A 144,179-nucleotide genomic window follows, 5' to 3' on the forward strand; every position below is an offset into this window, starting at 1 on the left:
AGCTCCAGGTGGCCTACATGGTTCTCCTCCTCCCCATTTCATCTCCACAACAACCCTGTGAGGTAGGTAGGCTGAGAGATGGCAACTGGCCCGAGGTCACCCAGTGAGCTTCCTGGCCGAGTGGGGATTCGAACCCTGCTCTCCCGGGTCATAGTCTAACACTCTAACCTTTAGGCCAGACGATAACGCAATAGAGGTCAAAGCAGTGACAATTAATTGTGCATTTATTCAAAATCAAAATATTTGGTTTAGTTATGTGATCAAAACTGATGGACTAGATCCCAGGACACCAGCCTTTCAAAGTCTGGGGGCCATTTGCATCTCCAGCTCCCCCTCCTGCGCTTGAGGCAGCTGATAATGGAGCAATTTATCTCCAAGGCTCCTGCGTGCTTCTTCTTACTAGCAAGAGATGATCTGGAGGACCTTCTGAAATGTAAATGAAAGAGAATATTAGTAATGAAAGAATATTAGTAGTCATCTGTCTGGACCTGTCAAGGAAAAAAGTGTAATAATAGTCTAGCAGTGTTTTGTAAAGGCCAATGGTTAATAAACAGGAACTGTAGCCTAGACACATTGAGAATGGGGCATTGCAGCATTTGTGAACATCTTGTTAAAAAGCATAGGCCCCAAGAGTGATCCCTGTGGGGGACTCCACTTTCGAAACCCATCCATTGGGAGAACCGCCCCTTTATTCCTCCTCTCTGCTTCCTGTTTCTTAACCTGCCATGGGATCCATAAAAGGACCTCTCCTCTTCTTCCTAGGGAGAGGGGAGAAATTAGTTCACTTTGCACTTCCTGAACTCAAGCACAGCTTCCTTCCAAATCCACACTTGGGTGAATGTTAAAATGAGGTTTTTCGATCCCAAGTGTACACCAGAATGCTTTATTAGTGACCGCAGTGTACAAAAATGCATCGCAGAAGAGGAGACTGAGAGGCGAGCAGATGGTCATCTTCCAATATCTCAAGGGCTGTCCCATGGAAGATGGAGCGATCTTGCTTTCTGCTGCTCTGGAGGGTAGGACTCGAACCCACAGCTTCAAGTTACAAGGAAGGAGATTCCAACTAAACATCAGGAAGAACTTTCTGAGGGTAATAACTGTTTGACAGGGAACGGTCTCCCTTGGGAGGTTGTGGACTCTCCATCTTTAAAAGTTTTGGGATGGCCACCTGTTTTGGATGCTTTAGCTAAGATCCCTGCATTACAGGGGGTTGAACTAGATGACCCTTGGGGATCCCTTCCAACTGTACAATTTTATGATTCTATTATTCAGACTGGATCTGTGACCGGCCCAGTCTCTCCTCAAGACCCAGAGTGATCAATCAGACCTCTGTTCTTAGAATCTCTATAATTGTAGAATTGGAAGGGAGCCTGAGGGTCATCTAGCCCAACCCCTTGCAGTGCTGGCCCCTTTCCAACTCTACAATTTGATGATTCTGTGATTCTACTTGCAAAATTCACATGTGGTCCCTTTCTTGCAAAAGTGCATATATCAGGAGAAATGTGTGCAAGAATGTTTGTGAATTTTCACGAACTTTTTCCGGAGGGTGGTTGCAAATGGATGTGAATATTATTATTATTATTATTATTATTATTATTATTATTATTATTATTACTTATTTGTACCCCGCCCATCTGGCTGAGCTTCCCCAGCCACTCTGGGCGGCTCCCAAACGAATGTTAAAACAATACAGCATTAGATATTAAAAACGTCCCTAAACAGGGCTGCCTTCAGATGTCTCTTAAAAATAGGATAGCTGCTTATTTCCTTGACATCTGATGGAAGGGCGTTCCACAGGGTGGGAGCCACTACCAAAAAGGCCCTCTGTCTGGTTCCCTGCAACCTCACCTCTCGCAATGAGGGAACCACCAGAAGGCCCTCGGCGCTGGGCCTCAGTGTCCTGGCTGAACGATAGGGGTGGAGACTCTCCTTCAGGTATACAGGACCGAGGCCGTTTAGGGCTTTAAAGGTTAACACCAACACTTTGAATTGTGCTCGGAAACGTACTGGAAATGGGGTGAAGCGAATTATACAAGGGGGGGGGAATGAGAAATGGAGAGAAACTGAAATTGACAGATACCCCCATTCTCAACCCATCCATCTGGACCCACGGGCTTAGCACTGCTCCATTTGCCAAAAAACGTTTCCCCCCTCAAAGTCAACAGGGAACTGTCCAGCAAAAGCAGCTCCTGAAGAAGCAGAGGTTGGCACTTCTGCTGCTGATTCTTGCTGGCTTCCTCCTAGCAATGTGATTCTCTTGAGCAACTGGGAGATGTGGGGAAGATCTTCCTTCCTCCTGGTGGCCAGGTCCACTGCAGGTACTGTAAACCCCACCAAATCCCATAAGAATGTCGGAAGAGCCCATCTTCAAAAGAGGGGAGAAAAGACCGAGGTAACTACCGACCGGTGAGCCTGACATTGATACCAGGAAAGCTCCTAGGACAAATAATTAAACAGTCAGCCTGTGAGCACTTAGAAACAGGTGCTGTGATTACTAAGACCCAGCACGGGTTTCTGGAAAGCAAGTCATGCCAGATGAATCTCATTTCTTCTTCTTTTTTTGATGGAGTTACAAGGTTGGTGGATCTGGGGAATGCTGTAGGTGTAGCACATCTTGATTTTAGTAAGGCAGTAGACAAAGTCCCCCAATATATTCTTGTGAGGAAGCTGTTAAAATAATAATAATAATAATAATAATAATAATTATTATTATTATTATTATTATTATTATTATTATTATTTATTCCCCAGCCACTCTGGGCAGCTTCCAACAGAACATTAAAATGCTATAATCTATTAAACATTGAAAGCCTCCCTAAACAGGGCTGCTTTCAGATGTCTTCTAAAGGTCTGGTAGTTGTTTTTCTCTTTGACATCTGGTGGGAGGGCGTTCCACAGGGCGGGCGCCACCACCGAGAAGGCCCTCTGCCTGGTTCCCTGTAACTTGGCTTCTCGTAGCGAGGGAACCGCCAGAAGGCCCTCGGAGCTGGACCTCAGTAACTGCTAGGTGGATTCGTTGCTGGCCGAACCCAAAGAATGCTTATTAATGGTTCCTCATCATCCTGGAAAAAGTGACAAGTGGGGCGCCGCAGAGTTCTGTCCTGGGCCCGTCATCGTTCGATATCTTTAAAAACAACTAGGATGAAGGAATTGAGGGGATAATCATCAAATTTGCAGGTGACACCAAATTGGGAGGAGTAGCTAGGGCCTCAGAAGACACAATCAGGATTCAAGATGAATCTAACAGATAACAGAACTGGGCCCAAATTAACAGAATTGCTCTTCTTGGCAGCATCAACAGAAGTCTAGTGTCCAGATCAAGGGAAGTCATAGTCCCCTTCTATTCTGCCTTGGTCACACCACACCTAGAATACTTTGTCCAGTTCTGGGAAGGATGTTAACAAGCTGGAAGATGTGCAGAGGTGTGAAACCAAGAGGATCAAGGGCCTGGAAGCCAAGCCTTAAGAGAAATGGTTGAGGGAGTTAGGTTATGTTCAGCCTGGAAACGAGGAGATTGAAAGGAGATGGTAGCCATCTTCAAATACAGTGGTACCTCTGGTTACGTACTTAATTCATTCCGGAGGTCCATCCTTAACCTGAAACCTGAAGCACCACTTTAGCTAATGGGACCTCCCGCTGCCGCTGCGCCGCCACTGCCCAATTTCTGTTCTTAACCTGAAGCGTTATTTCTGGGTTAGCGGAGTCTGTAACCTGAAGCGTATGTAACCTGAGGTACCACTGTATCTCTTTTTTATATATTTTTTAAAACCTTATTTATTGATTTTCCAATACAAATCTCCAATTATCAATCAAATTACAATCCAAATTAATTATACAATTCCCAACTAAAATAATTCCAATTAAACCATTTTTTTTTTTTACAATTTTTTGGACTCCCCATGTCTCGGACTCTGGAGCAATCTTCACTAGGTACCACTGTATCTCAAGGGCTGTCGCATGGAAGATGGAGCAAGCTTGTTTTCTCCTGTTCCAGAGGGTGGAACCTGAACCAATGGATTCATATGACAAGAAAGGATATTCCGACTAAACATCAGGAACAGTTTTCTGATAGCGAGAGCTCTTCTAAAATGCCCAGTGCTTGTCATCAGTTCCCAAGCCAGCCCTCCACTGACCTCCCGAAGATCTCTGTTTCTCCTGATTCAGCAAGAGCTTCTCTGACGCAGATGGCACTGTGACGTGGCACAACCGGCAGCAGCTTCTCCCCAAGCCCCAGAAACACAAATCTCCTTGAACTGAGAGAGACATCCTGGCCTGGAAGCCAGCTCAGAAGTTTGCTGAAAACAGTTAGTGACCCGAAGCATGGCAAGTTGAACAGAGCATTAAAATAGAAGAGGCTGCCATGTAGATGGGCTGCTAATTGGACTCAAGGAAAAGGTTTCAGGGGGGAAATGTGCCCACATTTTCCTGGGCAGTGTGAGAATGTAGGGGGGGGGAGGCTGCTGCCCGCCCAGGGAGGATCTGGGGCACAGCAGTGAGGAATCTGACCCCCGACCAAAGTGCATCTCTGATTCTGATGCTGCTGGTGCAGCCATCACTCTTTGCAAATTGCAGGCGTCTGGGACAGCAGCATGAGTGTGAACCAGCATTGAAACGGCGCCGGGTGAAAGCTAGATAAAGGTCTGGAATCTGCTCCCGATGCCAGAATTCAACCACTAGAGAACTGCTTAGAATTCAATCAAATTTAAACACATGGTAATGCACGCAAGCATTTCTTTCAAGCCGAGAAGAAGCACTGCAACACTCTATTCAACTTAGCAGTGTTCACAGTGGATTCTAAAACACAGCCATCTTGCTTCACATAACACAGAGTCTCTCCTTCGCTCTGTTTTATGTGAATAGAGTGTTGCAGTGCTTCTTCTCAGCTTGAAAGAAAGAGAGCAAAGCTGCAGGAGAAGCTGGAAGTGGAAATCTCTCCTAGGAGCTGCAAGGCACAGCTTACATAGTTGAGATACGGGAGGTTGCTGAGCTCTGGAAAGAGAGGAAAATACAGTTATTTGGAAGCTGGAAGAAGGGACTGTAGGCCCATGCTTGGACAATCATGCGACTGTAAATATGAAGCCGCTGGAAGAGTTCATATGGGGGTTTGGGCTGGGTGTCCATCAGTATGCGGATGATACCCAGCTCTACCTCTTTTCCAAATCAGAACCAGTGAAGGCGGTGAAGGTCCTGTGTGAGTGCCTGGAGGCGGTTGGAGGATGGATGGCGGCTAACAGATTGAGGTTGAATCCTGACAAGACAGAAGTACTGTTTTGGGGGGACAGGGGGCGGGTGGGTGTGGGGGACTCCCTGGTCCTGAATGGGGTAACTGTGCCCCCAAAGGACCAGGTGCGCAGCCTGGGAGTCACAGCTGTCCATGGAGGTGCAGGTCCATTCTGTGTCCAGGGCGGCTGTCTACCAGCTCCATCTGGTATGCAGGTTGAGACCCTACCTGCCCACGGACTGTCTCGCCAGAGTGGTACATGCCCTAGTTATCTCCCGCTTGGACTACTGCAATGCGCTCTATGTGGGGCTACCTTTGAAGGTGACCCAGAAACTGCAATTAATCCAGAACGCAGCAGCTAGACTGGTGACCGGGAGTGGCCGCCAGGACCACATAACACTGGTCTTGAAAGACCTACATTGGCTCCCAGTACGTTTCCGAGCACAATTCAAAGTGTTGGTGCTGACCTTTAAAGCCCTAAACGGCCTCGGCCCAGTATACATGAAGAAGTGTCTCCACCCCCATCGTTCTGCCCGGACACTGAGGTCCAGCGCCGAGGCCTTCTGGTGGTTCCCTCCCTGCGAGAAGCAAAGCTACAGGGAACCAGGCAGAGGGCCTTCTCGGTGGTGGTACCTGCCCTGTGGAACTCCCTCCGTTCAGATGTCAAGGAAATGAGCAGCTATCCTATTTTTAAAAGACACCTGAAGACAGCCCCATTTAAGGAAGTTTTAAAATTGTGATATTTTAAATGTATTTTAATATTTGATGGAAGCTGCCCAGAGTGGCCGGGGAGACCCAGCCAGATGGGTGGGGTACAAATAATAAGTTGTTGTTGTTGTTGTTGTTGTTGTTGTTGTTGTTGTGATGTTTCAATTCATCTGTAACTAAGTTTCTATCGCTGCTCTTACTTCAGCAGGATCAAGGGAAGTAAGAGTGAAATACAGAGCACCCCTGAGCATGTGTAGAACACAGGGTGTTCGTTTATTTAATTTGGGATACTGTGGAATCAGCAGACATTTATTCCATGCCAGAGCTGAACAAAACCAAGAGAAGCTTCAGGACAGAGAATAGAAATCCATCTTCATGCAGCACATACTTAAACTATGGAACTCAATGGAAGAAATGACATTTTCTTTGTGTGTTTTGCACATGGTGTGTCTTCAAGGGGCTTCTAACCTGCCTTGGGTCCCTGGGAAAGGCCAGGGCTGTAAACCGAGGCTCCTTCTCTCTCCCATACACACCCCGTCCACCATCGTATTGGCCTCCTGGTGGTCAATTTACGGCTCCTCCAGAGTCCCACTCCAGCCCTCCAAACTCGTGTCGCTCTTTCTGGCTGGCTGCAGAGCAACAGAACGGCCTGAAATGGCACGCCTCGTTCCGTGGGAAAAGTCCACCGGGAAGAAGCAAGAACAGACCCTTCTCATTAGCAGATCTTCGTGTCTGACAAAAGGAAAAATAAACAGTTTCCAAACTCATCGGGGACGCCACGGAGCTGTGGCAGAAGCGGGGCCCAGAGGTTACTTTCTCGCTTTGTGGCAACTCGGAAGGCCGGCAGGCTCCTTGTTCCATTCTCAGGACCCCGCTGCCCCCTCTTCTCCCACCCTGCCGCCTCCGCAGCCCACCTCTCAGCCCCTCAGGACGCCCTCTGTTCCAGGCACATTCCTGGCAAGCAACTGTTCCCAGTTTCTCTGTCAAGGGACTATGAGAAGTTATGACCCCGCCACCCTAGCTGCGGAACACTTTCCAAAACAAGCACCGTACCCATTGGTTTCAGGCCCCTGGGAAGGCGAGCATCAGATGCAGTTGACACTCTGAATGAATGGCTCTCAAAGTGGGCAGTCTTCTTCTTCTTCTTCTTCTTCTTCTTCTTCTTCTTCTTCTTCTTCTTCTTCTTCTTCTTCTTTTATAAGAATTTATTAATTTTTCCAAAAAATACAAGAAAAATAAACATACAAAATACAAATACAATACAAAACACTACAACAACACACTACAAAACCACAATACAAAAACAAAATCTAACAAACAAACAATTATTTAACTATACTTATCTTATTTATAATCTTACTTGGGGGACTTCCTCACGCCCTCTCTTCTGCGTTCATTTCAAATATACTGTAGTAACTTTAAAACATTTTTAATTTCCTCTTCCTCAAATATTCTTAATCCTTACCTATCATCATATATCTGTAAACTTATTCCTAACAAATTAAATATAACACAATTCTAACTTCTTACATCCTATTTTCATCTAACATTTTATTGCTATCGCCTAAAATGTCCTCTGATTTCAATTTCAAACATCTAGCTTTTCACGTCATTTCATGTATTCTTTAAATTTCTTCCAATCTTCTTGTACCTTCTCCTCCCTCTGGTCTCGGAGTTTCGCGGTCAGTTCTGCGAGTTCCATATACTCAATCAACTTCATCTGCCATTCTTCGACTGTTGGTAGCTCTTCAGTTTTCCATCTTTTAGCAATTAAAATCCTAGCTGCTGTTGTGGCATATATAAAAAATATTCTATCTTTATTGGGTATTTCATGGTTGCTTCTTCTTCTTCTTCTATCCCTCATAGCCAAGTAAGATTGTGTTCCATAAACACAGTTTTAACAATGAGTCTGTAAGTGACTGTGGAGGCCAATTCTGCATCCACACGTCCTTCCACAGTGGGGACGTTGGTTTCTGGGCGGGAGCTGATCACAGTGAGGGTTTGCCAAGTGTGCCTTCCTCTTTGAAGTTACAGGTAGGTAGCCGTGTTGGTCTGCCATAGTCAAAACAAAATAAAATAAAATAATTCCTTCCAGTAGCACCTTAGAGACCAACGTAAGTTTGTTCTTGGTATGAGCTTTCGTGTACATGCACACTTCTTCAGATACACTGAAACGGAAGTCACCAGACCCTGAAATATAGTGAGGGAGTGGGGAGGGGTATTACTCAGAAGGGTGGTGGGAATGGGTGATCAGCTTTTAGGTGTGGAAAACCTGTTGACGACTGTTAACGACTGCAATTTTTACAGGGTCTTACAGGGAAAGGCAAGGGGTGAGAAGGCTAAAGATAGCTTTGTCATGTATAATGAGATAAGAATCCAATGTCTTTGTTTTGCAACTAATCACCAAACTTAAAACCATGGAGAAACCTGGTCTGAACAAAGACATTGGACATTGGAGCCAGTGATCTACCAGTGATCTACCACAGGCGTCCAGTGATTTACCAGTAGATCACGATCTACCTGTTGGACATGCCTGAATTCTAGTCCAACCCTCTGCAATGCAGGGACCTCAGCTAAAGCATCTGTGACAGATGGCCATCCAACCTCTATTTGGCCACCCAGTCTCAGTTTTAAAAACCCTGATAAAGGAGAGCCCACCATCTCCCAAGAGTATCCGTTTCACTCTTACCTTCAAAGAGTTATTCCTAATTTTTCATCAGAATAACCCTTCTTATTGTTTGACTCTGTTGGTTCGGGTCCTCCCCTCTGCAGCAGCAGAAAACAACCTTTCTCCATCATCCATGGAACAGCCTTTTAGATATTTGAAGATGGCTCTCATATCACTTCTCTGTCTCCCCTTCTCCAGATCTCCATCTGTGTTTGGAGCATGGAAAAATTGCCTAGTTCTGCAGATGGAGAGAGGGCGAAAGTGATATAATTCCTCACCCCAATGCAAGAGAAAGATCTGGAAATGGACACCAGGACAGAAATATCCCATCTTATCCTCATTTGGAATGTGGGCAATGCAATTTACATAAGAGCTGGGTACAGGTGGGTAGCCGTGTTGGTCTGCCATAGTCGAAACAAAATAGGAAATTCTTTCCAGTAGCACCTTAGAGACCAACTGAGTTTGTTCTTGGTATGAGCTTTCGTGTGCATGCACACGAAAGCTCATACCAAGAACAAACTCAGTTGGTCTCTAAGGTGCTACTGGAAAGAATTTCCTATTTTGATAAGAGCTGGGATTTCTTTAAAAATATATAAAGCATTCAAATGTCACAATTTGACCACTGGATTCAAATTTTGATGTTGAAATTTTGAAAGCAAAATGTGACAAAGGACCTGGAGAGGTTCCCCATTCCCCTGTTCACATAATTGATTTAATGACTGATTTGCAGAATGGTGAGCCTGGTTTTCAAATAAAGAATAGATTAAAATACAGAACTGAAATTACAACTGAAAATAATCAAGTAATAAACTGAATGAAGTACAAAAGAAACATTACCTTTCAAGTACCAGGGACGCGATGGAACAATGCAGAGCAAAGGGAAATAGGAAGACAAGAAAACGTTGGAAGGAAGGTCATCCCAATGTCATCTGGGGCTGTTGAAGAGAAGGCCCTGCTAGTTTGGGGAAATAAATCTGAAGTCCAAAAACCATTTGAATCTGCTGCATTAGCTGACCATAAATGTTGGGGCAATTCACAGTAATATTTGGGAATGGGCTAAATTCAACTGAATAATTGAATATAATTAATAGTATGAAACTGATTAGGAGATATTGCAAGATTTGCAAAGCAGCGATTGGATACTGTGAAACGCTGGCTGTTACCTCACATCTTTGAAGTGTGTAACTTATTCATACATTCACTTAGAAAAACGTAAGGACCGTTTCCATCATTAAAACCTCTGTGTGGGGTACACAAAAAAAGGAATTATGAACAAAACATGGATAAAATCAGCAACACTTGAAAAGCAAAAATTTGCAAAGTAATTATATCAAGGAAACAGTTAGTAGACATCTGGGATTGTATATTTTTTTGCATCACATATATGGCCCAATTTCCTCTCCCTTCCTCTGATACAGGATATTGCCTTTTCTTTTCACATTTGGTTATATGCTAAAGCTTTGCAGTAGAGAAACCTATCGGCCGCTGCATGTCCGTCGGCAAGATCCTGCACGGTGTTGGTTGTGTTGTAAGAATTTTAAGGTATTTTATTTATATATAATAATTGTTATTAATGTACCAAAACAAATAAGGCCACATGTCTGAAAAACAGCACAGACAGGCCTCACTCCATTTTGACTCCCAACTGACCAAGTATTTCTTTGTCTCAGGAACAAAGGGGGGGGGGTTGCCCCTCCAGCTACTCAGCAGCCCTCTGCCTGAGTGATAATCTCGGGCATCCTGATATCTGAGTGTCAGACAAAAAGGTGTGATTAACTTGGCTGGGATATAGGGAAATGTAAATATCTTTTGTTTCACTTGATGGGTTTTTGGTGGAGGGCAAGAGGAGACATGGGGGCAGGGTCCAAGATGCTCAGATCATTGCTACCAGACCCTCCCAATTTGTGATGTAATTCTAATGTATGGAGGGGTGGTCTTGAGCTGGAGGGGGGCAATTTCAAAAATCTATATAGGAGCTTGCGCACCATTGTTCGAGGTCTTTTGCTTGCAAAAACACCCTGCTGCAACAGTTCTAATAAAGGGCTACCACCTTGCCTTGGGAGATTCTGTATCGTCTCTATTTATTCATAAGTGCTCCTGAGAAGAGGGGAGCCCTACTAAGGCTCTCTCCCTGGGTTCGTGGACTCCCTTCTGGGGTTGAACCTAATTTTTATTACAGTTGCTACCAGGAGGAAGCATTGCATGTCAAACGTTGATGGTGAATATCAAATATTGGCCAAATATCCAGCCATTTGGGAAATGCTTGCCATCAGGGTTTGCAGAAGGAGCGTTTGGAGAACAAATTTCAACATACAGGCAGGACTCTGCTATCCTACTCAGAGAAGTGGTTCTGTATCCCAGCACACCTGAGCTTCAGCAATGACCCACAAAGGCAGCACATCTCAGGTGTCTAGAAAGGGAGACAGGTTCACAGAACGGAGGGAGACAGCTGATCTTGAATTCAGACTTTATTTCGTTTCTAAAATGAAAGTAAAAGAGCAGTACAAATATGCTTTGGCATGAGAAAGAGAGAAGATTTGTCCAGGAGCATTTTATTCCACCCCACCCCCACCCCCCAACTCTTTATTTTTCTATGGGTGAAAAAAACCCCAGCTAAGAATAAAATTCTCCCCAATTGCTCGGAAGCAAGTTCTCCCCCTGCAATACCCTTGCAGGAGATCACGTCTACATCGATATGGTGTTTAGATAGCGTCATTTATAATAAATACCTCTTCTTTAAAATCCCATATCTAACATTATATACAATGTTGTCAAGTATTAGAAATTGGGGGGGGGGGACTTATCTTCTTCACCTCTGGAAAGAACCTTGTAAGCCGAAACACCGGCTTGATCCGTTTCCCCAGCTTGATCCGTTTCCCCGTGACCTTTGAATTCTGCCCAATTCACCCCCCAAATACCCTAATAGTCCAAGTGGGCTGGCCCATAAAATGAGTAGGAAGAGGAAGGGAATATTGTCACGGGGCTCAGTCCTAGTCTTGAGCATCTCCCCAGCCTGATTCCCAGCGTTTCGCTGCACCGGTCATGGAGCTGCGGCATAGAATGATAGGGCTGTAGAGTTGGAAGGGAACCCTGAGGGTCATCCAGTCCAACCCCCGATTTGCAATGCATCTCATGCTTAGGTTAGTTAGGCTGAGATTTCTTTGTGGTGGAGTCTCCTTCTTTGGAGGTCTTTAAGCAGATGCTTGACAGCCACCTGTCAGGAATGCTTGGATGGTGTTTCCTGCTTGGCAGGGGGTTGGACTGGATGGCCCTTGGGGTCTCTTCCAACTCTAGGATTCTAGGATTCTATGATTCTTTCCTCCCAGACTTGACCCACCGCATTTGGCGCACAGTATTAGCCAGAAAGGGAAAGCGGAGCGGCTCTTTGGCAAAGGAGAGGTGTAGCAACGGGCAGGAGCAGCGTGCCAATGCCAGCGCAGGAGGCTACGGGTTCGAGTTCCGACCAGAGACACGTCCAGAGGCTTCTCCTTTTGCTTTAGACACACTTCATTCTTTCGCAGCAGAGTCTTGCAACAGGGTAGAAGGCCGGCTTTTTGCGGTTGCCACCTGTTTTGAATTTCTGGATTTATTTTGCATCCAAAGAATTTCCCTTCGATCAGTGTTTTATGATCAGTTTGCCCATCAGAGCAATGGGGGCAGTGCATCTGTGAAGAAGCAGCTGGTACCTCCCTTTGGCTTGCTTACTGGTCTTGGCCCTCCCAGTTGCACGTCAACCACAGATTCTTTCGCTGAGGTCCCTGCATTGCAGGGGGTTGGACTGGATGACCCTTGGGGTCCCTCCCAATGCTACAATTCAATGATTCTGTCTACCCTCTTCCCACCCCAGTTGCAACATAAACCAATGATTTCTCCCAGCTGGTTCTGGGAGAATCACTGCCGCTCTTAAGCTGTAAGAATCATAGAACTGTTGAGTTGGGGGGATACCAAGGGTCATCTAGCCCTACCCCTTTGCCATGCAGGAATCTTAGCTAATGCACATTTCCTTATGCACATGTACATTTCCTCCACTCTTTCCAGGCATGGCTCACTCTTTAAAGCTCAAGGTCCGAGCACCGCCCTCCCCCCCCCTGAAAACTCAATCTTTAAAGCTGAATCGGAAGAAACAGCAATCCGCAGGAAACCTGAATTGACATTTGCTCTGATAATGCGCTCAAGAATGGTTTTTTGGTGGTGGGGGGGGGAAAGATGGAGCTTTAAAGCACGGACTTGTATCAGGAAAGAAAGAAAAAAGTCCCTGATTTTGAAGCAGGACCAGGAAATAACTCCAAAAACCCATTTCTTTTCTAGATGACCGCCTGCCTGGCTAATTCGTTGCAGCAGAATCTCTTCTGATAGCTCAAGGAACCAGACCGTGAACCTAGATCTGTTGATGGGGTCTTATTATTTTGAGATAACGACCCTGCAAGTTGCTTCCGTCTCGGAATAATTAGGAGGCTCTGAGTTTAAAACTGGACATAACTGGGGGCTCTTGATCTGCCTTGGTTTCGTCTCGTGCCAAGTGAGGAAACTGTGCCCATTTCCTTGGATGTGCAAAGGCTGGTGGAATTTAGGATTTCCCCGGAAACAAGCAGTGGATCAAGAATAAGGAGCCTGAATGGAAATAATCTGGGGTTCGCTGCACCCACATTATCGGGGGGGGGGGGAATGCCCTGCTGTCTGAACATGGAGAACCTCCAACTACCGCAAAATGACCCCGGCTTGGGTCATTTCTGTTGCACGTAACTCAATGTTAAGTCCTGTTGAGCTCAATAGGACTTAGGAGCATAGAGTTGCAGAGTTGGAAGGGGCCCCCAAAGCTCATCTAGTCAAACTCCCCGCAACGCAGGGATCGCAGCTTGTGAATTGTGACTCATTTCTCCCGGCGCAGCTCAGACGTATGTGACTAATTGTCTCTACTGCAGAGCTCTACTGTTAAGGGTGTGGGATGTGATACATAAGTAGCATTCAAGTACAACATTCATTGTTTTCCTAGAGTGGACATGCAGGGGAATGTTTGGTCCAGCCAGTCGAAAACTTCCTGTTTCCTCCTGGCCTGGGGACATACATCCTTTGCATGTGACTAGAGGTGGGCGTGATCTTACCTGTCCAGGTAACAAAAGGGACAAGGCACGCTGCACACACACTCTCTTTGACTTCCTTCGTCTTCCAGCCAACAGAGCACACTGGGATTATCTCCATATGGGATAGATCCACATGTATATACTTTGTAACTAAGTCTGCCTTCAGGGATCCAACTGTGAACTGAATGTGTGAGTAAACTACTTTTATATATACTTTACACAAGATTGTGGCATGTTTTTAAGAGGGATAAAAGGGAACTTACCAGGAACCTAATAGTGAGAGGCTTACACAAGCCTACAACCAGCTACCCGCTGTGCGTTTAAAAGGGGAATGTGAAACTCTGCTAAGTAAAGGAACTTGCTAGCACAAGTTAGGAAGGATATTAATAAACAATATATATTCTCCTGCCTCCCTGAACATTCCCACAAAGGGAACCATAGTGATCAAAACAGATTTGAGGTTCACATACTATATTGCAGGGTTACTGGTTGAACCATAGAATTGGTTGCAAGGGACCCCCAAAGGCCATCCAGCCCAACCCCCTTAGATGCCGGAATCGCAGCAAACTGATGATATTCAGGATAATTTTATAATATGACTTTTCTTGTGGTTTTGCTGTTTAGCCTATTTGTTAAGCTGTTTCGTTAACAGTGCTTTATCGAAGGAGGTTGTTTTACCGATGACTTGTTAATTATTTTATATGATTTATGTTGTGATTGCGGTGTTCTACTATGGTATTGTTTATTGTACGCAAGCCGCTTTGTGACTCGGGTGAGTTAAAAGCGGCGTACAAATATAATAATGAAATGAAACTGGTGACATCAGAGGAGCCTTGCTGGGTCAGAACAAAAAGCTTGTCTTGCATCCTGCAGACAAACAGATATTCCCAGGCATCGGTGCCATCAGGGATTTTCCAAGGGGGTGGGGGCAAAGGAAAACACAGAAAGAGAGGGAGCAAGTTAACACACACACCCCAAAATGAGAAAAGCGCCTGTACATTGTGCCACCTATCTCAGGTTCTACAAAGGCTAGAAACGTATTCTTGATTTTTTGAATGAAAAATGGGGATCTGGGGATTATTGTTCATATGGGGGAGGGGACTGCCCTCTTTGTCGCCCTGGAGGCACCCATATTTTCAGGGTCTCGTGAAGAAGGGCATTCCTAAGGGGTTAGAACAGGCTTCCTCATCCTCGGCCCCATGGGCGTACCCGGGGGGGGCAGGGGGGGCAGCTGCCCCCCAAGCAAAAAAAGTAAAATTAAATGGTTATCGACAGCCTAAAGGGAAGAAAAAGCTCTCCTAAAAACTACTGGTCTTTCTCCCCCTCCCAATATTCTCAATAACAATTGAGCTCTTGCCCGACACTGTGTGTCTGTGTGTGTGTGTGTGTGTGTGTGTGTGTGTGTGTGTGTGTGTTGCGCCGGCTGATCGTTGCAAGGGAGCTTTGGAAACTGAGTTCCCTTGCATGGTGAGTAGTTCCTTTGCGAGGGCTGAGGATCCTGGGAAACTGAGTTTTTCAGCCATTTGGGGCTTTCTGTTTGGGGGGGGGGTAAAGTTTTTCTGTTTTTTTGAAGCTGTTTTTGTTTGCTGTTTACACAATGTGGTCAGCAATCTAAAAATGAACCGAACCCCTAAAAAACGGGGCATTCCTCATCGCCCAAAAAGGTCAACAACTTTGAGCTGAATCCCAAAAAACGGGGGTAGATCAGTGCTGAAAGTAGACCACAGTCTCTTGGGAGTTGGCCAACCCTGGTGTAAGACATGTAACTAGAATAAAAAAATTAAAAAAAATTCAAGCAAATAATTGTAATAACTACAGTAATAAAGCACTGCTATAATTATATATAATTTTCCTAAAATTTTGGTTTCATTCGCCTTTCCGTGCTGAAATGTCACAACCTGAACGACCATGGCTCCCCCCCCCCCTAGTTTTGATCCTGGGTATGCCCCTGCTTGGCCCTCCAGATGTTTTTGGCCTACAACTCCCATGATCCCTAGCTAGCAGGACCAGTGGTCAGGGATGATGGGAATTGTAGTCTCAAAACATCTGGAGGGCCGAGGTTGAGGAAGCCTCAGAATCATTGAATTGTGGAGCTTTAAGGGACCTCCATGGGAGTTGTTTACACAACACGTAGATTCACAGTCGCCCAGGTACGTGTTGCCAGGTGCATGTTAATTCTCTGTTGTGAAATGTTGCCTAAAGAAAGCAAGGAATTAATGAGGAATGCTGGGAAGAACACAGCTAGGCCAAAATGCTACATGACTACAGCTCCCATAATCCCCAGCGGCTGGCCGGGAAGGATCGGAACTCTAGACCTGCATCCAGAGCAGTATGCTGGCCACCCCTGAGTTTGAAGGATGGAAGGCCGGGGACACAGGAGGGGCGCAAGACCTCCCTACCATGTTTCAGTTTCAGTAAATGCCATCTTTGAGGTCCTGAGCCAGGGCTTCACTGTGTCCCCAACGCCGAATCCGAATTGTGAAGGAAGTGCATCTGAGCATGCGCAGAGCGCCCACCCGCCAAGTAATCGGAACTTGCCCCCGGAACCCTGGAGAGCCACTGCTAGGCAGCATGAGGGTTCCTGTGTTGGGCTCAACCCTCGCTTGTCTCAGTACCAGCTTCCTGACTTCCTGGGATCCTTCAACCCAGCCTTTGCTCCTCTTGGATCACGGTTTCCAGGGACGAATGATCCTCCGCTTCAGAAACTGTGGCTCATTTAAGCCAACCGGCAGATATTGCTTTCTCGCCTCCCTTCTTACTCCCAGGTAATGAAATGTGTGAGGGAAGATCTCATTCGCTCAGTGCCTCCCCTCCCCCCCCCGTTAAGCCATTATTGCTTAACGACTTGGGATGGGCATGATTGACAGCGGCCAGAGCAATATGCTCGCTTCATGCTTCCTGGCCTAATTCCACCTCCTTAGAGGCCTTTACAGCTTTGCCAAAATGGACGGATCAGAAGGGGGTTTTCATCGAGCGGGGCCGTGAATTGCACACGCACACACACACGCATGCAGAAAGATGCATTTCTTCCCGCACCCTCCTTCCGAAAAGAGCCCAGGGATCGTTCCTCCTCAATCGACCCATCCATCTCCCCATCGACCCATCCATCTCCCCCTCCTCGCTTTGCCGCTCTGGAACCAGCCACAGGGCGCAGGGAGGCACCCCAGAGGCTTCGTCTGCAACCCAGCCGGCCTCGACTTCCTCCTTTGCCTACGTGACGCTTCTCGGGTTGCCTCTGCCGCCGCGGCCGGCGTCACGTGGGCAGAAATATAAAAAGCTTTCGCCTAAGACCGTCTTAGCCTAATTTGCTCGCTGATGCGTGAGCCTCAGTTGGGAAGCAGAGCTGGACTGTGATCCTCTCTCTGTCTCTCTCTCTCTCTCTCTCTCTCTCTGCTTTCCTCCCAATTCCCACTGCTGCACCACACAGAGTGCTCTGCTCTCCTCCGCACCGATGTTCAGCAAATGTGCGGAAGGAGAAGCAACGGATGCTTGGGAGAAAAGTTAATGCTCTTAGCTCCAGAGCAGGAGGTGACGGCCACGGACGTAGGGCGAGGTCAGTGGGACTTGACCCGGGAAGGAAGAGAATGGGGCGAGGGGTTCTCCTCCACCACCACTCAGAAAGAACAGCGGCCTCTAGGGCCAGCCCCAAACATTGTGCCGCCCAAAGGGAGTGGCAAGATGGCGTCGCCTCTCTGGGACAGCCATTTTGCCGCTGGAGATGGAAGGGAAGTGCCGGGACCCCTCCTCCTCCTCCTTTGCAACCCCCCGCGCAATTCCACAGCATCCACCATCTGAAACAACTACAGCCGTACCTTGGTTGTCCAACGGAATCCGTTCCGGAAGTCCGTTCGACTTCCGAAAACAATCAAAAGCCAAGCCGCGGCTTCCGATTGGCTGCAGGAGCTTCCCGCACTCAATCGGAAGCTGCAGAAGCCGAGTCGGACGTTTCGGCTTCCGAAAAACGTTCACAAACCGGAACAATCACTTCTGGGTTTGCTGCATCCGTTCGGGAGCAAAAATGGACGAGTATAAGCTATGACTGTAATATAAGATGGGGGACAGATCCTGCGCAACTGTCCTGTTTTAAGTGGGACATCCTGAATCTACAGAAGTCGCCCTGCCTTCTGATCCCAACTTCTAAAATAGATGTCTTATTTTAGCTCCAGTGCTCTGGCCACCCCAGAGCATCGGGCCAAAAGACACACTTTTGGGATCCCACACTGTGGCAGCGCAAGTCTGTTGGCTCACACCAGAGGCTGGAACCAACTCTACAGTTCTGTGATTCTAAGAACCAGAGGCCACTCCAGGAAGCCCCATCTCTGCGCCGCTTTTAAAATTCTGCTCCGGTAAGCCAGGTAGATAGCATCATAGAGGCGTAATTTGAATCCAATGCCAGTGAACTTTAATCTTTTTTTAGAGAGAGAGAAAATCACAAACTGGTGTGGAAACATGGAGAACTGAACTGGGAAAGAGGAGAGACCAAAATGGGCAGATCGGATGCTTCTCTGATCGTGTGTTTCAGCTCTTGGACAGAGTTGGCAGAGGGAGGGGCCCACTGGTCTGGCTGACCCCCCCCCCCACAACATTCTAGCATGGCCCCAGCGGCTATGTGGGTTCGTTCCAAGGCCATTGGCCATCATCAATGGCGAAGGTGGGGCTGGTTTTCCAATAGGAGCAACTGGCTGGTGGGGTCAATGGACTTCTCACTGGCTCATTTTTGCATGGCTACTGCATTTTTGCAGGAAAACAGCAGTTCCTAGAAGAGTGGGAAGCTCTTGGCTGCAGGGGTGATGGGTCGGAGCTTGTTCTTCCCCCACAAGTCAGGACGTTGCTGGCATGGTACTGCACTGTGCCTAAAGAAAAGAGCAACACAAAAACCTTCCGAAACAGAGACGGATTTGAGAGGAAGCTCTAGGGGCTGAGGGCAAAAAGAGGGAGGGGTGGGTCAAGACTGGGGAGATGTGGGGCACAGCTCTGGGACCCATGGAGCAGGACTTGGGTGTTTCATGGGCTTCACGTACCCTTGCATAAAAGGTCTTGTATAAAGCTGCAAGGAAGGGCGAGTTCATTCGCGGAAAACACACAAACCCAGAGGTGCGCCACCCAGGAGCTGCTTTGCGCGGCCTCGTCCCGGGAGTGGAGATCGCCCTGAATGAACGGGACGCAGCACATCAATGGCCGCCTTTGGCCACCCAAGAGCCAACGCGCACCATTCGTAACTGAAGACATTTGCACACTTAGGGTGAGAGTTCCCTGCCCCGTATCTGATGCACAAACCCCTCCACACAGGGGGGAAAGGAGATAACTCACCCCTAAAATGAAAGGGATCAAATGAATGAAACGGGGTGACACGGTACTTAATTTCCCCCCATTTATTGGCCAGGGTGTGGAGAGATGCTATGTCCTTCTACAGAGGTATAAATCAAGGTGCACACACTCAGCCAGGAGAGCCGCCCCTCCCTGCTTCATCCCATACGCCACTCCCGTAAGGGTGGGGGGGGTCCCGGTTTTCAAGTTTCACATTTTTGTGGAGTTGCTGCAACTGGGAGCATTAAGTAGTGCGGCCGGCGGGACTCCCAGGGGAGAATGGGCTCCAAGCTGCCGACCCCTCTGGAGCAGCTTGACCTCCATATTCCCCCCCTTCTGCAGCTGAGCCCCCTCCGAGCTCTCCATGACTCGGTTTCCCCATGACACCGTCCCAGGGAGCCAGCCCAGCGCTTGCTCCGTCCTCCTAGGCTCACATCCACAACACCCGGTCCAGCTGCGGACTCTTCCCTTCCCTTTAGATTGTCACCTGTATGAATTCTAGGTCAGGGTGGGCACCGTTCCTCCCCGCCTGGGGTCTCTGAGTGCCTACCTCCCCTCCCCACCCCCACCGGTCTCCTCCTCCTCCTCCTCCCCTTCCTCTGCCATTTAGGACAGTCCTGGGAAGGGTCTCGCCAGCCTTCACACTGAGCTGCGCCGCTTCATGAGTCCCTGGAAGGCGGAGAGGCTGTGCAGGCCGGTGGAGACGGAGCTGATGGCCGAGCGCTGGGCGTTGCAGAAGCAGCGGTTGGGCGGCGTCTCCGGGTATCGCCCCGGGGACGAGTGGCTCTGCTCCATGCAGGTGTCCGAGGTGGAGAGGTCCCTGGGGATGATCATGGGGATGGAGTACTGCAGCTTCTCCCGGCTCTTGTACCAGAGGCAGGAACACATGGACTGGAAGTGGAGGACCTCGGCATAGACGTTCCGGAGGCCCCCCCTGCCCCCGGCCCCGCCGCCCACCCCCACGCCCCCCAGCGCGGCGGCCGTCGAGGACGCCGTGGTGTCCGTGGTGTGGACGCTGCTGGCTTGCCCGTTGCGGCTGAGCAGCGCCCGGTGCTCGGCGTCCCGCTTCTCGTCCTCGGCGTTCATGGTCATGAAGCGCAGCACCACCAGGTTGAGGAAGGCGCCGATCACGGTCAAGCCGGTGAGGATGTAGATGAAGCTGAAGGCCACGTACTGGGGCTGAGTCTGCAGGGCCTGCTCCTTCTGCAGGGCCACATAGTCTCCGAAGCCGATGGTGGTGAGCGTGATGAAGCAGTAGTAGTAGGCCTGGAAGAAGGTCCAGTTTTCGTAGTAGGAGAAGGCGGCGGCCCCGATGCAGAGGGTGCTGATGCAGGAGAAGAAGCCGATGGTGACCATGTTGGCCATCGAGACCTCCGGCCGCCTCATCCCAAGGCACTTCTTGATACGGTGCAGCAGGTATCTCACCAGCGTGTTGATCCTCTCGCCTAGGCTTTGGAACATGACCAGGGTGAGCGGGATCCCCAGCAGGGCGTAGAACATGCAGAAGACCTTCCCCCCATCGGTGCTCGGGGCCGCGTGCCCGTACCCTGCGGAACAAAGACACAAAACAGAGGCAAGCCCGGTCAGTAGCACCTCGCGGGTTACGGGGACCGGTCGCTCGCCGGGAGGAAGGTGGAGAGAAGGGCCTCCAACCTCCTCGTCTGGGCTCTGCAGGCAGGCGTGCTGGGAGTTGCTTCCTTCTCCTCCTCCTCCTCCTCATCCAAAATGGCAGCCAGAGAGAAGGGAGGGGAGTCAGGATGGGCGCCGCTCTGGCCTGCAAACTCGGTGGCGGTGTGTGCCCGTCTCGGCCATGGTCCTCCTCTTCCGGTCCATGTGCTCCTGCTTCTGGTACAAGAGCCCAGAGAAGCCACGAGGCTCCATCGCCATGATGATGCTGCTGTTGCCGCTGCCGCTGCCGCCACCCCCATCCCTTCCGCCTGGGCACGCAGCAGAGCCACACCACCAAGTCTGCAGGCAGGAGCAGCGCCCACCTCAAGCAAAGCGAGGAGGCCAAGGTGGGGAAGGCGGGGATCAGGGGGCGTGGGTGGGGTTGACCTTGTCGTAGGACCCACCATATGGGGACATGGAGGGCTGTGTGGGGAGGGAGGAGGAGGAGAAAGGGGTGGGCAAACGGAAACTTGGAAGGGTGGAGGGGGGAATCGGAAGGGAACAAAGTCACGGAGTGTGGTGTGGCTATGCAAAGTGCCCAAGTTGTTCTTCCCCCACATACCCGGACCCAACAGTATCATATTTATTTTTAAGTACTCTTCACCTTAACGTCCAACTGTCAGGAAGCTGACAAGGAGAACAGGTCGTTCACAGATCAGAGAAAGACAGCAAAATACCAGCTAACTTACAATTAATTAATTAGTTTCTTTGTTTTTTCCCATTAAGGAAGCAGAACGGAAAACACATGGAGACTTCTGAGGGTTGATCCTATCTAGATGAAGCACTTGCCCGGACTGTTTCTGCCTGGCTCTCTGCTCTGCAACATGCATCAGACGCCTTGTTCTGGTATTGGAGGGGGCTTGCCGGCTGTCAGGGTTGTGGCCCTGTGGTGGAGCTGCCAGGTCTGGTTCCTGTCTCTGCCCTGCACCGGGCCACCTGCCTGCTTCCTCCTCTTTCTCCTTCTCCAAGATCCCTGCCTCCAGCACTTCCCAGCTCTTCCCCTCCTCTGGGGTGTGAGCCTAAACCGCTATTCCCACCGCTAGGATCCAGAATCCAAATTCTCTCCCTCTGTGCTTTCCCTGGGGGGGCTCTTCATGAGGCTGCTTCCACCATTCCCCTTCATCCAGCCAGAGCCTGACACCAGGGCAGATTACAGCATTGCAAAACAACATTTAAAACTAATAATAATAATAATAATAATAATAATAATAATAATAATAATGTATTATCTATATCCTGCCCATCATGCTGGGTTTACCCAGCCACTCTGGGTGGCTCCCAACAGAATATTAGAAACACAATAAAACATCAAATATTAAAAACTTCCCTAAACAGGGCCGCCGTCAGATGTCTTCTAAAAGTCAGATAGTTTATTTCCTTTACATTTGATGGGAGGGCGTTCCACAGGGCGGGCGCCACCACCGAGAAGACCCTCTGCCTGGTTCCCTGTAACTTCACTTCTCACAGCGAGGGAACCACCAGAAGGCCCTCGGAGCTGGACCTCAGTGTCTGGGTAGATCGATGGGGATGGAGACGCTCCTTCAGGTATACAGGACCGAGACCATTTAGGGCTTTCAAGGTCAGCACCAACACTTTGAATTGTGCTAGGAAATGTACTGGGAGCCAATGCAGATCTCTCAGGACCAGTGTTATGTGGTCCTGGTGGCCACTCCCAGTCACCAGTCTAGCTGCCACATTCTGGATTATTTGTAGTTTCCGGGTGACCTTCAAAGGTAGCCCCACGTAGAGCGCATTGCAGTAATCCAAGCGGGAGATAACCAGAGCATGCACCACTCTGGCGAGACAGTCCGCGGGCAGGGAGGGTCTCAGCCTGCGTACCATATGGAGCTGGTAGACAGCCGCCCTGGACACAGAATTGACCTGCGCCTCCATGGACAGCTGTGAGTCCAAAATGACTCCCAGGCTGCGCACCTGGTCCTTTGGGGGCACAGTTACCCCATTCAGGACCAGGGAGTCCTCCACACCCACCCGCCCCCTGCCCCCCCAAAACAATACTTCTGTCTTGTTAGTATTCAACCTCAATCTGTTAGCCGCCATCCATCCTCCAACCACAAACAACCTGAAACAACTTTCGACGCTAAAAACACGGTGGGTCCTAAGAACATACTACTCCAGTGTCAAGAGTAAAGAGGTGTTTCTTCTGCAACCTTTGGAAGCCACACGACGAAGGTGCCAAGCTAACATCTGTGCAGGGATCCATAGCTTAGGGGCCACCACTGAGAAGACCATATCCTGCTGGACCAGAACCACCCCTGAGGATGTAGGAACTACCAAGAGAGCCCCCCTCTGCTGATTTCTGCACCCACTGCAGGGAAGGAGGCAGACCTCTTGATATTTCACCTTCTGGTTCTCCCTCACAAAGTGTGGTTGATTTGCCAGCAGGAATGTACGGAACTGGAAAGCAAAAAACTCTCGTTTCGGTTTCGGACAAAGGGTTTAAAGGTCAGGTTTCCCAGGAGGCTTGCATGACAGGCTACTGCCTTTGGGGGTGGGGGCACAGCTTCTGCCCTCCCCCCATTTCAAATTGGAAGCCCGCTTGATGCTTACACCCATAACGAGACAGAAATTTCAGCCAGTCGAATCTGGGGGGGGGGGGGAGAGAAATCCAATGCAGAACATGTTTAAAACCAGCTCTACCTTCTTTAATATATGTAGGGTTTGGTGTCAGCATTGATTGTGTAGGTTCTGTGTTGTTCGCTTGTGTTCCTTTGGCAGTGAGAGAGGTCGGGGTTGGCGTAGGGTGTGATTGTTCATTTGTGGTTGGCTGTGGTGGTCTTTGGTTTCCTGTGTGAGTGGGGTGGGTGGGTCTTTTGGATCCCACCCACCTCCTTTCCCCCTTCTCTCCCTAATGTCTCAACAACCAAAACTGATTTGTAAAAAATGTTACATGGGTAAAATACGAGAGAGACATTGCACACACTTTTGTAAATCGGGAAAAAAATTAATTAAAAAAACCCCCAGTTCCACACTTTCCAAGACGATATGCAGACTGAAACTCGGACGCCCTTCAAAGTTCGCACTTAGCCGAAATTTGCAATGCAGTGCTCCAACCAAGCAATGCATACATAAATGAAAATATTATGGGAGCATGTGCATAAGAAAGAAGGTATTAATGCAAATAACGTACAAAAAAATAATAGGGGAAATGGCTTGCAAAAAATGACAAGGCTGCATATAAATATGTGTTTATCAGGACAGATTTGCACTGAAATCCTGTCAAATTTTCATTGGTACCAGATGCAGAGGACTGTGTTTAAGACTGGGGGAAAATGAGAAAGTGAGAGATCATAAATTGACCACCCCTAGTTAAATTGGATACGGGAAATGACAATATCCATAAATCTCAGCAGCCATGGTGGTTACTGGGCAGGACAAGCCAGGCCTTCGAGACAAACTAGACAGCTAGGTTGCTCCCCATTGCTGGCCCTTTGTAATGGGGAAGAGAGGACTAGTGGGAAGAGCTCTCTGGCAGTTAACCCATGACGAGCCGGGCTTGAACTTAAGAAACTTTGAGATCAAGACAGTACATTTTGAACTGTGGCAATCTCTTTGGTGCAGTCCAGTTGCACATCGGAAGGAAACACACACAGCCACAGTTCCTCACAGCTGGCGAATCTCTGTCCAGGAATCAAAGAGCATCAACTCAGAAGACCTTCTGGCACAGGAGAGCGGTTTAAATAGAAGGAGGCATTCTTACTCCCAAACCAGCCGGAGGATGATGCCGCCATTTATGGGCTTGTTTTATTTCATAGAATTTATACACCTCTTGAATGTAGCAGGAAAAAACAAACAAACCTTGAAGCAGTTTGCAAAAAAGATAAAGCGATAAAATGATCACTAAGACAAAATTGCAGGAGCGCAGAAAGGAGAGTCGCCCTCGTGCATCTGCAGCAGCACAACTGGAAGCCTTCCTCTGCCCCAGCTGCAACAAAACATGTCTCTCCTGCACCGGTCTCTGCAGCCACAGCTGGCGCTGCAACCTCCCAGCGGTTTGACTCAGCCCACAAAGGCACACTCTTCCCTTGTCTCCCGAGACAGGCAGGTGTCAAGAAAAACGAGCAACAATAACCGTACTTTTCCGTCTATTAGACGAGGGTTTTTTATTTTAAAAAATGAGGGTTGTCCTATATATGGATAGTGCACAGGGGTGACGTTTGATTGGCGGCTGCCATGACCCGGAGATTGTCAGTGGCTATTTGGTGTGTTATTGGTGGCTGCGGCAAGGGCTGGTGTTGATTGGCTGTTGCTGCGTTGATTGGGCGGGTGATCGGCGGCTTGTGCCTGCAATGGGACAGGTGGCAAGCAGCTCTCGCGACGCATGCAAGCAGCAGCGCAGGGCATGCAGGTGAGCGATTTTTGGCAATGCTCCCTAAAAAAAGCTCAACACCTCAGGGCCACCCCCACACCTCAAAGAAAAAGCTCAACAACTCTGGGCAATCTCCCGGAGTTGTAGATGGTGGCACACTGAGTTCTGCAACTGTGGAATGGCACCAGTCGAAGAGGTTCCCACCTGAAGAAGTTGTGTTGGTGCACGTAGGGTAAAATGATCTCGCAGGTAAACAGGTCCCAAGTTTACACAGAAACATAGAATCGTACAGCTGGAAGGGACCCCAAGGATCATCTAGTCCAACCCCCCTGCAATGCAGGAATTTTCAGCTGTCCCATACGGGGATCGAACCTGCACCACTCTATCCAGACACATCATTGTAAATTTAATTTAAATTAAAAATATTGTATGGTGTTTTTTCAACTATCCTCTCAGCAATCTTAAGAAGCATTTTAACTATAATACTAAGAAGTATTATAACAGATGGAGAACTGAGGCAGCAAAAAAACTTCTTGGCCAGGACCATACCAAGAAGGCACAGGAGAGATTATGTATGTCAGTCCAGTTCTTCAACCCCAACCAAGTCAAGCACAACCATCCACAGGAGGGGCATACCGTATTTCTCGGGATCATCTTGAATCGTCTTGCACCCATTTCTTGGACCAGTAAGTATATCTGAGCAGCCCTTGTTCTGTTATTTGCACACAAAAACCCGTTGACTTATTTACATGGGAACGTAAGGAGGAAATTATCCGCACACTCTCGAAAAGCAAAGGAAACTCACAAGCATCATTATCCGATGAAGCTGGCAGGTCATGGATTTAAGACAGCAGATAAAGGAGATATTAAAAATATTATTTAGATCCCCTTAAAAAATCCCTCAATTTACATTACTGCCTGCACACATAGCAGGCAGTGCGCATTAAACAAGAGAGGTAAATATTTAGGCTGCTATGAAATTCAAATAAGGAGATTAGACAAATTTATGGAAGACAGTAAGGCCGTCCATGAGTATGAAGGACGGAAAAGAAACGGTATCAAATTTGCACCCCGCCCAGCTTGCCCATTTCAGAAGTAAACTGCATTCGATTCAATTGGACCTCCTGGCGACCAGGTCAGGATGTAGACTTGTAGAAGCTAATAATCGTAGAATCGTAGAGTTGGAAGGGACACCCAAGGGTCCTCTAGTCCACTCCCCACCCCCCACGATGCAGGAATCTCAGCTAAAGCATCCTCTGCTTCAAAACCTCCAAGGAAGGAGAGTCCACCACCTTTTGAGAGAGTCCGTTCCATAGTCAAACAGCTCTTACTGTGAAAAAAAGGTCTTCCTACTGTTTAGTCGGGATCTCCTTTCTTCTCCCTTGAAGCCATGGGTTCAAGTCCTACCCCCCAGAGCAGGAGGAAGCAAGCTTGCTCCATCTTGAATGTATCAGTTTTATTATTATTATTATTATTATTATTATTATTATTATTATTATCAGCATGAAATACTTACTGGCGGATGCCAACCCCCTGATTTCACGTGGAGTGGTCATCTACATATTACAGGCCCTGAAACTCAGGGCCACCTTTTTGGCTAATTTGCCTCAGCCCTAGTCCTATGTAACTTCCTGACATAGACACAGTTGACATACCCTGTTACTGCTCTTTATTTTATCTGTATTATTCAGCATGATTTTCCACTTAACGTTTTAACTGTATCTGTAGTATTCCATGTATAATTGTGACGGTCACTGCCTGGTCTCTCACTATGTGCTATGGCCATATGGCTAATGCAATAAATAAATTTATTATTATTATTATTATTATTATTATTATTATTATTATTATATTCCACAACTTCATTAAAGACAGGTAAGAGAAGGGTCCCACAATTGGACACACCATTCTATAAAAAAGAAAAAATCATTTGAATTCCATGATGTTTGAGGAAGCTCCCCAAGTAACTCTGTCGCTGGCTTCTTCAGGCAGGGAAGTTTCTAAATTTAATTTGCACAGAAGCGGTGGAGTCTTAGCAAAGATTCAGATCCACGTCTCTCATCCTGCCGCCATATATTTTTCCAGCCAGCCCTCATTTCCTTTGGAGGAACAAACTTGAATCGCAAAATTGTGTCTTCTAATTATCGTGGAGCTTTCTATTCTGACGATTCAATTTCAAAGTTGGATGGATTTATATTATGGATGTTCCTTTTTTACGATTTGCATAATGGGTTTTTACACTTTGCACACTGCTTAGAAGGCATTAAGCAGCATGTAAATTAAATAGTTACAACTCATGTAAGAAAATGGGCTGAGGAGGGCGACCAAGATTGATCAAGGAAGCCAAGCCATATGAGGACGCTTGAGAGAATCCTAGAATCCTAGAGTTGGAAGAGACCCCAAGGGCCATCCAGTCCAACCCCCTGCCAAGCAGGAAACACCATCAAAGCATTCCTGACAGATGGCTATCAAGCCTCCGCTTCAAGACCTCCAAAGAAGGAGACTCCACCACACTCCTTGGTAGCAAATTCCACTGCTGAACAGCTCTCACTGTCAGGAAGTTCTTCCTAATGTTCTTGTGGAATCTTCTTTCTTGTAGTTTGAATCCATTGCTCCATGTCCGCTTCTCTGGAGCAGCAGAAAACAACATTTCTCCCTCCTCCATAGGACATCCTTTTATATATTTGAACATGGCTATCATATCACCCCTTAACCTTCTCTTCTCCAGGCTAAACATACCCAGATCCCTAAGCCGTTCCTCATAAGGCATCGCTTCCAGGCCTTTGACCTGGGGGTGGTAGGTAGATTGGTTTAATTAGCACTGAAATGGAAGTACCTATGTATGGGGTGAAAAGGCAAGAACTCGGGGGCTTTCCGCAGGGATATATGAAAAGCAAAAAGAGCTCTCTCTGATTTTTTTGGGAAGTTGATAATTGACTGTCCTGGATACTTTAGCCAAGATTCCTACACTGCAGGGGGTTGGACTAGATGACCCTTGGGGTTCCTTCCAATTCTGTGATTCTAAGACATTGTATGGATGTGCATCTGTGATGTTTTTGTTCTGTTTTCCAAGAAAGTTCTGCAGGTAGAATTTTGAAAAATCTCTAACGGGTCTGGACAATGCTTCATTCCAAAAGGACTCGGTTTTAATGCATCCAGTCACTTCGAACTGTGCAATAGTAATATCCACAATAGTTTAGCCTAGAGGATACTGAGAGGAAATATGACAGCCATCTTCAAACATCTGAAAGGCTGTCCACTTGGAAGAGGAAGCAAGCTTGCTTTCTGCTACTCCAGAGGGTAGGACTCGAACCATTGGCTTCTAGTTGCAAGAAAGGAGATTCCGGCCAAACATTAGCAAGGACTTTCTGGTGGTCAGAGCTGTCCATGGAACGGACTCCCTCAGAAGGCGGTGGATTCTATAGCAAAAAAACTGGAAGACAGAGGAACTACCAACGATTGAAGAATGGCAGATGAAAATGATGGACTATATGGAACTTGCTGAGATGACCGGGAAACTCCGTGACCAGAGGGACAACGCAGTGGGAGAAGAATGGAAGAAATTTAAAATGTACTGGTATTTGAAAAAAATATAGTAAGGTTGAAATCTAGAAAGAACTTGGAAGAAATATTAGACTGCAGATTTAGAATTATGTAAAGTGTTAACGAAATGTGAAATAATGAATTAAGAAAATAATTTAAGAAATAGATAAGATTTTTTTGGAAAATATGGTTGGTACAATGTAAAGAAATCACTAAAGATGAAGGACAATGAACGCAGGAAGGGCAAACGTGAGGAAGTCAAGCAAGAATGTTAAGGAAAGAAGCAGTCTTTAACAAATAATTTTTTGTTTTTCATTTATGTATTTTGTAGTTTGTATAGTTTTTGTATTTGTATTTGTGGTATGTACTTGTTGTATTGGTTTATTTTATGTGTTTTGTTGATGTTTTTGAAAAAAGTTAATAAATACATTTAAAGAAGGTGGTGGATTCGCTGTCAATGGAGGTTTCTAAACAGAGGTTGGTTGGCCAACCTAAACGGCCTCGGCCCAGTATACCTGAAGGAGCGTCTCCATCCCCATCGCTCAGCCAGGACACCGAGGTCCAGCTCCGAGGGTCTTCTGGCAGTTCCCTCCTTGCGAGAAGTGAAGTTACAGGGAACCAGGCAGAGGACCTTCTCGGTGGTGGCACCTGGCCTGTGGAACGCCTTCCCATCAGATGTCAAAGAAATAAATAACTATCTGACATTTAGAAGACATCTGAAGGCAGCCCTGTTTAGGGAAGTTTTTAATGTTTGATGTTTTATTGTGTTTTTAATATTCTGTCGGGAGCCACCCAGATGAGTGGGGTATAAATATTATTATTATTATTATTATTATTATTATTATTATTATTATTATTATTATATCTGGCAGGGTGAACTAGATGACCTTTGGGAATCCCTCCCAAATTTACAATTCTATGACCCCACCATCATGGGGAACAAGAGGCTGTGGCCTGGTTTCTGTCCAGGTCTGTGCTGGTTCTCTCTGCTGCTACCAGTTCCCTGGCCAGTCCAAGGCCCCTCCGTACCTTTCCCCGAGACTTGTACCGGGCAACTCTTCAAGTAGAGGACTATCTCTTGCAAAAGTGGGACACTTCCCACCTCCATTCCCTCGGCACGCGTGCGAAAAACAAGCCGGCGGGTGCCATTTTGATAAATAATATATAAAAGGTGCAGAATTCAAGTTTTCTTGGCAGAGACTCTTGACATATTTATGCACGGAGTCCTGAATTATGCATGGCACGGAGAAAGTGGAGGAAGAAAAGTGTTTCTCCGTCTCTTGTCACGTTAGAACTTTTGGGCACCCAGGGAATCCGAGCGTTGGAAGATTCGAGGCGGGCAAAAGGAAGTTCTTCTTCTGCGCAGCGCATGGAGTTCAACTGCGGAACTCCCTGCCACAGGAGGCAGTGATGGCCGCCAACCTAAATGGCTTTAAAAGAGGGCTGGACAAATTCCCCAGGGATTTTTTTAGCTGGTACTCACTGGAACTCAGTTCCTGCACCTCTCAGGTGGGTACCATTGCCATTCCAAGAGAACGAGGCAGAAGTTCATTGGGAGCTCCTGCACCTCTTTTTCTAGAAAAATAGCATTGATGACGACGATGATGATAATGATGATGATGAATCTATACCCCGCCTTTTCACCTGACAGGGCATCAAAGTAAGAACATCCTGCAGTTCTCACCACGCTCTGAGAATGGTTACTCTGGCATCTCTGTCAGGAAAGGAGTTTTGTGGGCCATTGGTAGCGACCCGAGCGGCAGCCATTCTGGCATCACTTGCCAGATTTACGCCAAGTGAAATTGTTTGTTCCCTTCTCCTCTAATTTGGACAAGCAGACCTCTTTACAAAGAAAAAAATGGGCTCCGAAACAGAGACCTTCCTAAGAAAAGGGAACCTTAAGAGGCCCCCGTGGTCAACATTGCCGTCTTCATCTGTGACTGAAAAAGCAAAGAGAATTACCCATGACCCTCCTCTCGGCAGCCATCTTCGCTGGTCCCCCAAAATGCAACTGGTTCCCTTTGGGGGGCTTCAAGGATGCTTGCTTGCTGAGCCCCCAAAAGTGGTGGCCTGTCTACTGACCCTCTTGCAGCTTCCTGAGTGGATGATGGGAAATTCCCTTGTTGACTGATCTCAGCAGCGATGAAAATGAAAACTGGGCAGTGAAATCAGCTTTCAACTTGCCCTGGAGTTGCAAGGCATAATTACAGATGGTTCTAAAGCCTTAAGAGGATAATATGACCTCAGAGAGAGAAAGAGAGAGAGAGAGAGAGAGAGAGAGAGAGAGAGAGAGAGAGAGAGAGAGAGAGATGGGGTGGTGATGGTGGCTCAGCAGGGTAGCATGACAAGGATAAAAAGGCGTTCCTCATGGTTTGCAGGGTAACAAAGATTTGGGGGTGGGGACTTCCAGGCTATTGTGATTTCCAAGTGAATTTCAAGCAAATTCCAGGTTGCAGAATCAAAATGGATTTGAAGGTCTCGTGCAACAAACTCGTCTCTCCAAAAAAGTAGACTTTCCACCATAAAGGGAGCAGAAACGGTTATTTGTGTACGAGACGACAGCAGTGCGGATACTGCTGGTCCAAAGATAGAAAGAAGACAAAGTCCTGACCAGAGACGAATGGTTGATGAAGATGATGGCGAAATTGACTGGAAAACCAGGAACCAGGAAGAGAAGAGGGAATGGGGGAGAGTTATAATGTATTTAAGAGAACACTGTAAACAACTAAAAACTTTGGCAGGATTTGAGTAACGCTTGTAATGTACTAAAAATCGTGGCCAGAAATAGATTATTTAAGAAAAATAAGAGAAGAAGTTGGGAAAAGATTGATAGTGGTAACAATGGAAGGGCGAAGGGGAGTTGAAGGATTCAGACAATCCTTAACGTCGATGTTGATGTTTAATGTTTGAATGTAAATCTGCTATGTAAAACTTAATAAAAAAGATTTGACCAAAAAAAGGGGGGGAGACTTTCCACCATAAAGAGATAGGAGGGGAAGTTCACTGGAAAGTGTGGAATAATTTCTTGCCGTAATGTCTAACCCAGCTATTTTTCTAGGAAAAGGGGTGCCTGAACTCACCATGAACACCTCCTGCATTCTGTTGGAATGGCAATGGCGCCCATCTGAGAGGTGTCGGAACTGAGTTCTGGCAAGTTCCAGCTGGGGGGAAAAGCCCTGGTCTAACCCCCCTGCAAACAAACCAGGATGGACGCATTGCAGAGGGTTGGTTTAGATGAGCCTTGGGTTCCTTCCAGCTCTACAATGGAAACGATGCCTTATGAGGAACGGCTTAGGGAGCTGGGTATGTTTAGCCTGGAGAAGAGAAGGTTAAGGGGTGATAGGATAGCCATGTTCAAATATATCAAAGGATGTCATATGGAGGAGGGAGAACGGTTGTTTTCTGCTGCTCCAGAGAAGCGGACACAGGGCAATGGATTCAAACTGCAAGAAAGAAGATTCCACCTAAACATTAGGAAGAACTTCCTGACAGTGAGAGCTGTTCGGCAGTGGAATTTGCTGCCAAGGAGTGTGGTGGAGTCTCCTTCTTTGGAGGTCTTTAAGCGGAGGCTTGACAGCCATCTGTCAGGAATGCTTTGATGGTGTTTCCTGCTTGGCAGGGGGTTGGACTGGATGGCCCTTGGGGTCTCTTCCAACTCTAGGATTCTAGGATTCTAGGATTCTACAATGCTATGAAAATTCAATAAACCAGTCACCAGGAAGCTACCTCAGAGGGCCTCAAGAGGGAGCCTTTGTCACCCTGAGGCTAGATTCGTTTGAAGAGTCCCAGGGGGAAACATTTCTACGGCTTAACTTTCCCTTTCCCTGAATCACAGCAACTCAATCCCCTAATTATTTGTTCCTGGTAATACAATCATTGACACTGACACCAAGTGGGATGATCTAGAATCAACTTGCCGTAGGTGCGTCAGGAGTTGTGCAAACCCTACTCCTGGCGGTTCTGCTGAACAGACCGGGATTATTTTGCTGGGCCTTGAAATTCCTACAGATGTTTTGCCTGAGCAAAAGGCAGCCCATTTAATCATCGGCACCATGTCTGTCTTCCCCCATCCCCACCCCACCCCCTGCACAAATCAAGAGATTTCAATAATTGCTCTCATTTGCGGCAGATCTGACTGCCGGGATACATGCCTCAATTGCCTCTCGCTTAGATTACTGCCATGCGCTCTTCATTGCTTCCTGGAGTGAGATTTGCTTACAACATTGCACATCAACTGCATTGGCTTTCTGTTTGTTTCCTGATGCGCCTTCCATGTGCTGGCAAGCAAAATACAAATTCTCCCCCACCTGAGTTAACATGGCCTTCAATTGGGAGAGAAGTGAGCATGCATGGTGCTTTTGCACTCCCCAGGCACGCTGTCCCCATTTTTGCCACACAGGGGTGGAGGAAGGTGGGGGCGGGTTGCCCCGGGTGTCACCACCGAGGGGGGTGACAAAATGCCGGGAAGAAGAAGAAGAAGAAGAGTTTGGATTTGATATCCCGCTTTTTACTACCCGAAGGAGTCTCAAAGCGGCTAACATTCTCCTTTCCCTTCCTCCCCCACAACAAACACTCTGTGAGGTGAGTGGGGCTGAGAGACTTCAGAGAAGTGTGACTAGCCCAAGGTCACCCAGCAGCTGCATGTGGAGGAGTGCAGACACGAACCCGGTTCCCCAGATTACGAGTCTGCCGCTCTTAACCACTACACCAAACTGGCTCACCGTGGGGCCTGCAGCGCGCATGAACCACACATCTCTCCTGGGAGTGACGCAGTGGCTTGGGCACCCGCAGGCTCCGCGCTGCCCCAAATGGTCCACCCTCCGCCTCCCCCTCAGCTGTAGGGGGGCTGAGTGGGAGGAGGTTTGCAGACTCCTCAGAGGCCCCATGGAGCATCCTGCCCAGGCTTGCCCCACCCACTGTTGGCTGGCCCTATCCCTGGGCGCAGGGCACACACACCGCCCCAGGCGCCCGATTGGCTTACTCCGCTGCTGGGCATGCCCTGTCCTTGCGGGAATGGCTGACCGCTGCACTTTGGAGAAGGTCTCTAGCTCAGGGTTAGAGCTTCTGCCCTGCATGCAAAGGACCCAGGTTCAATTTCCGATGGTATCTCCAGGGCAGGTTGGGAGAGATGCCTGTCTGACCAGCTGCACAAACATAAGATGGGGGACACCTGCCTTGCCAGTGGTACATTGTGAAAAGAATCTAGAGGTCCTGGTGGACCACAAGCTTAACATGAGTCAATCAACTTCGATGGACTGGTCATGTTGTGCGGATGCCTGGTTATCGTCTTCCAAAGCAACCACTCTATTCCAAACTTTAAAATGGAAAGCGTAATGCTGGTGGTCAACAAACAACAAACAAGGTTCAAAGACTCCCTCGAGGCTTAAAAAATGTAGTATAAACCCCAACAACTAGGAAACACTGGCCTGAGAGTGCTCCAATTGGAGGACAGTCTCTACCAAACGTGTTATGGGCTTTGAAGACACTTGAACTCAGGACACAACGGAGAAACGTGCTAAGAGGAAGGCACGCTTGGCCAACCCTTCACCATGATCAACTCCCGCCCGGAAACCTATGTCCCCACTGTGGAAGGACGTGTGGATCCAGAATTGGCCTCCACAGTCACTGATAAGACCATGTTCATGGGAGACAATCTTACTCAGCTACAAGTGGAGGAAGAAGAAGAAGAAGAAGAAGAAGAAGAAGAAGAAGAAGAAGAAGAAGAAGAAGAAGAAGAAGAAGAAGATGATCTAGGCTGCATCAACAGAAGTCTAGTGTCCAGATCAAGGGAAGCCATAGCACCACTCTATTCTGCCTTGGTCAGACCATACCTGGAATACTGTGTTCAATTCTGGGCACCACAATTTAAGAAGCATGTTAACAAGGCAAGGATACGGGAATACGGGAAATGCAAGACTAAGAGGAGATTGTTGTTGTTGTTTCATCATTTAGTCGTGTCCGACTCTTCATGACCCCATGGACCAGAACACACCAGGCACTCCTGTCTTCCACTGCCTCCAGGGTCTTTTCCAGGGAGTCTTCTCTTCTCATGCAGCGGCCAAAGTATTGGAGCCTCAGCTTCAGGAGATAGATAGCCATCTTCAAATATCTCAAGGGCTGTTACATGGAAGATGGAGCAAGCAAGCAAGAGATTCCGACCAAACGTCAGGAAGACAGTAAGAGCTGTTTGATGGTGGAACAGACTTCCTTGGAAAGTGGTGGACTCTCCTTTGTTGGAGGCTTTTAAGCAGAAGTTGGATGGTCACCAGTTTGGGATTCTTTAACTGGGATTCCTGCCTTGCAGGGGGTTGGACTAGATGACGCTTGGGGTCCCTTCCAACTCTGCGACTCCGTGATGCTACGATAAGGACATTGGTGACCTCTAAGCTATACAATTCCCAGTGCTGAGAACCACATACCATTGGTACATTTTAGAAAGGGGGTTTCAGAGCTAAACAGTCCCAGCTGTTGCAATCTACAAGGGCGAACTATATGGTCATGATGCACCAGAGATCCTGAATGTGGGTGTGCCCCCCCCCAAAAAAATCCTGTGTGCCCTCCCAGTAAGGCTATGTTTCTAGGTTTCAAAATAGCCACGGGGATGGAGATGCCCCACAAGCTCCTCGCTGAGCTGGCCGATTCCATTAGACACAGATGCAGATAATCCCCCAGGGCATATAAGGAATAAGCCCTTTTAACATAATTTAACATGTGCTTTGGGCCAGGCCAGATGGAGATTAATTGAAATCCTGCTTCAGGCATGAAACCTGCACTCTGGGAGAGGGCTTTCCAGCCATTCCATGCCGTGCACCCCCATATGACATGGGGGGGGTGTCCCTAGTTTTCCTGTTCCCCTTCCTAAAAGCTCAGCAGGTCTCAGCTCGGTGGCTGGTGAGGAAGTAGAGTCCTAGGTGTGAGAGCTCCATGGAGGGCGATTCAAGTGTAGAACGTAAGGACCATAATATGAGCCCCCCAGCGGGATAAGGCCAGTGACCATCTAGACCAGCCCCTTGTTCTCCCAGGTGCTTGAATCCAAAAAGCCAGATCCCAGCAACACTCTGCCCACCTTTGATTCCCAGGAACTGGTAGCCAGAATCTTATAATCATAACCTTGGAAGGATCATCTAGTCCAGGAATGCAGGAATAGGCAGCTGTCCCATATGGAGATTGAACCTGCAACCTTGGAATTAACAGCACCATGCTCTAACCAATGGAGCTGCCCAGGCTGGCCAGCGTTACTGCCTCCGATCATTCGGGGGGGGGGGGGGAATTATTAAACTAAGAGCTGTAATGCAGGAATTTCAGCTAAAGTACCCATGACTTCAGGGACCCAGGTGGCGCTGTGGGTTAAACCACAGAGTCTAGGGCTTGCTGATCAGAAGGTCGGTGGTTCGAATCCCTGCCATGGCGTGAGCTCCCATTGCTCGGTCCCAGCTCCTGCCCACCTAGCAGTTCAAAAGCACGTCAAAGTGCAAGTAGATAAATAGGTACCACTCTGGCGGAAAGGCAAACTGCGTTTCCGTGCGCTGCTCTGGTTCGCCAGAAGCGGCTTTGTCATGCTGGCCACATGACCCGGAAGCTGTACGCCGGCTCCCTCGACCAGTAAAGCGAGATGAGCGCCGCAACCCCAGAGTCGGACACTGATGGTCAAGGTTCCCTTTACCTTTACCTTTACCCATGACTTCAAAATCCCATGCTTCAAAATACCTCCAAGGAAGGAGAGTCCACCAGCTTCTGGGAGAGTCCATTCCACTGCTGAACAGCTCTTACTGTCAGAAAGCTTCCCCCTATGTTTCATCGAAATCTCCTTTCTCGTCACTTGAAGTCACGGGTTCAAGTCCTACCTTCCAGAGCAGGAGGAAGCTAGCTTGCCCCATCTTCCATGTGACAGCCCTTCAGAGATTTGAAGATGCTCTCACCTAACAGGTGCACATCCAACCTCTACTTAAAAACCTCCAACAAAGGAGAATCCACCCCTTTCCAAGGAAGTCTCTCCCTCTTACCATCTTCCTAGTGTTTGGTCGGAATCTCTTGCTTGCTTGCTCCAACTTCCATGTAAGAGCCCTTGAGATATTTGAAGATGGCTACCCTATCTCCTCTCAGTCCTGCCTTTTCCATATCCTTGTCTTGTCAATAGCCTTCCTAGACTGTGAAGCCCAGAACTGGACCTAGAACTCCAGGTGTGGCCTAACCAAGGCGGAATAGAATGGGACTATGACTTCCCTTGATCGGGACACTAGACCTCTGTTGATGCAGCCTAGAATTGTTGTTGTTGTTGTCCAGTTGTTCAGTCGTTCAGTCGTGTCCGACTCTTTGTGACCCCATGGACCAGAGCACGCCAGGCATGCCTATCCTCCACTGCCTCCCGCAGTTTGGCCAAACTCATGCTAGTTGCTTCGAGAACACTGTCCAACCATCTCATCCTCTGTCGTCCCCTTCTCCTTGTGCCCTCCATCTTTCCCAACATCAGGGTCTTTTCCAGGGAGTCTTCTCTTCTCATGAGGTGGCCAAAGTACTGGAGCCTCAACTTCAGGATCTGCCCTTCCAGTGAGCACTCAGGGCTGATTTCTTTAAGGATGGAATTACATTACCTTTTTTGGCTGCTGCATCACACTGTTGATTCGTGTTAAGCCTGTAGTTAAATCATTGGTGGTTAAGACTTCTTGGTATGCTCAGGATCCTCTCTGGACCATGCAAGGCAGGCAGGCAGAGTCGTCTGACATAGGAAAACACCTTATATCCAACCAGAGCCTTCGTCCATCTTGCTCAGTATTGTCCGCTCTGATCGGCAGCATCTCTCTGGGATTCCAGGCAGGGATCTCTCCCAGCCTTACCTGCAAAGGTCGGGATTTGATCCTACAACCTTCTGAGCGCAAGGCAGCTGCTCTACCTACTGAGCTACGACCTGTTCCCGCCCAGCCCTTGTCCCCTGCCATAATCCACCAGCATGATATTTATGTTTGTGGCCAAAAGCTTCTAGCAACAAATTGCAAGCATTAGGTTTCATTCTGCAAATTTTCTTCTTTCTCAGGGCCATTGCCAAGCAAAATCTATTCTTAATCTTCAGATTAAGGATATTGATGCACAGCGCCTGGCTCGTAAAACCTGCTCTCTGTTGCATCTTGGTCTTTGTCTATTGATTAGTCTAAGAGTCGTGCCAATTATTTAGACAGCTTGACTCTTTTCAAATATTGGCTGCCCTTTTTGTAGGGTCAGATTTAATTGCTTTCCTGGAGGGGGTTTGGAGTATTCCCCAGAGTGGATGGCACTGTCTCTGCGATGGCAGAAACGACCAAAATTTGCTTTCTTTAAATGAGATTTCCTATGGTGATGAGCAAAACGCATTCCATTTACCGTACTTTTCGCTCCATAAGACACACTTTTTTCCTCCTAAAAAGTAAGGGGAAATATCTGTGCGTCTTATGGAGCGAATGGTGGTCCCTGGGGCTGAATTGCCCAGGGGCCAAAAGAGGATCATGCTTTTTATTGTGCAAAGAGAAAAGGGGGTGTTGAAAGGACCCCGCTCAGCAGCTGATCAGCAAGAGATCGGGAGAGAGATAAGAGTCCCTGGCTCCCTTTCAGCCCCGTCCTCCTTTGTTGAATGTGCTGCAGAGGGAGGTTGTTTGTTTCCCCAGCGACATGGGACTGGCTGATTAGATTATCTGTCTGGAAACTGTAGAAAAGGCTCCCTTTCCTTTAGAAGCTGCAGAAATGTGAGTTGAACCCCATAAAAATGGGGCTTTTCCTCTTTGCTTCTCCCCCTTTGCAAAAGGAGCTTTGCTTTTCCCCCTTTGCAAAAAAAGCTGCAAAACTTTTAGCTGATCCTCAAAAAACCAGGGCTTTTCCTTTTGCAAAAAAAAGCTGCAAAACTTTTAGGTGATCCTAAAAAAAACAGGGCTTTTAGAGGAGGAAAACCAGAAAAAAATTGGTTTCCTCCTCTAAAAATGAGGTGCACCCTATAGTCCGGTGCGCCCTATGGAGCGAAAAATATGGTACTCCTGCCATATCAAAATATCCAACGACGGGTTGAGTGGTACTTGGCTTAGTTATTGAAAATAATGGATCATAGAATCATAGAGTTGGAAGGGGTCCTGTCGGAAGGGTCCCCGAGGGTCATCTAGTCCAACCCCTCCAAGGCAGGAATCTCGGCTAAAGCATCCACGACAGATGGCCATCCAACCTCCAAGAAAGGAGAGTCCACCACCTCCCAAGGAAGTCGGTTCCACTGTCGAACAGCTCACACCATGCCAGAGAGTTGTTTCTGATGTTACTCAGAATCTCCCTTCTTGTAACTTGAAGCCATGGGTTCGAGTCCTGCCCTCCAGAGCAGGAGAAAACAAGCTTGCTCCATCTTCCATGGTTCAGCCCTTGAGATATTTGAAGATGGCTCTCCTATCTCCTCTCAGTCTCCTCTTTCCCAGGGTAAACATACCCAACTCCTTCAACCGTTCCTGGTTGGCAGCTCCTCCCCGCCCCCCCGCCCCCCGCTGAATGCTTGCCATTTCCACAGCATCCTCTTGCTGAACAGAAGGCGCTGGTGGTCTCCGCTTTGCCTTGTTCCCAATGTACATCTCTCCCTCCCCCCCACTCCAGTTCCTGATGTAGAACTTCACTCACCCCTTTTTCCTGGGGTGGGGCCACCCATTTGTGCTTCTCCTCAGGTTCCAAAATGCCCTGGGCTGGCTATTCCACCGCTTCAACCGGCAAAACTTGCCCCGTTCCATACAACACCCATTCTGCATTTGCAATAACTCAATCTTTCCGTGTGGCAGCACCTTCCCTTTGGAACTCCCTGCCTCTTGAGGTGAAGTAGGCACCTTTGTTGCATCCTTTTTGGCTCCTGCTGAAAACATCCTTGTTCAGACCAGCTTACCCTGATGTTTAGAAAGCCGGTGTGAGTTTCAGTGTGCCTTTAGCCTGCCAGAAATCTTAAATCATTGTCATCATCATTATTATTATTCCCTTGCTGCATACACTTTTACAAAGTTAAAAAAAAAGTAAAATGAAGATAATAGGAAGTGTTCCTGGGCATGCGCAAAGCACAAAGGGTCTGGCTTCCTTTTGCAGTGATCCTGCTGCCCTAGGGGTCAGACCAGCCCCCTCCCCCCCCCAGGCTGCATTCCAAGCTCTCTTCCTGTCCTCGCTTGACCTGTGCAGAGGACGGCACATGTTTCTAGGCGATTCAGGGGAGGGAAATGCTTCCTCCCCCCCCCCAAAAAAGCCCCCCAGTCCAACTTATCAGGACAGCCTGGGGAAGGGCAGAGGAGTCTGACCCCCCTCCCCTGCAGGCTGCCTGTCCTCACAATGCCCCCGCCTTCTGGGAGGGAGAGACCCATCGCATCCGTTTAAGCACAGGACCGCAGAGGCAGCTCATCTCACCAGGCAGGGAATGTGCAGGCAGGGAAGCAGAGGAGGCTATAAAAAGCACAAAAGGGAGTCTGGGTCGTGTGCGCCAGCGTTGCTCATCTCCCCGGTCTGACTCAGCACCCTTTAGCCGGCCGCAAGAAAGAAAAAAAAAATTCCAAGCCAAAACCAGCGAGCATCACTCCCAAATGTCCCACCGGGCGAAACCCCAGAGCCGTCTCAGGCCAAGGGTTTCGAGCAAAGGACTTTTGCCCCAGAGCAATTGTCTGGAGAGCAATGCAGCCCTGAAAACAGAGAAGCATTAATGGAAAAGTGTGCCTCTGAGCATGTACGGAGTGCCATAGCCACAGCGAGCAAATCAAGGAGCCTGCAAGCAGCTAAAGTGAATGCTTCCAAAAGTCCTCATGTGCCGATAAATTTTAGAAAGGCCCATCCTCTTTGTACTGTGACTTTGCACAGATTGGGCAACAGAAAAATGCTATATTCAACTGCTTTACTCAGAGTTGACCCACTGAAAGGAACAGACCTAACTGAGACTACTCTGCGGAAAACCACCCTGTATTTTGGAAAGTTGTTGGTTTGCTATGCATTTGGACACCTCTTAAGACACTGTAACTGAATCTTGAAGGATCGTATAGAATTGTAGATTTGGAAGGAACGCCAAAGGTCATCTAGGCCAACCCCTTCCAATGCAAGAATCACAGATTAAAAAAAAATCCCCGACAAGCAGCCATCCAACCTTTCTTTAAAAACCTCCAACATAGGAGAGTCCACCACCTTCTGGGGTAGTCTATGGAACTCGCTCCCACAGGGCCATTGGCCTGATCCTGCAGGCTCTTATTCCATCCCTATGTCCTTATGTATTCTAAAATATAAGAATTGCAGATTGTCTCCACGTCACCTGAGAAAACTATGCAAACTATGGCAAATTCTTAAAGAAATGGGAGTGCCGGATCACCTCATTTGTCTCCTGAGAAATCTCTATGTGGGACAAGAAGCTACAGTTAGAACTGGATATGGAACAACTGATTGGTTCAATATTGGGAAAGGAGTACGACAAGGCTGTATATTGTCTCCCTGCTTATGTAACTTATATGCAGAATTCATCATGCGAAAGGCTGGGCTGGATGAATCCCAAACCGGAATTAAGATTGCCGGAAAAAATATCAACAACCTCAGATATGCTGATGATACTACCTTGATGGCAGAAAGGTGAGGAGGAATTAAAGAACCTTTTAATGAGGGTGAAAGAGGAGAGCGCAAAATATGGTCTGAAGCTCAACATCCAAAAAACTAAGATCATGGCCACTGGTCCCATCACCTCCTGGCAAATAGAAGGGGAAGAAATGGAGGCAGTGAGAGATTTTACTTTCTTGGGTTCCATGATCACTGCAGATGGTGACAGCAGTCACGAAATTAGAAGACGCCTGCTTCTTGGGAGAAAAGCAATGACAAACCTAGACAACATCTTAAAAAGCAAAGACATCACCTTGCCAACAAAGGTCCGTATAGTTAAAGCTATGGTTTTCCCAGTAGTAATGTACGGAAGTGAGAGCTGGACCATAAAGAAGGCTGATCGCCGAAGAATTGATGCCTTTGAATTATGGTGCTGGAGGAGACTCTTGAGAGTCCCATGGACTGCAAGAAGATCAAACCTATCCATTCTCAAAGAAATCAGCCCTGAGTGCTCACTAGAAGGACAGATCCTGAAGCTGAGGCTCCAGTACTTTGGCCACCTCATGAGAAGAGAAGACTCCCTGGAAAAGACCCTGGTGTTGGGAAAGATGGAGGGCACAAGGAGAAGGGGACGACAGGACGAGATGGTTGGACAGTGTTCTCGAAGCAACTGGCATGAGTTTGGCCAAACTGCGAGAGGCAGTGAAGGATAGGCGTGCCTGGCGTGCTCTGGTCCATGGGGTCACGAAGAGTCGGACACGACTGAACGACTGAACAACAACAACACCTGAGAAATCTCTCTTTCAAGTCACGTGTTACCTGAGTTGGAATACAGACATGGTGCCCTCATAAAGCAGTTTTCTGGTCTGAAGCAACGGGGGCCCCCTGGGAAATGTGATTATCCCAGGACTCCGCGCGCCCTGGGAAGATCCAATTTCTCTGGATCCCCGGTGCCTGGGAAGAGGAAGAAAAGAGAATTGCTGCTCTCTGCGCTGCCATCATTGCTCCAAGAAGAAGTGGCCATCGACGCCTCTGCAGAAACAACGCAAGATGAATTGTACGTTTTTGTGGGGTTATGGAGGAATACAGACCCTCATTAGCTCCCGATAATGCCGTCAGGAGCACAATATTTGCCTCAATTGGCTGAGAATTAACGGTGCTATTTTCCAAATGAGTGAGTTAAACAGCTCAGATTGCGGACTCTAATTCAATGCTGCTGGGGAGGGGGGGAGGGGTTACCTCTCATTAGGGCAAAGTGCTTCTCAATTGTTATCTCTCATTTCCTCTTTATAGCGCACCTGTTGGGCTTGAAGGATGCCATTACTTATGAGAAAACCCATTTGGTAGGTGCTGGGCTGAGGCACCAGGGAGTGCAATGCCCTGCATTATGGAAACAGGCCTTTTCCGTTGTAGGAAATTCGTATGTAAATGATGCGTGGTGATTATGCAGCCACATTTTTCACTTCATAATATAAATATTATATATATATATATATATATATATATATATTCAACAAATAGATGCTAGAACGCTTCCTAGCCCACAATTCTATTTTTTTAAATTTTTGCATCCGTGTGCCTCGGGATGTCCTTTTAGGGGTGTAGTCAAACTGCTGGACGGTTGCAGCACTAGCTGTGGCTGTAGAGACCGATAGGGGAGAGACATGTTTTGTTGCAGCCGGGGCAGAGGAAGGCTTCAGACTGTACTGCTGAAGATGCGCCATGAGATTTCTTGCAGGATTGCAATAACACTTATAATGTGGCAAAAACTAAGGAGATAATGGATTTATATAAAACATGGACTATTGAAAAAGATGCAGCAGAAAAGCTTTAACAATAGGACCCACAGAGGGGAAGGTGGGAAGTCCAGAGTTTCGGGGGAAACTTTTAACTGTCGATGTGTATGGTTGTTGTTATAATTTTATATATGTAAAATCAAATAAAAATTATTTCAAAAAACAAACAACTGCTGCCAATCTCTTGCATTTTTACCAATGAGCAAAGTTGAATTGTAGAGTTGGAAGGGACCCCGAGGATCATCTAGTCCAGCCCCCTTGCAATGCAGGAATATGCAGCTGTCCCATACGGGGATCGAACCTGCAACCTTGGCATTATCAGCATGACATCAGTGCCGGATTTACGTATAAGCTAAACAAGCTATAGCTTAGGGCCCCACTCTATTGGAGGGGCCCAAAAAATTTAAAGGAAAAAAAAACCCTGGATGTACATTTCCAAAATATAAGATAAAAACCAATAAAATAAAACCTACATACAGCAACAGTGTTTTGTGGGCTCCTATGATGTAAGCAATGGGCCCCACCTGCTCGCCTGCTCCCTAAAATATCACTGGTTTGCTCCTTTCTATATATAGGATGCCTATATTCTCCATGGATTGGTCGCATGGCAACATGTGCAAATGGATTTAGATACCTGCTAGGTCCATAAATTACCATATAGCATATATTCAACACAAAAAGAGCAACAATTTGTTGTTGGCAAAGGACACCTGGACATTGAAAGGGCCCCATTAAATTCAGGAGCTTAGGGCCTCATCAAACCTAAATCCAGCCTTGATTGACATGTTGGGGTCCTTTCTTCTAAGGGGAAGAACACAGAAGTTCTCTGGAGATGCCCCCTTATCTCCAAACTCTCCTGGGAAGAGGAAGGAGCGGCTCAGTACATGTTGTGGGAACGTTGACCTGACAGCTGATCTCGGAGGCTCCTCCGGGATTATCGTTCTCTTCTTCCCTAATCCCTCTCAGTTTAATAGACTTTGGAGACGGCTTGGAGGAGAGGAGCAGAAGTGAGGTTGCTGCTGAGATTCCTCCCCCTTCTCTGCCACCCCCACCATCAGGGACGTCTTAGCCATTGAGGCTACTGGCGCCATGGCCTGAGGAGGGCGCCTGTGCCCTCCAGCCCTGCCGGCAGCACCACTCTCACCCACCTCGTCTCGGGCTGCGGATGCATGGAGGCCGTCGGCAAGCCTCCCGTCGGCGCTGCAGCCAGGGCTCCCTAGACGGCAGCGCTGCGCCGCTGCTTCCGCCAATCAGGCGAAGGCAGAGGTGGAGGTGGAGCACAGGTGGCAGCGTCTCCACCCACCCCTCCGCGCCCTCTGGCTGCCCGCCACGCCTGGCCCTACCCAGCGGAGAGCGAGTTCGGTGTCCCCGCCCGCTGTGCCACGCCCTCCGGCTACCCGCTGCACCTGGCCCTGCCCAGCGGAGCGCGAGGGGCGCCGGAGGGATCTTCGCCCTGCCCACCAGCTCCCATCCCAAGACCGCCAAAAGACCTTCGGGGCCAGAAAAGACCTTCGGGACCAGAAATTCGTCAAAGACTGGTGTAAATTTACGAACTATTTGAGAGACAATCATTCTCAATTGAATAGGTTTATAGGACTTCAGGAAGCTTTGTAGACAAATGTAGAAATATTATTGTAATTATGAATTTCACAGTGATTAATATGCATATGATATTTTAAGCAAGGATAGATTTAAGATGTACAGATTTAAGATAGAAATTTGAAAGCCATTTGGAAGGTCTGAGGGAAGTCACGGCTATGATAGCCAAAATGGATGAATGGATGTGAATTTATTTTGTATTCTCTGTAGTTGTTATAGATTAAAACAATAAAAAGTATTTTTTTTAAAAAAAAAAAAAGACCTTCGCCCCTGGGGGCTGCCAGCTCCCCACCCCCACCCCAACTATCTCCAACTGTCATGGCCAATTAATAGTACCGATCCGGGGCAAACAGGTGATAGGGGTGGGCGGAGACGAGCAAATCCATCCATTTCGCTTGATCTCACTTCCCCTGTTTTAAGCTCAGCTCTGCCTAGGAGGCAGTGTGGTGCAGTGGGTAGAGTGCTGGACTATGGCCTGGGAGAGACAAGTTCCCAACCGAAAATGAAAACACAATACAGCATTAAGCATTAAAAACTTCCCTAAACAGGAATAATAATATGCTTCTAGCTACCATCCCAAACATCCCAAACAATCCATTGTATATAGCCAGGCCCTACGTTACAGCCACATCTGTTCCAACTCTACAGACTCTCACCTAAGAGATCTTCAGCAAACCTTTTTAGAACTAAAATATCCACCTGATGAAGTTAAACAACAGAGCCAGACTGATACCCAGAGAGAACTTGCTGCAAGACAGACCCAAAAAAGAAAATAACAGAACACCACTAGTAATCACATACAACTCCCAAATTAAAACAGTACAACACATCATCAGAGATCTACAACCTCTCCTAGACAATGACAGTTCTCTTTCTCAAGCTCTGGGAGGAAGACCCTTCATCGCGTACAGGCAGCCACCCAATCTCAAACAGCTCCTCACCCACAATAATACAACAACAGGACTCAACATGGACACTGGTACCAGAGCCTGCAATAAACCCAGATGCCAACTTTGCTGCCACATAAACCCGGACAACACCATTACTGGTCCCAACAACATCAAACATACCATCTCAGGACTATTTAATTGCTCATCTTCCAACATTGTGTATGCAATCAAATGCCAACAGTGCCCTTCAGCTCTCTATATTGGACAAACAGGCCAAACCCTACGCCAAAGGATAAATGGACATAAATCTGACATCAGGAATCACAAGACAGAGAAACCAGTAGGAGAACACTTCAGTCTCCCAGGACATTCTGTAAAAGATCTCAAAGTAGCTGTCTTATCGCAAAGAAATTTCAGAAATAGACTGGAAAGAGAAGTGGCTGAATTGCAACTAATCGCCAAACTTAAAACCATGGAGAGACCTGGTCTGAACAAAGACATTGGATTCTTATCTCATTATACATGACAAAGCTATCTTTAGCCATCTCACCCCTTGCCTTTTCCTGTAAGACCAATTGCAGTCGTTAATAGTAGTCAACAGGTTTTCCACACCTATCAGCTGATCCCCCATTCCCACCACCCTTCTGAGTAATACCCCTCCCCACTCCCTCACTATATTTAAGGATCTGGTGACTTCTGTTTCAGTGTATCTGAAGAAGTGTGCATGCACATGAAAGCTCATACCAAGAACAAACTCAGTTGGTCTCTAAGGTGCTACTGGAAAGAATTTTCTTTTTGTTAGGAATAATGATAATAATTCAAATCCCCACTGGGCCATCAAGCTCACGGGGTGTGTCCTTGGGGGCCAGTCACTACCTCTCAGCCTAACCTCTCTCACAAGATTGTTGTGGGGACTAAAGGAGAAAGGAGATAATTTTGCGCACCACTTCGATCGAGCTCCTTAGAGAAAAAGGTGGGGTTATAAAGGGAATAAATAAATAAACGTTTCGACATCAACTTGATTTTTTTTTTAATGAAAATTCACCAGCCATTTAGTGCGAACTTCTCCTAGTAAGCAGATCGTTTGCCTGCCTGAGGTTTTCTCAAAGCAGTTTCCCCTCATACGATCCATCTCTAGCTGTTATTTTCACTGATACTTGCATTTATTTGCACACTTTTCCTCAGTACACACCACTTGGGTGGAGAACTACATTGCAAAATTCAGAGGTGTGCAAATTTCAAAGAATGCCTGAATTTCAGTTTTCAGGTTGTTTCGCAAATTAGGAAGGTTCACCCTTAAATGCAATCTGAATTAAATCTCTCCCCTGGAGGCACAAAACACTGGTGTTCAGCTGGGAATGAGTTTTAACCATTAAGCACTAATATGTAAAGGCAAACCACCGAACTCCTCTCACATATTGAGCCTCAGCCCGAATGCGTCTAATTCATCAACGGTTCTTACATTTAAAAATGACGTCCATAAAGCCTTCTTAACAAACGTTTGTTTCTTTATTCTGAAATGGCCATGCTGCTGTTAAAAGCACTAAGGAGTTGCAAACGGCTAGCTTAAATAGCGTATCCTGCATTTATTTCGCTTCCAAGAGAGAGCCTGCAAGATAATTTGAATTTTGATCTTCTCTGACTTCCTACTATCCTCCGTTGGAAGATGTGACTGCATCTACCACCTGCCTGTACCACCACTGACTTGGCTAGCTCTCCTGCCACCTGCTGCACCACTGCGCTCATAGAAGGGAACCCTGGAGGTCATCCAGCCCAACCCGCCACTCAAGGAAGAAATCTGCAATAGCAAAGCTCAGGTTACCTCCAGCGAAAGGGGAGCCCGCCACCTCCCAAGGCAACCTTAGGAAGCCTCTCCTTCTCTGGAGCCGAGATCTGCTCCCCTTCCTAAGGCTGCCATACGTCTGAGTTTTCCCAGACACACCCAGGAATCTGTCAGCGAAATGTCCAGGAAAAACCCTGATGTATGTATGCTTTTGAATTCTGGTGCTGCAGGAGACTCTTGAAAGTCCCATGGACTGCAAGAAGATCAAACCTATCAATTCTCAAGGAAATCAGCCCTGAGTGCTCACTGGAAGGACAGATCCTGAAGTTGAGGCTCCAGTACTTTGGCCACCTCATGAGAAGAGAAGACTCCCTGGAAAAGACCCTGATGTTGGGAAAGATGGAGGGCACAAGGAGAAGGGGACGACAGAGGATGAGATGGTTGGACTGTGTTCTCGAACCTACTAACATGAGTTTGGCCAAACTGCGAGAGGCAGTGAAGGAGAGGCGTGCCTGGCGTGCTCTGGTCCATGGGGTCACGAAGAGTCGGACACGACTGAACGACTGAACAACAACAATGGCAAGTAGGGCAATATTTTGATTTTATTTTGATGCTTTAAAAACCCCATAAAAACCCAAAATGTTTTTTTTTTGTGGGGAGATGTTCCGGATTTTCACTTCTGAGAATTGGCAACCCTGCCAATTCCACCCTTTGCTTCTGGTCCTGCTGTTAGGCTTTGAAATTTACCGATTTTGTGGGACAGGGTTGCCAGCTCGGCCCCACGACCGTGGGTGCCTGGGGCCGTGGGTGCCAGGCAGCATGCATGGCCCTGGCACCAAAATTTGTGTGTGCCCAGTCCCTTCGTGGGGCATTATGTGGGTGCTCGGGCACCCAGGGAGTTGCCACCTATGTTGTGGCTTGTTTAGAGTTCAGGAAATGCCTCTTTATTGCGCCTGAGTTAGCTGGGAAAGGCGGGAAGTAGCAAACTGATGGAGTATGCGGAAATGTTGAGTCAACAGTGTGATGCAGCGGCTAAAAAAGCCAATGCAATTCTGGGCTGCATCAATAGGAGTATAGCGTCTAGATCAAGGGAGGTAACAGTACCACTGTATTCCGCTCTGGGCAGACCTCACCTGGAATACTGTGTCCAGTTCTGGGCACCACAGTTCAAGAAGGATACTGACAAGCTGGAACGTGTCCAGAGGAGGGCAACCAAAATGGTCCAAGGCCTGGAAACGATGCCTTATGAGGAACGGCTTAGGGAGCTGGGTATGTTTAGCCTGGAGAAGAGAAGGTGAAGGGGTGATATGATAGCCATGTTCAAATATATAAAAGGATGTCATATAGAGGAGGGAGAAAGGTTGTTTTCTGCTGCTCCAGAGAAGCAGACATGGGGCAATGGATTCAAACTACAAGAAAGAAGATTCCACCTAAACATTAGGAAGAACTTCCTGACAGTGAGAGCTGTTCGGCAGTGGAATTTGCTGCCAAGGAGTGTGGTGGAGTCTCCTTCTTTGGAGGTCTTGAAGCGGAGGCTTGACAGCCATCTGTCAGGAATGCTTTGATGGTGTTTCCTGCTTGGCAGGGGGTTGGACTGGATGGCCCTTGGGGTCTCTTCCAACTCTAGGATTCTATGATTCTATGATGGGGAAGATCCGAAACCAGGAAGATCAAGTATTTTCTAAAGACTGGAGTAAATTTGTAATTTATTTAAAAGACCACTGTAAACAGTTAAAATCTTTGGCAGGGATGGAATGACACTTGTAATGTGAAATTTTGCATGGTACTGTACTGCTCCACGTAGAAGACAAGGTCTTTTTTAAAAAAATTAAATAAATATGTTAAAAATTGGGGGTCGTCTTATAGACAAATAGTGCAAAGGGGGTAGATGGGATCGGTTCCTGCCACGAGCCAGAGATTGCCAGCGGTTAGTGGTCGTGTTATTGGTGGCTGCTGCGAGCGATTTTCGGCAATCCCACCTAAAAAAAAAGCTGAACAACTATGGGCAATCTCCCCCCATTTCCTTAATTTGGAGTCCCCCAAAATAGGGGGCGTCTTATAAACAGGGGCGAGTTATACACAGAAAAATACAGTAATTACGGTTATATAATAGATAAGGGTAAAAGATGCAGTAAATTTAATCTTAAAGATGGAACCCATGGACGGAGGAAAGGAGGTGTAAGGGTCCGAAAGAACTCTGTATTTTAATTTTTGAAATGTTTGAAATGGTATCTGAAGAAGTGTGCATGCACACGAAAGCTCATACCAAGAACAAACTTTATTGGTCTCTAAGGTGCTACTGGAAAGAATTTTTTATTTTATTTTGTTTTGACTATGGCAGACCAACACGGCTACCCACCTGTAACTGAAATGGTTTTGTTTTATATGGAATATACATGGAAACATTTAGTGTAAGAGAAGTCACGCAGACATGGTCTAGACGCAAGTGGTCTGAAAAGCAGGAGTCAAGTGGTTTGAGATGGACCTGCGGTCAAGGAAAGCCACAGAAAGCCTGTCTGCCTGATTTAAATCTGCATGGAAAAGGTCACGGAGAACAGAGAGATCATTATCAGGAATATGACAATGCCCTTCTCCCAATTTATGGTGCAACCGCGTTGGGGATGATGTGTGCAGTTTTGGCCGCCTCAACTGGAAAAGTATATTGTAGAGTTGGGGAAAGCCCCCCCCCCCCCAAAAAAAATTGATAAAGGGGATGGAGAGGCACACCTGTCAAGGCAGGTTGCAGCCTTTAGGACTAGAGATAAAGTACGAGGCATGATAAGAGTTTATAAAAATTATGCCTGGCATGGGGAGAGTGGAGAGAGGAAAGTTTCCCTCCGTCTCTCATGACACTAGAACTCATGAACATCCAATGATGCTGAATGTTGGAAGATTCAGGGCAGAGAAAAGAAAGTGCTTCTCCACATTGTTAACCTGTGGAACTCACTCCCACAGGATGCGAGGGTGGCCTCCATCTTGGTTGGTTTAAAAGACGATTGGACGATTGGACCCATTCATGGAGGAAAGAGAGCTATCAAGCTCCCTCCAAACTGCCTCAAGGAGTTGAAGGAATCCAAGAAGGAGCTGTGTCCATCTGCCCTGAAACCCAAACTGTGCCTAACTCAGCAGAGGTTATCATGCTCTAGGGAGGGAGGGAGAAAGAGATGAAAATATTCAAATAGATTTGATGTCCTGCAGGAGTCGGGGAGGCAAGCAGCCTCCTTCAAGGCTTGCAGAAAACTTCTCCAAAGTTACAGTGCTCCCTTGGTTCTCAAACTTAATCCGTTCCGGAAGCCCATTCCAAAACCAGAGCATTCCAAAACCAAGGCACGCTTTCCCATAGAAAGTAATGCAAAACGGATTAATCCATTCCAGACTTTTAAAAACAACCCTGAAAACAACAATTTAACATGAATTTTTCTATCTAGCGAGGCCATTGATGCATAAAATGGAAGCAAAAAGCAATGTAAAGGTAAAGGGACCCCTGACCATTAGGTCCAGTCGTGTCCGACTCTGGGGTTGTGGTGCTCATCTCGCTTTACTGGCCGAGGGAGCCGGCGTACAGCTTCCGGGTCATGTGGCCAGCATGACAAAGCCGCTTCTGGTGAACCAGAGCAGCGCACGGAAACACTGTTTACCTTCCCACTAGAGCGGTCCCTATTTATCTACTTGTACTCTGACGTGCTTTCAAACTGCTAGGTGGGCAGGAGCTGGGACCGAGCAACGGGAGCTCACCCCGTTGCGGGGATTCGAACCGCCGACCTTCTGATCGGCAAGCCCTAGGCTCTGTGGTTTAGATCACTGCGCCACCCGCGTCCCTAATAATCTATAAAATAAATAAAACAGTATTGTAGATGATAAAAATAAAAAATACTTTTTTTTTCTTACCTGCACTGATGATAGTCATTGTTTGGATGGGGGGCCTTTACCCATTTCCACAGTCACACAATCAATCAATCAATCAATCAGTAGAAGAAGAAGAAGAAAAAGAGTTTGGATTTGATATCCCGCTTTATCACTACCCGAAGGAGTCTCAAAGCGGCTAACATTCTCCTTTCCCTTCCTCCCCCACAACAAACCCTCTGTGAGGTGAGTGGGGCTGAGAGACTTCAGAGAAGTTTGACTGACCCAAAGTCACCCAGCAGCTGCATGTGGAGGAGCGGAGACACGAACCCGGTTCCCCAGATTACGAGTCTACCACTCTTAACCACTACACCACACTGGCTCTCCCAGTTCAGTAGCTGAACTGGGATCCACACAGTCACAAAAACAAATTAACCGAAGAAGCCTCAAAACAAAAAAATGTTAAATAAACAGCAAAAACAAAAGCACCAAATATAAGCTCCAACTCAGAACACCGCAATCGGAAACTGAAGACTTGAATTACAATGGGGGGGGGCACAAATTAGCAGCGTAACAGGAAACACAGGGGGACTCAAAACGGAGCAAAAAGTTCGAAAACTGGAACACCTACTTTTGCAGCATTCGGGTTCTAAGTTGTTCGTGAACTAAGCTGTTCAAAAACCGAGGTACCGCTGTATTTAGAACGGGACAAAGTTTCTTAGCCTGCCAAGAAAAACACCCTCCATGCACTCCATCTTTTCTTCTGATTCTCTCTCCCCTTTCCACTCCAAGACTCTCATAAAACAGTAAGTTCTATTTAGAGTGGAACTGTCCTCTGTCAGCCCCCCCCCCCCCAATCTGTTAAAGCCACATACTCCTTAGCCGGAGCACAGGGCTCAGAATCATAGAATTGTAGCGTTGGAAGGGACAGCCAAGGGTCATCTAGTCCAACCCCCTGCAATGCAGAGCTGGGTGCAGAAGGCACAGAATATGCTGTGATTCCTGCATCGCAGGGGGTTGGACTAGATGACCCTTGGCTGTCCCTTCCAACACTGCAATTCTACCATTTACATTTTTCATTTGCCCTGCTGCTTTCCCCTATTGTTTACCGCTGGAACAAACACTAATCTATAGTAACCCCGGACAAGCAGAACTATGGGCCAGGGAAGTTTTTAACGTTTGATGTTTTATTGTCTTTTTAATGTTCTGTTGGAAGCTGCCCAGAGTGGCTGGGGAGGCCCAGACAGATGGGCAGGAGTATAAGTAATAAATTATTATTGTTATTATTGTTATTATTAGGACCAGTTTTAAAGGTAAAGGGACCCCTGACCATTAGGTCCAGTCGTGGACGACTCTGGGGTTGCGGCGCTCATCTCGCTTTCTTAGCCGAGGGAGCCCGCGTACAGCTTCCAGGTCATGTGGCCAGCAGGACTAAGCCACTTCTGGCGAAACCAGAGCAGCGCGCGGAAACGCCGTTTACCTTCCCACCGGAGCGGTACCTATTTATCTACTTGCACTTTGACATGCTTTCGAACTGCTAGGTTGGCAGGAGCAGGGACCGAGCAACGGGAGCTCACCCCGTCATGGGGATTCGAACCGCCGACCTTCTGATCGGCAAGCCCTAGGCTCTGTGGTTTATACCATAGCGCCACCCGCATCCCTGGAAGGAAGCACACAAGGCACCATTTAACTGTCTTTGGGATTCCAATCTGGATGCAGCCTACAAACACACACACACACACACACACACACACACACACACCCCAAGGTTGTGTGAATCCTCTCCATCTCCTGGGATGGATGTTCTGGAAGAAGACAGCTTTTGTTCCCTGCCAGGGCAACAACAAGATTTCGGTGGCCAAGTGACCTTCTGACGGACATTCGCGGAGCATTTGGGAGCGAGCAGATGACAGCCCAATTGGCTCGGACGCCATCGGAGAGGAAGGACGCCCTGCCAAGGGGAGGCAGCTGCTGCCAACTATGCCTGCCCCGGCTGTTGCCACCGAAGACAAAAGTATCCCCCAGGGGATGGAGATTTAGGAAATAAGCCCTCAAGCGCACAATGAGGTCAATCTCAGCTGCCCTGCTTTTTAAAAGAGCAAGTGCCTAACCCTCATCGTTTGGGAGGGAAGCAGGAGAGCTTTCGACCTCGAGGCCGAGAAATCTGGTGGTGGGATTCCAGGGATCAGGATGCGGCCATGGGAGGCGCTGGATTTTGGTCTCCTTGGTGCTGTTACGTGTCCATTTCCCACAAGCATCTAGTGGAAGAAGCCAATGCAAGGAACTTTCTGCCAGCCTGCCTGCATCAGAAGGTGCAGTGCCGTGCAGTGGTTAGAGTGCTGGTGTTGGAGGGGGGAGAGGCAGGTTCGCACCGGAACAGAGGAATGTATGATGCAGCGGCAAACCTGATGCAAAAAGGATCTAGGAGTCTTGGTAGACCATCAACTTGACATGAGTCAACAGTGTGATGCAGCAGCTAAAAAAGCCAATGCAATTCTGGGCTGCATCAATAGGAGTATAGCGTCTAGATCAAGGGAGGTAATAGTACCACTGTATTCAGCTCTGGTCAGACCTCACCTGGAATACTGTGTCCAGTTCTGGGCACCACAGTTCAAGAAGGATACTGACAAGCTGGAACGTGTCCAGAAGAGGGCAACCAAAATGGTCCAAGGCCTGGAAACGATGCCTTATGAGGAACGGCTTAGGGAGCTGGGTATGTTTAGCCTGGAGAAGAGAAGGTTAAGGGGTGATATGATAGCCATGTTCAAATATATCAAAGGATGTCATCTAGAGGAGGGAGAAAGGTTGTTTTCTGCTGCTCCAGAGAAGCGGACACAGGACAATGGATTCAAACTACAAGAAAGAAGATTCCACCTAAACATTAGGAAGAACTTCCTGACAGTGAGAGCTGTTCGGCAGTGGAATTTGCTGCCAAGGAGTGTGGTGGAGTCTCCTTCTTTGTAGGTCTTTAAGCGGAGGCTTGACAGCCATCTGTCACAAATGCTTTGATGGTGTTTCCTGCTTGGCAGGGGGTTGGACTGGATGGCCCTTGGGGTCTCTTCCAACTCTAGGATTCTATGATTCTAGGCTGCATCAACAAAAGGATAGTGTCTCTAGATCAAGGGAAGGTGTGGCACGGCTTTATTCTGCCCGCCAGGAGTCCTGTGTCCAGCTCTGGGCACCTCAGTTTCACATGATATGGACAAGCTGGTAGGTGTGCAGATGAGGACGACCAAGATGATCCAGGGTCTGGAAACCAAGCCTGATGAGGAACGGTTGAAGGAGCTGGGTATGTTTAGCCTGGAAAAAGAGGAGACTGAGAGGAGATATGAGTGGTGCTTTTTTTCCTTTTAAAAAATGTTTATGGGTACTCTCATTTTGACTCAAGAAAACCACCGGGAAAGGAAAGGAAGTCTCCATTGGAGGTGGTAACATTGAAACTGACCAATCACCATGCTAGATTCCAACTGCTACTTCACACATTAAACACTCGCTTCCGTATGAGACTCAGGAAATGAGGCCGCCATTGGGGATAGCAACGGAACTGACGATTCACCCTACTAGATTCCAACTCCTACTTCACACATTAAACACTCGCTTCCATCTGAGACTCAGGAAATGAGGCCGCCATTGGGGATAGCAACGGAACTGATGATTCACCCTACTAGATTCCAACTCCTACTTCACACATTAAACACTCGCTTCCGTCTGAGACTCAGGAAATGAGGCTGCCATCAGGGATAGCAACAGAACTGACGATTCACCGTAATAGATTACAACTCCTACTTCACACATTAAACACTCGCTTCCGTCTGAGACTCAGGAAATGAGGCTGCCATCGGGGATAGCAACGGAACTGACGATTCACCGTACTAGAGAAGATTCACAAAATGCTTAGGGGGGTATGTGTACCCCCAGGGGAAAAAAAGCACTGGGTATGAGGGTCACCTTAAAATACCTTAAGGGCTGTCCCATGGGAAAGGGAGCAAGCTTGTAGGACCCGAACTAATGACTTCAAGTTGCAACAAAGGAGATTCCAACTAAACACGAGGAAGAACTTTCTGACAGTGAGAGCTGTTTGACAGTGGGACGGACTCCCTTGGGAGGTGGTGGACTCTCCTTCCTTGGAGGTATTAAGCAGAGGTTGGAGGGCCATCTGCCATGGATGCATTGCAGGGGGTTGGACTAGATGACCCTTGGGGGTCCCTTCCAACTCCATAATTCTATGGTTCTATGATTCTCATACCAAGTCAGAGCATTATTCAGTCCATCTAGCTCAATATTGCCTGCACTGAGTAGCAGCAGCATTCCAGATTCCCAGTCAGGGCGCCATCCCTGGCCTGATTTGGAGTATCCGGTGATTGGATCTGTCAGACATTCTGCATGCCAAGCAGGTGCTCTGCCATGCTGCCGAGCCCTTCTCCATCCCAACCGAACCACAATGCACACGCAACGACCTTGGAAGAGTCACGGCGTCCCACCCTGAGCTACCTTCTAGTGTTGCTCCGAGGATAAAAAGGACGGGGGGAACAGTTCGTGCCACCCATGAGCTCCTTGTTGGAAAGGTGGGATAAAAATGCACTCTAAATAAAGAAACAGGGGAGGCAGGTGTTTCTGGGAAGCCAGCAAGCTGGGCATGGTGCCAACATCCACTTTCCTTACATGCAGAAGGACGCAGACTAATATTTACTGGTCCCATCACCTCCTAGCAAATAGAAGGGGAAGAAATGGAGGCAGGGAGAGATTTCACTTTCTTGGGTTCCATGATCACTGCAGATGGTGACAGTAGTCACGAAATTAGAAGACGCCTGCTTCTTGGGAGGAAAGCAATGACAAACCTAGACAGCATCTTAAAAAGCAAAGACATCACCTTGCCGACAAAGGTCCGTACAGTTAAAGCTATGGTTTTCCCAGTAGTAATGTACGGAAGTGAGAGCTGGACCATCAAGAAGGCTGATCGCCGAAGAATTGATGCTTTCGAATTCTGGTGCTGGAGGAGACTCTTGAGAGTCCCATGGACTGCAAGAAGATCAAACCTATCCATTCTCAAAGAAATCAGCCCTGAGTGCTCACTGGAAGGACAGATCCTGAAGTTGAGGCTCCAGTACTTTGGCCACCTCATGAGAAGGGAAGACTCCCTGGAAAAGACCCTGATGTTGGGAAAGATGGAGGGCACAAGGAGAAGGGGACGACAGAGGATGAGATGGTTGGACAGTGTTCTCGAAGCTACTAACACGAGTTTGGCCAAACTGCGGGAGGCAGTGGAGGATAGGGGTGCCTGGCGTGCTCTGGTCCATAGGGTCACGAAGAGTCGGACATGACTGAACGACTGAACAACAACAACAACAATATTTACAGGCTCTTCGCAGAGTCCATGGAGCAAGCATTGTTAGATATCCACGAATATGGCCCTTCCTTCCATCAGCTTACCGTCATGCAAGCTCACAGCCATTGCTACATTTAGAAACATCTGGAAGGGGTGTGTTTGGACAAGCAGCCCCAGGGTGGTGCAAGGGAAGGGGGCTTCATCGACGTCCCCCCCCCCCAAACTCCAGGTGTTGTAGGACCAGAATCCCCCATCATACCTGGTCCTTGGACATCCAGCCTGTGGGCGATGAGCGCTGGCCCAGTGACATCTCAAAGACCGCAGATTGGGGGAAGCTGCCCTAAATCAGCCCCTCGGGACACTTGGAAGCTCTTCTTTCGCATATATTTTATGTATTCTTAAAAACCAAAGAAAAGACTGCTGGATCAGGCCCACAGCCCATCTAATGGTGCTTCCTCTTAACACAATGGGAAAGCCGCAAGCAGGATTTGAGCATGAATAATTTTGCAAACTTGCTATAGTGTTGCCTTTCACTGGCCTTTTCTCTAAGCCCATGGAATCTTTCAAGGAGTTGGAGATGGCATTTATAAGTGGCCATGTCTCCAACTCCTCGAAAGATTCCATGAACGGTGTCTCTGTTCACCTGGGAAGACAGGCAAACTAATGCCATTGTACTGGAAGAAGCAAAGATCACCAGTATCGAAGCAGTGATTCTTCAACATCAACTTCGTTGGACTGGTCATGTTGTGCGGATGCCTGATTATCGTCTTCCAAAGCAACTACTGTATTCCAAACTTAAAAATGGAAAGCTTAATGCTGGTGGTCAACAAAAGAGGTTTAAAGCAAGGCAAATCTTTAAAAATGTAGTATAAACACCGACAACTGGGAAACACTGGCCTGCGAGCGCTCCAGTTGGAGAACAGCCTTGACCAAAGGTGTCACGGGCTTTGAAGACACTCGAACTCAGGACGCGAGGGAGAAATGCACTAAGAGGAAGGCATTTACAGGTGGGTAGCCGTGTTGGTCTGCCATAGTCAAAACAAAATCGAAAATTCTTTCTAGTAGCACCTTAGAGACCAACTGAGTTTGTTCCTGGTATGAGCTTTCGTGTGCATGCACACTTCTTCAGATACACTGAAAGGGGAAGGCATGCTTGGCAAATCCACACCATGATCAACTCCCACCCGGAAACCAATGTCCCAACTGTGGAAGGACGTGTGGATCCAGGATTGGCCTCCACAGTCACTTACGGACTCACTGTTAAGACCGTGTTCATGGAAGACCATCTTACTTGGCTACAAGGGATTGCCAAAGAAGAAGAGGGAGCCACACTGATGGCAAGCATGGCAGGAAGATTCAAGGACCATCAAAGAAATATTTAAATATTTCACTGTAGTAGTATTATCTATCTATCTATCTATCTATCTATCTATCATCTATCATCTATCATCTATCATCTATCATCTATCATCTATCATCTATCATCTATCTATCTATGCACAACCAGAACAGTATCCATGCCTCTCCATCCATGATATATATTGTTGTGAGCAGGGATTTTCAACTCTGACAAATATGCATTGCAGGGGGTTGGACTAGATGACCCCCCAGGGTCCCTTCCGAATCCGCAATTCTATGAAAGATCAGAAAAGAAAAAGGCTTCTTTGTGTTGGTGAGGAGATGAGAGTTTGTCTCAGATTAGATCTCATATAAATGAGATTACCCGGCAAAAGCAAGCTCACGCCTCTCATTGACTTTGTATACATACTTAAGGTACAAATCTATGAGGCTCGTTTATAATAATATTTTGGAAGGATTCGTGTTCTCATGTAGCTGCGTTGCTTAATACTTTCTGCACGTCCCATGAGCATATTATAAAGAAGTTGTGTTCTGTGTTATAAATCAAGCCCTGCTAAGATTTGCTTCTTTTTGTTTTCCAGCTGGTAAGTGTGGTGAGAGCAAGTTTTTATTCTGAAAACGTGGCCCGGAGAAAAAAGTTTGAGAACCAGGTTAAAAACCTGTCAGCAGCAGCTGGACAGCAGAATGAGCAGCCTAGGCGATATGCATTTCTATTTAAATTGCAGAGGCAATTTCTCAGTTTGCATCTAGTTGTATAAATGAGCATGTGTGCATATCTATGCAATTATGTGCCCACCTTGTTTTTGGGGAGAGAGTAATGCATTTGCTCTTTGGGGGCAAGGGATTAAGTCCACACACACACACACACACACACACACACACACACACCGCATCTCTGCTGAGCACAGGCCTGCAGCAAGTTTTTTTTCCTAGAGACAAGGGGGGGAAGACTGCCCTGTGATTGATCTCACAGGCAGAGGAACTTCACAGAGCCTGAGTGCCACATCCGTCCCCAGCGGATGAAGACAAAACATTGCCTCTTCCAAATCACCCCCTTCTTCAGGTTACTGTGACTCCTTTTCTGTGCAGGATAGATGTGAAGTCGGAAGAAAGAAAATGGGTCCCCCGCCCGGGCATCTTTTCCCAGGAGAGTAAATCAACAAGAGCTTGATCTTTCCCTGGCAGACGAATGACCGCGACTCGGTTCAGAGAAAGCGTCTTCCTTTCATCTCGGAATCTCACCATGCTTTGGACGACAACATCCAGCCAAGGAAAGGATGTTGTTTGAATTAGAGAGACAGAAAGCTGGCAGGCGAGGCTCTCCCCCCCCCCCTCGCCCGAAGAATAAACTCCTACGAGATGTTAATGGGAATCTCAGCACAAGAGTTTGGGGATCTGCTTCAGAGAGGCTCGGCACAGAGCAGGCTTCCTCAACCTCGGCCCTCCAGATGTTTTTGGCCTACAACTCCCATGATCCCTAGCTAAGCAGGACCAGTGGTCAGGGATGATGGGAATTGTAGTCTCAAAACATCTGGAAGGCTGAGGTTGAGGAAGCCTGGCATAGAGAGATATTCAAAGTGCACTGTCTTCCTTCCGGATCCCAGACTTTAGCATGTCAACAGTGTGATGCAGCAGCTTAAAAAGCCAATGCAATTCTGGGCTGCATCAATAGGAGTATAGCATCTAGATCAAGGGAAGTAATAGTACCACTGTATTCCGCTCTGGTCAGACCTCACCTGGAATACTGGGTCCAGTTCTGGGCACCACAGTTCAAGAAGGATACGGACTAGCTGGAACGTGTCCAGAGGAGGGCAAACAAAATGGTCCAAGGCCTGGAAAAGATGCCTTATGAGGAACGGCTTAGGGAGCTGGGTATGTTAGCCCGGAGAAGAGAAGGTGAAGGGGTGATATGATAGCCATGTTCAAATATAGAAAAGGATGTCATATAGAGGAGGGTGAAAGGTTGTTTTCTGCTGCTCCAGAGAAGCGGATACGGAGCAATAGATTCAAACTACAAGAAAGAAGATTCCACCTAAACATTAGGAAGAACTTCCTGACAGTAAGAGCTGTTGGACAGTGGAATTTGCTACCAAGGAGTGTGGTGGAGTCTCCTTCTTTGGAGGTCTTTAAGCGGAGGCTTGACAGCCATCTGTCAGGAATGCTTTGATGGTGTTTCCTGCTTGGCAGGGGGTTGGACTGGATGGCCATTGGGGTCTCTTCCAACTCTAGGATTCTAGCATTCTATGTGCTCACACACGCTGCTTTCTGGGGGAAAGAGCTCGGTGATCCACGGAGGGGTCAAGTGATAGCCATCTCTAACTAGTCAAAGAGCTGCCACATGCAAGATGGAGCCGGCTTGTTTTCTGGAGGACCTGAACCTCTGGCTTCAAGGGAGGTTGTAGCTAAACATCAGGAAGAACATTCTGAGGGCAAGAGCTGTTTGACGATGGAATGGACTTTCTTAGAAGGTGGTGGGCTCTCCTTCGTTGGAGGTTTTAAAAGAGAGATCGGGGATTCATTGGAGGTTGTGAACTGGTGGCTAGACGGCCACCCATCAGGGTTTCTTTAGCTGTGATTCCTGCATTGCAGGGGGGCTGGACTAGAGGACCTTTGGGGGTCCCTTTCAGCTCTACAGTTCTGTGATTCCCCAAAAGGGTATTGTAGAGCTGGAAAGGGGGGAAGAGAGATGATCAGGAAGAGAGGAGCAGTGCCGCTCCAAGGATAGGCTAAAACACTGAGGCTTTTCAGTTCAGAAAACAAAAGTCAGGAGGAGTGTTAGAGGTTTATAAAATGATGCATGGGGAGGAGAAAGTGACCGGGGGACGGGGGGACGATGACACAAAAGGGCAAGGCTGCTGGCAAGCTTCCCTCCCTTCCTGGCAACTGATGCAGAGCGAGGGCAAAGCCATTGTGCCTTTGACATGTCTGGGCAGCACATTGCCTCATTTACTAGAACTCCTCTCTCCCCGTTCTCTGAAATGCCAGGAGTCATAATCGTATGCTGTGATCTCATTCATCCAAGATCCCGCCCCCACTCCCCAAAAATTGTGCCCCCTGCTTTGGCGTGATGCAATAGCTTCGTAAAAGTCTTTTTTCCGCCCCTCCTTTTCTTCCTGTGCCTTATCAAACCAAGAGGGATGGATCCTGCAGCCCCCTGGATTGCAACCATCTGCCTGGTGCTTGCTAGGCCGGCTGACCTTACATTGCTTACATTCCTATTATTTTCTCCCAGTTCTCGTCCCCAGCTGTCACCCTTCGTTAGCGTTCTCTCCAAAGAGCTGTTTACCCTCAAAGTGGCACCGAAACCTCACAACTCAGGGGAAGAAAATAGACCATATGCTATTAATAAGGAAACGGGCTCACGTGCTAAAGTCTCGGCCGAGAAGGATCCGGCGACGGAAGAGGAGTCAGCGGAGGCGGAAGAGGAGACACACCCCCCCCAGACCCTCTTCCTCGCTTGGCCAGACATGGCTCGGCCTTGGCTGGGTCTTAAGCATCGCACCGTGGGTGGGCTTCTGCCTGCAGATATCAGCCAGAAGCCCACTGAAACAGCTGGATTTGTCTTGTGTGAACACAGCAGAGACTCTGGCCGGCACGGCCATAGGGCACCCACGAGGTGGCCTGCCAGGAATCATAGAACTGTAGAGCTGGAACAGACGCCAGGGGTCATCTAGTCCAACCCTCTGTAGTCCAACAATAAAAATGTAAAGGTAAAGGACCCCTGACAGTTAAGTCCAGTTGCAAATAACTCTGGGGTTGCGGCGCTCATCTCGCTTTACTGATACGGTAATATTCAATCAATATTCAATCAATATATCCTCTCCTACTATCCACAACATTCCCACAAATTCCTCGCTAGGGATCATCAGGAAAGGAAAGGAAACTAAAACTGTCAGTGTCACAATGCCATTATACAAATCTATACAAATTATACAAATCAATGGTAGGACCGGATTTCGAATGCTGTGTGCTGTTCTGGTCGCCTCACCTCGAAAAGGATATTGCCAGGTTGGGAAAGATTGCGAAAAGAGCAATCAGACTTATGCAGAGGTTGGAGTGGCTCCCTTAGGAGAAAAGGTTGCAGCATCTCAGACCTTTCTGTTTAGAGAAAAGGCGAGTGAGCCTTTTAAAATTATGTGTGGCATGGAGAAGGAGGGTAGAATAAAAAGTTTTTCTTCTCTTCTCCTAAGACTAGATCTCATAACATCTGATAAAGAACGTCAGATGATTCAGGACAGATAAAAGAAAGCCTTTCTTCATGCAGTTAAACTATGGAACTCCCTGCCACAGGAGGCAGGGATAACCACCCACTTAGATGGCTTTGAAACAGGATTAGGCAAATTCATGGAGGAGAGGCTGTTGATCACTTCTAGCCACTATGCACCAGCTCTGTCTTATTTATTTTATAGTACAGAACATTGATTATTGCTTTGGATCAATGGTCTTGTTTGTAAAATTCATGTTAAATTATTGTTTTAGGGGTTGTTTTTAAAAGTCTGGAACGGATTAAACTGTTTTGAATTACTTGGTTTTGGAACGCTTTAGTTTTGGAACAGACTTCTGAAACGGATCAAGTTTGAGGTACCACTGTATATAGAAAGGAGCAAACCAGTGATATTTTAGGGAGCTGGCTAGCAGGTGGGGCCCATGACTTGCATCATAGGCGCCTACACAACACAAAAACACTGTTGCTGTATGTAGTTTTATTTTATTTGTTTTTTAGTTTATATTTTGGAAATGTACATCCAAGGTTTTTTCCTTTAAATTTTTTTGGGGGGCCCCCAAGAGAGTGGGGCCCTAAGCTATAGCTTGTTTAGCTTATACATAAATCTGGCACTGGTGGCATGCTGATAATGCCAAGGTTGAAGGTTCGATCCCCGTATGGGACAGCTGCATATCCCTGCATTGCAAGGGGGTTGGACTAGATGATCCTCGGGGTCCCCTCCAACTCTACGATTCTACGACATTTGCACCGATCCAGCGGTAAAGATCGGGTTTCCACAGGGGGCAGTGGTGAGAGGCAAGCAGGAGGCTAGATGAAAACCTGAGTGTTTGGATGAGGGTCATTTGTGAATTATTTGGGGCACCTCGGCAGCTGGGGCCAATTGCCAGAAAGGAAGGTCCGTGGCCCCCAACAATGAAGTGGGAATGGGAAGGGGGGCTGGGGACTTTTGCACACAGGGGAGGGATCAGCCAGCAGCCTCGTAATCCAGGCAGAGGAACACCTGATTCCTGACTAATCCCTCATTTCCCTGAGAGGTGGGGGCAGGATGCCAGGGCCTCTGACAGGAGAGATTTAGGACGTTCGACCCCAGAGACCCAGCTGTTCTCTGCCTGGGCATTTGGAAATTCAGGCGCAAAGGGACGACATTGTGTGTGTGTGTGTGCTTTGTTCCTGGCCGTATAATATCTGCAACCTGTCCCACACTCCGTTTGGAAGGGCAAGGTCTCCAAAGAGAGACTGCTTGGGAGACATGAAGTCTGCACGCACTCAGAGGCACTCTTTCCCCGAAGCAAGGCTTCGCGTGTTCCAGCACTGAGCCCAAGCTAAGGGTGGCCAACCAGACGTCACCAAAAAGGGAAGGCAAAAGAGGACTGAGAGTTTCACCAAGTTTGCAAAAGCTGCTTTTAGTGCATAAGGAGAGGGTGCAGGATCAGGCCAATGGTCCATCTTGGGGCAGCATCCTGGTCTCACTGTGGCCAAGCACATTCCCACAAGGAGTCTTTCAGCACACTCCTCCAGACCCTCCAAGCGTCCCTATTTTCCAGGGACAGACCCGGATTTACAGAAGACATCCCGGTTTCTGATTTGATCCTGGAAAGTCCCGCTTTTCCTTCGGGCATCCCTATTTTCATCAGAGAAATGTTGACCCCTGAGCTAATGAAATAAGTAGCTATACAACCTTTAGAAGACATCTGAAGGCAGCCCTGGATAGGGAAGTTTTTTTTAAAAAAAAAAAAAATGCTTAATGTTTTATTATTGGAAGCTGCTCAGGGTGGTTGGAGCAACCCAGTCAGATGGGTGGGGTATAAATAATAGAATTATTTTCATTATCATTATTATTATTACAGTGGTACCTCGACTTACGAATTACTCGACATACAAATTTTTCGACTTACGAATGGACATCCGTTGGTGGTTTTAGATGGGGTTTACTCGACTTACGAATTTTAGATGCGGTTTACTCGACTTTCGAATTTTTCCGAATTTTTCATTTCCAATGCATTCCTACGGGGAAATCGCTTTTTTCGACTTACAAGTTTTTTCAACCTACGAATGTGCATTCGGAATGGATTAAATTCGTAAGTCAAGATACCACTGTATTAGGCACATGATGGGGCTGGTGGGTCACATAACTTTCCTGTAAAATTTGCTAGAGAGAACTCTTTGCGATCACTTCCTTTGTCTGCCTTGGTAGGAAGCGATAACATTACACACAGTCGTACCTTGGATCTCAAACGCCTTGGCTCCCGAACAAATCGGCTCCCGAACGATCGAAACCCAGAAGTGAGTGAACAATTTTCAGAAGACCAACGTCTGGCGTGGCTTCCGATTGGCTGCAGGAGCTTCCTGCAGCCAATCAGAAGCTGTGCTTTGGTTTCTGAACATTTTGGAAGCTGAACAGACTTCCGGAACGGATCCCGTTCGACTTCCAAGGTACAACTGTACTTCCTTCTGCCTGGGCAGCCTCCTCTTTCTATAGCATGCTTCCAGGCTGACCACAAATGCAACCCTGAACCATTTTGAACCTAGATTTATTATTATTATTATTATTGTTGAATAGAATCCCCCCTATTTTCATCGGAGAAATGTTGGAGAGTATGCTCGCCTCCTGCGGTTTCCAGCAATTGGTTCCAGAAGCATCACTGCTTCTGGGAGAGCGGAGCCATCCTGGCTAGGAGACATCAGAATAGCTTCATTCTCCTACATGAATTTGCCTAACCCCAGTTGGTGGCCATCGCTGCCTCCTGTGGGCGGGAGTTCCACAGGTTAACTCTGCGCTGTGCGAATAAGAAGTCTCATCTGTATCCTAAGGACCCTGCCCACGTTCAGCTTCTCTGCATGTCCGCGAGATTCGGAGTTACAAGAAAGGGGGAAATTACGGCACACTGCATCCCAGAAAGGCCCGGCCAGCATCCAGACCTGTCAGGTCAAATTTGTCATCCTTGCCTGCCTCCCCCCCACCCCACCCCCCAAGATCTCTGCTGCTGCTGCTGCTGCTGCTGCTCAGCTGGGAGGGACCTTAGCCCTCCATCGTAGCTGATGGTGTCATGGAAAATGCCGCAGCCGGCCAAAGGGAGTGTTTGTGCCGACAGAATCAGGCAATTTCTCTGCTTTTTGTGCTTTTGCCTTGGCTCCTGGCCAGGCGCAGCCAAGTCCTTCCAGCAGAGGCAGAACGAGAGCTGCTCCATCTTCTTCCTTCCCCTTCCCCACACCCAGGCCTGGAGGGAGAAATGCTCTCCCCCCCCCCCCCCGTGACCACAACCTCCCTCCCCAGAAGCAGCTTGCTTTCGCCAGCCAGAGGAAAGGCAGGTTTCAGGAGAACGAACCGGCAGGAAAAGAAGAAGAAGAAGATGTAGCCACGCTCTGCTTCCGTGGCCAGAGGGAGCTTCTGAATCTCCCAGGAGGAGAAAGAGGGCTCTGGTGCTCGGATCCCGCTGGCGGGTTTTTGGGTGGCCACTGTGAGAACAGGATGCTCAACTAGATGGAGCCCATTTGGCCTGATCCAGCGGGGGAGCAGGTGGGCCTCCTGGTGTTCTTATAATAATAATAATAATAATATTTATTATTTGTACCCCGCCCATCTGGCTGGATTTCCCCAGCCACTCTGGGCGGCTTCCAACAGAAACCAAATACAACAATATCAAACATTAAAAACTTCCCTGAAAAGGGCTGCCTTCAGGTTTTTTCTGAATGTCAGGTAGTTGTTTATTTCCCTGACCTGTGATGGGAGGGCGTTCCACAGGGCGGGCGCCACTACCGAGAAGGCCCTCTGCCTGGTTCCCTGTAGTTTTGCTTCTCGCAGTGAGGGAACCGCCAGAAGGCCCTCGGCGCTGGATCTCAGTGTCCGGGCTGAATGATGGGGGTGGAGACGCTCCTTCAGGTATACAGGACCGAGGCCGTTTAGGGCTTTAAAGGTCAGCACCAACACTTTGAATTGTGCTCGGAAACGTACTGGGAGCCAATGCAGATCTCTCAGGACCGGTGTTATGTGGTCTCGGCGGCCACTCCCAACTTCTTATGGAACCTCCAGCTCCAGGAGCAGTCTACCTACGCCCTTAGGTTCTATAGGGCAATTGCGAGAGCAGAGCCTGGCAAGGTGGCAAAGGCTTCGGATGAAGGGGCGGTATATCATTTTAATTTTAAAAATTAATCAATCAATTAATTAATTAATTAATTAATTAATAATATAAGCCAACAAAAGTGGGATGCAGCATCCGATCTCGCCAGGCCCCCCGCCCTCCTCCACCAACAGGAGGGCAGGTTGCTTGGAGACAAAGCCCTCCTCTCGGGGAGACGTCCTTCGTAAACCCAGGGTGTAGCTTTTGTGGACGTTCTCGGTTCAGAGGAAAGGCGAGCGAGAGGCGACACGATGGAACTTTGTAAAAGGATGCCTGGCGCGAAGGAAAAGGCTGCAGAAATGTTTTGCTTCTCCCTCTCCCGTAACACTGGGGCTTCAGCCAATGAAGCTGAAGATAACAAAAACCCAGCCAGATAGGCGGGGTATAAATAATGAAATTTTCATCATCATCATCATCATCACACAGTTAAACTATGGAACTCCTTCCCACAGGAGACAGTGAAGGCCACCAACTTGGGTGGCTTTTAGAGGACTGGAGAAATTCGTGGAGGAGGAGAGAGCTATCGGTGGCAACTACTAGTCAGCTGTGCCTCCCCAGTTGGCGGCAGCGACGCTTCTGAATCCCAGCTGCTGGCAGCCGCAGGAGGGGAGGATTGTTCTTGGGTTCTTGCAAGAGGGGTTTCTCAGGGGCCTGCCAGCTTTCAGAACCGCAAAAGCTAAATATCTGAGAATATGCAGAGTCGCCTCTTTTTCAGGGGCAGGGGGGGAATAGCACAGGACTCGAGGAATCCTCTGGCCTGATTCTACCCACAATATTTAAAAAACCCAGCTCCATTTCCACCTTATTCAGAATCAGATTCTGAGCACATCCTCATTGAAACTTGTGCCTTGCATTGTGTTATTTTGACGAAAACATTTCCTCGTTTGTGCTCTTCTCTGTTGCTATTTGACCCATTTAAGCAGCACCATTTGATTCCCTCCTTCCTTTGGTTCCGTTAGGATATTCCTGCATTGCAAGGGGGTTGGACTAGATTGCCCTCTGGGTCCCTTCCAACTCCCTGATCCTATGATCCTATTTCGCAGCTGTTGTTATCGCGCTATACTTGTGGGTTGTTGTTTTTGTCAGTTTTAAAAAAGAGTTTTTTATTTTTTTTAAGAAAAACTCAGCAGAGGCTTGTTTTAGAGAGAAGTCCCACCCTGTGTCAGCAACACCGCTATAGATGCTACGAGGGGTTGAAAAAAGAAACTAGTCACAGCAAATGCTCTTAAAATAAACTGCTCCTTTGGAACCTGGGTGAGCGGGAGCAGCAAAGGGCTGTGCTTCCATCCTGCAACCGTCCCAGTTGTGCAGAGGAGGCGGTGCCACTAGGCATTACTCTCTTTCAATGCCGACAGAGAGCGGGCAGGGGTTGAGGAAGGAGAGGGTTGTGCAGCCTGAACTGCCCCCCACCTGCAGAAGCAGAACATCTGTGAGTGGCAGGATCCGTCTTAGGTCCAGGGGTGAGCAAGGAATCGGCTCTGCTTGCATCTTAATGGGAACCTCCTCTCCTTCAAAATTTGCACTTGGGAAACCTTGAATTTTCTTAAATTAAAAAATTCCTTCCAGTAGCACCTTAGAGACCAACTAAGTTTGTTCTTGGTATGAGTTTTCGTGTGCATGCACACTTCTTCAGATACACTGAAACAGAAGTCACCAGACCCTTATATATGTTGAGAGGGTGGGGAGGGGTATTCCTCAGAAGGGTGGTGGGAATGGGTGAACGGCTGATAGGTGTGGAAAACCTGTTGACGACTGTTAACGACTGCAATTGGTCTTGCAGGAAAAAGCAAGGGGTGAGATGGCTAAAAATAGCTTTGTCATGTATAATGAGATAAGAATCCAATGTCTCTATTCAGACCAGGTCTCTCCATGGTTTTGATCTCAAAGTAGCTGTCTTATTACAAAGGAATTTCAGAAATAGACTGGAAAGAGAAGTTGCTGAATTGCAACTTATTACCAATAAGCGTGCTCTGGTCCATGGGGTCATGAAGAGTCGGACACGACTAAACAACTAAACAACAAACAACCAAACTTAAAACCATGGAGAGACCTGGTCTGAATAGAGACATTGGATTCTTATCTCCATGATAAAGCTATTTTTAGCGATCTCACCCCTTGCTTTTTCCTGCAAGACCAATCACAGTTGTTAACCGTCGTCAACAGGTTTTCCACACCTATCAGCCAATCACCCATTCCCACCACCCTTCTGAGTAATACCCCTCCCCACTTTCTCACTATATATAAGGGTCTGGTGACTTCTGTTTCAGTGTATCTGAAGAAGTGTGCAGGCACACGAAAGCTCATACCAAGAACAAACTTAGTTGGTCTCTAAGGTGCTACTGGAAGGATTTTTTTAAAAAAAAAAATTATTTAGTTTTGACTACGGCAGACCAACACGGCTACCTACCTGTAACTTGAATTTTCTTGATATAGAGTCCAATGGTAGAGCACAGTTTGGCAAACAGCCTTGCTGAAAAGACTATGACGCAAATTAAGTGTCTTAGGGACAACCCCCCCCAAAAGATAATTTATATGCAATCTGGCGTGATTTTATAGTATATACAAACAGTGAAGCAAATGGCAGGGACATACATGTCATGGACTGGCTGGGTGGGTGCAGAAGAGTGGTGGAAGGAACCAGCTGGGGAAGCCCCCAAGGGAACCCCCGAGAAACTTGCTTTTTTCCTTTTGCTATTCTGTAATATTTTGAATTTCAATTTTAAAAAGCAACTTGGCGTGGAGGGAGTTCCGCTTGCATCTTAACCAGAACCTGCCTGGCCAGCACATCCTCAAGAAAACCAAATATGTGCATCGGGTCAGAATTATCCTTCAAAATTTGCACTTTTCCAGATTTTGCAAGGCGGTTCTCTAACTGAAAAAGAGCATCTGAAAACGTACATATTGTTGGATAGTGCGCAGAGGGGGGGGAACTCTGTGAGGTTTCCTACGACTGAGCGGTATGTAAGTTTTGTGAAATAAATAAGTAGCTCAGGCTCTAACCACTGCACTGCACTGCTGCCTCTGCCTCTGAGCCTCCCCTCCTCCATAGCACCGCTTGAGTCTCCCCCACACACAATACTTTCCCACTTGCCCTTACCAAATTTCATTGTGTCGCTCCAGAGGCCCCTTTTCCCAAGGTCAGGGGAAGTCCACTAATCCTCTCCTCTCGAGGGTGTCATCCTGCTTTGACGTCCTGCTGTGCAGCCTGCGAAAATCCTGCTCCATGCCCAGAATTACAGACGTGTGTGTGTGTGTGTGTGATTTAGCAAAGCCAAGGCCAGATCTAAATATTAATAACCTACTTGGATGTTAGGGACACGTGTAGCGCTGTGGTCTAAACCACAGAGCCTAGGGCTTGCCAATCAGAAGGTCGGCAGTTTGAATCCCCATGACGGGGTGAGCGCCCGTTGCTCGGTCCCAGCTCCTGCCCACCAAGCAGTTCGAAAGCACGTCAAAGTGCAAGTAGATAAATAGGTACCGCCCCAGCGGGAAGGTAAACTTTGCGTTTCCGTGCGCTGCTCTGGTTCGCCAGAAGCGGCTAAGTCATGCTGGCCACATGACCTGGAAGCTGTCTATGGACAAATGCCACCTCGTGAGAAGAGAAGACTCCCTAGAAAAGACCCTGATGCTGGGAAAGATGGAGGGCAGAAGGAAAAGGGGACGACAGAGGACGAGATGGTTGGACTGTGTTCTCGAAGCGACTGGCATGAGTTTGGCCAAACTGCGGGAGGCAGTGAAGGATAGGCGTGCCTGGCGTGCTCTGGTCCATGGGGTCACGAAGAGTCGGACACGACTGAACGACTGAACAACAACATTGCACTCTGATGATCCTCTGAAAAGCAGTAGAGGAAGAAGCTCGCTTGTTTATTGTTTGAACCTGCCAGTTTTGTCCAGGGAAACCCTTCTTCCAAGAGGAGGCGAAGTGAGCGGGGCATGAATTGGCACGACCTGGGAGAAGCAAGGCCTGCCTGTGTTAATTAAATCAAAGGGCAAGTGGGTCTTTCTATTGGTTTTGTCACCTGGGGTTTCATGAGTGTTGCTCTCTGGCCTTGAGATGATGCTGGTCGTAAATCCAAGAATGGAACAGCCTTGGCTTATCTCTGCACCTCTCTCTCTCTCTCTCTCTCTCTCTCTCTCTCTCTCTCTCTCTCTTGGGTTCAGTTTCCAGGGACCAGGATGACACATTGATGGCCTCGTCCTCCTGATGGCATCTCATAGAGCAGGACAAAAGAGCAGTAAACACCATCTGCAGCACCTGTTGAGTTGACATCTCGAGGCCGGGCCAGGCCAGGGTTCCACGTGGGGCCTTTCCACGTGGGGGGTGGACAGAAAGGAAAAGCCCCCACCCTGCGCCCTAGGATAGGGGAGGGTTTCATTTCCGTTCACATTTAAAGGCCAGCCTCCCAAGTTCACATTGTTCTAAAACGGCGTGTGAAACGTAACGCAGAGCCACCCTTCGAAAAGTTGCCATGTCGTTCTCCAGACAAGCGACGAGCATCAAAATGCTTCACTAACTCATGCACATAAATGCGTGTATTAGTGAAACTAACATGCAAAAAAAAGTGCGTCATGTTGGGGAAATCTGTCTTGCAGAAATTTCATTTTGGACAAAATTTCACTTGAAAATGTGTGCAGCCGGAGAAATTCGCACCAAAAGGCCGGCAAACTTTCATGAAGACTTGAAAAAAGATCCTCAACTGGTTCAAAAATTTTGGGAACAGAAGTTAAGATTCAAAAAATGAGAAACTGAGAGGTTCACCCATCCCTACAGACAACAAGACAGCCCTCTTACTAACCTATACTACCTGTGCACAGAGATCTGCATGGGCTGCTGATTTCTACCAAGCAGGTTTGATTTAGCGATGCTTATCACTGGACGTCTTGCAAGAGCTGGATCTGAGAGAACAAGGACCTCGGGTGAAGCAAATCATGTTAATCTGGTTGAAAAGGAGTGGGAACCTTGTAAGGAGCTCTGATTAAAGTCGGGCAGGATGGGCTTGCGTGTATCATTTGCAAAACGGTTTGGCTCCACCGCCAGCTAATTAAAACAAGAACCTGAAGTGCCTAGGTATACTCGGCTGTAAGCTGATTAAAATGAGAACATGAACCAGGCGGTGCTTTTTAATTGGCTTGCCAACAAACTGCCTTGCTTTGCGCAGTGTTTTCCTGTGATCTGAAAAGCAGCTCATCGCTAAGAGATAATTGACTCTAATTGCCCCGGACCTCGTTCAAGAAACAAGATTTTTTAAATAAAAAAAACGCAAGGAACAAGAGACGAGGCGCGAAAACGGAAGGGAAGGGAGTCGGCTTAAGAGTGCAATGTCTCCATTGCATCCTTGGGAGCCCTGCATGGGGTAGATTGGCACATGCCACCTTCACCATCCTGCTACCAACTTTCAGTGGGTGGTGCCTGGTTCCAGGCCCACAAAGACCTTAAGCGTTCCTGAGCAGAAGGAAACAAGCTGCTCGCCTTTGTGTCCTTCAAAAGTTGTGCCACAAGAGTTGCCAGGTTCCCGCTCATTCACAAAGTTGTGGGGTGGTTGCAGTTTAATTTCAAGAACACATGCATTGCAAGGGGTGGGGCCACGCAGGTCCAAACAGAGGGGGGGGTCATATGGGCCACTGGCCCGGGCCTCCGATTCCAAAGGGGGCCTCAGTCAGCATATTCACAATCGCTCACCGTTATTTAAATGTAAATACTTATAATAATCCTTTTCCCTATGTACCGTATTTTTCGCTCCATAGGGCGCACCGGACCATAGGGCGCACCTCGTTTTTAGAGGAGGAAACAAGAAAAGAAATATTTTTCTGGTTTTCCTCTTCTAAAAGCCCTGTGTTTTGTTTTGTTTTTTGAGGATCAGCTAAAAGTTTTGCAGCTTTTTTTGCAAAGGGAAAAACCCTGGTTTTTTGAGGATCAGCTAAAAGTTTTGCAGCTTTTTTGCAAAGGAAAAGGCCTGGTTTTTTGAGGATCAGCTAAAGGTTTTGCAGCTTTTTTGCAAAGGGAAAAGCCCTGTTTTTTGAGGATCAGCTAAAAGTTTTGCAGCTTTTTTTGCAAAGGGGCAAAAGCAAAGCTCCTTTTGCAAAGGGGGAAAAGCAAAAAGGAAAAGCCCCATTTTTATGGGGTTCAACTCACATTTCTGCAGCTTCTAAAGGAAAGGGAGACTTTTCTACAATTTCCAGACAGATAATCTAATCAGCCAGTCACATGTCGCTGGGGAAACAACCAACCTCCCTCTGCAGCACATTCAACAATGGAGGCCTGTGCAAGGGGGCGGGGCTGAAAGGGAGCCGGGACTCTTATCTCTCTCCCGATCTCTTGCTGATCAGCTGCTGAGCGGGGTCCTTTCAACAACCCCTTTTCTCTTTGTAAAAAAAAAAGCATTATCCTCTTTTGACCCCTGGGCAATTCGGCTCCAGGGACCACCATTCGCTCCACAAGACACACAGATATTTCCCCTTACTTTTTAGGAGGAAAAAGTGCGTCTTATGGAGCGAAAAATACGGTATTTTTTTTTTTTAAGCACTATTGTATATCTAGATTTTTCATTTTGTCTTTATATGCAGATACGGTTCAAGCCTTGAAATTCCCAGGGTAAAAAAAAGGGGGGGCACATTATCTACCTGGCCTGAGCCTCTGCCTGACTCTGCAATGGCCTGGGGACGTGTAAACCCTTTGGGGACCCTCCAGGTCTTCGATTCTATGATTCTAAACTCCTTTCCGGAAGGGGCTGCAACCAAGCCGCGTATAAATGTTATGAAATAGACATACAATATTTTGACCGCAGAGAAACCCTTAATCCTCAATCCTCGTAATAAATCCTACAGACCGTGGAGTGAAATTTGCACTTGCAAATCGAGGGTGAGGTGACCACAGCATGCTGCAGAACAACATGAAGTGTTCTTGCACTCAGGCAAAGCTCTTCACACAGGGGTCTTAATCAAAAGCCAGCCACTCCCATCTCAAAGGCCTCCGATTAATCGCAGAATCCCGTCTGGCTGCCAAGTGCAACGAGCTAGCTGGAAGAAATAATCTCTCTCCCCACCCCCACCCCACAATTTACTTTCTCTAGCAGTTAAGTGAGACTGAAATTTCATGCCTCCGATGCAACAGCTGACCTCTCTCTAGAAACAGGCATGCTTCCCAGTTAACCACCCTTTTTCTGCAGCGCTGTGTTGCTCTGCACCCCATTGCAGCTGAGCCGAGCCAATTCGGCTGCTCCGACCTTTGCTCAGGAACATGCAGAAAGCTGTTTTTCAAGACTGTGGCAGCCACACACACACACACACACCCCTCCATCAAACATCCCTTGGCGTTTTATGTAGCACGTACTGGATGAAAATAGATTCAGGTAGGGAGCCGTGTTGGTCTGACGCAGTCAAAATAAATAAATAAAAATACTCCAGTAGCACCTTAGAGACCAACTAAGTTTATTCTGGGTATAAGCTTTCGTGTGCAGCCTCAAAATCTGAAGAAGGTCTCAGAAGAAGTGTGCATGCACATGAAAGCTTATACCCAGAACAAACTTAGTTGGTCTCTAAGGTGCTACTGGACCTTCAAATTACGGTATTATTATTTGGATAAAAACAGTCACCCAGGCACCAGCAGCGAGCTGAAGTTCCCGGAAGTTCATGCCGTGACAAAATGGTTAGGTTGTCGGGTGCCGCAGAACTCTTCACCATATTTGATATGGCACGCAGATTCTGGGGAAGAAAAGGGAGCTCAAAACAGGCCAAGGTTGGGGCAACTTCCTTGCAAGGAAGTGTTAAAATGATTCTTCAACATCAACTTCATTGGACTGGTCATGTTGTGCGGATGCCTGATCATCTTCTTCCAAAGCAGCTACTCTATTCCGAACTTAAAAATGGAAAGCGTAATGCTGGTGGTCAACAAAAGAGGTTCAAAGACTGCCTCAAGGCAAATCTTTAAAAAAATGTAGTATAAACACTGACAACTGGGAAACACTGGCCTGCGAGCGCTCCAGTTGGAGAACAGCCTCTACCAAAGGTGTCCTGGGCTTTGAAGACACTCGAACTCAGGACACAAGGAAGGCATGCTTGGCAAATCCACACTGTGATCAACTCCTGCCCAGAAACCAATGTCCCCACTGTGGAAGGACGTGTGGATCCAAAATTGGCCTCCACAGTCACTTACGGACTCACTTTTAAGACCGTGTTCATGGAAGACAATGCATTGATGGAATTATATATATATATATATATGTTAAAAGCACGCCAATAATTACAATAAAAGCAGCATGGCACTAGCCTGTTCATTAAAAGCAGTAAGTTCCCAAAGGCCTGTTGGAATAGAAAGGTCTTGACCTGCTCAGTCGGCACAACATGAGGCACTTAATCCCAGGGGTGTGGGTTCGAGTCCCACATTGGGCAAAACATTCTTCCATTGCAGGGGGTTGTGCTAGATGACACCCCCCGCCCCTGTGGTCCCATCCAGTTCTGCAGTTCTATGATCCTGTGCTGATTCTATGATCCTGTGCTGGTGGAAGGACAGCAAGCAGGGAGCCAGTCTGGCTTCTCTAAAAAAGGGACTTACAGAGCACAAAATTTTGGTGTTGCGCGGGGCACCACTGAGATTTTAAAGCCCAAAGTCCACCGCCGGCCTCCTCCAAAGATCCCGAAAACTGGGCACTTCAAAATCTGTAGAAGTGCAGGTTTTGAAGGATGGTTCTGTGATTCAGTTTGAGCATCGTTTCGGAAAATGGAATGGGCAGGTTCGCCTTTCTTTGAGAGCACCATCAAACCCACTCCCCAGTTCCTAGTTGAGACCTACGAAGCTGTAGCTGGGGCAGATGAATGCTATGATATCCCTGCATATTTTTTCTCTCATTGCCCCCCACCTACCAAAGAGGTCCGTCCCAAGAAGCCATTGGGCACCACAGGGCATCTGCCTTGCAAAGGTGTGGAGCCTTGGGGGCCCCTTTCAGGTAAAGTGTGGAAACCAAGCCTTATGAGGAATGGTTGAGGGCAGGATCGGTGCTAGGGTTTCTTGCACCCTAGGTGAAAAGCTATTGTTTTCCCAGTAGTAATGTACGGAAGTGAGAGCTGGAACATAAAGAAGGCTGGTGGCCGAAGAATTGATGCTTTTGAATTCTGGAGCTGGAGGAGACTCTTGAGAGTCCCATGGACTGCAAGAAGATCAAACCTATCCATTCTCAAAGAAATCAGCCCTGAGTGCTCACTGGAAGGGCAGATCCTGAAGCTGAGGCTCCAGTACTTTGGCCACCTCATGAGAAGGGAAGACTCCCTGGAAAAGACCCTGATGTTGGGAAAGATGGAGGGCACAAGGAGAAGGGGGCGACAGAGGATGAGATGGTTGGACAGTGTTCTCGAAGAGGCTGGCATGAGTTTGGCCAAACTGGGAGAGGCAGTGAAGGATAGGCGTGCCTGGCGTGCTCTGGTCCATGGGGTCACGAAGAGTCGGACACGACTGAACGACTGAACAACAACAAAGGCGAGACCACCTTCTGGCGCCGCCCGCCGCCCGCCCCCCTCCAAAGCCTGCTATAGCGGGAGGTGGGGGGTGGTGGAGAGGCAAGCAGCTGTTTCTCCGCTGTAGCGGAGAAGCTGCTGCTCGCCCGCCCGCCCGCCAAAGCCTGCTTTAGCGGGAGGTGGGGGTGGTGGTGTAGGGGGCAAGCAGCACCTTTCAGCTACAGCGGAGAAGCTGCTGCTAGCCCCCCCCCCCGTCCCGCCCAAGCCTGGCCAGCGCCCCCTCCATTTTTGCACCCTAGGCAATTGCCTAGTTTGCCTTAATGGATGCACCAGCCCTGGTTGAGGGAACTGGGTGTGCGTAGCCTGAGAAAGGGGAGACAGATATCCGTCTTCAAATATTTGGAGGGCTGTCACATGGAGGATAGAGCAAGCTTGTTTTCTGCTGCTCCAGAGGAGAGGACACAAACCAACTGATTCAAATGAGATTCCGACAAAACATCAGGAAGATCTTTCTGACTTTAGGGGCTTTACACCAGTGGAATGGGCTTCCTCAGAAGGTGGTGGACTCTCGCTCCTTGGAGGTTTATTATTATTATTATTATTTATTACAAATTTATAGGGTTTTTACAATTTAAAGCACAAAACATTACATGGTTAAATTTTTTCATACTCCCCCCTCTCTCACCAAGGGGAGCACATATCCAAGTTCCCCTCTCACAGGAGCACATGCAATACCATTTCAAATTTAACCAATTAACTTATATAAATAATTGCTTAGACCTGGCCCTTTTCCTGGGCCAGCCATTCTTCCTCTTCTTAATTTCATCATCGATTGACTTCCTCTGACCCCCCCCCCGTTGAATTCATAATCGAACCTAATTCCCAGTTTTCCAATCATCCTTCCTTGGAGGTTTTTTCTAAAGCAGAGCTTGGGTGTCCACCTGTCAGGGATTCTTTAGTTGTGATCCCTGCATGGCAGGGGGTTGGGCTAAATGACCCTTGGGGGTCCCTTCCAACTCTGCTTCTATTATCTCTCCTCAGTTCAGAGGCCCAGCCCACCTCCGAAACACCTCCCTTGCCACAAGGAGTTAGTAAGCCCATTGGTTTCTAAGCAGATTTTCCTTGCAGTGTGTTTAGCAAACATTAATCATCATATTCCCTCCAGGGAGGTCAATTGGCAAATATTTTCTCTCTCGTGTGCAGATAATTAATCAAATAAAAATATGACAGGGTGCTTCAAAGGACCTTAGCAACTGCTCCAGCCTTCAATTTTCTGGGCAAACAAAATGGGGGAGGGGGAGGATCCACAGAATTTAGCAAAAGGTCACACATTTAAGGATATATGTATGCAGCTTCTGACGACTTCTTTAAAAAACAGAAATGCATATTGCCATTTAAGAAAGATCAGGCTTGGCCAAGGGAAACCAAAGCCAAGGAACAGCCTACCACTAATGAATGACTTTGATTTGATTAAAGCGTTTTTACTGGATTAAATAACCATGGAACTATAGTCTTCAAAGGAACCCTTCTAGAATTAGATCAACTATCGGTCACGAAGCAGGATGTCCTACTCCTAATAAACCCAAGTAGTTTCCATACCAACTATTACTTCTGGACACTGTTTTAGAGACGGTGTTGGATAGTGGTTGGCAGCATGAGCTATGAGCTGGGAAACTGCCTGGTTCGAATCTTGCTCAGGTGTGAAAATACGTCATGTCGCACAGGGAAGGGACATTATCCAGACTCAAACCATTTGTTCCTTTCCATGTAGGAACATAAGAAGAGCCTACTGGATCAGGCCCATGCCCAGCATCCTGTTCTCACAGTGGCCATCCGGTTGGGGAAACCCAAAAGCAAGATCTGAGCACATGAACCCTCTCTCCTTCTTGGGTTTCCAGAAACGGGGACTCAGAGATTTTTCCACCTCTGGCCATGGAGGCAGAGCACAGCCATCCTGGCTAGTAGCCATCCATAGCCCTCTCCTCTTCCATGAATTTGTCCAATCCTCATTCAAAGTCATCTAGTTTGGTGGCCATCACCGTCTCCTGTGGGAGGGAGTTCCAGAGTTTAACCCCGTGTTCTTTTTCCCTGTCGCAAATCACCTTCCACGAGTGAGAGGCGGAGAACAACTCTTCTCCATCTACTTTCTCCACGCCATGCACAATTGTTTAAACTTCTGCCTTGTCACCTTTTCCCGAAACTGAAAAGTCCCAAATGCTGCAACCTTCCTTCACATGGGAGTCGCTCCAGTGCCTCGATCATTTCGGGGGCCCTTTTCTGAACTTTCCCCCAGCTCTACAATATTCCGACCCGCACACAGCACTGGAGAAAGGGGGACTTCTTTTTCATAGAATTATAGAGTTGGGAGGATCACCGGGGTCATCTAGGAATTGCCCCTAAAGAGAACCCTGAAACCGCAAAACTCCAAGACCAGAGGGAAGAAACGGTGCAAGAGGATTGGAAGAAATTTAAAGACTATTTGAAACGGCGTGAAAAGATAGACATTCGAAATTGAAATCAGAAGGACATTTAAGGCTTCAGTATTGTTAGAAGTTAGTTTAAAATAGAATATAAGAAGTAGTTAGAATTTTGTTATGTGGTTTTATTAGGAATATAATAGAGTTATATATGGATTAAGGTTATATTGTTAAGATTAGGTGAGAAAGAAGATTATATAATGTTATAAAGTTACTAAAGAAGTTTAGAAATGAACGCAGAGGAGAGGATGTGAGGAAGTCCCAATACAATGTGATGAACATGAAAAAGATAATTAGATTTTTGTATTTTTGTAAGTTTTGTAGTTTTTTGTTGGTTGTTGTTTGTATTGTTTGTTTTTATTGGAAAATTTAATAAATTTCTAAAGAGAACCCTGACAGGTGGCCATCCAATTTCTGGTTTAAAAACCCCAAGGAAGAAGAGTCCCCCATGTTCTATGGTAGTCCATTCTACTGTCAAATGACGCGTACCATTAGAAGGATCGTCCTAAGGTTAAGTTGTGGGAATGTTCAGGGAGGCAGGAGAGGATATATTGTTTATTAATATCCTCCCTAACTTGCGCTAGCAAGTTTCTTTACTTAGCGGAGTCTTACATTCCCCTTTTAAATGCACAGTGGCTAGCTGGTTGCAGGCTTGTTTAAGCCTCTCACTATCATACAATTCAGTATTGAATTGTATGTTCCTGGTAAGTCCTCCTTTTTATCTTATTTAAAGTCAGTAAAAGAAGTTTACTCACATCATCAGTTCACAGTTGGATCCCTGAAGGCAGACTTAGTTACAAAGTATATATAGGGTGAGTCTTTTAAAAGAGGCCCTGTGGAACATGTGTGCTCTGTATCCACGAGGCCTCTCTTAAAGGACTCACCCTGTACACGTGGAGCTATCCCATATGGAGATAGTCCCAGTGTCTTCTGTTGGTTGGAAGCCAACAGAGCATCTCAAGCTAAAAAGAGGTGCTTCAACGATGGAGGAAGTCAAGGAAAGAGAGAGGGTGCTGTGTGCCTTGTCCCTTTTGTTACCTGGACAGGTAAGATCACGCCCACCTCTAGTCACATGCAAAGGAAGTATGTTCCAGCCCAGGAGGAAACAGGAAATTCCGACTGGCTGGACCAAAAATCCCCTTGCAAGTCCATTCTAGGAAAACAAGGAATGTTGTACTTATGTATGGCATCCCACACCAGGGCCATCTAGGAATTGCACCTAAAGATAACCATCCAATCTCTGGTTTTAAAACCCCAAGGAAGGAGAGTCCACCACGTTCTACGGTTGTCCATTCCACTGTCAAACGACTCTTACCATTAGAAGGATCTTCCTAAGGTTAAGTCAGAATCTCCTTTCTTGTCATTTGAATGGGTTCAGGTTGTCATCCTGTTCGAGGCAGCAGAAAACATGCTTATTCCACCCTCCATGGGACAGCCCTTCAGATATTTGAAGATGGGCATCATGCCGCCTCCCAGTCTTGACTTTTCCCCAGGCCACCCATCCCCAACTCCTTCAACCGCTCCTCATAAGGCTTGGTTTCCAGACCCTCATCATCCTGGCTGCACACCTTCTCACTTGTTCAGGAACCCTTTCTGCAGTCTGCATGAGGGAAACGCTTGGGGAGAGAGCAGTATCGGCCATCTGCTGGCAACCCTTTGTGAGCCAGGGCGGCGCAGGCCACGCTCCTTTGCCACCCGGCCTGCTCTCCCTCGCTCGATTTGCCAGCTCCTCTCTCCCCGCCGGGACCCGCACCATGAATGATTCATTGGCCGAGTCAGCGCCTTGCCGAAATCCAGACACCGGCAGTCACTCCAGCGCGAAAGTCATTTGATAAATATTTAATTGAACCCATCAATCCGGCAGCCGAGGCAGCAGCACCAGGTGCTAAAAATATTCGCTTTGCCTATAGGACTCTGCCGGGCGGGGCGAGATGCCACGGGTGGCTCCAGGGGGCAAGATTTGGGGGGGGACGCCGACCTCTCCTGCACAAGATGATGCCAGGTGCCCTCTGCCTTTGCTATCCTGTTTTGGGGATAGAATCCTAGAATTGTAGAATTGGGAGGGACCCCCAAAGGCCATCTAGTCCAACCCACTGCAATGCAGGAATCTCAGGTCAAGCATCCACGGCAGTTTGGTGGGCTTAAAAAAACCTGTGTTTAATAACTTCCAAGGAAGGAGAGTCCAAAGACCAGAAGGGTTCTTATAACGAGTCACAAGAACATCAGAGGAACCCTCCTGGATGAGGCCAATGGCCTCTCCTGAAAATCTCAAAACCAGGACAGGTTCGTACGGGGGAATGTGGTTTTTCAGATAGCTTGGCCACAAGCCATTTAAAGGTCATAATCAATGGTCAATCTCAAACCCTGCAAGTGCCCCAGGACAGGGGCCGTTTTCGGTCACCGCGATCTCACGCAATTTCATGCCGAGATCTCGCCCTGTAATAAGTGCTTTTTTCAAGGCTGTGATCTCTTGCGGTGCTTTGAAACGTGTCGTGGTTATGGGCAACAGCCTGATCTGTTCTCTGGGTGAAGCTTTCCCCCCTAAGAGTCACCCACTTACGTCTTGCACCAACCGGGCCATTGGTCCGTCCAGCTCAATACTGTCTGCTTTTTAGCATCTCCAAAGAGGAATAACAGACTCATAGATCTGGAGACTTGGAAGGGATCCCAAGGGTCAAGCAGTCCAGCCCCCCCTTGCGATGCAGGAATCGCAGCTAAAGAAGTCTCAAAGCATCAGCACAGTTGCTTAGAGCATGGTGTTGATAACGCCAGTGTTGCAGGTTCAATCCCCATATGGGACAGCTGCCTTGCAGGGGGTTGGACTAGATGATCCTCAGGGTCTCCTCCTACAATTCTATGGGGCTGGGAGTTGGGCAAAGTATTCGCTTTCCCAGCTCAGTCCTACTACCTGCTCCTCTTGGGGTTGAGAATCATTGCCCCAGCTCTATGCCCTTCAAAGTTGTGCAGCAGACAGAAATTCAACAGGTTCAGCACTCTCTCTCTCTCTCTCTCTCTCTCTCTCTCCCTCTCACCTCCTTGCTGTAGAGATAAAATGGGCTCCACCTGTTTGCTTTCTGCAAAGGCACAGCAGGCCCCTGCCAGACAGAAAGGTGGAAACCCTTTTCCCCTAACACAGGCGGAAGAAAGCCGGGGAGTTATGAGGGTGGAGCAGTGCAAGGGGGGGGAGAGCAGGCAGGAATCCGGCTGCAGCTGTTCTGCTTGGCAGTTGGGGAGAAGGTCACCCGGCAGATAATTTTTCCGTTTGGGCAGGGAGATGGGGGGGGGGATGGGAGAGGGAACGTGACACACACGAACATTGTTTTTGGATCCTTTCAAACTCTCCCCGCTGCGCTTCTCCCATCAAGCCTCGAGCCGATTTTGCTCATCGTTAATTAATGTATCACTAAACATAGCCATTAAAATAATATCGGAGCAACATGGTCCGTTTCCTTTTGTGCAATGCAGACCCAGAGTTTTCTTTCTCTGTGTGCATAAATCATATATGCACACACACACACACGCGCACACTGGTTAAGAGAACTTTTCTTCTGCAAGCATAGATCCACATTCCTGGCACATGCTGGGAATCCTTCCAAGACCCCTTTTAGCATGCCAGGGAGCAGCCCCTTCCATTGCACGTGTGAGTTGGTCGGCTCAGCAAATCTAGGAAGAGAGCAGACCTTGGATCTTTCAAGAGCCAGTGTGGTGTGTGCTGCTCAGAGTGCCGGACTAGGACCTGGGAGACCAGGGTTCGAATCACCACTTGGCCACCATGAAGCTCGCCAGGCGCCATCTTGGGCCAGTCGTCGCCTTGCCTGCCTCGCAGGGTCATCGTGAGCATGAAATGGCAAGGAGGAAAGCGGCGTGTGCTGCCTTGAGCTCCTCGGAGGGTGGCAGGCAGGGCGCAAATGGCAATAAATCAGCAAAATGAATAGAAGTGCAGAACTGTAGGGTTCGAAGGGGTCCCCCAAGGGTCATCTAGTCCAACCCCCTGCGATGCATGAATCGCAGCTACAGTCCCTGGAAACAGCTTTCCCACACATGAGCCCTGAAGGGCCCTAACCCATAAGGGAGGCATGCAAAAGACGGCAGTCAAAATCAGCAAGTCGCACAGGCGGTGGTATCAGGGTCTTCTCAGTGGTGGCTCCCTCTCTGTGGGATGCACAAATCTATGCTGCTTCTTTTTAAAAAAAAAAGAATTTTGTTACCTCTACTGCTTTTTAATTTGGAGTCTTATGTTGTTTCATTATAGCAGTGGTAGTATTTTAAACCTGTTTTTCCAGTAACTGTCCTGAGTATATTTAGTGGAGGTCAGGGTTAAAAATACCCTAAATGAATTATCAGCATCCCCAGGTAACTCTCACCTCAGCTATGAACTCATCTGGTGGGAGTCGGTCTTCCCCAACTACTTGACCTGATGGATCAATTATCTGTCGCTGCAAATTTATTAAGGAAAGCCAGCATTGCAGACCCGCCAAGTGTCCCTGTTTTCCAGGGACTTCCCTGATTTAGAGAAGCCGTCCTGGAAATCTGATTTGACCCCAGAATGTCCCACTTTTCCTTAGGGTGCCCCTATTTTCATGTGAGAAATGTTGGAGTTATCTGACCCCCGAGCTGTCCGAAGGCAATTCTGTATAGGGGAGGGGTTTTTAAAAAAATGTTAAGTGTTTTATTGTGGTTTTTAATATGTTGGAAGCTGCCCGGAGCAGCGGGGGCAACCCAGTAAGATGTGTGTGGGGTATAAATAGCAAGAAAATATCATTATTGAATGGGACGTCTCTATGTCCATCGGAGAAACGTTGGAGGGTATGGGATTGTGCAGCAGTTGCAGCAAGAGCCCAAGTCACTTTCTTGGGTTCCATGAACACTGCAGATGGTGACAGCAGTCACAAAATTAGAAGACGCCTGCTTCTTGGGAGAAAAGCAATGACAAACCTAGACAGCATCTTAAAAAGCAAAGACATCACCTTGCCGATGAAGGTCCGTATAATTAAAGCTATGGTTTTCCCAGTAGTGATGTATGGAAGTGAGAGCTGGACCATAAAGAAGGCTGATCACCGAAGAATTGATGCTTTTGAATTCTGGTGCTGGAGGAGACTCTTGAGAGTCCCATGGACTGCAAGAAGATCAAACCTATCCATTCTGAAGGAAATCAGCCCTGAGTGCTCACTGGAAGGACAGATCCTGAAGTTGAGGCTCCAGTACTTTGGCCACCTCATGAGAAGAGAAGACTCCCTGGAAAAGACCCTGATGTTGGGAAAGATGGAGGGCACAAGGAGAAGGGGACGACAGAGGATGAGATGGTTGGACAGTGTTCTCACAGCTACTAACATGAGTTTGGCCAAACTGTGGGAGGCAGTGGAGGATAGGGGTGCCTGGTGTGCTCTGGTCCATGGGGTCACGAAGAGTCGGACACGACTGAACAACTGAATGACAACAAAAGCAGTTGCAGCATTGAACTAAGACCTCGGAGACCAGGGTTCGAATCTGCACCCAGCCGTGAAGCTCATGGGGTGACCCTGGGCCAGTCTGCTGAGCCTACCTCCCAGGCTTGTTGTGGTGGGGATTAAATGAAGACGGGAAGAGCTATGGCAGAGCTTAGCCATCATGGCTAGAAACTCTTCTGTTCACATAGGGCCAGCCGGATACATCTTCTGGGAAATCTGCAAGCAACAGCAACCATAGCCCCCATACCCCCCCCCCCCGGCTATTCGCAGCAGCTGGTATTCAGAACTGTGCTGCCACCGCTAATATCATGAGGGTGGGCCGCTAGATTCCCCTCCGGTCAAGACCCAGCTTTTCCCTCTCCTTAGGAATCAGCCGCACCCAGCCAATGCCGCTGGCGAAAAGAGGCTTCCTCCATTTGGCCCATCTGGCTGCATCCAGAGCCCTAGACGGCCGGCCACTCAGCCTCTCTCTTGGGTGAGGTTCAAGCCAAGGTCCCCATTGACGTCAGTGGCATTAGCGGCCGCACTCCGGCGAGAAAATCTTCTTAGGCACAGGCAGGAGGCAGGGAAGCGTGCCACACCTGCTGTGGCAAGAGAGAGAGGAGGGCGGGCAGGTATCGTGCCCGCGCACCCCGAACTTACTGCCGCCTTGGGCCCAGGAAGGCCGAAGGGAAGGGGGAAGGGGGAGAGATGTCCGGAAAAGGTTCAGCTGAAACTAAAATTCTCATCGTAAATAAGAGATTTCTCTCTCTCTCTCTCTCTCTCTCTCTCTCTCTCTCTCTCTCTCGCCCAGCTCATCAGGAGAGAGGGTCTTCCTCCTGCAACTCAGAAAAGGACAGAATTTACAGCGGCAATTCTCTCATTGCCTCTTGTCGGGATGCTGTCAGCATCGACACGCCTTCCTCTCCTCAACGGAAAGAAGCGCCCGAAATGTGGCAGGGTGGGTATTTGTCTTTTAAGAGCAGAGAGATGGATCAACTGGTTGTGTATCGATCGGCCTTTTTATATCATCTTTAGATGTTGGGTTGCTGGGGAAGTTTGTAGAATCACTGTGAGAAGTGTGAGGTTACAGGGAACAATAGAATCCAGAATGCAGCAGTCTGATTGGTCCGAGAACAATAGGATCCAGAATGCAGCAAGTCTGATTGGTCCGAGAACAATAGGATCCAGAATGCAGCAAGTCTGACTGGTCCGCAGGAGCCACCCAATCCAGCTCCAGGTGGAAGTGAATCAGCGACCTGATTGGCCTGCAAGAGCAGCCAATCAGGCTCCTGGAGGAAGTGAATCCGCAACCTGATTGGCCTACAGGAGTAGCCCGGAATTAGCCAATCACGTGGGGCACATTGTGTAAATAATGTATATATAGCAGATGTTTTCATTCCCTGCTACTATGAGCTGAATAAAGAGCATGAAATTCACACTTGACTCAAAGTATTTTTAATGTTTGACGCTCTATTGTTTTTAATATTCGGTTGAACGCCACACAGAGTGGCTGGGAAAACCCAGCCAGATGGACGGGGTATAAATAATAAATTAGTATTATATATTATTATATAAAACAAAGCATCAATAGGAGTATAGCGTCTAGATCAAGGGAAGTAATAGTACCACTGTATTCCGCTCTGGTCAGACCTCACCTGGAATACTGTGTCCCGTTCTGGGCACCACAGTTCAAGAAGGATACTGACAAGCTGGAACATGTCCAGAAGAGGGCAACCAAAATGGTCAAAGGCCTGGAAACGATGCCTTATGAGGAACGGCTTAGGGAGCTGGGTATGTTTAGCCTGGAGAAGAGAAGGTTAAGGGGTGATAGGATAGCCATGTTCAAATATATCAAAGGATGTCATCTAGAGGAGGGAGAAAGGTTGTTTTCTGCTGCTCCAGAGAAGCGGATACAGAGCAATGGATTCAAACTACAAGAAAGAAGATTCCACCTAAACATTAGGAAGAACTTCCTGACAGTGAGAGCTGTTCGACAGTGGGATTTGCTGCCAAGGAGTGTGGTGGAGTCTCCTTCTTTGGAGGTCTTTAAGCGGAGGCTTGACAGCCATCTGTCAGGAATGCTTTGATGGTGTTTCCTGCTTGGCAGGGGGTTGGACTGGATGGCCCTTGGGGTCTCTTCCAACTCTATGATTCTATGATTCTATGATTCTACGATTATGTTACATTTCACCTCAATCTCCAGGGGGTGAGAGATCCCTGGGGTTCCGGGGTTCAGTTGGGCTCAATTTCCTTGGAATTAAGGTCAGCAGAGGCTATGGTGTCTCTAAGACCTTCACTGGAGCTTTTTAAACAGGAATTCTTTAGCTGCAGTTCCTTCATTGCCGGGGGCTGGACTAGATGACCCTTGGCGCCCCTCGCAACTCTACAATTCGGTTCTTATCCACGCCGTCCATGCCATGAAATCTGGGGCTGCAAAAACGGAATCAGTGGCTACTTTTCAGACTATGCGAGAGGCCCCACCAGCCCCACCCTTCCAAATCCCTTAACAGCCCTGGGGATCATGACAGCCTCTAATCCTTCCCTGTAACTCTGCAAAAGATGCCAGGATTTGGGTGCCGGCTAAAGCCCCAGGATCCGGCCTGTGAAGGGGGGCGGCAGCTGCCTGCCTGCCTGCCTGCCTGCCGCACCAGCTGGGTTAACAGCACCGCATGGATGTCCATGTTTGAGCTGCGGCTGGGGCTAAAATTAAGCCAAGCTGTGTGCCACTTGGCAAGGTTCTCCTCCGCTGCAAGCAAAGGACAACCCTCGCCTCTCTCCTGCCTGTGCCCCCCCCCCAGGGACCTCAAGTCTCAAAAGAGGCACCAAGGTTCACCAACAGCTGACAATAGCACTCTCACTCTCTCTCTTTGAACTGGCAGCTTCCCTCTCTAAATGGTTGAGTAGCATTTTGGGCCACTCTCCCCTCCTGTGGCTTCCAGGAAGTGGAATTCAGAAGCATTTGTTGTTGTTGTTGTTCAGTCGTTCAGTCGTGTCCGACTCTTCGTGACCCCATGGACCAGAGTACGCCAGGCACGCCTATCCTTCACTGCCTCTCGCAGTTTGGTCAAACTCATGTTGGGAGCTTCGAGAACACTGTCCAACCATCTCATCCTCTGTCGTCCCCTTCTCCTTGTGCCCTCCATCTTTCCCAACATCAGGGTCTTTTCCAGGGAGTCTTCCCTTCTCATGAGGTGGCCAAAGTACTGGAGCCTCAGCTTCAGGATCTGTCCTTCCAGTGAGCACTCAGGGCTGATTTCCATAAGAATGGATAGGTTTGATCTTCTTGCAGTCCATGGGACTCTCAAGAGTCTCCTCCAGCACCATAATTCAAAAGCATCAATTCTTCGGCGATCAGCCTTCTTGATGGTCCAGCTCTCACTTCCGTACATCACTACTGGGAAAACCATAGCTTTAACTATACGGACCTTTGTCGGCAAGGTGATGTCTTTGCTTTTTAAGATGCTGTCTAGGTTTGTCATTGCTTTCCTCCCAAGAAGCAGGCATCTTCTAATTTCGTGACTGCTGTCACCATCTGCAGTGATCATGGAACCCAAGAAAGTGAAATCTCTCACTGCCTCCATTTCTTCCCCTTCTATTTGCCAGGAGGTGATGGGACCAGTGGCCATGATCTTAGTTTTTTTGATGTTGAGCTTCAGACCATATTTTGCGCTTTCCTCTTTCACCCTCATTAAAAGGTTCTTCAATTCCTCCCCACTTTCTGCCATCAAGGCAGAAGAAATGCATTCATTCAGAAGCATGGCTGCCTCTAAATGTGGAAGCAGAACCATCATGGCTAGTGGAGATAGCTAGCACTCTCCTCTTCTGTGAATTTGCCTCATCTCCTTTCCACAGAATAAGAGAATCTTAGAGTGGGAAGGGACCCCAACAGTCATCTAGTCCAACCCCCTACAATGCAGGCAACTCAACTAAAGCATCCATGACAGGTGACCTTCAACCTCTGCTTAAAAACCTCCAAGGAAGATGAGGCCACAACCTCCTGAGGGAGTCCGTTCAACGATCGAACGGCTCTTACTGTCAGAAGGTTTTTCCTGATGTTTAGTCTGAATCTCCTTTCTTGTAATCTGAAGCCATGGGTTCGAATCCTACCCTCCAGAGCAGAAGAAACCAAGCTTTTTCCCTCTTCCATGGGACAGCCCTTGAGATATTTGGAGATGGCTATCATAAAGCTATCTAGGCTGGCAGCCATCCTGTGGAAGGGAGTTCCACAGTTTGTCTCTGCGCTGCATGAGGAAGTTCTTTATCTGCCCTGAATCTTCCAAAATTCAGCTTAGAATCATAGAATTGTGGAGTTGATAGGGATCCCTTTGAAGGCGATCTGGAAACTGCAACTAATCCAGAATGCAGCAGCTAGACTGGTTACTGGGAGTGGCTGCTGAGACCATATAACACTGGTCCTGAGAGATCTACATTGGCTCCAAGTTCGTTTCCGAGCACAATTCAATTCAAAGTGTTGGTGCTGACCTTGAAAGCCCTAAACGGCCTTGACCCAGTATACCCAAAGGAGCATCTCCACCCCCATCGTTCTGCCCAGATACTGAGGTCCAGCTCCGAGGGCCTTCTGGCAGTTCCCTCCCTGCAAGAAATGAGTTTACAGGGAACCAGGCAGAGGGCCTTCTCGGTGGTGGAACGCCCTCCCATCAGATGTCAAGGAAATAAACAACTATCTGACTTTTAGAGGACATCTGAAGGCAGTCCTGTTTAGGGAAGTTTTTAATGTTTGGTGTTTTATTGTTTTTATTATTAATAATATTATCATTAATTCTGTTGGGAGCTGCCCAGAGCTCATAGTAGTGAGGAATGCAGTTCCCCCAAAATGTCTGCTTTATATACACTATTTACACAATGGGCCCCACATGATTGGCTAATTCCAGGATACTCCTGTATGCCAATCGGGTTGCGGATTCACTTCCACCTGGAGCTGGATTGGGTGGCTCCTGCGGACCAAACAGACTGCTGCATTCTGGATCCTATTGTTCTAGGACCAATCAGACTTCTGCATTTCAGTTCCTATTGTTCTAGGACCAATCAGACTGCTGCATTCTGGATCCTATTGTTCTAGGACCAATCAGACTTCTGCATTTCAGTTCCTATTGTTCTAGGACCAATCAGACTGCTGCATTCTGGATCCTATTGTTCTAGGACCAATCAGACTTCTGCATTTCAGTTCCTATTGTTCTAGGACCAATCAGACTGCTGCATTCTGGATCCTATTGTTCTAGGACCAATCAGACTGCTGCATTTCGGATCCTATTGTTCTAGGACCAATCAGACTGCTGCATTCTGGATCCTATTGTTCTAGGACCAATCAGACTGCTGCATTCTGGGTCCTATTGTTCTAGGACCAATCAGACTGCTGCATTCCGGATCCTATTGTTCTAGGACCAATCAGACTGCTGCATTCTGGATCCTATTGTTCTAGGACCAATCAGACTTCTGCATTTCAGTTCCTATTGTTCTAGGACCAATCAGACTGCTGCATTCTGGATCCTATTGTTCTAGGACCAATCAGACTGCTGCATTTCGGATCCTATTGTTCTAGGACCAATCAGACTGCTGCATTCTGGATCCTATTGTTCTAGGACCAATCAGACTTCTGCATTTCAGTTCCTATTGTTCTAGGACCAATCAAACTGCTGCATTCTGGATCCTATTGTTCTAGGACCAATCAGACTGCTGCTTTTTGGATCCTATTGTTCTACTGTTGGGGAGGCGGGTCTTTTCTCCATACCATGCCTGATTCTATAAACTTCTATGATCTTGCCTCTTACTTGCCTTAAAGAGAGATGCATCATAATGAACAGCTGAAAGGGAGAGGGAGGAAATTTGCAAAGCTCATTTTCCCCATTGTGAGGAAAAAAATGGTGCTGGCATTCCCCATGAAGTTGTTGCACTTCTAACCAGTGTTTTTCTTCCTGAAAAAAAGTGCCGGTACTGCATTTCCTTGAGTACCCCCAGGAAAAGAGCACTGCTAAAACCCCCTAGCGGCTGCACACACAGGAAAATGGGGCTCGGTCCAAGAGCAGTGCCCTGTTCTGTGGCTTTGCAAATTGCCGGACCAGATGACCCTTGCAGTCCCTTCCAACTCTACAGTTCTATGATGAAATGGTCCTGGGTCTCCCCGGGGTGACCGAGAGGCTTCAAAAAGCACCTACAGCATCAAGAGTCCGCAAAGAACAAGGTCAGCCGGGGTGACCGCTCGCTTGGACGAAGCATAGGGAGCACAGCTGAACTCCTTGGAGGTTTTTAGGAAGTTATCAAAGCGATGCTTCCCTCCGCATAGTGGAGAAGGGCATGTGTCCATCTGGACATCTTGGCCTGGGGGCTCCTATCTATCTGAAGTTTTCTGATGAACATCTGGAGAACCTGCCTGGCTGATTTGTGGAGCAAGCCCTGCCTCTCCACTCAGACTCTGTCCCAGGGAATAGGATAGCTGGGTGGCTGGCAGAAATATTTCATAGAATCCTAGAATCCTAGAGTTGGAAGAGACCCCAAGGGCCATCCAGTCCAACCCCCTGCCAAGCAGGAAACACCATCAAAGCATTCCTGACAGATGGCTGTCAAGCCTCCGCTTCAAGACCTCCAAAGAAGGAGACTCCACCACACTCCTTGGCAGCAAATCCCACTGTCCAACAGCTCTCACTGTCAGGAAGTTCTTCCTCATGTTTAGGTGGAATCTTCTTTCTTGTAGTTTGAATCCATTGCCCCGTGTCCGCTTCTCTGGAGCAGCAGAAAACAACCTTTCTCCCTCCTCTATATGACATCCCTTTATATATCTGAACATGGCTATCATATCACCCCTTAAGCTTCTCTTCTCCAGGCTAAACATACCCAGCTCCCTAAGCTGTTCCTCATAAGGCATCGTTTCCAGGCCTTGGACCATTTTGGTTGCCCTTTGACCATTTCACGTTGCCCTTGGGCCGGAGGATGGGTAGCTTGGCTGACTCAGCAGAACAGCTCAAGATCAGACTGCTGGCTCTCCTCAGGGTCTCATCCTGGCATTGCTCACTCATATGAGCAGTTCGAGACCTCTATGCTGGGTTGCATCTCCACTAAAGGGCCCAGCCATGCTCTGTATCTTTTTACATGACTTTGATGGAGGCATTGAGAGAGGGGGCTCAACAAATTTGCAGGTGAAACCCAACTAGGACAGGTAGCTAATGTTGCAGAAGACAGAACTGGGATTCAGTGGGACCTTAACAGATTGAAGCCCAAACTGCCAAAGTGAATTTCAATGGGGACAAACTTAAGGTTCCACACTTAGATATGAAGAACCAGCTGCACAAATATAAGGTGGGGAACACCTGGCTTCGTGGCATCACATGTGAAAAGGACCGAGGGGTCTCGGTGGACCACAAGCTTAACATGAGTCCACAGTGTGATGCAGAAGCAAATATATATATATCACATGCTATTCTACGCTGCATCAATATGATACAGGTCTGGAAACCAAGCCTTATGAGGAACAGTTGAGGGAGCTGGGGATGTTTAGCCCGGATAAAAGGTGACTGAGAGGAGATATGATAGCCGTCTTCAAAAGGAGGATGGAGCAAGCTTGTTTTCTCCTGTTCTATGCCCAGGCTTTGCATGGTTAAGTCTGCCTCTGTTGTGTTGCTCAGTGGGTGGCAGAACTTGTCCTTCTCCTTGTGTTGTTGGAGGAGCATTTTAGGAATTTTGTTTTGTACATTGTTTGCAATTTGATCGTTGAATTGATTTCATCTGTTGATATTTTATCTTGCTGCTATGTCACTCTGACATTTTATTATTATTACTTTGTATAAAACAACCAACAAATATAAATCGGCATCGCTGCTGGAAGGTTCCAAAATTGCTTAGACAAATTCGGGGAGCAAGAGGAGAAGTCGGTTACCCATGACTTTGGGACCCATGGGGCACGGTAACTATGAGCAATTCCACGCAGCAGCAAAAAAAGAACAACCCAAAGCCTTTCGCTTAAAAGTGACCGGTTGACTTTTTCTCCTGCCCTGGAGGGTAGGACTCGAACCCGCAGCTTCAAGCTACAAGGTAGGAGATTCCAACTAAACATCAGGAAGAACTTTCTGAGGGTGATAACTGTTTGACAGGGAACGGTTTCCCTCGCGAGGTGGTGGACTCTCCTTCCTTGGAGGTTTTTAAGCAGAGGTTGGATGGGCATCTGCCATGGATGCTTTAGCTGAGATTCCTGCATTGTAGGGGGTTGGGCTAGATGACCCTTGGGGGTCCCTTCCAACTCTACGATTCTATGACAAAGTTGAAAGCAGGGCTGTGCAAACTGAATCAGCCCAAAGAGCAGACAGGATGATAGATTTTCTGTGGAAATCCCCTGCTCAGAACTTACACGGAAATGAAATTAAGCCTGCAGGGTCTATGACATAGGCTTTACTCATGCTCCGTTTTTAGGATTTCGGTGACGGAGGAGGGAAACTGAAAGCCCACAAGCACACACTTCAAAACCACCAAAAATTTCGGCATCGGTAAGTAATGCTGAATGTACAAGTACGGATTCCTCGATGCTGACATTGCAAAGCTCACGAAGGCATATGCCCTTAAATTAGAAAGTGCATGTGATTGAAACCGACATGGCCAGAAATAGGAGTTCAAAAAAAAGGAATGAACTTGCTTTCCTCCACTACAGTAGTTTCACAGACTCTCCCTGTTTCTCTGTTGAAAGATATTTGGGGGGGGGTGCCTATTAACTTATTGCATCACTTTCTGCTTTGCCAGCTTCCTCTGCCTGTGAATCGGGGCCTCCACCAACTAGGCATGCTATGCATTACAATGACTGCTGGGCTGTTGTCAGGAAAGACCCCCGGGGTGTGTCCTTGCACTGAAACAGTTGGAAAAGAATCCCACCAGCCTCCAAGGCCTTGGCTGGTTTTTTCTGGGGGGGGGGAAGGAAGAGGAGAAGAAGAGGGCACTCCATGCCCATCGAACGCCTGAGCTGGACTCCAGCCAGACTGCGAGGCGGCAGGGGGAGGGTAGTCTTGTGCCTCAGCTCTGTTGGAAGGGGGAGGGTATCAGGAAGAAGAAGAAGAAGAAGAAGAAGAAGAAGAAGAAGAAGAAGAAGAAGAAGAAGAAGAAGAAGAAGAAGAGGAGGAGGAGGAGGAGGAGGAGGAGGAGGAGGAGGAGGAGGAGGAGGAGGAGGAGGAGGAGGAGGAGGAGGAGGAGGAGGAGGAGTTTGGACTTGATATCCCGCTTTATAACTACCCGAAGGAGTCTCAAAGCGGCTAACATTCTACTTTCCCTTCCTCCAACACAACAAACACTCTGTGAGGTGAGTGGGGCTGAGAGACTTCAGAGAAGTGTGACTAGCCTGAGGTCACCCAGCAGCCACAGAGACTCCAACTTGGTTCACCAGATTACGAGTCTACCACTGCAGGAGCAGTCAAACACAACATTGCTAGAGTGGACATAGAAAGGGAACTCTAGGCCAGCCAGTCAGAATTTGCTGTTTCCCCTGGACTGGCATGGACTTCCTCTGTGTACCTGGAGATGGGTGTGGTCTCACCTGGGCAGGTTAACACTAAACCACAGGGGCCAGACTCCATCTTCCTCTCTTTGACCACGCTCTCAAAGAACAAGCACCACTGAGATATTCTCTTGGCTTACAGCCAAGAGAACACAAAGGAGATGTTTTTCCCTTATGAAACAGTCTCCTGAGTGAATGTAACTTTTACTAAGTTTAAGTCTGCTGTCTGGGATCCAATTGTGAACAGATGATTTCTCGTGAGTTAATTCTTTTTATAGAAGACTGTGGAGTGTCTTATTTTGAGAGGGATTAATGGGGGAAATACCAGGACATTTATTACAGAGGTTTTGACAAACCTGAGCAAGTTATCTGCTGCGTGTGTCTTTAAAAAGGGGGGGATGAGAACTCTGATAATTTCTGGGACTTGTAAACACAAGTTGGAATAGGATATCTTAAACAATATATCCTCTCCTGCATCCCAAAACATTCCCACAACCACTACACCACACTGGCTGTGCTTCTGTCCTCTGGCTCAGATGATGGATCAAGCCGTCCACCTGCCAGCTCTCTGTGCCAACCTGTCACTTCGCCCGAGTCTTAATACCTGCTGTTCTGGGAGCGATCTGGGAGCCCCTGCGGTGATCTCATTCCTGCGTATTTATTTAAGCAAGGCAGCTCCCATAAAAATTTACAGCCGGCCAATTAAAAATACCTCCTGAAACAGCAGTGGTAAAAGCAGTCAGCGTAAAAGCCTGGGAAGAACAGCTACTGAAGAAGTACGGTATCTGAAGAAGTGTGCATGCACATGAAAGCTCATACCAATAACAAACTCAGTCGGCCTCTAAGGTGCTACTGGAAGGAATTTTTTTATTTTTTATTTTGTTTCAGCTACTGAAACAGCAAGCCGTTGTCAACGTCCCACTCTGTTCTGCCTTCGTCAGTCCCCGAGTGGAGTCCTGTGTCCTGTTCTAGGCACCAGAAATGTAAGAAGGGTATTGAAAAGCTGGAACATGTGCAGAAGAGGGTGACCAGGATGGCCAAGCATCTAGGAACCAAGCCCTGTGAGGAACAGTGGAAGGAGCTGAGGATGTTTAGCTTGGAAAAGAGGAGAGTGAGAGATCAAACCAAAATGGTCCAAGGCCTGGAAACGATGCCTTATGAGGAACGGCTTAGGGAGCTGGGTATGTTTAGCCTGGAGAAGAGAAGGTTAAGGGGTGATATGATAGCCATGTTCAAATATATCAAAGGATGTCATATAGAGGAGGGTAAAAGGTTGTTTTCTGCTGCTCCAGAGAAGCGGACACGGGGCAATGGATTCAAACTACAAGAAAGAAGATTCCACCTAAACATTAGGAAGAACTTCCTGACAGTAAGAGCTGTTGGACGGTGGGATTTGCTGCCAGGGAGTGTGGTGGAGTCTCCTTCTTTGGAGGTCTTTAAGCAGAGACTTGACAGCCATCTGTCAGGAATGCTTTGATGGGGTTTCCTGCTTGGCAGGGGGTTGGACTGGATGGCCCTTGGGGTCTCTTCCAACTCTAGGATTCTATGAGATCATCCACACTTGTCCTAGTGGACACTTCCACCACTGAATCATAGCAAATGTCAGCTCTTATGATATTTGCTACAATTCAGTGGTAAAGCTCACTAAAAGGACAGATCCTGAAGTTGAGGCTCCAGTACTTTGGCCACCTCATGAGAAGAGAAGACTCCCTGGAAAAGACCCTGATGTTGGGAAAGATGGAGGGCACAAGGAGAAGGGGACGACAGAGGATGAGATGGTTGGACAGTGTTCTCGAAGCGAGTGGCATGAGTTTGGCCAAACTGCGAGAGGCAGTGAAGGATAGGCGTGCCTGGCGTGCTCTGGTCCATGGGGTCACGAAGAGTCGGACACGACTGAACGACTGAACAACAACAAAGTGGTAAAGCATGGGTTTTCCTGGGGAAAGTGATGGAACGAGCAAAAGACAAACGAAACCCCTCTCACACCAAGGAGAACCTTCTGGATCAGGCCAATGGCCCCTCTAGTCCAGCATCCTATTGCCACAGTGGTCAACCAGGTGCCCAATATGGGAACCCTGGCCATCAGGATTCGAACACAAGGCCCCTCTTCCCTCCTGTGGTTTCCCGCAACTGGTGTCCCAAAGCGTTCCTGCCTCCAGCTTTCTCATCGCACCTCTCCATCCCACCGCGCAGCTCACCATCAATGCTCCATACAAGCTGAATGTTAAAAGGTAGAGGACTGATAAAAGAATGTTATTTTTCATGCAGCACACAAACTGTGGGACTCACTGCCGCAGGAGGCAGGGTTGGCCACCAACGTGGGTGCCTTTAAAAGAGTTTTAGGCAAATCCAAGGAGGAGGAGAGGGCTGTCGGTGGCTGCTAGCCAGGACTTCTCTCTGCTCTAGCTCTGCTTCTGAAACTCCAAGAAGGGAGAGTGCCCTTGAGTCCAAAACGTGCTTGTGGAAATTGCCATTGGGGCATGTAGTTGGCCACTGTGAGAACAGGATGATGTACTAGATGGACCATGGGCCTGATCCAGCTTCAGGGCTGTTCTTGTGTTCTTACATTAAGTGAATGTTTCAACAGTGCTGTCAAGTATCCCGTTTCCCCCAGGATTCTCCCTTATTTTAAGCAGTTTCCCGCTGCTCTCCCTTATTTTTTATTTCCCTTAAATTTCCCGTTTTTAATGGAAGCAGCTCCTCCCCTGCTGGCCAGGGACTGGGTGGGAAGACCTCGCCTACTTGGAGAGAAAAGCCTCAGCCCTCAAAGCAAGTGGGAGCCGTTTCCCACACTTACAGGGGGGTGTATTCCTCCCCCTGCATCAGCCCCTATCCGTTGCCGTCGAGCCCCTCAACCGGCCAATAGGGTTAGCTGGCGGGCGGAGCCTGGCTGCCTTTGAGCAGCTGCTGCTTCCTGTCCTGTTTTGATGGGATCAGACAAGAAGACAATGGGGCTCCATTGCGCGGAGCACATGGCTGCCCTCCTCTTTGCTCCGCTCCGAGCCCGAGCCCACTTGGAGTTTACATTGCTGCTCCGCCCACCACTGACATGTGACTGTCCCCGGGATAGGGGAGACTGCTGATCCCTTATTTTCAAATCCGAAACTTGACAGCTATGGTTTCAAAGGAAAGGGCTCTCGTTTTCCCTCTCAGGCAAGAGCAGAGAAATGCTTGCAGAACAGACGCTGGCATCGAAAGGCATAAATGCAACGTTGGCAGTGGATATCGTAACTGGCAAGGCAGTGGCAGACTGCGGAGAAGCCCTTGCCAGCTTGGGCCGAGAGCAGGTTGGAGGCTGGCAAAGAGGGAGAGGCTGGCATGGAATAAATGCCAGCTGCCTGCCCCATACTATGACACGGCCGCCTCGTTGCTCCATGCAGAATGTTTGTCCTCTCTGCTAAAAGGAAGAGAAACAGTTCTCTAAAAATGCTGTTGGTCCGAGCATTGAAATTCTGCAAAGGAAGCGAATCTCACGAGCTTTATAAATTGCAGTGGTGGAGCACATTGCATCACATAGAATCATAAAGAGCTGGAAGGGACCCCCATAGGGTCATCTAGTCCAACCCCCTGCAATGCAAGAATCGCCATCCTTATTTCAGGTAATGTCTTCTAGACATGCTAGCTTTGAGGTGCCGTGCTGAGCACCGGAGACCCACACCCAGGAACCCCACATAGAGGGAAGGGGTTGTTGTTGTTGTTGTGTTGTTGTGTTGTTTTTGTTTTAATTCTTTGTGGAAAGAAGCAGAAATACCCACTAAAGAAGAATGGATAATTAAGGTGATGGGTTATGCAAAATTGGCAGCTAAAATAAGAGAACCGAACGACAAAGGTTTTGTGGGGAAATGGAGTATTTAAAGAAATGCTATATGATGAACAGGCGAGCAGGATTTGAACTACGAGCAACAGAAGGGATTAACGATTATAGTGGTTTTGTTAAGGGGGAAGACATAGAAGACAGGGTTCAGCAGAGGGAGAGAAACAGAAACACCATGGGAAAGGAGGTGGGAAGCCAGGAAAAAAGTATGTGTGAAGTTTGGAGAAGTTTAATTTTAAAAAAAAAAAGAAAAATAATTGTCTACTTGTGTTTTCATCTTTTTTTTTATTCTGTGAACAGCCCTGAGCTCTTGTGATGAAGGGCTGTATATAAATAAGAATAAAATAATTAAGAATCTTCCATATTCAGAGTCACTGATCCATCTAGCATCCTTCCCCAGCCTCTTGGGGGTTTCATATCAATCGCCCATACGTTTCCAAAAGAAACTTGGCAGTCATGAGATCTAGGAGCATGGAACAGTGAATGAAAGCTGAAATTCTCAGGAAATGAAACAAAATAGAAAATTCTTTCCAGTAGCACCTTAGAGACCAACTGAGTTTGTTCTTGGTATGAGCTTTCATGTGCATGCACACTTCTTCAGATACATGATGCATGCACACGAAAGCTCATACCAAGAACAAACTCAGTTGGTCTCTAAGGTGCTACTGGAAAGAATTTTCTATTTTGTTTTGACTATGGCAGACCAACATGGCTACCCACCTGTATCAGGAAATGAAATTCGGCATTTGCTTTCTTAAGCCACTGCTGATTCTCGAGGCAACACAGTGACAGAATTCGGAATTCTCTTTCTCTTTTCAATTTATTTTTTTGCAGCCAGTGCAGAAACAGTAAAATATCAGGAAGCATCTGTCTTAAGAGGAATGGTTGGTGGGAGCTGGGGGTGTTTGGCCTAGGGAAGACAGAGAGGTGATACGATAGCCATCTCCAAATATCTGAAAGGTTGCCGCATGGAAGGTGGAGCAAGGTTGCTTTCTGTCGCTCCGGAGGAGAGGACCTGAAATGATGGATTCAAAGTGCAAGAAAGGAGGTTCCAAATAAACATTGGGAAGAACTGCCTGAGGTTAAGAATCAGAGAATCGCAGAGTTGGAAGGGACCCCAAAGGTCCTCTAGTCCAGCCCCCTGCAATGCAGGAACCTCAACTAAAGCATCCCTGAGAGATGGTCAACCAAACTCCGCTTAAAATCCCTCAAGGAAAGAGAGTCCACAACCTCCTAAGGGAAGAAGAAGAAGAAGAAGAAGAAGAAGAAGAAGAAGAAGAAGAAGAAGAAGAAGAAGAAGAAGAAGAAGCGGAGTTTGGATTTGATATCCCGCTTTTCACTACCCAAAGGAGTCTCAAAGCGGCTAACATTTTCCTTTCCCTTCCTCCCCCACAACAAACACTCTGTGAGGTGAGTGGGGCTGAGAGATTTCAGAGAAGTGTGACTAGCCCAAGGTCACCCAGCAGCTGCATGTGGAGGAGTGCAGACGCGAACCCGGTTCCCCAGATTACGAGTCTACCACTCTTAACCACTACACCACCCTGGCTCTCGAGGGTAAATAAAATAAAGGGAGACCGTTCAACAGTTGTTCGACTGTGTTCAACAGCAAACAGGCTCCCTCAGAAGCTGGTGGGCTTTCCTTCATTGCAGCACAGGTTGGACAGACATCTGTCAGGAATTCTTCCACTGTGAATACTGCATTGCAGGAGATTGGACTAAATGACCCCTGGGGTTCCCTTCCTACTCTACAACTCTCTGATTCTGTGAAAGGCTGTGAGATCTTAGAGGCTCCAGAACATGATTACCAACCCCAAAGGACAGAAAGGGGATCATGCAATGCGCTCTACTTGGGGCTACCTTTGAAGGTGACCCAGAAACTGCAACTAATCCGGAATACGGCAGCTAGACTGGGGACTGGGAGTGGCTGCCGAGACCACATAACACCGGTCCTGAAGGCATACATTGGCTCCTAGTATGCTTCCGAACACAATGCAAAGTGTTGGTGCTGACCTTGAAAGCCCTAAACGGCCTTGACCCAATATACCTGAAGGAGCATCTCCACCCCCATCGTTCTGCCCGGACACTGAGGTCCAGCTCCGAGGGTCTTCTGGCAGTTCCCTCCCTGTGAGAAGTGAGGTTACAGGGAAACAGGCAGAAGGCCTTCTCAGTGGTGGCACCCGCCCTGTGGAATGCCCTCCCATCAGATGTCAAGGAAATAAACAACTATCTGACTTTTAGAAGACATCTGAAGGCAGCCCTGTTTGGGGAAGTTTTTAATATTTAACAACAACAATTTATTAATTATACCCCGCCCATCTGGCTGGGTTTCCCAGCCACTCTGGGCGGCTTCTAACAGAATATTAAAAATACAATAAAACATCAGACATTAAAATCTTCCTTAAACTGGGCTGCCTTCAGGTGTCTCCTAAAAGTCAGATAGCTGTTTATTTCCTTGACATCTGATGGGAGGGCATTTCACAGGGCGGGTGCCACCACCGAGAAGGCCCTCTGCCTGGTTTTATCATGTTTTTAATATTCTGTTGGGAGCCGCCCAGAGTGGCTGGGGAAACCCAGCTAGATGGGCAGGGTATAAATAAATAATCTTCATCTTCATCATCGTGCTGACTACGATACGAAAACTTCAAAATGCCCCAGAAAGTGATCGCATGACCATGAGGTCTAGAAACATGCCTAGGATGCCAGATCTCTGAGAGAGCACACCCTGAACAGAAACTCCTCTCAGCCAACCCGGCTTCAGTGGGGGAAGCACACCTTCGATCAATGTGTCGTGACGGGGACCCAAATTGTTGGCAGACTGCATTGCAATGCCGGGCAGCCGTGTTCCTCAAAGAAGCAGAGACAGAGGCTCATCTTCAAATGGAGATTTCCTCGACGGTCAGAGAATTAGATCAGGAAACGGTTGCGGAGATAAGCACAGCCTCATGTGAGTCAAGGCCAGAGCAGGGATTCCGGAGATAGCGTACATTCTGTGCGGTTGGGAGGAGGGCGCCATTTCATGCGCCACAGCGCCCTGTGTGCTTTCAGAGCCGCCGTGGCCTGGGAGCATCACAGAGCAAATAAACCAGAGGGTGAGGAGGCCTTTCCCCCCAATTCTCCAACCACTTTGCTCGGACTGCAGTCCTAGGATCACACTCTGCAGTCGGAGGCAGCAATGCCCATTGCTGGAAAGCACAGGAGGAGAGAGTGCTCTTGCGCACAGACGCTGCTTGCAGGTTTCCCACAGGGCCGGATTTAGGTTGGATGAGGCCCTCAGCTCCTGAAGGGAATGGGGCCCTTTCTATGTCCAGCTGTCTTTTGCCAACAACAAATTGTTTCTGTTTTTTTGTGCTGAATACATGTTGTATGGTCATTTATAGACCTAACAGGCAGGGCTGCCTTAAGCATATCTGGCGCCGTGGTGCAAAGATCCCTCAGGCGCCTCTCCCCCTTTCCCAGAGTTATCAACCTTTTCCCAAGCCTCTGCGGGAATCGCTGTGGGACTTTTGGTTTTAACTGGAAAAGTCTCAAAACCAGTTTAGCACTTGGAGTGGTGTCCAGCTACGCTTCCTTCTGCGTTCTCCTGCTTCTCCAGTGCTTTAGTAGAGTTTCTGTTCAAACTTCTAACCTCTTCTTCTTCCTGCGCAACGGTATGTGTGCCTTTCGTGCCAGCATGTCCGCTCATGAAACCATGAAAGCTCCAAACAACCTCACAATCGCTCTCCTCCCACCGAGGCTTGGGAAGGAAGCTGCACGCCCGCCAGCCATAGAGTTGGCGGGGCACAGCTTCCATCCTAAGCCTCTGCAGGGATTGCTCTCCTCCTGCGGAGGCTTGGTGGGCGAGCAGGGAAAGGGGTGGCCGCCGGCAAAGCTGCGCATTCTCCCACTCGCTGGGGTGCTCCTGAGAGACCAGCACCCTTGCTCAACGTGCCAGTAAGCCCAATAGGAAAGACGCCTCTGCTAACAGGTATCTAAAGCCTTTTGCACATGTTGCCACGCAGAATGTAGGCACCCTATATATAGAAAGGAGCAAATCAGTGATATTTTAGGGAGCAGGCGAGCAGGCAGGGCCCATGACTTACATCATAGGAGCCTACACAACACACAAACACTGTGGCTGTGTGTAGGTTTTATTTTATTCGTTTTTTTATGTACATCCAGTTGTTGTTTTTCCTTAAAAAAAAAATTTGCGGGCCCCCAAGAGAGTGGGGACCTAAGCTATAGCTTGTTTATAGAATCATAGAATCCTAGAGTTGGAAGAGACCCCAAGGGCCATCCAGTCCAACCCCCTGCCAAGCAGGAAACACCATCAAAGCATTCCTGACAGATGGCTGTCAAGCCTCCACTTAAAGACCTCCAAAGAAGGAGACTCCACCACACTCCTTGGCAGCAAATTCCACTGTCCAACAGCTCTCACTGTCAGGAAGTTCTTCCCAATGTTTAGGTGGAATCTTCTTTCTTGTAGTTTGAATCCATTGCCCCGTGTCCGCTTCTCTGGAGCAGCAGAAAACAACCTTTCTCCCTCCTCTATATGACATCCTTTGATATATTTGAACATGGCTATCATATCACCCCTTAACCTTCTCTTCTCCAGGCTAAACATACCCAGCTCCCTAAGCCGTTCCTCATAAGGCATCGTTTCCAGGCCTTGGACCATTTTGGTTGCCCTCTTCTGGCTTATATGTAAATCCAGCATTAGTTTCCCGCAATGGGTATCCCGTGGGAATGGGATGCTTGGCTGGATGGGTCGTTGGCCTGATCCGGCAGGGCTCTCCTTATGTTCTTAGGTTAGCCCTGCTCTCACAACGACGAGCTGGATTACTCTGGGAAGCAACAGCACCCCAACTGCTGTTCAGAATCAAACTGCCTCCGGCAGTGCAGCTCTCATGGCCAGCACTCCCACCCGGAAACCAATGTCCCCACTGTGGAAGGACGTGTGGATCCAGAATTGGCCTCCACAGTCACTTATGGACTGGATATTGGGGGGAGGCATTGACCATACGGCGAGAGGTAGCCATTGCTCTCCCCCACCAGTGGCGGCAAACGAGGGGCGGGATCTCTGCTTGAACATACGTTCTCCAAAGCTAGCCCAATCCCCGCACATTCTGGATAACCCTGCAGTTTCCCAGATCCCTGGCTGGGCGCTGGAAAGGATAAACGCCCAATGCCTGAGCCAAGGTCTCCCTACATCTGAATCTTAATAAAGTTGTGGCCAATGTTAATCCCATAGCATGTTACTTGGCTACAAGGGGAAGAAGAAGAAGAAGAAGAAGAAGAAGAAGAAGAAGAAGAAGAAGAAGAAGAAGAAGAAGAAGAAGAAGAAGAAGAAGATTTGATATCCCGCTTTATCACTACCCGAAGGAGTCTCAAAGCGGCTAACATTCTCCTTTCCCTTCCTCCCCCACAACAAACACTCTGTGAGGTGAGTGGGGCTGAGAGACTTCAGAGAAGTGTGACTAGCCCAAGGTCACCCAGCAGCCGCAGAGACTCGAACCCGGTTCACCAGATTACGAGTCTACCACTCTTAACCACTACACCACACTGGCTCTCACACTGGAGGAGGAGGAGGAGGAGGAGAAGGAGGAGGAGGAGGAGGAGGTAGCCTTCCCCCCACCCATGAATCTGTCTGAACCATATTTAAAGCCATCCCAATTGGTGACCATTGCCGCATCTTGTGGCAGTCAGTTCCACAGTTTAACTATGTGCCGTGTGAAGAAGGACTTCCTTTCGTCATCTTGAATCTCCTTCCATTCACAGCTTCATTGAGTGACCTCCTCATTGGCTTCTAGCATCATGAGAAAGGGAGAAAACCTTCTCTGTGCCACACTTTCTCCATGCAGAATTTCACCTCACTATAATCGTGGAAGTGGGGCCTGTTTGTCACTCCCATGTAAGCCTCTCCTTCACAACTGACAGTGACATTCCCAGGTGGAGAATGTATTCTATTCAGTTCACAGTTACAAAACAAGAACCAAAGCAGTCCTGTCCTTTGAAATTTGCATTTCTCTGAATTTTGTGGTGTGATTCTGCAGCCGACAGAAATGCATCGAAGAGGGTTAAGTGTCCATACAGGTGCATATTCAGAAACGCATTCTATCCGCAGAAATGCCTTTGTGTATATCAGCCAAAATTCCCTTTGAAAAGGTGCACGAGAAATTCAGACTAAAATGCTTTTTCGCAAAAACAAGAATTCATAAAGTAATCCGAACTGAATTAAAGACGAGAAAAAGAGAAACTGAAATGAACTTTGGGAAATTGCACTTCTCCAAATCTGGCTGTGCAGTTCCCCAGCTAAAATTCATTATGCTTGCAGAAAGGGCTTTGCAAAAAAAAAATAGGATTCTCAGGTAAGACTGCCTTTAAAAAAATGTGCATATTAGGAGAAATTCTCAGTAAGGTGTTGGAGAATTTTCATGAGGACTTCTAAAAAAGAAGACGAAGAATTCGTAAACTAATATGGAGAATTGAACTTAAGAGTGGGAAAAATGAGAAACTGAGATCAACCGAAACTGACAGATTCCCCCCCCCCCCGCCCTCATGGCTCTTTTGTCCTTGTGGACCATGAATCAGCCCCTGGAGGGCATCACCTCAGGGCAGCTCTCCGTTGTAAAAACTAAGCTCTGGACTTCACTCTCCTCTCCCTGCTGCCTTCTTGCTGGTCCTTGACCTTTTCCTGCCCTCCTCTCTTCCAACCCCATCATAATTCCACCTAATCTCTCTCTCTTCACATTTGGTTTCAAATCCAGCCTCCCTCAGCTTCCCTGGATTAACCAACTTGAACAATTTGCATGCAAAGCTTGGGAAGTACCGGCAAGAGGGGCTCGAAGCAGCCCCAAGCGAAGAAAGGTGCCTTTTGCCCCCCCCCCCGGCTTCCCGTCGAGCTCAGTCTTGCCCGCACTGGCTGGCAGAGGCTCTCCGAGGGTTTCCCCCCGTCCTGCTTACTCTCCAGCCCTACCTGGATGTGCCCGGGACCAGACCTGCCCTTTGAATGAGCCGCCCACCTTTCCCATCACGGGAAATTCATGCAACCCATTCCTACCTTTCCAATCACTGGCGAGGAGAAGGCTTGTTATGGGGCAGTCCCAGCGAGACAAGGTGGCTGATGGGAAACTCCCCATGGGGTCCCCTTCATCATGCTGCCTGTCCTAAGAGATGGGTGGATGATGATGATAATTACTAACCCCCCCCCCAAAAAAAAATCTGGCTGTGTTTCCCCAGCCACTCTGGGTGGCTCCCAACAGAATATTAAATGCAGAATAAAACACCAAACATTAAAAACTTCCCTAAACAGGGCTGCCTTCAGGTATTTTCTAAATGTCAGGTAGTTGTTTATCTCTCTGACCCCTGATGGGAGGGTGTTCCACAGGGCGGGTGCCACCACCGAGAAGGCCCTCTGCCTGGTTCCCTATGACTTCACTTCTCGCAGGGAGGGAACCATAGAATCATAGAATCCTAGAGTTGGAAGAGACCCCAAGGGCCATCCAGTCCAACCCTCTGCCAAGCAGGAAACACCATCAAAGCATTCCTGACAGATGGCTGTCAAGCCTCCGCTTAAAGACCTCCAAAGAAGGAGACTCCACCACACTCCTTGGCAGCAAATTCCACTGTCGAACAGCTCTTACTGGCAGGAAGTTCTTCCTAATGTTTAGGTGGAATCTTCTTTCTTGTAGTTTGAATCCATTGCCCCGTGTCCGCTTCTCTGGAGCAGCAGAAATCAACCTTTCTCCCTCCTCTATATGGCATCCTTTGATATATTTGAACATGGCTATCATATCACCCCTTAACCTTCTCTTCTCCAGGCTAAACATACCCAGCTCCCTAAGCCGTTACTCATAAGGCATCGTTTCCAGACCAGAAGGCCCTCGGAGCTGGACCTTGGTGTCCGTGCTGAATGATTTATACCCTGCCCATCTGGCTGGGTTTCCCCAGCGACTCTGGCCAGCTTCCAACAAAAGAGTAAAAATACATTAAATATTAGATAGACTGCCTCTGGACCTGGAGGCCCCATAAGAAGAACCTGCTGGATCAGGCCAGCAGCCCATTTAGTCCAGCCTCCTGTTCTCACAGTGGCCAACCAAATGCCCATTATGAGAAAGCCACAAGTAGGATTGGAGCACAAGAATGCTCTCTCCTCCTGCAGTTTCCACAAACTGGTCTAAACTAAAATTGAAAAGCCCCAAACATGATACGCTTTTTTCATAGGGGAATTTGCTCCAGCCCCCTTGATCATTTCAGTTGTCCTTCTCTGCACTGGGATATTGCAGATAACGATTAAGATTTAGATCCCAACAGTCTATAAAATAATTGCAAGGGAAATTACAGTTACAGGTGGGTAGCCGTGTTGGTCTGCCATAGTCGAAACAAAATAGAAAATTCCTTCCAGTAGCACCTTAGAGACCAACTGAGTTTGTTCTTGGTATGAGCTTTCGTGTGCATGCACACTTCTTCAGATCCCTTCAGAAAGGGAATTTACAGTCAGGGTAAATATACACACACTTTAATTAAACTCAAGACGATATCAAGTAACTTCCGTAAACAATCTAAAAACTAAAAAGGTCTAAAAGACAACAAGATGAAGGAATGGAGCCAAACTCTGCAGAATAGTTTTGTGATTTGTATCTCTCAAATATCACATTGTTCCGCTGATATGAGAGGCATCCTGTTGAGTTATTAGAGCAATTGGTTTGGAACTGGGAGCTGCCTTCAAACTTCTCTGTTTGTTATATCTGCACCCCACCCTTCCACCGAGGAGCTCAAGGTGCTGAGCACAGTTTTTCACCTCCCCCTTTCACCCCCCCCCCACAACAACCCTGTGAGGTAGGCAAGGCAGAGAGACAGTGGATGATGGTTCAAGGTCACCTGGCGAGCTTCACAGCTGAGTGGAAATTGGAACCCTGGTCTCTCCCATGTCTTACTCCAACACGCTCTCTAACCATTACATCAAACCGGCACTTAATAAAACCTCACTCCATTTTCTACTATTATTTTCTCATGGATTTCTATGAGATTTGACCATTGATATGAGTGACACACACACACACACACACACACACACCCACACACGGGAGGGAGCCAGAAGGAGAAGGAAGGAAGGAAGGAAGGAAGGAAGGAAGGAAGGAAGGAAGCCATGGAAGAAGACAGAAAGTATTCATCCAGTAGACAGACAGTAGGATTAGAAGCTGAAAGTCCAGGATTCAAATCCTGTCACAGCAACAGACTACTTAAATTTGCTGCCAATGTGCTTCCTGTGACCATTATGGGCTGTTTCATGTGTACAGGTGTTTGAATTAATTCTTCTAATCGTATAGTATATTTATATTTATGTATTGAAAAGTGATGCAAGCTGCTTGGAGAGCTTTGCGTAACATGCAAACATAAATACATTACGGTTCAAGTTTCTTGTATTAATTCACAAAGCCCTGGGGCAACTTAGGTCCAGGGTACTTCAGTTGAATTCTTCTGTCCCCACTTGGTCATTGAGGTCATCTGCAAGAGCATCATTGGTCATCCCCCAAGTTGCTGGGGCTCATTTGACAACCAGAAGCTTAGCCTTTGGTGTCATTGGCCCTGTCCTCTGGAACTCTCTGCCACTGGCAATTCACCAGGCACCTTCTGCGTCGAGTTTTTAAAAGCCTGCTGTAAACTTTTGTATGTTTGTATTGTTTTTGTATTGTACTGCCTGCAATTAAGAACACATTTGTCCACAACTGTTGTTTGAGGTCTGTTTTTAACTTTTATATGGATGCCATTGCACGGTTTTTATGTTTTCATTTCTGTAAACTGCTTCGGTTTATTTTTTTTATGATGCAGCAGTATACAGCTATTCTTATAAATAAATAAATAAATAAATAAATAAATGCAACTATCAAGACTAAATAATAATAATCAATGCTGAACAAGACAATGTCACTCAAATGCAATTTATGAGATAATTCCAGCACAACCTTGCAGTGGGGGGGGGGAATTGACCTCTTGGTCATAGAATCATAGAATTGGAGGGTTGGAGGGGACCCCAAGGGTCATCTAGTCCCACCCCCTGCAGTTCAGGAATCACAGCTAAAGCATCTCTAACATATGGCCCCCACCCAACCTTGGTTTGAAAACCTCCAACAAAGGAGAGTCGACCACCTTCCACTGTCGAACGGCACTGGTACTGGCACATTTTCCATCACTAAAACCACTGGGAAGGTTGCAATTTTTCCAAAGACATTGTGTGCCAAAACTGCAATAGGAATTGAGTCTTGGACCGAGTTTTCCAACTGATCCAGTCCTTGTAACCTCTGGAATTGGCCTCTGTTTTCCATGGAGCTACACTTGGCAACTAGTGCAGCTTAACAAATAATAATAATAATAATAATAATAATAATAATAATAATAATACCCCGCCTATCTGGCTGGGTTTCCCCAGCCACTCTGGACGGCTCCCAACGGTATATTAAAAACAGGATAAAACATTAAACATCAAACATTAAAAACTTCCCCAGCCAGCTCAAGGGATCCTGCACAGCCTCTTCTGCAACAAGTGCCCTGGTTCTTTCTTGCCAGGGCCTGGAACCTAGAACAGTCAGAGAGGCCTTTTCTCTAAAGGAGTCCAGCTCCTGTTTACATTCTGTAGCAAGCAACGGTGCCAATCCTCCAAGTGCCCCGGGATGTGAGAAGGCCACTGCCAGAGGGTTTGGGGACTCTTTCTGTTCTTGTGACTTAGAATTATAGGATTGTGGAGTTGGAAGGGACCTCCGAGGGTCATCTAGTCCAACCCTCTGCAATGCAGGAATCTCAGCTAAAGGATCCATGATAGAGGGCCATCCAATCTCTGCTTAGAAGCCTCCAAGGAAGGAGAGTCCACCACCTTCTGAAAAGTCTGTTCCCCTGTCGAACAGCTTTTACCATCAGAAAGTTCTTCCCAGCTTAGTTGAAATCTCCTTTCTTGCACTTTGAATCTACTGGTTGGAGTCCTACCCTCTGGAGCAGCAGAAAACAAGCTTGCTCCATCTTCAGATATTTGGCTAACATGTTTGTGGAGCGCTGTTCCCAGGAAAGCTCCACTGGTCCTTTCATTATATATCTTTAGGTGCCAGGCAAAAACATTCCTCTTCGCCCAGGCCTTTAACGATATATGTCCTTTGGAACTGGGGGTGGGAGGCAGGGTATTGCTTTTGTTTGTTATCATGCTATATATATATTTTTTCTGTTGTTATATTACAAACTGCCCTGTGACCTTTGGCTGAAGGGTGGTATAGAAATTTAATAAAAAAAATAAATATTTCAGAGAAGATAAAAAAGCTGTCCTTTTTCGGGACACCTGCACTGAGCAACCTGTTTCGGTTTTGCTGCTGCTATTGATTCAATTGCATTTGTTTATTTCTTTGTTTTATTAATACCCTTTTAAGGCATACAGTAAGTATTGCCAACCAGCAACAGCAGTCGGTGCCCTCTCTCAAAAGGGTGTTCTGAACGCAAATGAAAAGGAAAAGCTGTAGAAAGTTGTTGGTTTTTTAAGTGAAATAATTCAGAGGGAAAGTACCAAAAAAAACAAAAACAAAAAACCTCCAAACCAGGAAGAGGGGGTGTGCACCATATTTCAAGGAGACTCTGCAGGGAAGAGCTTTTAAGAGCTCGGGATTTGAGAAGCAATTTGGAAGCGTTGCAACAGGCTTCAAGGCTGTCTGGCCTCTGGGGGTCTTTGGCCAGAATTCCAGGGCAGCGGCATAAATCAGGAATTAATCTGATTGCAAGCAAGAGTTAGGAGCTTAAACTGATCTCTTCCTCTGCGCGTCAAACTGCGCCCAATTGCATTCGTTTGTCCTTAAAAACGCTCTATTTGTAGCTGGCTTAATGCGTCGTAAACAGAGGAACATAATTTCTCCTTTTAAAAAGCGTCAAAGGAAAGCCTTGTCCCCATTAAGAAGAGAGAAATGTCAGAAGGGTCAAAGCGGAATGCCTGTGCAGTTTACTCAACAAGCAACAGGATTCTATGTTTACTCCAAAGTTCAGTGTGACTTACTCCTAAGTAAAAAGTGCACAGAACTGAAGATGAACTACATCGTGCACAGCTAAACATTTAGTCTTTGGAATACAGCTGACATTTCTGACTTTATTGTACGGAGGCAAGAGAAAATATTGAGGTGCAATTTCGAAATTAATACATTTCTGCCTACAGAAGGGTCCTTTTCTCATTTCCCCCATAGAATATCTAATATTGTGCTAATGAACTTTGGGATAATTCACGGGGGTTTTTTGCCTACCCACCTCAGATCACATGACTTAGCCCATGGGGGTGGGGGCACTTTGAGTTTAACGAGGAAACAACAAATAGACCCAAGCGTAAACTTCAAGGATGGTAGAGGTTTGGGACCAAAAAAGGCTTGGGATCTAATTTCTCCACCTTCTGACATGGGTTCCCTTCTCTGCCCACCTCAAATCTCCATCTGTAAAATGGGAAGGAGCCCTGGAGCGCCAAGCGTCTTCGTTTGCACGCAAAAAGGGTAAGGGAAAAAAACATTGGATTATTATTGAAAGCCTGGCAGGTCAGGAGGCCACGATTACGTCAAAGTGAGTCCCATTGGGCTCCATGGCGTTTACTCCTTCCTTGGGGTGCTTCAAACTGCAGACTGAAATGAAAAGATGCTCTTAAAGATCTGAGGCTGTTGCCTCGCTCTTGCAGAGGATCTTCCGAAGCTTAGTGGAAAGGAGGGTGGCTGGCAAAGAAGATCCCCAACTACTGTACGGTATAGGACTTCTCTGGCCAAGGAAAACCCCCTTCCATTTGCAACGCTGCCCACTCGCAGGAATCCTGCGCATTGCAGACACGGCGAGCCCTCCCCCCCCCCCCTCGCCGCCGCCTTGGCTTCCTCTGTGTTTTTATTCACATGTTTGGAAACTGGCAAAATGACAGGCTGGGTGTTCCCCATAAACAACCCACGAGCCCTGAATCCACGAGCTCGCCTCTTTCTTCTGGGAACAGCGGAGCAGCAACGGAGACATCCTTTTTTTTTCCTTTACTCCAGAGAAGCAGGAAGAAAAACAAGCTTCGTGAACCTCAGTCGCTTCCTGCATAGTAGGGTAGGTGGGGAGGGGGAGCCTTCCTCTTGCTAAGCCCACGCACCCACCCCAAAAACACCCCTCTTGAGGGCAGGTAGATAAACTCAGCTCACGCCTTTTAAATCGCCTGCATCACACAACAGCGTCGGCTCTCTCCCTACAGGGATTAGGAAGCGGTCACGCACAGATGGCAAGGGGGAGGGGTCCGGAAAGTGCTTTCTAACTCTTGCAGGCCGCGATCCGGTGCGCCTACTCGAGAGTAGACCCCCGCGGAATGCAGCTGGGCTTGCTTCTGAGGGACCATGCGTGAGATTGCACAGTGAATGGATCTGAGAAGGACCTCGGCCGCTGCCTTATGACAGTCAGAGACCATTGGTTCATCCAACACAATACTGTCGACACTGGCTGGCAGCAGCTCCCCAGGGTGTCTGCCAAGGATCTGCCTGGAGATGCCACCGGGGACTGAACCTGGCTGGGACCTTCTACAAGCAAAGCAGCTGCTCTGCCTCTGAGCTAGCGACTGCCTTCCTCATTCCGCGCAGAAGACATTTTTATGGCCCAGGCTATGCATTTTTACTAAGAATTAAGTCCCACTACATTGGCGGGAGATAACTCTTCCTAGTAAATGAAATATAACTACCCGCAGCCCAATAACGCACCCTACGGCAAGTTTACTCAGAAGTAACTTCCACTGTGCCCAACAGCATTTTTTTACTCTTTGGTAAGCATGCTTTGGAAAACAGTGGGGTCAATAATGCGATAAATTCGTCCAAGCGGTGCCTCTGAGTTCACTGGGAACTTGGAGCCTCCCCCAGTTCCGCTCGCTTAGCACCCTAAACAGCCCCCCATCCCATAACCGACAGCCGACGCCCGCCCTCTCCCCCCCCCAACTCAGCAAAAGATCGTTCAGCTACAGCTTCTACCCAGACAGACAGACACACACACCAACGACCCTCCACGAGAAATTCCGGAGATCACAGTCGCGCCTCCAAACCCAACCAATAATCTGGTTTGGTTATCTTAAATGGGGAGGGGGGGAGAGACAAGAGAGGAGGGGTCTGCTGGAAGACCCTTTGTCTTCATTGTTCCTCCGCGCTTTTGTATGCATTTCACGCTCCCTGCCTCCAGACCTCTCCGCGCCCCTCGCCACTTTTTCTATATAAGCCTACTTTGGGGGGGGGGGGTCAGTTAAAAAAATAAACCAGCCCCCACACACACACACACTTTTCCAGAAACAGGTTTGCTTTAGGTCTGGGGGGGACGGTGTTGCTGTTTTTTTAAATGGAGATTTTTCTTCCGGGCGCTGCTGAGAACGTGCCATCTCCTGCGCACATCCCACCCCAGGACTACTTTGAGGTGGGGGGGGGGGGAGAGAGAGAGAAGAAGAAGAAGGCGAAGGAGAAAAAAAAACGGGTGGACTGGGAGCGGGGCGTGAGCCGTGTACTGAGCTTGGATGGTGATGGAGAGACAGCGATAATATAGCTGGAATGGGGGCGTTGTGTGTCTATTGGAGAGTAAAGTCATAAGGGGGAGGGAACCCCCCCCCCGCCCTCGCAAGAAAGAAAACCACTCGGAGCTCAGCGAAAGGTTTCCGAAGCCCGTTCTTCCAAACAAGTTGCCCAACTCCTCTCCAAACCGGCGTCTCCCTCACCAAAGTGGAAAAGCGGTTCTGAAACGTAGCAGGCGCGGGGAGAGGCAGGTCCGGCCCCAGAGGGGAAACTGAGGACAAACTATACAGGTGGAATGTGGCGGCGGGGGGGGGGGAGGCACGCACGCACACTTTCTGGGGACAGTCCTTCTCCATCCCCACCCACCCCCTCCGGGCCAATAGCCGGGGCTTCGTGCAGCCTCCGGCGGCGGCGGCGATGGGCGCGCGGCGAGGCCGCCTTACCGATGGTGGTGATGACGGTGATGGCGAAGTAGAAGGAGCCGGCGAACTTCCACTGGACGCCGGCCTTGTGGGGCTTGAGCCTGAGGACCACCCCTTCGAGCTCGCAGTAGTTGGCCTCGGACAGGTTGTACTTGCTCTTCAGCTCCAGCTGCTTCTCCTCCAGCGCCGTCCGGTCGGCCGTCTCCGCCTCGGACTCCAGCGCGTCGAAGACGGCGGCGCCCACCAGCAGGTAGGTGAAGGTGCAGATGATCAGCGCCAGCGTCCGCACGTTCTGCCGCTTCATGGTCCCGCCGGGCTGGGGCTGCCGGACGCCGGGGAGCCGGGAGCGGAGGGCGCTTCTGCTGCTGCTGCTGCTACAGGAGATGGAGAAGATGGAGAGGAGACGCAAGAAGCGGCCGTTGCCTGGCTCATGGCTGCTGCTCCGGCGCCTGCCTGCTGCCTGCTGCTGCTGCTGCTGAGGCTCCCGCGGCAGCTGGGCTGGCCAAGGCGACGGCTGCTCCGGGAAGGCGGGCGGGCGGGCGGGCGGGCGGGCGGGCAGCACCCGCCGCCCAGGCTCCCCGGGGGGAGGGAGAGCGCGCCGGAGGGCGGAGGGAGGCGCGGAGCTGTCCCTTCAGCACCACCTCCAGGAGAGCCCGGGCCACGCCGCCTGGGCGGCCTTATAGGGGAGGGAGGGAGGGGTGCGGTGGGGAGGGGAGGGGAGGGGAGGGGAGGGAGAGGGAGAGAGGGAAACCCCCCCCCGGGAAGAAGACCCCCGGGCCCGCACGCTCCCCGCAAGGTGAGTTTGGATACCAGGGGTGCTGTTCCTTTGCCCCCTCCCCGGATTTTGCTAGCTTGGGAGGGTTGGGAGAGTGATCCAGTCCAAGCCTCTGCGGTGCAGGGACCTCCGGGAAAGGGTCCTTGAGAAATAGCTCTGTGTTTACAAACCTCCGGGGAATTATAGAATTATGGGGTAGGGGGTTGGAAGGGACACCAAGAGTCTACTAGTCCAACCGCCTGTGGCGAAGCGAAAGAATCCTCTAGAGGCGGCCACACAAACTCTGTTTTAAAAGCCTCTGTGTTGCAGAATCATGCAACTGTACAGGTGGAAGGGAGCCCAAGGGTCATCTAGTCCAACCCCCTGCAATGCAGAGATAACGGTGAAAGGGTCCAACATAGATGGCCACCCAACCTCTGTTTAAAAATCCCAATGAATCATAACATTTAAGGGGTGGAAGGGGGCCCCCCCAAGAGTCATCTGCTTCAGCCCCCTGCAATGCAGGGATCTCAGATAAAGAATTCCTGACAGATGGCCAGCCAACGAAGGAGAGTCTGCCACCTTCTGAGGACCTAGACTTTCACAAGGCGATCTGGTTTATCCTAAAACACATAGCTGAAACACAATTGCGAAACAATAATAACAACAACAACAACAGAAGGTGAATTTTAAATTGATTCCAAGTGGACGCTGATGGCAGAGACCTGTTCATCCAGTTTGGAAAGCTTGATGGAACAAAATATGTTTTCAGTTCCACCCCCACCCCCAATGGCCCATCTGGTCCAGCCTCCTGTTCTCACAGTGGCCAACCAGGTGCCCATTATGGGAAACCAGCAAGCAGGATCCGAGCACAAGAGAGCCCTCTCCCCTCCTGTGGTTACCAGCAACTGGTATTCAGAAGCATTGCTTTCTCCAAGTGTGGAGGCAGAGTGTGGCCATCCTGGCTAATAGCCATAGAAAGCCCTCTCCTCCTCCATGAATTTGCCCAGTCCTCTTGGATTCAAACTACAAGAAAGAAGATTCCACCTAAACATTAGGAAGAACTTCCTGACAGTAAGAGCTGTTGGACAGTGGAATTTGCTGCCCAGGAGTGTGGTGGAGTCTCCTTCTTTGGAGGTCTTTGAGCAGAGGCTTCACAGCCATCTGTCAGGAATGCTTTGATGGTGTTTCCTGCTTGGCAGGGGGTTGGACTGGATGGCCCTTGGGGTCTCTTCCAACTCTAGGATTCTATTCTATGATTCTAAAGCCATCCAGGTGTCGGAACATGCCTGGGGGGCACACGCAGTCCCCAGAATGAGACAGACCTCTCCGGGCTTCTTCCTGATGAACTGCAGCCCGGGACGATCACAAATTGGTCCCAGTGCTCACCAGTGACACATATCAAAAGACATGTGCACGCTCACTCAGCAGAGTATAGCAGAAACTATCGTGGAGCGTAGGTGTGGGCATTCTAAGTGATTTATTAAGCAATATATACAGAACCAAGCAATCATGGTATCCTCTCACTTCTGAGAGAGAGAGAGAGAGAGAGAGAGAGAGAGAGAGAGAGAGAGAGAGAGAGAGAACAGTACAAAAGTACAGTACAGTGGAAGAGATAAGGGTGACTTCCATTCTCAGACTTTCCAAGCCTAGAAAGTAAACACAGACATGTGATGTAACAATCACCCATCCAGCAACGGAGGAGTGAAATGCTAACATCAGGTTGGTGGCCACCCCTGGCTCTTGCAGGAGTGAGTTCCACAGTAATAATAATAATAATTTATTATTTATACCCCGCCCATCTGGCCGGGTCTCCCCGGTCCTGAGAGATCTGCATTGGCTCCCACAGGTTAACTCTGTGCTGCGTGGAAAAAGTCTTCCTTTCCCCTGTCCTGAATCTTCCACCATTCCACTTCAGAGACTGCCCATGAAGACATCTAGTGCCACGAGAGAGGGAGAGAATCTTTCCCATTACAGGTATTAGATTAAAGGGCCCAGACGGAGACGATTGCCGCTGTGAATAGGTCACTCCGCTCTTATCTTGTACACGTTCGGAAAGTGCTTAGAAATGTCACGAGCAAAGTGCTCCCCTTACATCTCGTGGCCTTTTAGGACCACAGCTTACAAAAGAAGCTTTCTTCTGTGTGTATCTGCCAAGTGGGAGCAGGACTTCCTTTGTTTGGCGAAAAGAGGATTCCAGAAGCCATGCTAAATCTTTTAGTCTTGGAGGTGCCACCGAACTCCTTACAGTTTTCCTGCCCTCATTTGCACAACCTCTCTATAGAGACTAAAATTAGCATTCCACTAAAAGGGGGCTATGATATCCCACAGTGGTGATGGAAGGGTCCAGCAGACTTTTCAAACTCCTTCTCTGTTCATTCCAAATATTTATCCTCCCTCTGCCAACTCTATCAGGGTTCCCTTGCTTCTTTTCAATTCTTTAGGACAGTTTCACACAGAGTAGACCTGCTGAAATTAATGGACCTAACTTAGACATGTCTGTTGATTGCCATGAGTCTACTATGTGTAAAGCTCATTTTATATTTATTTATAACCTGCCTTTTTTTCCCCGGGGCCAAGATTCAAGGCGTCTCACACAAATTAAAACAATACTGACAAAACACAAGACTAAGAACATATACAAGATTACCATGTAAAAATAAAACACCCAACTGTATGCAGATAATAAAAACAGTACAGCACTGTTAAAAGGCTATATATATATATATATATATATATATATATATATATAATCTGTCAGTTTGCAAAGGCCTGTCAGAATAAAACAGTGGCAGAAGGACCTAGGTCACGCTTCCTCAACCTCCAGATGTTTCGAGACTACAATTCCCATCATCCCTGACCACTGGTCCTGCTAGCTAGGGATCATGGGAGTTGTAGGCCAAAATCATCTGGAGGGCTGAGGTTGAGGAAGCCTGACCTAGGTGAATACCATCCTTACTTTAATAATAATAATAATAATTAATAATAATAATAATAATAATAATAATAATAATAATAATAATTTATACCCCGCTCATCTGGCTGGGTCTCCCCGGCCACTCTGGGTGGCTTCCAACAAATATCAAAATACAATACAAAGTCACAGATTAAAAACTTCCCTGAAAAGGGCTGCCTTCAGGTATTTTCTAAATGACAGGTAGTTGTCTATCTCTTTGATATCTGAAGGGAGGGAGTTCCACAGGGTGGGTGCTACCACCAAGAAGGCCCTCTGTCTGGTTCCCTGTAGCTTTGCTTCTCGCAGTGAGGGAACCGCCAGAAGGCCCTCGGCGCTGGACCTCAGTGTCCGGGCTGAACGGTGGGGGTGGAGACGCTCCTGCAGGTATACAGGACTGAGGCCGTTTAGGGCTTTAAAGGTCAACACCAACACTTTGAATTGTGCTTGGAAATGTACTGGGAGCCAATGCAGATCTCTCAGGACCGGTGTTATGTGGTCCCAGCGGCCGCTCCCAGTCACCAGTCTAGCTGCTGCATTCTGGATTAATTGCAGTTTCCGGGTCACCTTCAAAGGTAGCCCCACATAGAGTGCGTAGCAGTAGTCCAAGCGGGAGATAACCAGAGCATGCAACACTCTGGTGAGACAGTCCGCGGGCAGGTAGGGTCTCAGCCTGCGTACCAGATGGAGCTGGTGCACAACTCACAGCAAAGGGATTTTAAAAGTGAAAGTGCGTGCAAACAAATAAATGGGGATGCATCTCTGCCTGAATTGACTTCCCCTTGCCAGCTAGTGTCCTGAACTACAACTCCCATCAGTCCCAATCATTATGGCCACATGGTGGTGCTTGTGGGAATTATAGTCCAAAACATCTGTTGCGCACCCAGCTGGCAAAGGCCCACCTCAATGTTCCACTCCGCTCCCCTTCCCCTCTGTCTCCAGAGCTGAGTTGCCTGCAGCCCACTTGCAGCGAGACCCCTTCCCTGGAAAGATGCTTCCAGCCTCTTCACCAACACAAGGACAAAAGCGAGGAAGACAATATTACTCCACCCTGATGCCTGTCAGGCTCCAGAAGAGTCCTCCGAGGAATAAGAGAGAGGTTTGGTGTACTTATAAATAATTGGCCATGCTTGGCTCCTGTGGGATGCTTCCGTGCACAGAGAGACAACACAATTTGATCACAGGTGCCGCTGGAGGAATATGGCAGGTTTGCGAGGCTCTGTTGCCTAATATCATTTGAGTGCTCTGCTCCTGAAAGCCAGCTCAGCTTCCTTGAATTCTGCATGAGACAAGGACAGGAGCCTAGGTCTTCTGCTTGTTTGCTTTCCAAGGCAGGGGTCTATCACCCAACAGAGGGTGGCAAACAATACCACAGTGTCCTCTGGGCACCTTAAAAAAAATGCTCAAGTGAGTTCTGTGGGATGTAACATCACTGAAACAGTCAAATGCAACGTTTCCTGTTTGCTCAGAGTGGACATGCAGGTGAATGTTGCTCCAGCCAAGAGGACTTCCTGTCACACCTGGTCTGGGGCATCCTCTCCCTACATGTGACCAGGTAGATGTGTGTGACCCTGGGAGACCCCATAAAAGGGCTGGTCATGCAGCCATCTCCCCTTCTCTTGAACCCTCCTCCTTCGCTTTATTCCATCTTGATGCTTTTGCTGTCTGCTGGCTCTCAGCCAGCAACACATGGGCTCATCCCTCACAAGAGGATGAACCCACACTTTTCTCTGTAACTGTAACTACAATCTAAAGCCTGCCTTCAGGACCATACTGTGAACTGAATGTAAGTAAACCTTATCTTTACTTTTAAAAGAAGACTGCTGCGTCAGTATTGTTTTTAAGAGGGAACTAAAGGAGGTTTACCAGGAACAACCCAATCTGGACAAGCCAGACTGGATTGCTTAGCTCAAATGATTCTAATGAATCCATTATTATTATCATTATTATTATTATTATTATTATTATTATTATTATTATTATTATTATTATTATTATTTTATTTGTACCCCGCCCATCTGGCTGGGTCACGCAAGCCGCTCTGGGTGGCTTCAAACAAATATTAAAATACATTAAAATGCCACAGATTAAAAACTTCCCTAAACAGGGCTGCCTTCAGGTATTTTCTAAATGTCAAGTAGTTGCTTATCTCTTTGACCTCTGATGGGAGGGCCTTCCACAGGGCGGGTGCCACTACTGAGAAGGCCCTCTGCCTGGTTCCCTGTAACCTCGCTTCTCGCAGTGAGGGAACCGCCAGAAGGCCCTCAGCGTTGGATCTCAGTGCATCCATCAAATAGCTTCCTGCAATGTATAAGGAAATGTGCTCTGCTACCAGCTCACTAGTGTGAGTGAGGAAATATAATATTAAATCAATATATCCTCTCCTACTATCCTCAACATTCCCACAAGTTCTCTATCAAGAGAACTCCATCTCCTGCTGTCAGCTCTCATTGGTGAAACATCCACACCACCACCCCCCGGGGGGGCAGGTGAAGCAGGGGAGGGGAACCTCGGAGCCAGTGTGGTGTAGTGGTTAAGAGCGGTAGACTCGTAATCTGGTGAACCGGCTTCGCGTCCCCGCTCCTCCACATACAGCCGCTGGGTGACCTTGGGCTAGTCACACTTCTCTGAAATCTCTCAGCCCCACTCACCTCACAGAGTGTTTGTTGTGGGGGAGGAAGGGAAAGGAGAATGTGAGCCGCTTTGAGACTCCTTTGGGTAGTGATAAAGCGGGATATCAAATCCAAACTATTCTTCTTCTTCTTCTTCTTCTTCTTCTTCTTCTTCGACTGGTTGGACAGAGGAATGGTGGAAAGAACCAGCTGGGGAACCATCAAGGGAAGAAGGCTCAGAGCCCAGGGAGTGGTGGTGGGATGGTGATGAGAGATCAGAGGGAGCAGACTGGGAAGAAGAGGGGTCGGAGGCTGAAGGGGCAACAGGACTCAGTGAGCTGAGAGAGTTTGTGGCAGAGAGAAGTCAAGAACCAGAAGCTGAAGCAGGGGAAGAGGGAGGCCAATAGGCAGAGGTGAGCCAGGCTCCCCTCTTCCTGTGACACCCAGAACCAGAAGAGGCATGAAATGGGAGGAGCAAAGGCAGGCTGCACACAGGCTCAGACTATGATTGCTTGGAAGAAGCCCTGGGAAGGAGGAGACTGTGGGGAGGCAGGGAGTTTTAATCTCAGCAACTGGCTTTGTGGAGTAAGACCTACAAGGCAAGAGCTGCTGTGCCATATGCAGCCCTCTCTCTATGGCCATCTAAACTCTCCCCAGGCCACACCCTCTATCTCCAAGCCACACCCCCTCGCTGCCCCTGCTTCACAACCCAAGTTACCTGCTGGAATGTATCCTTGAGTTCTAACCACGTCCTTTGCTTGTCTGAGTGGAGGATAGAGATTAGCTTATCACTGGCTATACACATGGAGTATAGCCATTGGCCCGAGGAATGAAGTAAGGCAGCCTTCCGGAGTTCAGTGAGCAAGTGACCCAAAGAGCAAGAGGCAGGAAAATAAAGGGGAGATTCAGGACCATGGACAGAGTGCGGGATGCTGCTGCAGATAATCTTGAGTGCTGAGATAGTCTTGAGTGTTGCTTCAGCACTGGTCAGGAGCTCCCCACCACCACAAGGGCTGGAAGACCATCACACCCTAAGGTTTAGTCATATTCTCCTTTCTTGCAATTTGAATTCATTGGTTTGGGTCCTCCATTCTGGAGCAGCAGAAAATGAGCTTGTTCCATCCTCCACGTGTCAGCCCTTTAGATATTTGATATTCTGACCCATTTCATCCTTAAAATTTGATTTTAGGAGTGGATTCCCTGGTAAACCCTAACCTTTCGTGTTAAATCACAAGGCCAGCCAATTGCCTCTCATTGCTACCTCAAACAGTTGGTGACGGCTTCTCTTCCCCTCCCTTTTGCAAACACCATAAAGCCAGGCACAGCTGTGCTGCCCAACACAGTCAAAAGGAGCTGGGGTTTTATTCGCTAATTACAAACCTCCTAGCAGCCAAGTCTGTGCTGTCTGGAGGCAGATCAGATGTCCACAGAGTTACCAAAAACAAGATGGTTCTCTTGGTTCCCAAAGCCCATCAGCGTGGAAAGCTCCACAGCCAGGTTCTCAGAGAACAATCTCACAACCCAGTCCTACTTTCGCTTGATCTGTATTTTGGTTGCATTGTGTGCAGATTAATTCCCCCTGGGATTTTCTCATTGTCCCATGGCTGGAGGTACTGAGGGCTGAACTTGGGACCTTCTGCATGCTCTTCCACTGAGCTCTGTCCCCTGGCTTTGCAGGGGTGGGGAGTCATGTTTGCAGAGGCACCAAAATACTTCCTGAAAAACCAGTGAAGGGGAATATTACTCTTCTGTGTGCCTGCTTTCAGTCATTACTCCCCCAGTCTGCTGCTGCGGCTGCACCATCTAGTTGTCAGTGTGATCCCAGCCAATCAGGGATCGGTGCTTATGTGGGCAATCGTGTGCTGATGTCATGGGCAGAGTGTGAGCCACACTTCCTGGACTGGTCCCACTGGGAAGCCCAGGCAGCCAGCAAAGGGAGGGCAACTCTCCATTGGCCTCCGTAAAACAACAGCATCTCCTAGCATGTTCTCCTGTGCGAGCTTCTCAGGAAAGAAGAACAGGGAAGATACCTTGCCCAGGAGGATTTCCTGGTAGAGGCTAGGAGATTTTGAACACTCTCTGAGCCACGCAAGGCATCTGTTGCTGCCTCCCACGGGAGCAGCCCTCCGAAACCGGACCTTGATTTGTAACCTAGTTAAAAGCAGCAAAATGGAGATTTGATTAAGGGAACATCTGGCGCCTGTTTGTTTAAATGCTCAAATGTCATTTATCACCCTGTAGCTCGCTGTGGCTCTTCTCCAGGGGAGTTGAGACATAGGGACAATGGACATGTGAGCAGGAGCGTTGCTCTGCCATTGCCTGCCGTTCATGAATCGTTACCTCCGTCCAAAACAGATGAAGGCCTCCCATTTCCAGGTGGTGCTCCTTAACTGCTATGCCATCGCACAGCTGCTCCCAGTCATGTCAATGGGGCTTGTGCAAGAGAAATGGCCAGGGGGCCAAGCCCTTGCATAGTTAACCTACCCGTATATTCAGAACTTTGGGCTGCCATTTTTTCCAAGGTTTATTTTTAGATTGAGAGTCACTTAAAATAAAATTAAAAAAAAAAAAAAACCCTAGGGGCATCTTCCATCCTAGCACTGCAGCAGCAGCTACCATTCTGCCTTGGCCAGATCTCCACCTGCAGTTCTGGGCACCACAGTTTGAGAAGGACATGGACAAGCTGGAAGGTGTGCAGAGGAGGGTGACTAAGAGGATCCAGGGTCAGGAAACCAAGCCAGATGAGGAACGGTTGAAGGAGCTGGATATGTTTAGCCTGGTGAAGAGGAGAGGCGGAAAGGTGCTGTGGTGGCCATTTTCAAATACAGGTGACTCCCCACCTAAAAACGTTCTCTCCAGATCAAAAATACTGCTTCCAAAAATATCCAAAACTGAAATGGAAGCTCTGGGGCCGGCAGGAGGTGCTTTAAATATCCCACAGTGCTGATAGGGAGGAGTGGGGTAGGTCAGGCTGGGGGGCAGTGACTGGCCTGAGGTCATGTGGGATGTAAAACGCAGGAGCAGTCAAACACAACATTGCTAGAGTGGACATAGAAAGGGAACTCTAGGCCAGCCAGTCGGAACTCGCTGTTTCCCCTGGGCTGGCATGGACTTCCTCTGTGTAACTGGAGATGGGTGTGGTCTCACCTGGGCAGGTTGACACAAAACCACAGGAGCCAGACTCCATCTTCCTCTCTTTTGGACTATGCTCTCAAAGAAGCTGCTTTGCTAAGATGCTCTCTTGGCAGAGGACAAAGGAGCTGTTTTCCCTTATGAAAAAGTCTCCTGAGTGAATGTAACTTTTACTAAGTTTAAGTCTGCCTTCTGGGAACCAATTGTGAACAGATGGTTTCTAGTGAGTAAACACTTTTATACTTTTATAGAAGACTCTTATTTTGAGAGGGATTAATGGGGAAAATACCAGGACATTTATTACAGAGGTTTTAACAAACCTGAGCAAGCTATCTGCTGTGTGTGTGTTTTAAAAAGGGGGAATGAGAACTCTGCTAATTTCTGGGACTTGTAAACACAAGTTGGAATAGGATATCTTAAACAATATATCCTCTCCTGCATCCCAAAACATTCCCACAGGTCACACCCAATGAGCTTCATGGCCGAGCAGGGATTTGAACCCTGGTCTCTCCCAGTTCCTAGTCCAACATTATAACCACTACACCACACTGGTGTAATGGGAGCAATTAAAGACAAACTGCAGTGGTACCTTGGTTCTCAAACGCCTTGGTACTCAAACAACTTGGAGCCCAAACACTGCAAACCCAGAAACAAGTGTTCTGGTTGGCAAACTTTTTTTGGAAGCCGAACATACTCTGTTTTGAGTGTTATGCTTCCGATTTGAGTGGCACACTTCTGTTTTGAGCATTACGCTGAGTTCTGTCTGTTTTTGCTATTTATTTTGCATTTTTGTTTTTGCGACTCTTTATGTTTTGTTTTTGTGACTGTGTGGAACCCAGTTCAGCTACTGATTGATTGATTGATTGTGCGACTGCAGTACATTGTTTATTGCTTTCATTCTATGGATCAGCGCTCCCGTTAGATAATAAAATTCATGTTAAACTGCTGTTTTGGGGGTTGTTTTTAAAAGTCTGGAACGGATTAATCCATTTTGCATTACTTTCTATGGGAAAGCGCACCTTGGTTTTGGAATGCTTTGGTTTTGGAACGGACTTCCGGAACGGATTAAGTTTGAGAACCAAGGGACCACTGTAGTTTAAAACAACCATTAAAGTACAGCAGAACACATTTAGAACCAGCAATTGAGATACAGTTTGCATTGTCTGAACCGAGTTTCCAAAGGCCTCTCTGCTGGCGAAATGGTAACTTCTCTAGGAGGGAAATCATAAGGATTTTAATTAATGTTTCAAGGCACGACTGTTCCAAATGCTGTATTTCCTCCAGGGTCCAGAACTACACCTGGATGCAGAGGTAGCGTCTGTGGCAAGGATGCTTTAGGCTGATTCACCTGCTATGACCCTTCCTGGAGAGTTATGACCAAGTGATTCATGCCTTAGTCACATCGAGATCGGACCACTGTCGTGTGCTCCATGAACTCACATAAGCATGCCTTGGGAAATTACAACTGGTTCAAAAGACAACTGGAAGTTGGGGGGACCTCAGCCGATGCAGGCTGCTTGAGTTGCAAGTGGGGGGGGGCTGCTCTTGTACTCAGGCCTTGTTTGCAGCCTTCCCACTGAGACATCTGGCTGGCCGCTGTAAGAACACAATGGACTGTCCCCCAACTGGACAGGATTCAAGCACAGGAGCAAACTCCCCTCCTATACGTAGTTTCCAGTAGCTGGGTTTCCGAAGCATTGCTGTCTCCAACCATGGAAGCAGAAAAAGGTTAAGGTAAAGGACCCCTGGGCGTTTAAGTCCAGTCAAAGGTGACTATGGGGTTGCGGCGCACATCTCGCTTTCAGGCCGAGGGAGCCGGCGTTTGTCCGCAGACGGATGCCTGATTATCATCTTCCAAAGCAGCTACTCTATTCCGAACTTAAAAATGGAAAGCATAATGCTGGTGGTCAACAAAAGAGGTTTAAAGACTTTGCTCTTTTAGACAAATCTAAAAGAACGTAGTATAAACACTAACAATTGGGAAACACTTGCCTGTGAGCGCTCCAATTGGAGAACAGCCTCTACCAAAGGTGTCATGGGCTTTGAAGACACTCGAACTCAGGACGCAAGGGAGAAACATGCTAAGAGGAAGGCACGCTTGGCAAACCCTCACCCGGATCAACTCCCGTCCAGAAACCAATGTCCCCACTGTAGAAGGACGTGTGGATCAAGAATTGGCCTCCACAGTCACTTATGGACTCATTGTTAAAACCATGTTACAGGTGGGTAGCCGTGCTGGTCTGCCATAGTCGAAACAAAATAGAAAATTCTTTCCAGTAGCACCTTAGAGACCAACTGAGTTTGTTCTTGGTATGAGCTTTCGTGTGCATGCACACTTCTTCAGATACTTCAGAATTTTCTATTTTGTTAAAACCATGTTTATGGAAGACAATCTTACTCAGCTATGAGTGAAGAAGAAGACAGCTTTCCAGGACATGTGGCCAGCAGGACTAAACTGCTTCTGGCGCAACAGGACACCATGACGGAAACCAGAGCGCATGGAAATGCCATTTACCTTCCTGCCGCAGCGGTACCTATTTATCTACTTGCATTGGAGTGCTTTGAAACTGCTAGGTTGGCAGAAGCCGGGACAGAGCAACAGGAGCTCACTCCGTTGCAGGGGTTCGAACCGCCGACCCTCCAATCGGCAAGCCCAAGAGGTTTAGACCACAGCGCCACCCGTGTCCACATAGTCATTGTGGCTAACAGCCATTGGTAGCCTCCTCCTCCTCCTCCTCCTCGATTTCGCCTAATCCAGTTCCCCCTGCAGCCTTGAAACCTGACCAGATGAGGAGGCGACTCACAGGTGCAGAGAACAGCTGCATTCTCCGGGCTGATGCTGCCTGTGCCATTTGCAGGACTGCAGCTGCTAAAATGCAGCCCTTTCTCCGGCCGAACCTTGTCAACTATTTTGCAGCAAAGAGCAACGTGTGCTCGTCCATCGCCAAATGTCACGCAGCTGCAAGCAGAGTCTGCTTCCATGTACCTCGGTCCGAGAGAGCAGAGCATACTGTGATCTAGGTGGTTTCGTCTTGTGGCTCCACAGTCGCCCAAATTCTGCATCCCGGCAAACAGCCTCCCGTCAGATGTCAAGGAAACAAACAACTATTTTACTTTAAGAAGACATCTGAAGGGAAGTTTTTTTAAAAAAAGTTTGAGGTTTTATTGTGTTTTTAATATTTTGTTGGGGGCTGCCCAGAGTGGCTGGGGAAACCCAGTCGAATGGCCAGCATATATATAAATAAATCATCATCATTAGTATTTTTATTAGCCACATTCCATTATCCCAGTGGTGCGATGCTGAGAAGTTCTAATTAGAGCAGAGCTAAGATTTCTCTTTAAAGCATTTTATTTTGGTATCCAAAGCTCGGTATTGGCATGCAACCAAAAGCTGGACCCCAATATCATCTTCTGAGGCCCTCCTTTGTGTGCCTCCTCCTTGAGAGGTTCAGAGGGTGGCAACACGAGAGCAGGGCCTTCTCTGCAGTGGCTCCCCATCTGTGGAATGCTGTCCCCAGGGAAGTTTGCCTGGCACCTTCATTATATACCTTTAGGTTCCAGGCAAATACGTTCCTTTTTAACCAGGCCTTTGGTTGACCTGATTGATATGTGGCTCTTGGGGGGGGGGCATTATTGGGTTGTTGTTTTTATTCTGATTATATACATTGTGATTTTTTCTGTGAAGCACCTTGAGACCTCCAGGTATAGGGCAGTATATAAATCCAATAAATTAATTAAATTAAAACATTCTTGTTTCAACAAGCCTGCCCAGTTGCTTAGAAAGTTGAGGTGATTTTAATCTGTTTTAGTATTTTAACTTTGGCTAAAATACGGTTAGTATGGTTGTGGTCCGTCCGTCCCCCCCCCCCCCCCGATTTCACTGTTTTATCTTTTGTAAACTGCTTTGAGTTTTGTTTTTTTTTGTTTTTAACTACAAGCAGCGTATAGGTGTTTTTATGAAATAAGTAATAAGATCCTGCTGGATCAGGCCAAGGGCCCATCTAAGTCCAGCATCCTCTGCTCACAGTGACCAACCGGACACACCAACGGAAATCCCACAAGCAGGATATGAACTCAGGAGCAATTCTCCCCTGCTGTTGGTTTCCAGCAATGAGCATTCAGAAGCATCATTGCCTCCAACTGTGGAGGCAGAACATAGCCCTTTGGGGCTAGGAGTCCTTGATCGCTCTCTCCTCTTCCGTGGATTTCTCCATCCCCTTGATCGTTGGGGTGTAAGCGAGGCCTCGTAGCCGCTGCTCCCCTCTGAGGGGCAGGGCTCGAGTTTGGCTCCCATGCTCTTCCCGGCCCTGCCACCTGTCAGGCGTCTAAATATAGGCACCCGGCTGGCAAATTATTGTGTTTTATTGGCAGGCTAGGGCCTGCTCTGCTCAGATTTCCTCTGGAAAACAGGGACGCAAACAGGCTGAGAATTGTTTGTCCCGTGCCAGCGTCCTGGCCACAAGAGAAGCAGCTGGCTGCAGGGGGGGGGGAGGCAGAGAGAAAGCAAAAAATAGCCGCCACCACCACACAGGGGGGCCGGGGGCTTTCAGCATCCTGGCCAGCTCCCAAAATTTCCATGGAACAAGCCCAGGCTGGTTCCAGGCATGGAAGGGAGACCACAGCACCTGTCGTGGGAAGAGAGCTTTTGTCCCCGAGGCTGTTGCCAAGTATTGTGCTAAAGGGTTTTCTTTTCCAAGGAGGGGGCGACTGTGAGCTCCTGGAAGCAGGTTTGTCAAGGCCAGCCTGGGGGTGTTTTTTGGGGGGTGAGGAACTGTCTGGGTGCAGAAAAGTCCAACAAGCACCTTCTTAGCACTCTCTCTATCTCTATCTCTCTCTATATATAACTTTCTTCTTCTTTGGTGATCACTCATAGCCGAGTAAGATGGTCTTCCATGAACACGGTCTTAACAGTGAGTCCGTAAGTGACTGTGGAGGCCAATTCTGCGTCCAAACGTCCTTCCACAGTGGGGACGTTGGTTTCTGGGTGGGAGTTGATCACAGTGAGGGTTTGCCAAGCGTGCCTTCCTCTTAGCATGTTTCTCCCTCGCGTCCTGAGTTTGAGCATCTTCAAAGCCCACGACACCTTTGGTAAAGGCTGTTCTCCAACTGGAGCGCTCGCAGGCCAGTGTTTCCCAGTTGTCAGTGTTTATACTACATTTTTTTAAGATTTGCCTTGAGACAGTCTCTCTCTATATATATATCCACACACACACATCTAGATAGACAAGATCCATTTATAGCAGACCCTCCAAGTGTCCCTGATTTAGAGAAGTCATCCCAGTTTCTGATTTGATCTGATCCCGGAATGTCCCACTTTTTCTTTGTTGTTGTTGTTGTTGTTTAGTCGTTTAGCCGTGTCCGACTCTTCGCGACCCTATGGACCAGAGCACGCCACGCACTCCTGTCTTCCACTGCCTCCCGCAGTGTGGTCAAACTCATGTTGGTAGCTTTGATAACAGGGGTAGGCAACCTAAGGCCCGGGAGCCGGATGTGGCCCAATCACCTTCTCAATCCAGCCCACGGATGGTCTGGGAATCAGCCTGTTTTTACATGCGTAGAATGTGTCCTTTTATTTAAAATGCATCTCTGGGTTATAGGAATTCATTCATTTTATTATTATTTTTCAAAATATAGTCCTGCCTCCCACATGGTTTGAGGGACGGTGGACCGGCCCATGGCTTGAAAAGGTTGCTGACCCCTGTTCTAGAACACTGTCCCACCATCTCATCCTCTGTCGTCCCCTTCTCCTTGTGCCCTCCATCTTTCCCAGCATCAGGGTCTTTTCCAGGGAGTCTTCTCTTCTCATGAGGTGGCCAAAGTACAGTGGTACCTCGACTTACGAAATTAATCCGTTCCGAAGGTTCCGAAATTAATCCGTTCCGAAGTCGAAATCTTCATAAGTCAAAGGCGGCATCTCAGAACGGGGAAAAAATTCGGAAGTCGATAAAAAAAGAGCATTCAAATTTTCATAAGTCGAGGTATCGTGCCGCCGCTTTCCCTTCGCAAGTCGAAAATTTCGGAAGCGGCGGCCATTTTTTCGCTTCCGGAGCTCATTCGGAAGTCGAAGAATACGGAAGTCGAGTCGCTCGTAAATCGAGGTACCACTGTACTGGAGCCTCAGCTTCAAGATCTGTCCTTCCAGTGAGCACTCAGGGCTGATTTCCTTCAGAATGGATAGGTTTGATCTTCTTGCAGTCCATGGGACTCCCTATTATCATTGGAGAAATGTCGGAGGGTATGGAGTTATCTGACCCGACCCCCCCGAGCCGTCCAAAGGCAATCCTGTATAGGGAAGTTTTTGTTTAATATTTTATCATGATTTTACATATGTTGGAAGCTGCCCAGAGTGGCTGGGGCAACCCAGTCAGCTGTGTGGGGCATAAATAGTGAAGTTATCATTATGGAACAAGACGTCCCTCTTTTCATCAGAGAAATGGTGGAGGGTATGTTGTAGGGTTTGGCGTCCGCCTCCATGGACAGCCTGCGATTTGAAATCAGGAGGAATGCAAGAATCGCCAGAGGAAAACGAAAGGGCTTTGTTGGCAGCTGAAAGCAGGCTTTGCCAACCTGGGCCCTCCAGCCGGAACTTTCAGACTACAACTCCCATCAGCCCCTGGGGCTGCCAAATCCTGAATTTTAAAAAAACCAGCAAATTTATTTGTTTTAGTATTTTATTTTATTTTTTATTTTTTTAAAAAAAATAAACTTTATTTAGATTTCTTTTTAAAATACAAAGAATAAACACACAATTAACAAATATCATAAAATCCAAACAAAGAAAAAGAGAAAAATACAGGGGGGGAAACCCAAAAATTAAAGTTAACCATTTAAAATTGACTTTCAATTGTTTGTATATCGTTTTCCTTAATAAATGCTCATAATCAACTATTTCTAATACGCAATTTGAAAATAAAACAAACAAATAAATAAATAACTCTTTCTTTAGTATCGTATATCTATCCCTGTATGTACCTCAATCTAAGCAAATCACTAAATCAGTTGTTATACCTTCTTTTTTCAAATAATCGTCAACATATTTCCGCTCCGCTTTAGGCATTTGTTTTGGAATATTTCCGATTGCCGCCACCATCTTAGCCAAATTCATAAATTCCACTAATTTAATCTGCCATTCTTGAATCATTGGAATTTTCTCCCCTTTCCAGTTTTGAGCTATGAGTTATGAGTATTCTTGCTGCTGTTTTAGTATTTTAACTGTGTTCCAAAGTATCATTTTAAATTTCCCTCGATTTTCTTGTTTTATCTTTTTGTATACTGTTTTGACGGGGTTTGGGGTTTATTTTTATTTTTTTACAAACAAGCAGTTCATATTTTTTTTTAATGAAATAGATAAATAATAAGGTACGGCATGAGCTTTTCTGGAATCAATCCTCCTTTGTCAGATGCAGAAAGGTACATATAGATATAGATAGTTAGATGATAGATTGAGATTATTTTTATACTGTTTCTTTATTGCTGAGGTATGCCTGATGCCGGCTCCTGACAATATTTGGACAGGCTTGCCTAAACAAGAATGTTTTTAACAGGCACCAAAAAAAAGAACAGTGAAGGAACCTGCCTGATGTCAAGAGGCAGGGAGTTCCACAGTCTAGCTGCTGCCACACTATCACAATATCATGCATTTGGGGAACAACTAGAGAGAGACCTGTTGGAATGTAATGTAAAAGTGCTGTCTAAAATGTATAAAATATTATTGGAATGGGAGACAAAGGATAAGCAAGTAAAATCCTCAATGATACACTGGGCAATAGATATTGGTCATAATATTCACATGGAAGCACAGGAACGATTGTGGAATACGGATGTAAAATTTACAGCATGTTACGGTCTAAGAGGAAATTATATGAAAGTGATATATCGATGGTATCTAGCACCAAGTCAATTGGCAAAAATGTATAAATCTAAATCAAATAAATGTTGGAAATGTAAAGAGAAAGAAGGTTCTTTTTACCATATGTGTAGTAAGTTTAAAGCTTACTGGGAAATGATATATAATGAATGGAAAAGGGTGTTTAAAATAACATTTGTATTAAAAAAAAAAAAAAAAACCCCAGAAGGTTTTCTTTTGGAAATTATAGGGACAGAACTACCAAAAATGTATAGAAACTTATTCATGTATGCTAGTACAGCAGCAAGAATGCTACTCGCCCCAAAATGGAAAGAAACAGAAGTCCCAGCAAAGGAAGAATAGATACAAAAACTAATGGAATATGCAGAAATGGTGAAACTTACCGGAAGAATAAGCAATCAAGATAACAAATTTTTATTTTAAAAAATGGAAATGGTTTATTGAATATTTACAGATAAATTGCAAACCGATAAGTACATTGGCAGGATAATTGTAATAACCTGCAGTTTCATAAGAGTATATATTTAAAGTAGATGAACAAATGAGCAAATTAAGTTAATTTGGATATGCAGAAGATATTAAAAATGAATTTAAGGAACCGCAGGAAGAGGGGGAAGGGAGTCAAGTTTTGAAATGTTAAAATGGCTGTAAAATTAGTGAAATGTATAAACCTGGAAAGCATAATTAAATTTTAAAAATTAAAATGCATGATGATAATGTGATTGGACTGAGCAGCGGTAAACAATATGTCTCTTGCCTGGATGGCTAGGGCTCTCTGATCTCAGACAGCAGGTGCCTAGTCCTGTTCAGCTGTCTGGCAAAAAAGAGAGAATTGGCGGGGGAGGGATGAATCAAGACCTCTGTCCCCCACCTGCACCTCTCCCAAACAGCCAGCCACTGTGCATCTGCTTTTTATTTTTAAAGAAAAAGGATTCCAGGAAGAAACATGTCCCCAGCTGCTAGATCAGACAAAGGATTCAATCACACAGCACCTACCTGGTTGAATTGGGGTCCCCTGGCCACCGGCAGAAATAACAGCAATTTATTGTGGCTGCGCGACCTTCCCTTTCAAGGCACTCTAAAGCAAGCCTCCAAGCCTTGCAGGTCTCTCTCGCGCACGTGCATGCTGCAAACAGCAGAATTAGGATTCAAGGTGATCTTAACAGATCGGAGAACGGGAGCAAACCTAACGGAATGGATTTCCATAGGGACAAATGTCAGGTTCTGCGCTTAGAGACAAAAACAAACCCCTGTGTCGCAATACAGAGTAATCTGCTCAAATACAGCCACAACATGTGGCTAATAAAGTTAGTAAATGTATTATTATCAGTGTTTAGGGTGTCATCCAGAATTCACAAATCATGAATGCTAAATAATATATATATATATATGTTGTTGTTGAGTTGTTCAGTCGTGTCTGACTCTTCGTGACCCCATGGACCAGAGCACGCCAGGCACGCCTATCCTTCACTGCCTCCCGCACTTTGGCCAAACTCATGTTGGCAGCTTCGAGAACACTGTCCAACCATCTCATCCTCTGTCGTCCCCTTCTCCTTGTGCCCTCCATCTTTCCCAACATCAGGGTCTTTTCTAGGGAGTCTTCTCTTCTCATGAGGTGGCCAAAGTACTGGAGCCTCAACTTCAGGATCTGTCCTTCTAGTGAGAACTCAGGGCCGATTTCCTGAATGGATGGATAAGTTTGATCTTCTCAGAATGGATAAGTTTGATCTTCTTGCAGTCGATGGGACTCTCAAGAGTCTCCTCCAGCACCAGAATTCAAAAGCATCCATTCTTTGGCGCTCAGTCTTCTTTATGGTCCAGCTCTCACTTCCATACATCACTACTGGGAAAACCATAGCTTTAACTATACGGACCTTTGTCGGCAAGGTGATGTCTTTGCTTTTTAAGATGCTGTCTAGGTTTGTCATTGCTTTCCTCCCAAGAAGCAGACGTCTTCTAATTTCGTGACTGCTGTCACCATCTGCAGTGATCATGGCACCCAAGAAAGTGAAATCTCTCACTGCCTCCATTTCTTCCCCTTCTATTTGCCAGGAGGTGATGGGACCAGTGGCCATGATCTTAGTTTTTTTGATGTTGAGCTTCAGACCATATTTTGCGCTCTCTTCTTTCACCCTCATTAAAAGGTTCTTCAATTCCTCCTCACTTTCTGCCACCAAGGTAGTGTCATCAGCATATCTGACATTGTTGATATTTCTTCCGGCAATCTTAATTCTGGCTTGGGATTCATCCAGTCCAGCCTTTCGCATGATGAATTCTGCATATAAGTTAAATAAGCAGGGAGACAATATAGCAGAAACAATGCATTATCTTAAACTGCATTTCCCAACAAGACTGAAATTGTTTTCCACTTGGTTGTGCACTTACTTTATTGACGTGTTTTATTTATTGTTTAAGACTTTTGTTACGTTGGTAATTATGTAAATCTTGTCGTGTTGTAAGCCGCCTTGAGCACTGTTTTAACTATGGAAAGGCGGATTACAAATACAATGATGTTGATGATGATTTCAATCCCGTTTCGCATCATGCATTTCTGGAACATGAGCAAACCTAGCACAGATCTTTGGCTTCCCTTGTTTTCCAGGGTAAGCTCCCCTCTTGAGCTCCTGAGAAGCATTTGATGTTTGTTCCTGCAACTGGGACTGAGCGACTGTGCTTGTACGTGTGTCGCGCTTTGCTGTGTTACAGGGAGCTGCTCCTGAATTCTGTGCTCTGAGCAGGCGAAACTCATTCAGCTGGCTGGCTCCCTCTGCGCTCTCCTTGTTTCCCACAGCTCCAACCATATGCGCAAGCAAGCTTTAGTCAATCTGCACAGTGCATGATGATCTGCCTCGTAATTACCTGTCTAAAGCAGCCCAGCGTTATGAGATCTTTGCTTGTGCAGCAGGAACATTCTTCTCTTTCATCCCATCTGCAGGTTGTTGTTTTTTCTGTATCTAGGACAGTTTGCAGAGGCAGGTCTACCTGTTTGGAAGCGGGCAGATGCAGCCAGGAGTGTCCTTTGCTGTTGCAGCAGAGAACGCTTGCTCGGATACCATCCCCGCAAAACCAGGGATTTAGAACCTGTTATCATGTGGCGCTGTGGGTTAAACCACAGAGCCTGGGGCTTGCCGATCAGAAGGTCGGCAGTTCTAATCCCCGCAATGGGGTGAGCTCCCGTTGCTCGGTCCCTGCTCCTGCCTATATAGCAGTTCGAAAGCACGTCAAAGTGCAAGTAGATAAATAGGGACCACTCCGCTGGGAAGGTAAATGGTGTTTCCATGCGCTGCTCTGGTTCACCAGAAGGGGCTTAGTCCTGCTGGCCACATGACCCGGAAGCTGTAAGCCGGCTCCCTCGGCCAGTAAAGCGAGATGAGCGCTGCAACCCCAGAGTCATCCGCAACTGGACCTAACGGTCAGGGGTCCCTTTACCTTTACCTTTATCATGTGCAAAGCTCGATACTCATTATGAAAAGGGAGGTAATGGATCAGACTACACAATTTGTGGTTACCAAGCAGGAAATGCTTATTGCATGGACCTGTGTTGTGTTTTGTTTTGTTTTGTTTTGTTTTGTTTTGTTTTGTTTTGTTTTGTTTTTCAGTGGTTGATTCTGCAACAAGCCATTGATGCAATGATAGTGGGGAATAGAATCATAGAGTTGGAAGGGACCCTGAGGATCATCTAGTCCAACCCCCTGCAATTATGTTGTTGTTGTTGTTGTTGTTGTTGTTGTTGTTGTTGTTGTTTATACCCCGCCCACCTGGCTGGGTTTACCCAGCCACTCTGGGCAGCTTCCAACAAAAAATTAAAAATACATTAAAACATTAGTCATTAAAAATTTCCCTTAACAGGGCTGCCTTCAGATGTCTTCTAAATGTCAGGTGGTTGTTTATTTCTTTCGCATCTGATGGGAGGGCATTCCACAGGGTGGGCGCCACCACCAAGAAGGCCCTCTGCCTAGTTTCCTGTAACTTCGCTTGTCCGGGCTGGACAATGGGGGTTACGATGCTCCTTCAGGTATACTGGACCGAGGCCATTGTTTGGTCCCAGCTCCTGCCCACCTAGCAGTTCGGAAGCACGTCAAAGTGCAAGTAGATAAATAGATACCACTCTGGCGGGAAGGTAAACGGCATTTCCTTGCGCTCCTCTGGTTTGCCAGAAGCGGCTTAGTCCTGCTGGCCACATGACCCGGAAGCTGTACGGCGGCTCCCTCGGCCAGTAACGCAAGATGAGCGCCGCAACCCCAGAGTCGTCCGCGACTGGACCTAATGGTCAGGGGTCCCTTTACCTTTACCTTTATCAACAATTTGAACTGTGCTCAAAAATGTACCTGGAGCCAATGTAGGTCTTTCAAGATGCAGAAATATGCAGCTGTCCCATATGGGGATCGAACCTGCAACCTTGGCATTATCAGCACCATGCTGTAACCAACTGAGCTATTCAGGATGATAATGCTATATATATTTTTGATACCTCACTTCCCCCCCCCCCTGACAGGGACACAGGGCATCTTACAGATCAGATCAGAACAGCTAAAAACACTGAAAGGTAGCAACCATTTAAAAACTACTAAGCATTAATAGAATTAAAACTATCTATCTATCTAAGATCTATAAAGAGCATTCCAGTAATTGCAATAAAAGCAGAACAGCACCAGCCCTTTCAATCAAAAGCAGTCAGTTCCCCAGAGCCTCTTGGAATAAGGAGCTCTTCACCTGCTTGCAGAAGGAAGACAAGAAGGGAGGGAATTCCAAAGTCTGGGAGCCGCAAAAGTTTTACTGGACAGTTCGCATGCTATGTCACTTTACGAACATACAAACATACACCAGTTACAGGTGGGTAGCCATGTTGGTCTGCCATAGTCAAAACAAAATAAAAAATTAAAAAATTCCTTCCAGTAGCACCTTAGAGACCAACTAAGTTTGTTCTTGGTATGAGCTTTCGTGTGCATGCACACTTCTTTAGATACACTGAAACAGAAGTCACCAGACTTTTTTATTTTTTATTTTATACAAACATAAGGACAGCCTCTGCTTAAAAACCTCCAAGGAAGGAGAGTCCACAACTTCCACTGTCCAACAGCTCTTACTGTCAGAAAGTTCTTCCTGATGTTTATTTGTAACTCCTTTCTTGTAACTTGAAGCCACTTGAACCAGGCACAGGGCCTTCTCGGTGGTGGCACCTGCCCTGTGGAATGCCCTCCCATCAGATGCTAAGGAAATAAACAACTATCTGACTTTTAGAAGACATCTGAAAGCAGCCCTGTTTAGGGAAGTTTTTAATGTTTGATTTTTTTAAATTGTGTTTTTAATATTCTGTTGGGAGCCGCCCAGAGTGGCTGGGGAAACCCAGCCAGGTGGGCAGGGTATAAATAAGTTGTTGTTGTTGTTGTCGTTGTCGTTGTCATTGTTGTTACTGGTTTGAATCCTACCTTCCAGAGCAGGAGAAAACAAGCATGCTCTTTCTTCCATCATTGTCCAGCCATTGGATTCCAACTCCCATGATCCCTGACCATTAGCTATGCTCTCTGGGACATCCCTTCAGATGCTTGGAGATGGCTCTCCTATCTCCTCTCAGTTTCCTCTTTTCCAGGCTCAACATCCCCAGTTCCTTCAACCATTCCTCATCAGGCTTGGCTTCTAGACCCTTGATCATCTCGGTCACATTTCTCTGTCAATATCTCCTTCATTTGAGGTTTTTAAACAGGGACTGGGTGGCCACCTGCCAGGGATTCTCCAGCTGCGGTTCCTGCATCGCAGGGGGTTGAGCTAGATGACCCTTAGGGGTCCCTTCCAACTCTGCAACTCCACGACTCCCTGCCTGGAATGGAATCTTCCATCAGGTCAGGGTAGCCCTGGACCCACAGTCCTGACTGATTTGCCTGGCACAGAGTATCAATAACCCTTCTCATATCTATTTTTATATCTCTAGCCAATGTACCCTAGCTCTTAAAAGACAAATTCACCCAACATAGCTTGATTTAAGTAGGGTTATTCATAATAACTGGGGGCAACTCTCCAGCTTCTGCAGTCTTGCAGGGACAGGCTGAGGGGATTTTGCACCGCATGCTGACCTTAAATGCTATAAATGCACACATGCTGTGCCCTCGGGGGGCAAGCTATTTATATGATCTGCCACGATCACAGTTGATTTCCATTAACATACCAGAGAATGTGTCTTGAAGGAATAAGCTCTCTCATCTCCACCCAACTGGCTGAATGTTGTCATTTCAGTCTCCGGAAAGAAGCTGGGCTTTCATAATCGTTACAAAAACAGGCTGCTCGTCTTGCTCAAGTGGCGGGGAGTTCCAAGGGTGGTGTGTGTTTCTTTTACAGGGTCTTTTTCCAGACAGCACGCGAAACATGTGGTTCCTTCACAGTTGCCTGTTCATGGACGAATACGCAAGCAAAGACATTCGGAAGCAGGCAACCACCCATCCTGCCTGCTTCAGGTTCCTAAACAGCAGCAGCTGCCCTGGAGTTTAGGAAAACACCGGTGAAAACTCAGCATCCCATCTCCCTCTGCAAGAAGTCTCGCTCCTTGCCTCGGGAACTGAGAGCACTCTGTATATTACCTGCTGTTCTGGGATCAACATCCAGGGTCCTTCTCTGTGCGCCGCCTCCATGGAACAATCTTGTTTTCTGCTCCTCCAGGGGGGAGGAACTGAACGAACGGATTCCAATGACGAGAAAGGAGATTTTGACTCAACATTAGGAAGAAGGTTTTGATGGCAAGGGCTGTTCAGTGCTGGAGCAGACTGCCTTGGAAGGCGGTGGGCTCTCCTATGTTGGAGGTGGTTATAACCACCAGGGATCCTGTAGCTGTGATCCCTCCATGGCTTTTGGAAGGGATTAATGTGATTCTTGCATTCTTTCAGCTGAGATTCATAGAATCATAGAACAGTAGAGCTGGAAGGGGCCATGAGGGTCATCTAGTCCAACCCCCTGCAATGCAGGAACTTTTTTGCCCAAGGTGGGGCTCAAACACACAACCCTAAAATTAAGAATCTTCAACATCAACTTCGTTGGACTGGTCATGTGCGGATGCTTGATTCTCATCTTCCAAAGCAACGACTCTGTTCCGAACTTAGAAATGGAAAGCGTAATGCTGGTGGTCAACGAAAGAGGTTTAAAGACTCTTTGAAGGCAAATCTTTTAAAAATGTAGTATAAACATTGACAACTGGGATACACTGGCCTGCGAGCGCTCCAGTTGGAGAACAGCCTTTACCAAAGGTGTCATGGACTTTGAAGACATTCGAACTCAGGACGCAAGGGAGAAACATGCTAAGAGGAAGGCACGCTTGGCAAATCCACACCGGGATCAACTCCTGCCCAGAAACCAATGTCCCCACTGTGGAAGGATGTGTGGATCCAGAATTGGCCTCCACAGTCACTTGCGAAGTGGCGTAGGAAGCTGTTTTGCTGCCCGGGTCACAACGCATGTGCCATGACATCACGGCACGCGCGCAGCATCCCAGATGGACTGCACATGTGCAGACATGCACAGTCCACCCAAGATGGCGGGCGCGAGCGGCCGGCTCCCCTTCCGACCGTGCGGCGGCGCGGCAACTTTTAAGGCTGCAGTGCGCGAAGCTGTTCACGTGCTGCAGCCTTAAAAGTTGGCACCCCGCATGCGCGCCAGCTTTGGAGGAGCCAATCGCGGGGGCGGGGCCCCGCCCTGAGTGTCACCCCTCCCAGGGCGGTACCCGGGGCGGCCCGCCCCCTATGCCCCCCTCACTCCACCCCTGCACTTACGGACTCCCTGTTAAGACCGTGTTCATGGAAGACCATCTTACTTGGCTACGAGGGATCGCCAAAGAAGAAGAAGCAGGGCACCAGGCTCACAGAATCACAGAATCATAGGGTTGGTGAAGTGAGCTTGGAAAGGAACGGTCAAGCTGATTCTTTGGACTGCAACTACTATTGGCAGCCCAAAACGTCCTGGGAGCACCAGCTTGGGCAAAGCTCATTTACAATCTCCAATAACAATCACCTATGCCTCGACATATAGGTATTGTGGGTTGTCGTGAACTACACATTGGGAAGAACTTCCGACGTTCTTCTCAGTTTGCCTAATGGCAGAGCCGTCCCTGACCATTGGGCTAGCCCACTTACCAACTTCGCTGCCATCTTCTGCACCAGCTGCAGCCTCTGGACAGCCTTCAAGGGCAGCCCCACCTACAGCTCGTTGCAGTAGTCCAAGAAGAAGAAGAAGAAGAAAAGAGTTTGGATTTGATATCCTGCTTTATCACTACCCGAAGGAGTCTCAAAGCGGCTCACATTCTCCTTTCCCTTCCTCTGTGAGGTGAGTGGGGCTGAGAGACTTCAGAGAAGTGTGACTAGCCCAAGGTCACCCAGCAGCTGCATGTGGAGGAGCGGAGACACGAACCCGGTTCCCCAGATTACGAGTATACTACTCTTAACCACTACACCACACAGTGACAAGGGTATGAACAACTGACTTCTACTATAGCTAGCTGCTCCCAGTCTCCCTCGGAAGGTGGTGGGTTCTCCTTCCTTGGAGGTTTTTAAGTGCCGTAGAGGTCGAATGGCCATCTGCCAGGGATTCTTTTGTTGAGATTCCTGCCTTGCAGCGGGGTTCGACTAGATGACCCTTGGGGGTCCCTTCCAACTCGACAATTCTATGATTCTATGAGATGCCAAAATAACTTGGCCAGCCTCGGTGGCCATGCCCATGCCTGGCGGGCAGCAAGGTGCCTTGGGTCCAAATGGCACGGCTGCAGTCAGAGTCTTTGTTTTTTGTTGCTGGACCTTTGCCTCCGGAAGGAACATCTGAAGAGCAGGTTGCAAAGTGTGTTCCTCCGGTTTTGCTTTCCAAATTTAATAGATGAAATCAGATTCCACCAAGCAGAGCAGAGGCCACACAGAGAGAGCTCCAGCATCTTGGGACCAGAGGGGGTGCGGGCAACGGGGGGGCTTTGAGCTGTGATTGCATTAGGCCATCTGGGAAGCAGAAAAGTCCAGCTCTTAGCCTTTCCCCCAGACCTTCAGAAGATGTACATTGGCTGCGCTTCAGGAGGGGGGGAGCAGGGCCCACAGCCAGGTCACTGCTGTGTACACATAAGGTCTTAACAAAAGCTGTGCTGGGTCAGGCCAAAGGGGGCCCATCCAGTCCAGCATCCTGTTCTCAAAGTGGCCAGCCAGATGGCTCAATGGGAAACCAGCACAAGTAGGATCCAAGCACGAGAGAGGCGCTCTCCCCCCCTGGGGTTTGCCTAGTGGGCAGAGCATGACAGTCATCATCTCAAGGTCATGGTTTCAAGTGCTAGAAGACAGGGAGGAAAACGGTCCCCTTTCTCCATAGAATCATAGAATCATCGAGTTGGAAGAGACCCCAAGGGCCATCCAGCCCAACCCCCTGCCAAGCAGGAAACACCATCAAAGCATTCCTGACAGATGGCTGTCAAGCCTCCGCTTAAAGACCTCCAAAGAAGGAGACTCCACCACACTCCTTGGCAGCAAATCCCACTGTCCAACAGCTCTTACTGTCAGGAAGTTCTTCCTAATGTTTAGGTGGAATCTTCTTTCTTGTAGTTTGAATCCATTGCCCCCTTGTCTGCTTCTCTGGAGCAGCAGAAAACAACCTTTCTCCCTCCTCTATAGGATATCCTTTGATATATTTGACCATGGCTATCATATCACCCCTCAACCTTCTCTTCTCCAGGCTAAACATACCCAGCTCCCTAAGCCGTTCCTCATAAGGCATCGTTTCCAGGCCTTGGACCATTTTGGTTGCCCTCCTCTGGACACGTTCCAGCTTGTCAGTATCCTTCTTGAACTGGGGTGCCCAGAACTGGACACAGTTCCATGGCCTGCAGCATCTTATATGGTTCTACCCCCTAGCAGACGTGAGCCCAGGGGTCTTGATCGTCTCTGTATCTGAGCCTGAGATCCACATTCATCTTCTTCCGCCCTCCCGCTGAGACTGCCTCGTGTCGCACGCCACCCCAGGGTGCTAACCCAGGTGCTGTTTCCTTGCAATGAAGGTCAGCAGGGACTTCGGTGACTTGAGGATATGTGGGTTTTATTTACGCATATATACACTTAAGGTCAAGGGGCTCACGGCATTAACACCCCAGCAGACCCTGCTTCTCAGTCTCAGCTGTGCATCCAGCACAGAGAAAGCAGGGCTCTGGGTCTCCAGCTCGCAGCTCAGCTCACGTGTATCTTGTGTTTTTATACTGTGATTTTACCGTGTGTGCCGCCCTGAGACCTGCAGGTATGTACACACGTTTAACAAATAATAAAAATAATAATTTGTAACCTGCCTCATTCCTTTGATATGCTGAGGCCGTCTAAGGTCATTGCTAGGGTCAGATTTAGGTTTGATGAGGCCCTAAACTCCTGAAGGTAACAGGGCCCTTTCTATGTCCAGCTGTCCTTTGTCAACAACAAATTGTGGCTGTTTTTTGTGTTGAATATATGCTATATGGTAATTTATGGACCTAATAGGTATCTAAATGGAGGCAGTGAGAGATTTCACTTTCTTGGGTTCCATGATCACTGCAGATGGTGACAGCAGTCACAAAATTAGAAGACACCTGCTTCTTGGGAGAAAAGCAATGACAAACCTAGACAGCATCTTAAAAAGCAAAGACATCACCTTGCCGACAAAGGTCCATATAGTTAAAGCTATGGTTTTAGCAGTAGTGATGTATGGAAGTGAGAGCTGGACCACCAAGAAGGCTGATCGCCGAAGAATTGATGCTTTTGAATTATGGTGCTGGAGGAGACTCTTGAGAGTCCCATGGACTGCAAGAAGATCAAACCTATCCATCCTTAAAGAAATCAGCCCTGAGTGCTCACTGGAAGGACAGATCCTGAAGTTGAGGCTGCAGTACTTTGGCCACCTCATGAGAAGAGAAGACTCCCTAGAAAAGACCCTGATGTTGGGAAAGATGGAGGGCACAAGGAGAAGGGGACGACAGAGGATGAGATGGTTGGACAGTGTTCTCGAAGCTACTAACATGAGTTTGGCCAAACTGCGAGAGGCAGTGAAGGATAGGCGTGCCTGGCGTGCTCTGGTCCATGGGGTCACGAAGAGTCGGACACGACTGAACGACTGAACAACAATAGGTATCTAAACCCATTTGCACATGTTGCCGTGCAACCAGTCCATGCAGAATGTAGCCACCCTATATATAGAAAGGAGCAAACCAGTGATATTTTAGGGAGCAGGCGGGGCCCATGACTTACATCATAGGAGCCTACACAACACAAAACACGGTTGCTGCATGTAGGTTTAATTTTGTTTTTTTATCTTACATTTTAGAAATGTACATCCAGTTGTTTTTTTCCCTTAATTTTTTTTTTGGGGGGCCCCAAGAGAGTGGGGCCCTAAGCTATAGCTTGTTTAGCTTATATGCAAAACCGGCACTGTTCATCGCCTTACAAAAAACCTGTCTGACTAGTTCGCCAATGATTCCTCTGTTAGACGCCAACCCTCACTGGGTACAGGGCCCCAAGAATTGGAAGCGGGGCCTCAGGGCATCATCCAGACTGACCCCCTCCCACAAAACCCACAATTTCAGATGGGAGGCGGTGACAGCACGCACAATCTCACTCACAAACGCACTCGAGATCTCAAGCTCCATCTTGCACCATCCTTTCCCCCAGACTACCTGGAGGCACCGTTCAAGGTTGTCGTGACAGGTAGAAGATTTGCTCAAGATCTACCATGCATGCCGCACGGAGGCAGCCCCACACCTCTGCTGCAAGATCCCGGCAGCCTAGAGTCTTCATTTCAGGGCTCCTTCAACGATTTGCCTTTGCCGGCTAGCTTGTCAGAATCCGGCATTCCAGCTCCCCGGTGACGTTGTCCTTCTGGTGACATCACCCTTCTCGAATCTAGAAAGGCTAACGTTGGGAGACTATTTTAAGAAGAATGACTCCAATGTCCCTAAAAGAACATGCACACATTGCTGTCAAAATACAGGGTGGGGATGGTTCCAGTTTTATTTAAAAAAAAAACAGCATGAAAAGAGATCTTCTGTATCAAATCAAAATTCGTTCTGGTTCACTGTTTCTTTCCAGTGATGGGTAGCCAGATATCTCTGGGAGCTCACGAGTGCAGGAACGTTACAAGAACTCTGTAGCTATATGGCTATTGGCAGGGCTGCCGTAAGTCCGGATTTCCCCAGGGAGTACCATGATTTCGAAGGCAGAATTGATGTCCAGGGGAATTTCCAAAAGGCGGCGCTTTGTCCTGGATCTTAGGCAAGTCAATCGAAAAATCGCTAATTTTTTTGGCGTTTATGTAAAAATAAAAATAAACAACTCAACAGCTTTCAGGGTGTCTTCCTGGATTTTACTTTTTGAAATATGGCTGCTGCAAGGATTGCAACCGTTTTATGCATGTGAGCTCTTGAAAGCACTTCACTGGCGTTAAGTCTTAAGCGGGCATGGCCGGCAGCGGAAGTGGGGGCTGTAGAAAACAGGTTCTACTGATCTCTCTGAGCCCTGAGCAGAGAGAGGGTCTAGGGTCTGGAAACCAAGCCTTATGAGCAGGGGCATAGCAAGGGGGTGGGGGGCGGTCCGCCTCAAGTTCCATAATGGTGGGGGTGACAAATTATCAAGGAACAATTTGGGGGGGGTGGAAAATGAAAAACATCCCTGGGGAGAGCATTCCGCAGACGGGGAGCCACTGCAGCGAAGGCCCCGTTCTCGTAGTTGCCAGGAAACTAATGCAAGATGCTTCTCCTTAGAGCTGATGGCCAGGGGCTGTGGGGCAGTTGCAGCCCTTGTTCAGGATGGACGGAGCCTTGTGGGTGCAGAGTGGCCCCTCTTGGTAGTTCCTCCACCCTGGGGGGGCATGGGGAGATGGCCTTCTCCATGGGACTCCTATTATTGAGTTTATATACTGCCTTATACCCAGAGGTCACAGGGCGGTTCACAGAAAAACCCCCACAACCTATATAATCAGAATAAAAACAACAACCCAATAACACCCCCCCAGGGGTGTAGCAAGGGGGGGCGGGCCACCCCTCGTTCCATAATGGAGGGGGTGACAAATTGTCAAGGAACATTTTTTTTAATGCCTGCTCCGAAGGTCTTATCTTACTATACTAGAGATTATATAGCTATATATGAAATTTCATGCATATCGGTTAATATCTTGACCCTCTTCCACCAAAATAGCTGTTCACGTGGCTGTTTTCCTATGTCGTGAAGGCTGAAATTTCAGTTAAGGGAGCACTTACTGTTCCCAACCCTAACCCTGTGGAAAGCCATCTAATTAGACTTTAATTTGATTTTGAGATGTTTTTAGGAGGTAATTTAATTATTGTTTGATTTTATAACAATGTTATGTATCTGATGTTAGCCAACCTGAGCCCGACTTTGGCCGGGGAGGGTGGGATATAAATAAAAGTTTTTTTATTATTATTACTTTTTATTATTCCTTTGTAAGAAAATATGAAATAACGTAAAACCATTTTTGCGGGGGGTGGTCAATGGGGGGGTGACAAAAAAAAATTGCCCCCGGGTACCAATTTACCTTGCTACGCCACTGCTTATGAGGATCCTCTCCAAGGCACTAAAACCCCATATTTGGAAGAAGAGATCCAAAACAGCTGGAAGACACCAGCTTGGAGGAGCTTTTGCAGAAAGGCATCTTTCTTTCTTTCTTTCTTTCTTTCTTTCTTTCTTTCTTTCTTTCTTTCTTTCTTTCTTTCTTTCTTTCCTCCCTCCACCTTTAAGGCTCCAGGCACATAACAATACCCACAGCCGTTTATGAAACATCCTGTTTTTTGAAAAAATGATAATCCTTCGTTGCTGCCAGCTTAATTCGAGCCACTCAGCATTAGTCCCAACTGGTCCCGCTTCCTAAACATGTCCCTCTTCAAGCTGAGAGAAATCTCTTTGCGGAAAGAGTTGTGATGTGATTTGAGAGAAGGTCTCTGGACCTTCTAAATGTGTAGCGACATTCTTAAACATTCCTAAAAGCTGTTCCATGTTTGCTCTTCAGTCTAAGAGGCCACATTCAGGTTTCTGATTGGATCCCAGAATATGCCCCAGTTTTCCTTTTTCCTCCCCTCCATGTCTTGGAGAGCAATTAAAAGTGGTCATTGTATGTGGGTGCAAAAACAGAGTCCTGTTTATACCGGGGAAAAAACACTTGCACCAAATGATGGAAATGGTGAAGCTGGCGTATGAAGCCCTTCCTATAATTTTGAAGGAAAACATTAAACAATCCACTTTAAATTCTTTAAACGCAATGCATTAGCAGCCTGCAATTTTTAAGGAAATGCATGGTGTTTATTCCTTTATTGTAAATTGAGTCTCACTCTGCAAGCCTTTACATGTCTACTTAGAAATAAGTCCCATTTTATTCAATGCAGCTTGTTCCCAGGTAACTGGGTAAAGGCTGTGTAGCCTTACAGTGCAATCCTAGAACTAAGTCCCACCGAGTTCAATAGGATTTACTCTCTGGTATGTTCCTGATCTGTAGAGACGCGGGTGGCACTGTGGTCTAAACCATTGAGCCTAGGGCTTGCTGATTGGAAGGTCGGCGGTTCGAATCCCCGCATTGACGGGGTGAGCTCCCGTTGCTGGGCCCAGCTCCTGTCAACCTAGCACTTTGAAAGCACGTCAAAGTGCAAGTAGATAAATAGATACCGCTCCGGCAGGAAGGTAAATGCCGTTTCCGTGCGCTGCTCTGGTTCACCAGAAGTGGCTTAGTCATGCTGGCCACATGACCCGGAAGCTGTATGCCGGCTCCCTCGGCCAATAAAGCGAGATGAGCGCCGCAACCCCAGAGTCGTTCACGATTGGACTTAACTGTCAGGGGTCCTTTACCTTTTTTATGTTCCTGATCATCCTCACAGTTTCCATTAATATTACTATTATTAACTCAAGGACAGATCCTGAAGTTGAGACTCCCGTACTTTGGCCACCTCATGAGAAGAGAAGACTCCCTGGAAAAGACCCTGATGTTGGGAAAGATGGAGGGCACAAGGAGAAGGGGACGACAGAGGACGAGATGGTTGGACAGTGTTCTCAAAGCGACTGGCATGAGTTTCGCAGTGGAGGACAGGGGTGCCTGGCGTGCTCTGGTCCACGGGGTCACAAAGAGTCGGACACGACTGAACGACTGAACAGCAACAATTAACTCAAGGCAGGGGGTTGGACTTGATAGCCCTTGTGGTCTCTTCCAACTCTATGATTCTATGATTCAACGGCCATTCAGATGCGCCTGAGAAGCCCATGAGCAAGGCAGCTCACAGCTAACATTTCATTTCATTCCATTGATCTGCTGAAGCTGCATTAAATGATCCAG

General features: G+C 47.7%; 1 protein-coding gene across 1 annotated transcript; it reads right to left on the bottom strand.

Annotated features, from left to right (window-relative positions):
* Positions 1-19,595: 19,595 nt before the first annotated feature.
* Positions 19,596-112,019, bottom strand: KCNK3 (potassium two pore domain channel subfamily K member 3). The gene is made up of 2 exons (XM_033145228.1): positions 111,586-112,019; positions 19,596-20,532 (listed from the first exon to the last, which is right to left on the bottom strand). Exons 1-2 carry the CDS (start codon positions 111,866-111,868, stop codon positions 19,625-19,627), a joined length of 1,191 nt encoding a protein of 396 aa, XP_033001119.1. The 5' UTR covers positions 111,869-112,019; the 3' UTR covers positions 19,596-19,624.
* Between the last annotated feature and the right edge of the window lie 32,160 nt (positions 112,020-144,179).

This window comes from Lacerta agilis, chromosome 3 (genome assembly GCF_009819535.1).
Source record: "Lacerta agilis isolate rLacAgi1 chromosome 3, rLacAgi1.pri, whole genome shotgun sequence".
NCBI classification, from domain to species: domain Eukaryota; kingdom Metazoa; phylum Chordata; class Lepidosauria; order Squamata; family Lacertidae; genus Lacerta; species Lacerta agilis.

What these genes read in the sequence shown, in the direction of transcription:
- KCNK3 (XM_033145228.1), bottom strand. Translation starts at nt 111,868, where the DNA reads ATGAAGCGGCAGAACGTGCGGACGCTGGCGCTGATCATCTGCACCTTC. An exon ending in CACCGTCATCACCACCATCG is followed by an intron (nt 20,533 to 111,585) that starts GTAAGGCGGCCT and finishes TTTGTTCCGCAG; the next exon opens with GGTACGGGCACGCGGCCCCG.